General features: G+C 47.9%; 2 protein-coding genes across 2 annotated transcripts in view; both read left to right on the top strand.

The window, feature by feature from the left end:
- The window catches only part of LOC118946760 (mastermind-like protein 3), a 143,004-nt gene extending 127,455 nt beyond the window's left edge, over nucleotides 1–15,549 (top strand). Inside the window, exons 3-5 of the mRNA XM_036971867.1 lie at nucleotides 3,418–3,684; nucleotides 9,297–9,381; nucleotides 13,854–15,549. Of these exons, the coding sequence (XP_036827762.1) occupies nucleotides 3,418–3,684; nucleotides 9,297–9,381; nucleotides 13,854–14,974 (1,473 nt within the window). The 3' untranslated portion in view covers nucleotides 14,975–15,549. The remainder of the gene's footprint in view (nucleotides 1–3,417; nucleotides 3,685–9,296; nucleotides 9,382–13,853) is intronic.
- A 10,502-nt stretch (nucleotides 15,550–26,051) lies between these two features.
- On the top strand, nucleotides 26,052–88,231 carry LOC110519451 (N-alpha-acetyltransferase 15, NatA auxiliary subunit; the record flags this gene model as incomplete). The annotated part of the gene is given in 10 exon segments (XM_036971873.1): nucleotides 26,052–26,090; nucleotides 36,342–36,426; nucleotides 36,815–36,915; nucleotides 38,446–38,509; nucleotides 38,512–38,573; nucleotides 40,908–41,058; nucleotides 41,742–41,789; nucleotides 41,792–41,851; nucleotides 44,975–45,072; nucleotides 87,662–88,231. Coding segments are annotated over 10 exon segments (987 nt in total), but the record flags the coding sequence as incomplete, so codon positions are not given.
- Between the last annotated feature and the right edge of the window lie 55,948 nt (nucleotides 88,232–144,179).

Below are 144,179 nucleotides of genomic sequence, written 5' to 3'. Positions count from 1 at the left end.
GTTTAGTGTTTTCCAATTTTCCCAGAAGTGGTTAGAGTCTATGGATTCTTCAATTACATTGAGCTGATTTCTGATGTGCTGTTCCTTCTTTTTCCGTAGTGAATTTCTGTATTGTTTTAGTGATTCACCATAGTGAAGGCGTAGACTCAGGTTTTCCGGGTCTATGTTTTTGGTTGGACAGGTTTCTCAATTTCTTTCTTAGATTTGTGCATTCTTCATCAAACCATTTGTCATTATTGTTAATTTTCTTCGGTTTTCTATTTGAGATTTTTAGATTTGATAGGGAAGCTGAGAGGTCAAATATACTGTTAAGATTTTCTACTGCCAAGTTTACACCTTCACTATTACAGTGGAACGTTTTACCCAGGAAATTGTCTATAAGGGATTGAATTTGTTGTTGCCTAATTGATTTTTGGTAGGTTTCCAAACTGCATTCCTTCCATCTATAGCATTTCTTAATGTTACTCAGTTCCTTTGGCTTTGATGCCTCATGATTGATTATTGCTCTGTTTAAGTAGACTGTGATTTTGCTGTGGTCTGATAGGGGTGTCAGTGGGCTGACTGTGAACGCTCTGAGAGACTCTGGGTTGAGGTCAGTGATAAAGTAGTCTACAGTACTACTGCCAAGAGATGAGCTATAGGTGTACCTACCATAGGAGTCCCCTCGAAGCCTACCGTTGACTATGTACATACCCAGCGTGCGACAGAGCTGCAGGAGTTGTGACCCGTTTTTGTTGGTTATGTTGTCATAGTTGTGCCTAGGGGGGCACATGTGGGAGGGAATGCTGTCACCTGCAGGCAGGTGTTTGTCCCCCTGTGTGCTGAGGGTGTCAGGTTCTTGTCCGGTTCTGGCATTTAGGTCTGTCTGTCTGTCTGTCTGTCTGTCTGTCTGTCTGTCTGTCTGTCTGTCTGTCTGTCTCTCTCTGTCTCTCTCTCTCTGTGTGTCTCTGTCTGTCTGTCTGTCTGTCTGTCTGTCTGTCTGTCTGTCTGTCTGTCTGTCTGTCTGTCTGTCTGTCTTTCTAATCTAACTGACACGTAGGACAATATGTAGCCACCCTTCCCTAAAACAACAGTGAACAAAATAAAACACCATTCATTCATTCTAGTCCGTTGTCGACACAGAGCAGTGGTAAATGATGGGCGGTCTTACCCCAAACAATGTACTGAATTAACCTATAATAGATTCCTGAGCGGGCTCGTCTAATTGGTCGGTTGGGGGTATAATGCTGTTCCAGAGTGCTGTTTCATCCTTTTACAGATTAGCATGCGGCTAAGTGGAGGAAGTAGCTATTTATATGCTAATGAGGGTCTAATGTATGCACATACCCATACTGCACTGGGAGGGGATGAGAGGACTCAGGGTGTGCTAGGACTACCCATACTGCACTCGGAGGGGATGAGAGGACTCAGGGTGGGCTAGGACTACCCATACTGCACTGGGAGGGGATGAGAGGACTCAGGGTGTGCTAGGACTACCCATACTGCACTCGGAGGGGATGAGAGGACTCAGGGTGGGCTAGGACTACCCATACTGCACTGGGAGGGGATGAGAGGACTCAGGGTGGGCTAGGATTACCCATACTGCACTGGGAGGGGATGAGAGGACTCAGGGTGGTCTAGGACTACCCATACTGCACTGGGAGGGGATGAGAGGACTCAGGGTGTGCTAGGACTACCCATACTGCACTGGGAGGGGATGAGAGGACTCAGGGTGGACTCAGGGTGGGCAAGGACTACCCATACTGCACTGGGAGGGGATGAGAGTGAGGGGTTAGCTGGGAAGAATCTTTAAAACTGTGGTGTTTAGTCTGAATGAATATACGCTACAAGTATGTGGACACCTGCTCGTTGAACATCTCATTCCAAAATCATGGCATTAATATGGACATGGCATTAATATGGACTTTGTCCTCCCTTTGCTGCTATAACAGCCTCCAGTCTTCTGGGAAGGCTTTCCACTAGATGTTGGAACATTGCTGCTATAACAGCCTCCAGTCTTCTGGGAAGGCTTTCCACTAGATGTTGGAACATTGCTGCTATAACAGCCTCCACTCTTCTGGGAAGACTTTCCACTAGATGTTGGAACATTGCTGCTATAACAGCCTCCAGTCTTCTGGGAAGGCTTTCCACTAGATGTTGGAACATTGCTGCTATAACAGCCTCCAGTCTTCTGGGAAGGCTTTCCACTAGATGTTGGAACATTGCTGCTATAACAGCCTCCACTCTTCTGGGAAGGCTTTCCACTAGATGTTGGAACATTGCTGCAGGGACTTGCTTCCATTCAGCCACAAGAGTATTAGTGAGGTCGAGCACTGATGTTGGGTGATAAGGCCTGGCTCGCAGTCAGCATTCCAGTTCATCCCAAAGGTGTTCGATGGGGTTGAGGTCAGGGCTCTGTGCAGGCCAGTCAAGTTCTTCCACACTGATCTCGACAAACCATTTCTGTATGGATTTTTATGCGCTTCAGCACTCAGCGGTCCCGTTCTGTGAGCTTGTGTGGCCTACCACTTCACGGTTGAGCCATTGTTGCTCCTAGACGTTTCCACGTCACAATAACAGCACTTACAGTTGACCGGGGCAGCTCTAGCAGGGCAGAAATTTGACGAACTGACTTGTTGGAAAGGTGGCATCCTATGACGGTGCCACGTTGAAAGTCACTGAGCTCTTCAGTAAGTCCAATCTACTGCCAATGTTTGTCTATGGAGATTGCATGGCTCTGTGCTCAATTTTATACACCTGTCAGCAACTGGTGTGGCTGAAATTGCCAAATCCACTTATTTGAAGGGGTGTCCACACACTGCTGTATATATAGTGTATCCTGCTGTGTCTGTTTACACGGGGTTCCTGGGATAATCCTCTACACGGGGTTCCTGGGATAATCCTTTACACGGGGTTCCTGGGATAATCCTCTACACGGGGTTCCTGGGATAATCCTCTACACGGGGTTCCTGGGATAATCCTTTACACGGGGTTCCTGGGATAATCCTTTACACGGGGTTCCTGGGATAATCCTCTACACGGGGTTCCTGGGATAATCCTTTACACGGGGTTCCTGGGATAATCCTCTACACGGGGTTCCTGGGATAATCCTCTACACGGGGTTCCTGGGATAATCCTTTACACGGGGTTCCTGGGATAATCCTCTACACGGGGTTCCTGGGATAATCCTCTACACGGGGTTCCTGGGATAATCCTTTACACGGGGTTCCTGGGATAATCCTCTACACGGGGTTCCTGGGATAATCCTCTGCACGGGGTTCCTGGGATGATCCTCTACACGGGGTTCCTGGGATGATCCTCTACACGGGGTTCCGTGTATTGATTGCTTGACCAGCTGATTGATTGCTTGACCAGCTGATTGATTGATCATCCCACCAATAAAAACTCACAGATCTCCCTCCCTCTCTCTCTCTTTAGGAACAAGGTGTGGTGGGAATGTCACGGCAGCCCGGTGCCGTCCCTCCCCCTCACCCTGCCGGGGGTGTGGCCTCGGGCGCGGGGCCCAATCAGGGCACAGGGGCCCCTCCCGGTTACCTGGGCAACCAGCAGCAGGCGGCCATTATGAAACAGATGATGGTGATGGAGCAGGAGAAGAGAGTTCAGCTCCACATGATGGAACAACAGAAACAACAGCTACTGAGAGAACAGAGACAGCAGCAACAACAGCTATTACTGGCTGAACAGGTGAGAGAAGGGAGGAAGGACAGAACAGAGAGGAGGGAGGGAGGGGAAGGGACAGAACAGAGAGGAGGGAGGGAGGGGAAGGGACAGAACAGAGAGGAGGGAGGGAGGGGAAGGGACAGAGCAGGGAGGAGGGACAGAACAGAGAGGAGGGAGGAGGGACAGAACAGAGAGGAGGGAGGAGGGACAGAACAGAGAGCAGGGAGGAGGGACAGAACAGAGAGGAGGGAGGAGGGACAGAACAGAGAGGAGGGAGGAGGGACAGAACAGAGAGCAGGGAGGAGGGACAGAACAGAGAGGAGGGAGGAGGGACAGAACAGAGAGGAGGGAGGGAGGGGAAGGGACAGAACAGAGAGCAGGGAGGAGGGACAGAACAGAGAGGAGGGAGGAGGGACAGAACAGAGAGGAGGGACAGAACAGAGAGGAGGGAGGAGGGACAGAACAGAGAGGAGGGAGGAGGGACAGAACAGAGAGAGGAGGGAGGAGGGACAGAACAGGGAGGAGGGAGGAGGTGGATGTGGGGACATGATTACAGTCTCTCTCTCCCGTTTGTCAGTGTTGCAAATTAAACACCAAAGTGTCTCCTCTTCATCTGTCATTTACAGACACCGTCACACACACACCATCACACACACACCGTCACAGACACACACTGTCACACACACACCGTCACACACACACCGTCACACACACACCGTCACAGACACACACCGTCACACACACACCGTCACACACACACCGTCACACACACACCATCACACACACACCGTCACAGACACACACTGTCACACACACACCATCACACACACACCGTCACAGACACACACTGTCACACACACACCGTCACACACACACCGTCAGACACACACTGTCACACACACACCGTCACACACACACCGTCACACACACACCGTCACAGACACACACTGTCACAGACACACACTGTCACAGACACACCATCACACACACAGTCACAAACACACCGTCACACACACACACCATCACAGACACACCATCACACACACCGTCACACACACATCATCACACACACACCGTCACACACACACCATCACACACACAGTCACACACACACATTTATAATCAGCTCTCGTGTTTACTAACATCCCCCCTCTAAACTAACCCCCTCCCGATGCTTTAGGATTCCTTTGATGTCCTCAGAGTGTGTGTGTGTGTGTGTGTGTGTGTGTGTGTGTGTGTGTGTGTGTGTGTGTGTACACAACACCTGCTGTGATAATTTTGTCTTCTACTTTGATTTTTCCCTCTGTGGTTAACCTGGTGTTAAACTGTTCTGAACTCCCTAGGTCAAAACACACACACACACACACACACACACACACACACACAGCAAGTAGATTGTAATTGGCACAACACAACAAGCATACTGCAGTCCAGGAACATTCCTGTCTCCTGATGTTCTCTCTCTGTACCTGCTGTGTTCTAAATGAACAAACTGCGTTATATTAGATATTCTACACACTACAGACTATAGATATATATACTGATTACTAACACTATAGACTATAGATATATATACTGATTACTAACACTATAGATATATATACTGATTACTAACACTATAGACTATAGATATATATACTGATTACTAACACTATAGACTATAGATATATATACTGATTACTAACACTACAGACTATAGATATATATACTGATTACTAACACTATAGACTATAGATATATATACTGATTACTAACACTACAGACTATAGATATATATACTGATTACTAACACTACAGACTATAGATATATATACTGATTACTAACACTATAGATATATATACTGATTACTAACACTATAGATATATATACTGATTACTAACACTACAGACTATATATATATATACTGATTACTAACACTACAGACTATATATATATATACTGATTACTAACACTACAGACTATAGATATATATACTGATTACTAACACTATAGATATATATACTGATTACTAACACTATAGATATATATACTGATTACTAACACTACAGACTATAGATATATATACTGATTACTAACACTACAGACTATATATATATATATACTGATTACTAACACTACAGACTATAGATATATATACTGATTACTAACACTACAGACTATAGATATATATACTGATTACTAACACTACAGACTATAGATATATATACTGATTACTAACACTACAGACTATAGATATATATACTGATTACTAACACTACAGACTATAGATATATATACTGATTACTAACACTACAGACTATAGATATATATACTGATTACTAACACTACAGATTATATATATATATACTGATTACTAACACTATAGACTATAGATGTATATACTGATTACTAACACTACAGACTATAGATATATATACTGATTACTAACACTATAGACTATAGATATATATACTGATTACTAACACTACAGACTATAGATATATATACTGATTACTAACACTACAGACTATAGATATATATACTGATTACTAACACTACAGATTATATATATATATACTGATTACTAACACTATAGACTATAGATGTATATACTGATTACTAACACTACAGACTATAGATATATATACTGATTACTAACACTACAGACTATAGATATATATACTGATTACTAACACTACAGACTATAGATATATATACTGATTACTAACACTACAGATTATATATATATATACTGATTACTAACACTATAGACTATAGATGTATATACTGATTACTAACACTACAGACTATAGATATATATACTGATTACTAACACTACAGACTATAGATATATATACTGATTACTAACACTACAGACTATAGATATATATACTGATTACTAATACTGCAGACTATAGACTATAGATATATATACTGATTACTAACACTGTAGACTATAGATATATATACTGATTACTAACACTATAGATATATATACTGATTACTAACACTACAGACTATAGATATATATACTGATTACTAATACTGCAGACTATAGACTATAGATATATATACTGATTACTAACACTGTAGACTATAGATATATATACTGATTACTAACACTATAGATATATATACTGATTACTAACACTACAGACTATAGATATATATACTGATTACTAACACTACAGACTATAGATATATATACTGATTACTAACACTACAGACTATAGATATATATACTGATTACTAACACTATAGACTATAGATATATATACTGATTACTAACACTACAGACTATAGATATATATACTGATTATTAACACTACAGACTATAGATATATATACTGATTACTAACACTACAGACTATAGTTATATATACTGATTACTAACACTACAGACTATAGATATATATACTGATTACTAACACTATAGACTATAGATATATATACTGATTACTAACACTACAGACTATAGATATATATACTGATTACTAACACTACAGACTATAGATATATATACTGATTACTAACACTACAGACTATAGATATATATACTGATTACTAACACTACAGACTATAGATATATATACTGATTACTAACACTACAGACTATAGATATATATACTGATTACTAACACTATAGACTATAGATATATATACTGATTACTAACACTACAGATTATATATATATACTGATTACTAACACTACAGACTATAGATATATATACTGATTACTAACACTACAGACTATAGATATATATACTGATTACTAACACTACAGACTATAGATATATATACTGATTACTAACACTACAGACTATAGATATATATATACTGATTACTAACACTACAGACTATAGATATATATACTGATTACTAACACTACAGACTATAGATATATATACTGATTACTAACACTACAGACTATAGATATATATACTGATTACTAACACTATAGACTATAGTTATATATACTGATTACTAACACTATAGATATATATACTGATTACTAACACTATAGACTATAGATATATATACTGATTACTAACACTACAGACTATAGATATATATACTGATTACTAACACTATAGACTATAGTTATATATACTGATTACTAGCACTACAGACTATAGATATATATACTGATTACTAACACTACAGACTATAGATATATATACTGATTACTAACACTATAGACTATAGATATATATACTGATTACTAACACTACAGACTATATATATATATACTGATTACTAACACTACAGACTATAGATATATATATACTGATTACTAACACTACAGACTATAGATATATATATATATATACTGATTATTAACACTACAGACTATAGATATATATACTGATTACTAACACTATAGATATATATACTGATTACTAACACTATAGACTATAGATATATATACTGATTACTAACACTACAGACTATAGATATATATACTGATTACTAACACTACAGACTATAGATATATATACTGATTACTAACACTATAGACTATAGATATATATACTGATTACTAACACTATAGACTATAGATATATATACTGATTACTAACACTACAGATTATATATATATACTGATTACTAACACTATAGACTATAGATATATATACTGATTACTAACACTACAGACTATAGATATATATACTGATTACTAACACTATAGATATATATACTGATTACTAACACTATAGACTATAGATATATACACTGATTACTAACACTACAGATATGTATACTGATTACTAACACTACAGACTATAGATATATATACTGATTACTAACACTATAGACTATAGATATATATACTGATTACTAACACTACAGACTATAGATATATATACTGATTACTAACACTACAGACTATAGATATATATACTGATTACTAACACTATAGACTATAGATATATATACTGATTACTAACACTACAGACTATAGATATATATACTGATTACTAACACTATAGATATATATACTGATTACTAACACTATAGACTATAGATATATACACTGATTACTAACACTACAGATATATATACTGATTACTAACACTATAGACTATAGATATATACACTGATTACTAACACTACAGATATATATACTGATTACTAACACTATAGACTATAGATATATACACTGATTACTAACACTACAGACTATAGATATATATACTGATTACTAACACTATAGACTATAGATATATATACTGATTACTAACACTACAGACTATAGATATATATACTGATTACTAACACTACAGACTATAGATATATATACTGATTACTAACACTATAGACTATAGATATATGTACTGATTATTAACCACTAAATGAACATTGTAAATTGACTGACATTATTCACACTCCAGACTCTCTATTTATAACAGGTTGGTACAGTTGGTTTGTCAACAAACAGAGATCAACATTTGATGTGAAAAGTGTTCTTGTGAGAGTTCAGGCAGATTGTCAGTCACATTGTACTGCTGTTTCATGGTCGTCCCCGGTGACTGTAGCCAGTACTTTTTGGCTGAATTGGCCTTTATTTGACCTTTCCAGTGGGATAGCGGGAAATGATGTCATTGAACAGGAAGTGATGTGGTTGTCTGTTCTTCTTCTGTGGTCGTTTGTGTAGCTCCAGCAGCAGCAGCAGCAGCATCTCCCCAGACAGATGGTCCAGGGTCAGAGAAACCCCTACCCACAGGTCAACCAGTATCAAGGTAATATATTATATACCCCCCCTACCCACAGGTCAACCAGTATCAAGGTAATATATTATATACCCCCCCCCCCTACCCACAGGTCAACCAGTATCAAGGTAATATATTATATACCCACCCCCCCTACCCACAGGTCAACCAGTATCAAGGTAATATATTATATACCCCCCCTCCTACCCACAGGTCAACCAGTATCAAGGTAATATATTATATACCCCCCCCTACCCACAGGTCAACCAGTATCAAGGTAATATATTATATACCCCCACCCCTACCCACAGGTCAACCAGTATCAAGGTAATATATTATATACCCCCCCCCTACCCACAGGTCAACCAGTATCAAGGTAATATATTATATACCCCCCCCCCCTACCCACAGGTCAACCAGTATCAAGGTAATATATTATATACCCCCCCCTACCCACAGGTCAACCAGTATCAAGGTAATATATTATATACCCCCCCCCCCCTACCCACAGGTCTACCAGTATCAAGGTAATATATTATATACCCCCCCCCCTACCCACAGGTCAACCAGTATCAAGGTAATATATTATATACCCCCCCCCCTACCCACAGGTCAACCAGTATCAAGGTAATATATTATATACCCCCCCCCCCCCCCCCCTACCCACAGGTCAACCAGTATCAAGGTAATATATTATATACCCCCCCCCCCTACCCACAGGTCAACCAGTATCAAGGTAATATATTATATACCCCCCCCTACCCACGGGTCAACCAGTATCAAGGTAATATATTATATACCCCCCCCTACCCACAGGTCGACCAGTATCAAGGTAATATATATCATATACCCCCCCACCCACAGGTCAACCAGTATCAAGGTAATATATTATATACCCCCCCCCCCCCCCCCCCCGCCCTACCCACAGGTCAACCAGTATCAAGGTAATATATTATATACCCCCCCCCCCCCTACCCACAGGTCAACCAGTATCAAGGGAATATATTATATACCCCCCCCCCCCACCCCCCGCCCTACCCACAGGTCAACCAGTATCAAGGTAATATATTATATACCCCCCCCCCCTACCCACAGGTCAACCAGTATCAAGGGAATATATTATATACCCCCCCCCCCCACCCCACCCACAGGTCAACCAGTATCAAGGCAATATATTATATACCCCCCCCCCTACCCACAGGTCAACCAGTATCAAGGTAATATATTATATACCCCCCCCCCCCCCCCCCCCTACCCACAGGTCAACCAGTATCAAGGTAATATATTATATACCCCCCCCCCCTACCCACAGGTCAACCAGTATCAAGGTAATATATTATATACCCCCCTACCCACAGGTCAACCAGTATCAAGGTAATATATTATATACCCCCCCCTACCCACAGGTCAACCAGTATCAAGGTAATATATTATATACCCCCCCCCCCCCCCCCCTACCCACAGGTCAACCAGTATCAAGGTAATATATTATATACCCCCCCCCTACCCACAGGTCAACCAGTATCAAGGTAATATATTATATACCCCCCCCCTACCCACAGGTCAACCAGTATCAAGGTAATATATTATATACCCCCCCCCCTACCCACAGGTCAACCAGTATCAAGGTAATATATTATATACCCCCCCCCTACCCACAGGTCAACCAGTATCAAGGTAATATATTATATACCCCCCCCTACCCACAGGTCAACCAGTATCAAGGTAATATATTATATACCCCCCCCCCCCTACCCACATGTCAACCAGTATCAAGGTAATATATTATATACCCCCCCCCTACCCGCAGGTCAACCAGTATCAAGGTAATATATTATATACCCCCTCCTACCCACAGGTCAACCAGTATCAAGGTAATATATTATATACCCCCCCCCTACCCACAGGTCAACCAGTATCAAGGTAATATATTATATACCCCCCCCCCTACCCACAGGTCAACCAGTATCAAGGTAATATATTATATACCCCCCCCCTACCCACAGGTCAACCAGTATCAAGGTAATATATTATATACCCCCCCCCCTACCCACAGGTCAACCAGTATCAAGGTAATATATTATATACCCCCCCCCTACCCACAGGTCAACCAGTATCAAGGTAATATATTATATACCCCCCCCTACCCACAGGTCAACCAGTATCAAGGTAATATATTATATACCCCCTCCTACCCACAGGTCAACCAGTATCAAGGTAATATATTATATACCCCCCCCCCCCTACCCACAGGTCAACCAGTATCAAGGTAATATATTATATACCCCCCCCCCCCTACCCGCAGGTCAACCAGTATCAAGGTAATATATTATATACCCCCCCCCCCTACTCACAGGTCTACCAGTATCAAGGTAATATATTATATACCCCCCCCCCCACCACCCGCAGGTCTACCAGTATCAAGGTAATATATTATATACCCCCCCCCCCCCCCCTACCCACAGGTCAACCAGTATCAAGGTAATATATTATATGCCCCCCCACCCACAGGTCTACCAGTATCAAGGTAATATATTATATACCCCCCCCCCTACCCACAGGTCAACCAGTATCAAGGTAATATATTATATACCCCCCCACCCACAGGTCTACCAGTATCAAGGTAATATATTATATACCCCCCCACCCACAGGTCTACCAGTATCAAGGTAATATATTATATACCCCCCCCCCCCCTACCCACAGGTCAACCAGTATCAAGGTAATATATTATATGCCCCCCCACCCACAGGTCAACCAGTATCAAGGTAATATATTATATACCCCCCCCACCCCCCCTACCCACAGGTCAACCAGTATCAAGGTAATATATTATATACCCCCCCCCCCCTACCCACAGGTCAACCAGTATCAAGGTAATATATTATATACCCCCCCACCCCCCCTACCCACAGGTCAACCAGTATCAAGGTAATATATTATATACCCCCCCCCCACCCACAGGTCAACCAGTATCAAGGTAATATATTATATACCCCCCCCCCACCCACAGGTCAACCAGTATCAAGGTAATATATTATATACCACCCCCCCACCCACAGGTCTACCAGTATCAAGGTAATATATTATATACCCCCCCCCCCCCCCCCTACCCACAGATCAACCAGTATCAGGGGTGCAACACACACCTAAACCCTGACATACCCACATGTATGGAAACACATACACATGTGCATGCACAAACACGCACACACCTGCTCATAAACCTTGTCACACACACTGTTGAAGATGATATCATCTCTGACCAATCAGATTCTCCTCTGCGTATTCGCTCTCTCCCCCTGCCTCTGTCTATCCTCTGTCTACCCCCCCCCCCCACCGTCGTAGGCGTTCCATATCGTTCCGCTACTCCTCTTTGGTAATTTCCTCCTGAAAAAATATTCTGTCTCTGCCTGTTACCTTGGCAACCGGTCCCGGATCCCCCAGAGTTCCGGAGACGCTGTCCGAGAGAGAGAGAGAGAGAGAGAGAGAGAGACAGATAGATCTGCTCCTCCCTGAGAGAGAGAGAGAGAGAGAGAGAGAGAGAGTCTCTCTCTCACGTCGTCTGTGTACTTCACATGTGGAATATTGGTGACCTTATAAGAAGTAATCAAACTGTGAATAAAAGGACAAATTGATCACAGAAACCTCAGTGACCACTCTGTTGGTCTTTAACACACCTCTCTCTCTCCTCCTGTCCTCTCTCTCTCCTCCTGTCCCCTCTCTCTCCTCCCCTCCTGTCCTCTCTCGCTCCTCCCCCCTGTCCCCACTCTCCTCCCCTCCTGTCCTCTCTCTCCTCCTGTCCCCTCTCTCTCCTCCCCTCCTGTCCTCTCTCGCTCCTCCCCCCTGTCCCCACTCTCTCCTCCCCTCCTGTCCTCTCTCTCTTCCTGTCCTCTCTCTCTCTTCCTGTCCTCTCTCTCTCCTCCTGTCCTCTCTCTCCCCTCCTGTCCCCTCTCTCCTCCCCTCCTGTCCTCTCTCTCTTCCTGTCGTCTCTCTCTCCTCCCCTCCTGTCCTCTCTCGCTCCTCCCCCCTGTCCCCTCTCTCTCCTCCCCTCCTGTCCTCTCTCTCTTCCTGTCCTCTCTCTCCCCTCCTGTCCCCTCTCTCCTCCTGTCCTCTCTCTCTCCTCCTGTCCTCTCTCTCCCCTCCTGTCCTCTCTCTCTCTCTCCCCTCCTGTCCTCTCTCTCTCTCCCCTCCTGTCCTCTCTCTCCCCTCCTGTCCTCTCTCTCCTCCTGTCCTCTCTCTCCCCTCCTGTCCTCTCTCTCGTCCTGTCCTCTCTCTCTCCTCCCCTCCTGTCCCCTCTCTCTCCTCCCCTCCTGTCCCCTCTCTCTCCTCCCCTCCTGTCCCCTCTCTCTCCTCCCCTCCTATCCCCTCTCTCTCCTCCCCTCCTGTCATCTCTCTCTCCTGCCCTCCTGTCCCCTCTCTCTCCTGCCCTCCTGTCCCCTCTCTCTCCTCCCCTCTCTCTCCTCTCTCTAACCTCTCTTCTTTCCTTTCTGTCCCACCAGGATCACCCCAGGAGATGGCGGTGAGGAGCCAGGCACTCCAGAACATCCGCGCCACCCGTCTCCTCCAACAACAACAACAGAACCAGCAGATGGTCCAGATGAACCAGGGCATCCCAGGTGGCTCGGTGGGTCCCCAACCCGACATGGGCCTCCCCTACGGCGGGCAGGGAGCCGGCCAGCAGTCCCTCTACAGCCTCAACCCCTCCATGAGCCAAATGATGCAGCACCAGAACCAAAGCGTCCAGGCCGCCATGGGTCTTCCACCAGGACACAACCCAGCGGCGCAGGTCCAGAGGCAGGCGGGAGGAGGGGTTGGAGGTGGAGGAGGATACGGAGGACCACAGGGGATGATGATGAACTCCATGTCCCAGCAGCCCCTCAAGGGGCCGCCCAAAGCCCAGGCCCAGAGATTGCAGGGCATGCTGGGAATTGGAGGAGGACCGGGAGGAGGAGGACCACAGGGAGGGATGGGAGGGTGGCCACCCCAGCAGGGGCAGTCCCTCCAGGGGATGGGAGGGCCAGGAGGGGTAGGAGGACCAGGCAGGACTACAGGCGATATGGTGGGCTTTGGCTCGGCCCAGGGGGGCTACGGCTCCATGCAGCCTGGACCCGGACAGCAGCCTCCACACCCACGCCTGGCCAAGCAACACTTCCCTGGGCACCCACAGGGCCACCCCCAGGCTATGGGTCAGGGCCAGCCCATGGACCCCAGGGCTATGAACCCTGCGGCGGGCATGGCCGGGCCCATGGACCCCAGGGCTATGAACCCTGCGGCGGGCATGGCTGGACCAGGACAGCCAAGGACCAACCAGCCCAGACCCATGGTAATGCCGGGACAGGGGGTGATGGGCCAGGGCGTGCCCAACATGGGGGCCTTTGGACAGGGGCCGGCGATGGGGGTGGGCCCTGGCGGTGGAGGAGGGTATGTGGGACAAGGAGGGGTAGGGGTCGGAGGTCAGCCTCAGGGCTACCAGAGGACGTCTAGTCAGGACCTGTCATCTTATGGATACGTTGGCGGGCAGGTGGCGCCGTCGGGCGGAGGGTTCGGATTGGCCGACGGGACAGGGGCGGACTTGGACTCAAGTGACGGTTGGATGGAAGAGTTCTTCCCCAACCAATAGCAGAGCTGGAAATGTAGTGGGGAGTTTTTACTGGAGGGACTAACGACAAAACTGCGTGGGGAAAACTTTATTGAGACGAGAGAACTGGACAGACGGACGGACAGTCGGCATATTCTGCTTTGTAAAGAAACGGACAGGAAGAGTTCTGTGTCGTGTATTTATGTGTGTGTGTGTGTGTGTGTGTGTGTGTACTGTCACGGTATTTAAAAGGCCTCTAATGGTAAACGTGGTCTGGTGGTTGTGAAATATCATTCAAGAAAGGGAAGTGATTTTGGTTTTGTCCTTTTGGGCCGTGATTTGAACCCAACCCTTTAGCAGTGTGTCAACTGGGCCCATAGGTTCATACGGGAGAGACGGGAGACTGACTACAAGACAGGAGAGACAGGAGACTGACTACAAGACAGGAGAGACAGGAGAGACTGGGACTGACTACAAGACATGAGAGACAGGAGACTGACTACAAGACAGGAGAGACAGGAGACTGACTACAAGACAGGAGAGACAGGAGAGACTGGGACTGACTACAAGACATGAGAGACAGGAGACTGACTACAAGACAGGAGAGACAGGAGAGACTGGGACTGACTACAAGACATGAGAGACAGGAGACTGACTACAAGACAGGAGAGACAGGAGACTGACTACAAGACAGGAGAGACGGGAGAGACTGGGACTGACTACAAGACAGGAGAGACAGGAGACTGACTACAAGACAGGAGAGACAGGAGACTGACTACAAGACAGGAGAGACGGGAGAGATGGGAGACTGACTACAAGACAGGAGAGACAGGAGACTGACTACAAGACAGGAGAAACTGGAGACTGACTACAAGACAGGAGAGACAGGAGACTGACTACAAGACAGGAGAGACAGGAGACTGACTACAAGACAGGAGAGACATGAGACTGACTACAAGACAGGAGAGACTGACTACAAGACAGGAGAGACAGGAGACTGACTACAAGACAGGAGAGACATGAGACTGACTACAAGACAGGAGAAACTGGAGACTGACTACAAGACAGGAGAGACAGGAGACTGACTACAAGACAGGAGAGACATGAGACTGACTACAAGACAGGAGATATAGGAGACTGACTACAAGACAGGAGAGACAGGAGACTGACTACAAGACAGGAGAGACTGGAGACTGACTACAAGACAGGAGAGACAGGAGACTGACTACACGACAGGAGAGACAGGAGACTGTCTACAAGACAGGAGAGACTGGGACTGACTACAAGACAGGAGAGACAGGAGACTGACTACAAGACAGGAGATAAAGGAGACTGCCTACAAGACAGGAGAGACTGGGACTGACTACAAGACAGGAGAGACTGGAGAGACTGGGACTGACTACAAGACAGGAGAGACAGGAGACTGACTACAAGACAGGGGAGACAGGAGACTGCCTACAAGACAGGAGAGACAGGAGACTGACTACAAGACAGGAGAGACAGGAGACTGACTACAAGACAGGAGATATAGGAGACTGACTACAAGACAGGAGAGACAGGAGACTGACTACAAGACAGGAGAGACTGGGACTGACTACAAGATAGGAGAGACAGGAGACTGACTACAAGACAGGAGATATAGGAGACTGACTACAAGACAGGAGAGACAGGAGACTGACTACAAGACAGGAGATATAGGAGACTGACTACAAGACAGGAGAGACAGGAGACTGACTACAAGACAGGAGATATAGGAGACTGACTACAAGACAGGAGAGACAGGAGACTGACTACAAGACAGGAGATATAGGAGACTGACTACAAGACAGGAGAGACAGGAGACTGACTACAAGACAGGAGAGATAGGAGACTGACTACAAGACAGGAGAGACAGGAGAGAAGGGAGACTGACTACAAAACAGGAGAGACGGGAGACTGACTACAAGACAGGAGAGATAGGAGACTGACTACAAGACAGGAGAGACGGGAGACTGACTACAAGACAGGAGAGACGGGAGACTGACTACAAGACAGGAGAGACGGGAGACTGACTACAAGACAGGAGAGACGGGAGACTGACTACAAGACAGGAGAGACGGGAGACTGACTACAAGACAGAAGAGACGGGAGACTGACTACAAGACAGGAGAGACAGGAGACTGCCTACAAGACAGGGGAGACAGGAGACTGACTACAAGACAGGAGAGACAGGAGACTGACTACAAGACAGGAGAGATAGGAGACTGACTACAAGACAGGAGAGACGGGAGACTGACTACAAAACAGGAGAGACGGGAGACTGACTACAAGACAGGAGAGACAGGAGACTGACTACAAGACAGGAGAGACAGGAGACTGACTACAAGACAGGAGATATAGGAGACTGACTACAAGACAGGAGATATAGGAGACTGACTACAAGACAGGAGAGACAGGAGACTGACTACAAGACAGGGGAGACAGGAGACTGACTACAAGACAGGAGAGACAGGAGACTGACTACAAGACAGGAGAGATAGGAGACTGACTACAAGACAGGAGAGACAGGAGAGACGGGAGACTGACTACAAAACAGGAGAGACGGGAGACTGACTACAAGACAGGAGAGACAGGAGACTGACTACAAGACAGGAGAGACAGGAGACTGACTACAAGACAGGAGAGACAGGAGACTGACTACAAGACAGGAGAGACAGGAGACTGACTACAAGACAGGAGAGACAGGAGACTGACTACAAGCTCTCAAACAGGGGAGAGTCTTTTTAATATTTGTTTTTCAATATAGGGGTAGAACATCTCTATTTATTTTTCCGGTATTAGTTCTTCTTGGATACCTGGGTTATTGGATTGTGCCTGACAGGTTTCACATCTCGTTATATTCATGCTGTGTGTGATGGCGTGTGGCATGTGATCGTAGCATTTCTACACATGCAGGTCCCTTTGAGAGACAGACAGACAGACAGACAGACAGACAGACAGACAGACAGACATGCAGACAGGCAGACAGGCAGACAGACAGACAGGCAGACAGACAGGCAGGCATACAGACAGACAGACAGACAGACAGACAGACAGGCAGGCAGGCAGACGGACAGACAAGCAGACAGACAAGCAGACAGACAAGCAGACAGACAAGCAGGAGATAAAGGCAAGGAGATATAAACACAACCCACTTCTGTAACAGCCATCAGAGCTCAGTAGAGAGCTGTCACCTCTGTCTGTCTGAGAAGTGGTTGAGATCACTCTCTCTCTCCCTCCCTCCCTCCCTCCCTCCCTCCCTCTCTCTCTCTCTCTCTCTCCCCACTCTTTCCCTCCCTCCCTCTTTCTCTCTCTCTCCCTCCCTTCCCACTCTCTCTTTCTCACTCTCCCTCCCCTCTCTCCCCACTTTTTCCCTCTCTCTCCCTCTCTTCCCACTCTTTCCCTCCCCCTCTCTCCCTCCCTCCCATCTCTCCTCTCTAGAGACTTGTTTTTTGTCTGCGTTGGTTGGTTTGTTCGTCTGGCTGTGTGTACTGTGAAAACATCAAAACAAAACAGATTGCGTTCTTCTTTTGTGGCGGTATTTAGCGCAGGCGCTGTGCGGTCGCCCCGCGGTCCTGTTGCTAAGCAACCGGCCTACTCTCTCTCTCTCTCTGAGCCGAGCAGCCAAGCTTCTCTTCATTTCCTGTTCACTGGTAGCTGTTGCACACACGCCACACACACACACACACCACACACACACCGCTCCCCGACGGCTGAAAGGAGAAGTAGATCATTGTCAGCCAGTCAGTCAGTTAGTCAGTCAGGCAGTTAAGGGAGTAACAACATGACATCATCCTCTGTCCGTGTTATTACCAACTCTATAGAAATGGATCAAAAAGACGTATAGCAACAGGATTAGCTGGGCAGTGAATGTATTCAAGCACCACAAGTGACTTCATTTGAAATAGAAACTAACAGCCGTTTTTGTCGGCCATCTTGGATCCCCAAGGACAGGATTTTTTTTGGTGTTTAATGCTTTTAAAAAATTCTAAGTTCTCTTCCCAAATTGGTCTGAAATGAAATGTTATTTTGACAGTTAACTTTACCTTCAACTCAATTCATACTATCTCTGTTGTCTCCTCTGCTGCTTTGGTCCTGTAGACCTCTACACACAACGAGCTGTTGATGGATCTGAGCTCTGTGTTGTCGGTTCCACGTGTTGCGAACATCAAGTGTTTGACTGTGAAGAGAGATACATACCTCCAACCCTCACGAGATGGAGAGGTTTCAAAAATGAGGTTGTGGTGGTGGCTTGTACAATGACACTATTACCAGTGTCCCCCCCCTCTTTTTTACCCCCCAACGGTGAGTGTTGGGCGGAGAAAGAGGTAGGTTTGACCCCGGGCTTCTCTCAACGTCAATGTGACGAGAACAGGAGAATTCTGTCATGTCAACAAACCAGCCAAAAAACCTTCTACTAGTCTTAACTAACCCCACGTTTAGTTCACTGCCTCGCCATAGCAACCACACAAATGTTGTTGATTATATTCTGTCAGATATACACGTAGTTTTAGTGTATCTAAGTGAGTTGGAAGTTGACCTCTCTCCAAAGCATCGCTACGGTTGGTAAAACGCCCATGAAATTGTTTCGATAAATGTTTAGTTGATATTTTATTTTCATATTTTGGTAATGTAGGTTGTCCTCTGTGGTTCTGTAGTGTTGTGAGAAAGACAGGTCAGAGTGCCCCTTAAAGGTAGATCTAGGATCAGTTCCTCAAACCCTCCACCCTTCACTCTTGGGAGAGGACAAACACAAAACTGATCTTAGGTCAGTGTCTAAAGGGGGGGGCGTAACTTCGTCCTACTCAGAGGAGGCTGCTTGTCGAGTGTGAAGGGTTGAGCATTAAACACTTCCTGGTCAGTGTTATGGGATCCCGAAGGTCACGTAAAGGTCGCGACCCTTGACTTTTGGTCCTCTTTGTCAAAGTGAAGGATTTCCCTTCCAACAACAACAACAAAAAAGAAGCTTCCTCCAAATATCGTTGTCTGTGTCCTTATTCCCTATTCCCTTATTCCCTATGGGCCCTGGTCGAAAGTAGTGCACTCGGTAGGGAATAGGGTGGGATTTGTGGTGCGGACATTATTTCCGGGACCAAGTCAAACGTAATTTTCCGATTTATTGTCGTTAACTGTAACTTTTGTCTTCTTTTAAACTTTTGAGTTGTTCGTTTGTACCGGTGCTGATGTGACGACGACGAGGGACAATACATCCACTAAAATAACGGCTATTTGTAAATATGTTTTTTTACATCAGATAATTACCGTCTCTACTCTGTAAAGAAATGACCGTTTTGTTTTTGTTTTTTTTATTAAAAATAGAGGAGTATTTTTATTTCAGTAATTGTTTTCCACTCTTAACCCATCAGAGCCGTTGCACTTCTGACGATGTCTTGACTGCTCATTTCTATTGTAAAACTTCTTCTACTGTTGATTCTGAAAGTTATTTTTTTTCTAGTTTGAGATTTTGACTCTGTACCTAAAAGCAGTGATTTCTTTCTCTTTATCCTGTACAGAATTCTGAAAATGTTAAAACACACAAGACAATTACAAACAAAAACAAAAACACTTGTTTTTCTAAAAAAATATATATACGAATAAAGAGAGAATGTTCTCGCTGATCATATGAAATATAATGTCTTTGGTCTGGTGGTTTCTCTGTTCTCGCTGATCATATGAAATATAATGTCTTTGGTCTGGTGGTTTCTCTGTTCTCGCTGATCATATGAAATATAATGTCTTCAGTCTGGTGGTTTCTCTGTTCTCGCTGATCATATGAAATATAATGTCTTTGGTCTGGTGGTTTCTCTGTTCTCGCTGATCATATGAAATATAATGTCTTCAGTCTGGTGGTTTCTCTGTTCTCGCTGATCATATGAAATATAATGTCTTTGGTCTGGTGGTTTCTCTGTTCTCGCTGATCATATGAAATATAATGTCTTTGGTCTGGTGGTTTCTGTGTGAGAGGACAACATTTACATGTGAGTCATTTAGCAGACGCTCTTATCCAGAGAGACTGACTGTAGTGAGAGGACAACATTTACATGTGAGTCATTTAGCAGACGCTCTTATCCAGAGAGACTGACAGTAGTGAGAGGACAACATTTACATGTCAGTCATTTAGCAGACGCTCTTATCCAGAGAGACTGACAGTAGTGAGAGGACAACATTTACATGTGAGTCATTTAGCAGGCGCTCTTATCCAGAGAGACTGACAGTAGTGAGAGGACAACATTTACATGTCAGTCATTTAGCAGACGTTCTTATCCAGAGAGACTGACAGTAGTGAGAGGACAACATTTACATGTGAGTCATTTAGCAGACGTTCTTATCCAGAGAGACTGACAGTAGTGAGAGGACAACATTTACATGTGAGTCATTTAGCAGACGTTCTTATCCAGAGAGACTGACAGTAGTGAGAGGACAACATTTACATGTCAGTCATTTAGCAGACGTTCTTATCCAGAGAGACTGACAGTAGTGAGAGGACAACATTTACATGTGAGTCATTTAGCAGACGTTCTTATCCAGAGAGACTGACAGTAGTGAGAGGACAACATTTACATGTGAGTCATTTAGCAGACGCTCTTATCCAGAGAGACTGACTGTAGTGAGAGGACAACATTTACATGTGAGTCATTTAGCAGACGCTCTTATCCAGAGAGACTGACTGTAGTGAGAGGACAACATTTACATGTGAGTCATTTAGCAGATGTTCTTATCCAGAGAGACTGACAGTAGTGAGAGGACAACATTTACATGTGAGTCATTTAGCAGATGTTCTTATCCAGAGAGACTGACAGTAGTGACTGGATACATTGTAGTATTTTTTCCCCGTACTGGTCCCCCCCCCCCCCGTGGAGATCGAACCCACAACCCTGGCCGTTGCAAGTGCCACGCTCTACGGACTGAGCCACGCGAGGGACCCCTGTCCTCTGTGGTTCTGTCGTGTTGTGTGAGTCTTGTAGGAACCCTTTTGTCCATTGAGGGCACACATTACACCAACACTTTCTTCTAGAAACCAAGAAACACACAACCAACTGTTCCATGTTCAACGACTCTGTAAGGAATAAATGTGTTGAGGTTGATGATGTACACATACAAATGCTTAGGCTGCACGGTCGTGCTTTTCCCCCCCCGGAATGAAATACTGGCACTCTGAGTGAGAAGTCTTGCACATCATTTAAACTACATCTGCTAGAGACCAGCGCTCCCTTAATTCAGTCTGAAGATGATGATAATAATCATGAATCATATTCGCTGTCCTCCCGGAAGGACAGAGAGAAACCACACTGATGCTCCTCCTCTACCGATCATTCTCTTTCTCGCTCCCTTAATTCAGTCTGAAGATGATGATAATAATCATGAATCATATTCGCTGTCCTCCCGGAAGGACAGAGAGAAACCACACTGATGCTCCTCCTCTACCGATCATTCTCTTTCTCGCTGCCTTAATTCAGTCTGACGATGATAATAATCATGAATCGTATTTGCTGTCCTCCTGGAAGGACAGAGAGAAACCACACTGATGCTCCTCCTCTACCGATCATTCTCTTTCTCGCTGCCTTAATTCAGTCTGAAGATGATGATAATAATCATGAATCATATTCGCTGTCCTCCTGGAGGGACAGAGAGAAACCACACTGATGCTCCTCCTCTACCGATCATTCTCTTTCTCGCTGCATTTTTGTTTCCGCCTCTTGTTCACTTCCTGTTTCTCTCTCTGTATTTGCATGTATTTCTCTCTCTCTCTTTCCCTTCCTCTTCCTCTCTATACAGTATATTCACTTTCCCCTACTTTCTGTCTCTATACAGTATACCCCCTCTCTCTTTCTCTGTCTCTATACAGTATACCCCCTCTTTCTCTCTTTCTCTCTGTCTCTATACAGTATACCCCCTCTGTCTCTCTTTCTCTCTGTCTCTATACAGTATACCCCCTCTTTCTCTCTTTCTCTCTGTCTCTATACAGTATACCCCCTCTTTCTCTCTTTCTCTCTGTCTCTATACAGTATACCCCCTCTTTCTCTCTTTCTCTCTGTCTCTATACAGTATACCCCCTCTTTCTCTCTTTCTCTCTGTCTCTATACAGTATACCCCCTCTCTCTTTCTCTATACAGTATACCCCCTCTCTCTCTCTGTCTCTATACAGTATACCCCCTCTCTCTCTGTCTGTCTATACAGTATACCCCCTCTCTCTCTGTCTGTCTCTATACAGTATACCCCCTCTCTCTCTGTCTGTCTCTATACAGTATACCCCCTCTCTCTCTTTCTCTGTCTCTATACAGTATACCTCCTCTCTCTCGCTCTCTCTTTCTCTGTCTCTATACAGTATACCCCCTCTCTTTCTCTGTCTCTATACAGTATACGTCCTCTCTCTCTCTCTCTCTGTCTGTCTCTATACAGTATACCCCCTCTCTCTCTTTCTCTGTCTCTATACAGTATACCCCCTCTCTCTCTGTCTGTCTCTATACAGTATACCCCCTCTCTCTCTGTCTTTCTCTATACAGTATAACCCCTCTCTCTCTGTCTGTCTCTATACAGTATACCCCCTCTCTCTCTGTCTGTCTCTATGCAGTATAACCCCTCTCTCTTTCTCTGTCTCTATACAGTATACCCCCTCTCTCTCTGTCTCTATACAGTATACCCCCTCTCTCTTTCTCTGTCTCTATACAGTATACCTCCTCTCTCTCTCTCTTTCTCTGTCTCTATACAGTATACCTCTCTCTCTCTCTTTCTCTGTCTCTATACAGTATACCCCCTCTCTCTCTGTCTCTATACAGTATACCCCCTCTCTCTTTCTCTGTCTCTATACAGTATACCTCCTCTCTCTCTCTCTTTCTCTGTCTCTATACAGTATACCTCCTCTCTCTCTCTCTTTCTCTGTCTCTATACAGTATACCCCCTCTCTCTCTCTCTCTCTGTCTCTAAACAGTATACCCCCTCTCTCTCTCTCTCTCTGTCTCTAAACAGTATACCCCCTCTCTCTCTCTCTCTCTGTCTCTAAACAGTATACCCCCTCTCTCTCTCTCTCTCTGTTTCTATACAGTATACCCCCTCTCTCTCTGTCTCTATACAGTATACCCCCTCTCTCTTTCTCTATACAGTATACCTCCTCTCTCTCTCTGTCTCTATACAGTATACCCCCTCTCTCTCTCTCTTTCTCTGTCCTGACGTTGATGAATGGAAAATCATGGAGATGACAACATCATTACTCATCCTCAGGACAGACGGACACACCTCCTAGAAGAGAGAGAGGAGAGGAAGATAAGGGGGACAAGAGAGAGAGGAGAGGGGTGTAGTTTGGGGTGACTGGATGGGGTTGAATGAGGTTGGGCAACAACCCTTTTAGTACCCACCCCACCCCCATTGTGAGTATGTGCTGTGGCGTTACCTTCCAAGAGCAGAGAGAGAGAAAAGATGTGGAAAGGTGTGAAAATGTGTCATCTTCCCTCCTTTACTTCCCTCGCTCGGTCTCCGTCACACACAGTCACCCTGTTCCAGTCACACACAGTCACCCTGTTCCAGTCACACACAGTCACCCTGTTCAAGTCACACACAGTCACCCTGTTCCAGTCACACACAGTCACCCTGTTCCAGTCACACACAGTCACCCTGTTCCAGTCACACACAGTCACCCTGTTCCAGTCACACACAGTCACCCTGTTCCAGTCACACACAGTCACACTGTTCCAGTCACACACAGTCACCCTGTTCCAGTCACACACACACACTCTCTCCCTCCCCCTGGGATCGGTACATCAGTGATTTAGGGATATCAGCCTCCTCCGGTCCTATTCAGTATAGTAATCCTCAGCACAGCCAGACAGTCTTAATCAAACCCTGCTCCGCTCCAGACAATTATCCACTACTACTGTCTGGGAAGATGCGTTGCACACTTCAATCAGCGGAATAAACTAAAAAATGCACCCCAAATAGCACCCTATTCCCTATGTAGTGCACTACTTTTGTTCAGAACCCATCCAAAGTAGTGCACTACAAATGTATTGGGGGTGTAATTTGGAACACCTGCCCGTAATAAATGATGTCACGTATAGGGGGAGGGACAGAGGAGACTGCTTACACTGCATGTGGTGCAAGAGAACGTGAGATGAGAGGGGGGGAGAAAATATGGAATTGATATATTATAATATTACTATATATTATAATATTGTTATTTTATTGCTATATTATTATTTTACTATACATTATATTACATATCATGATATATTAAGAGAGGGGAGGAGAAAATAACAGTTGGAGGGAAGAAAGAGAGAGAAAAGAGAAGGAGCTCTTCAGGAGAGAGAAAAGAGAAAGAGCTCTTCAGGAGAGAGACAAGAGAAGGAGCTCTTCAGGAGAGACAAGAGAAAGTGCTCTTCAGGAGAGAGACAGGGGGGAGAGTAGAGAAAGACTACAGGAGGAGGAAGACAGAGTGTGTGTATAGAGTCCTGTCTGTATAAGTAGCAGTGTGATTAATGCAGAAGCCTCCGTGTGAGCTGTAGAGGAGGAGGAGGCCACCAGATAACACTATGGAACACGGGAGATGTGACTAGCCCTCTGCACAGCACAATAAATAACACACAAACACACAATATTGCTTTCATTTTTTTCAAGCACAGACACACACACGGACATAAGTACTCACTCACACACACACAGGCTACTCAATCAGCTGAGCATACACACAAATTTCTTCTCTCGCTCTTAGTTTTTTTGTCAGTCTTTCTCTATTTTCCACTTCCTCTTCTCTCTAAACACAAACAAACTCTCCTCGTCAAGTAGCTTGCTCAGTTCTCATGCACTCAGTACAGTCTGATGGTTTCTCCCATCAGTTCACGGGTGCAAGGGTAAGGTTTTTCTGGTTTTGTACCGTTATGGCGCCCTCGTGTGTCAAGTTATTGAAAATGTCAGGGAGGAAAACAGGATGAGGTAGGGTATACCCTTTCCTTTCTGTCTGCGATCACGTGAGAGAGGAGAGGCCGAAAACAGAGCAATCGAGCCGAGAGTGACTCGGAGAGAGAGAATCATTTAGCTGAACCGCTCTTCGTTTACATGTGCTGAGTACGACAGGACTTGAAATTGCATCCGCAACATGCCGACATGAACCCTACCGCCGCAAGAAGACACACCCTCCAAAAGACTTTTGGTGAGTTGATTATTGTTGTAATTTGTTGTTGTTGTTGTTGTTGTTGCAACTGTAACTATCAATTGTTTTTTAAAGAGCCACCCGCACCTTCATATTCATTGCCCGGTGCCCGGTTCCTCCATCCGCACCAATACAACCTGCACTCGTCCTCGCCTGTTTAGTAATAAACCGGATATCTGCCGTCTTCGATTTGAATAAAGTCAGAAGTCAAACACAGGCTGCCAGTCAGACCCTTATGGGGCTGTTTGTTATGTGGACGGTGTTGTTTCTAAAAACACATTGTAGTTAAACACAGCAGTTTATTCACTAACGCGTTAGTTTACCAACTACCAGGAAACCAAAAGGTCTGGTAAACAACTTGTCGTTACCGTCATGAAATGTTCCCCAAGACCCGTTTCTTCACCCCAAAAACAACTGTCTGGTAACGTTTGTATTGGTTTGGTTTGTTATATTACATTTTGGATGACAAAGTGGTGTGAGTTGTGTCCCGGTAAAAAAAAAAAAACGTCACATTTTCACGACGCCTATCCGGTGTATGTGACAATAAAACATATAACGTTAAATGAACTAATATCAGGGGTACGTTTAGTTTACTAGCTAGTTAGCTACAGTTACTTAGGACCAAAACTGTCATCTTCAAATGGGAGTTAGTTAGTTAGTTAGTAGCAAGTTGTCTCAGCTACTGTAACTACGTTGACTAGTTAGTTAACTGGAGATATCTAGCTAAGTAACTAGCTAAGTAGCTAAGTAAAACCACATCAGAGCTGTTTTTATCTAGATGACTCACTATATTTGTTGTCTATGTAGTCATACGTAGGCTTTCCATACAAACAGCCAGCCAGCTGACATGTTTGGTGCTGCTTTTGTGGTTTCTAGCTAACTTGGCTGTGTTTGTAAAGTTGTGCCAACTAGTTACTAGTTAGAGAATGTAGCTAGTTATCTTGCAGGCAGGGTAGCCTAGTGGTTAGAGCGTTGGACTAGTAACCGGAAGGTTGCAAGTTCGATTCCCCGAGGTACAAATCTGTCGTTCTGCCCCTGAACAGGCAGTTAACCCACTGTTCCTAGGCCGTCATTGAAAATAGGAATTTGTTCTTAACTAACTTAACTAACTTGCCTAGTATAAAAAAAATGACCTCTGAGAGTTAGCTGCTCATCTAGGCCTGTCCTGAACTCAACTCTTCCTGGGAAAACATTCAAAGCAGAAATTCTCTTTTGTATTTTTTGCCACACCAGTTTGTTGTGATGTTTCTGTTTGGTGGGACACAGGTAATCCCTGTCGCTAACTGATGTCCGGTAGGACATACTGATCAGCCCTTGGACAGTAGCATGTTATAGGAGGGAGGAGACTAGGACTGTATGGAGGGAGGAGACTAGGACTGTATGGAGGGAGGAGACTAGGACTGTAAGGAGGGAGGAGACTAGGACTGTATGGAGGGAGGAGACTAGGACTGTATGGAGGGAGGAGACTAGGACTGTATGGAGGGAGGAGACTAGGACTGTAAGGAGGGAGGAGACTAGGACTGTATGGAGGGAGGAGACTAGGACTGTATGGAGGGAGGAGACTAGGACTGTATGGAGGGAGGAGACTAGGACTGTATGGTGGGAGGAGACTAGGACTGTATGGTGGGAGGAGACTAGGACTGTATGGAGGGAGGAGACTAGGACTGTATGGAGGGAGGAGACTAGGACTGTATGGAGGGAGGAGACTAGGACTGTATGGAGGGAGGAGACTAGGACTGTATGGAGGGAGGAGACTAGGACTGTATGGAGGGAGGAGACTAGGACTGTATGGAGGGAGGAGACTAGGACTGTATGGAGGGAGGAGACTAGGACTGTATGGAGGGAGGAGACTAGGACTGTATGGAGGGAGAAGACTAGGACTGTATGCAGGGAGAAGACTAGGACTGTATGGAGGGAGGAGACTAGGACTGTATGGAGGGAGGAGACTAGGAATGTATGGAGGGAGGAGACTAGGAATGTATGGAGGGAGGAGACTAGGACTGTATGGAGGGAGGAGACTAGGACTGTATGGAGGGAGGAGACTAGGACTGTATGGAGGGATGAGGGAGAAGACTAGGACTGTATGGAGGGTTGAGGGAGAACACTAGGATTCTGTGTAGGGACTGTATGGCGGGAGAGAGGAGGATTCTGTGGAGGGACTGTATGGAGGGAGAGAGGAGGATTCTGTGGAGGGACTGTATGGAGGGAGAGAGGAGGATTCTGTGGAGGGACTGTATGGAGGGAGAGAGGAGGATTCTGTGGCGGGACTGTATGGAGGGAGAGAGGAGGTTTCTGTGGAGGGACTGTATGGAGGGTGAGAGGAGGATTCTGTGGAGGGACTGTATGGAGGGTGAGAGGAGGTTTCTGTGGAGGGACTGTATGGAGGGAGAGAGGAGGTTTCTGTGGAGGGACTGTATGGAGGGAGAGAGGAGAGTGAGAGGAGGATTCTGTGGAGGGACTGTATGGAGGGTGAGAGGAGGTTTCTGTGGAGGGACTGTATGGAGGGAGAGAGGAGGATTCTGTGGAGGGACTGTATGGAGGGACTGTATGGAGGGAGAGAGGAGGATTCTGTGGAGGGACTGTATGGAGGGAGAGAGGAGGATTCTGTGGAGGGACTGTATGGAGGGAGAGAGGAGGTTTCTGTGGAGGGACTGTATGGAGGGAGAGAGGATGGTGAGAGGAGGATTCTGTGGAGGGACTGTATGGAGGGAGAGAGGAGGATTCTGTGGAGGGACTGTATGGAGGGAGAGAGGAGGATTCTGTGGAGGGACTGTATGGAGGGAGAGAGGAGGATTCTGTGGAGGGACTGTATGGAGGGTGAGAGGAGGGTTGAGGGAGAACACTAGGATTATGTGGAGGGACTGTATGGAGGGAGAGAGGAGGATTCTGTGGAGGGACTGTATGGAGGGAGAGAGGAGGTTTCTGTCGAGGGACTGTATGGAGGGAGAGAGGAGGGTGAGAGGAGGGTTCTGTGGAGGGAGAGAGGAGGGTTCTGTGGAGGGTGAGAGGAGGATATGTGGTTGAACAGTGTTACAGTAAACCATCCCGGAGTCTAAGCTAGTAGTTTGTGGGTATATTGTGTGCAGTGTTCCCCAGCCGCAGCACAGTGTTGTCTCTGCCTGTCTCTCTCCCTGCTCTGTACCACCACAGCACAGTGTTGTCTCTGCCTGTCTCTCACCCTGCTCTGTACCACCACAGCACAGTGTTGTCTCTGCCTGTCTCTCACCCTGCTCTGTACCACCACAGCACAGTGTTGTCTCTGCCTGTCTCTCACCCTGCTCTCTACCACCACAGCACAGTGTTGTCTCTGCCTGTCTCTCACCCTGCTCTGTACCGTCACAGCACAGTGTTGTCTCTGCCTGTCTCTCACCCTGCTCTGTACCGTCACAGCACAGTGTTGTCTCTGCCTGTCTCTCTCCCTGCTCTGTACCGTCACAGCACAGTGTTGTCTCTGCCTGTCTCTCACCCTGCTCTGTACCACCACAGCACAGTGTTGTCTCTGCCTGTCTCTCTCCCTGCTCTGTACCACCACAGCACAGTGTTGTCGCTGCCTGTCTCTCACCCTGCTCTGTACCGTCACAGCACAGTGTTGTCTCTGCCTGTCTCTCACCCTGCTCTGTACCGTCACAGCACAGTGTTGTCTCTGCCTGTCTCTCACCCTGCTCTGTACCACCACAGCACAGTGTTGTCTCTGCCTGTCTCTCACCCTGCTCTGTACCGTCACAGCACAGTGTTGTCTCTGCCTGTCTCTCACCCTGCTCTGTACCGTCACAGCACAGTGTTGTCTCTGCCTGTCTCTCACCCTGCTCTGTACCGTCACAGCACAGTGTTGTCTCTGCCTGTCTCTCACCCTGCTCTGTACCACCACAGCACAGTGTTGTCTCTGCCTGTCTCTCACCCTGCTCTGTACCACCACAGCACAGTGTTGTCTCTGCCTGTCTCTCACCCTGCTCTGTACCGTCACAGCACAGTGTTGTCTCTGCCTGTCTCTCACCCTGCTCTGTGCCGTCACAGCACAGTGTTGTCTCTGCCTGTCTCTCACCCTGCTCTGTACCACCACAGCACAGTGTTGTCTCTGCCTGTCTCTCACCCTGCTCTGTGCCGTCACAGCACAGTGTTGTCTCTGCCTGTCTCTCACCCTGCTCTGTACCACCACAGCACAGTGTTGTCTCTGCCTGTCTCTCACCCTGCTCTGTACCGTCACAGCACAGTGTTGTCTCTGCCTGTCTCTCTCCCTGCTCTGTACCACCACAGCACAGTGTTGTCTCTGCCTGTCTCTCTCCCTGCTCTGTACCACCACAGCACAGTGTTGTCTCTGCCTGTCTCTCACCCTGCTCTGTACCGTCACAGCACAGTGTTGTCTCTGCCTGTCTCTCACCCTGCTCTGTACCACCACAGCACAGTGTTGTCTCTGCCTGTCTCTCTCCCTGCTCTGTACCACCACAGCACAGTGTTGTCTCTGCCTGTCTCTCACCCTGCTCTGTACCGTCACAGCACAGTGTTGTCTCTGCCTGTCTCTCACCCTGCTCTGTACCACCACAGCACAGTGTTGTCTCTGCCTGTCTCTCTCCCTGCTCTGTACCACCACAGCACAGTGTTGTCTCTGCCTGTCTCTCACCCTGCTCTGTACCGTCACAGCACAGTGTTGTCTCTGCCTGTCTCTCACCCTGCTCTGTACCGTCACAGCACAGTGTTGTCTCTGCCTGTCTCTCACCCTGCTCTGTACCGTCACAGCACAGTGTTGTCTCTGCCTGTCTCTCACCCTGCTCTGTGCCGTCACAGCACAGTGTTGTCTCTGCCTGTCTCTCACCCTGCTCTGTACCGTCACAGCACAGTGTTGTCTCTGCCTGTCTCTCACCCTGCTCTGTACCGTCACAGCACAGTGTTGTCTCTGCCTGTCTCTCACCCTGCTCTGTACCGTCACAGCACAGTGTTGTCTCTGCCTGTCTCTCACCCTGCTCTGTACCACCACAGCACCGTGTTGTCTCTGCCTGTCTCTCACCCTGCTCTGTACCACCACAGCACAGTGTTGTCTCTGCCTGTCTCTCACCCTGCTCTGTACCGTCACAGCACAGTGTTGTCTCTGCCTGTCTCTCACCCTGCTCTGTACCACCACAGCACAGTGTTGTCTCTGCCTGTCTCTCACCCTGCTCTGTACCGTCACAGCACAGTGTTGTCTCTGCCTGTCTCTCACCCTGCTCTGTACCACCACAGCACAGTGTTGTCTCTGCCTGTCTCTCACCCTGCTCTGTACCGTCACAGCACAGTGTTGTCTCTGCCTGTCTCTCACCCTGCTCTGTACCGTCACAGCACAGTGTTGTCTCTGCCTGTCTCTCACCCTGCTCTGTACCGTCACAGCACAGTGTTGTCTCTGCCTGTCTCTCACCCTGCTCTGTACCACCACAGCACAGTGTTGTCTCTGCCTGTCTCTCACCCCGCTATGTACCACCACAGCACCGTGTTGTCTCTGCCTGTCTCTCACCCTGCTCTGTACCGTCACAGCACAGTGTTGTCTCTGCCTGTCTCTCACCCCGCTATGTACCACCACAGCACCGTGTTGTCTCTGCCTGTCTCTCACCCTGCTCTGTACCGTCACAGCACAGTGTTGTCTCTGCCTGTCTCTCACCCCGCTATGTACCACCACAGCACCGTGTTGTCTCTGCCTGTCTCTCACCCTGCTCTGTACCGTCACAGCACAGTGTTGTCTCTGCCTGTCTCTCACCCCGCTATGTACCACCACAGCACCGTGTTGTCTCTGCCTGTCTCTCACCCTGCTCTGTACCGTCACAGCACCGTGTTGTCTCTGCCTGTCTCTCTCCCTGCTCTGTACCACCACAGCACAGTGTTGTCTCTGCCTGTCTCTCTCCCTGCTCTGTACCGTCACAGCACAGTGTTGTCTCTGCCTGTCTCTCACCCTGCTCTGTACCGTCACAGCACAGTGTTGTCTCTGCCTGTCTCTCACCCTGCTCTGTACCGTCACAGCACCGTGGGCAGAGTTATTTTAGGGATTCGGCAGGCTAAGTGTTGAAGACGTCAGATAGGCGTTGCCTGGGGTTACTGACCTTACGTTGAAGCTACAAGGGAAGTCTGGATCCAAATGTGTCCTGACACATCATGGTGTCTGTGTTACTATAGACAACTACTACTACTGGGCCCAGATACAGGCCCAGAGACAGGTCTAGACACATCATGGTGTCTGTGTTACTATAGACTACTACTGGGCCCAGATACAGGCCCAGAGACAGGTCCTGACACATCATGGTGTCTGTGTTACTATAGACTACTACTACTACTGGGCCCAGATACAGGCCCAGCTACGGGCCCAGATACAGGTCTAGACACATCATGGTGTCTGTGTTACTATAGACTACTACTACTACTGGGCCCAGATACATGCCCAGCTACGTGCCCAGATACAGGTCTAGACACATCATGGTGTCTGTGTTACTATAGACTACTACTGGGCCCAGATACAGGCCCAGAGACAGGTCTAGACACATCATGGTGTCTGTGTTACTATAGACTACTACTACTACTGGGCCCAGATACAGGCCGAACTCCGGGCCCAGAGACAGGTCTAGCTAGCCTGGTCCCTGATTGGTTTGTGCTTTTGCCTACTCCCTATTGTCATTGTGGAGCTAAAGAGAGCAGAACATGACTGGCACCCAGGCTAAGGCCTAGCGACTAACATGCTTTAATCCACTGACCGAGACATGATGTTTGACAGAACATGTTGGTTACTGTTAGATGCTAAGCCCTCTATAAGACCTGACAGACAGCATCATACTGGAATGTCGGATCAACATATTTTTAGGAGCTCAAATTGGATAATCAGTTCACCGACTGACTGGTTCCAACAGTCGACTACTTCATCTCAACACCAGGTCTGACGACGGAGGAGGAGGCCTGGTCTGACGACGGAGGAGGAGGCCTGGTCTGACGACGGAGGAGGAGGCCTGGTCTGACGACGGAGGAGGAGGCCTGGTCTGACGACGGAGGAGGAGGCCTGGTCTGACGACGGAGGAGGAGGCCTGGTCTGACGGCGGAGGAGGAGGCCTGGTCTGACGACGGAGGAGGAGGCCTGGTCTGACGACGGAGGAGGAGGAGGCCTGGTCTGACGACGGAGGAGGAGGAGGCCTGGTCTGACGACGGAGGAGGAGGAGGCCTGGTCTGACGGCGGAGGAGGAGGAGGCCTGGTCTGACGGCGGAGGAGGAGGAGGCCTGGTCTGACGGCGGAGGAGGAGGAGGCCTGGTCTGACGGCGGAGGAGGAGGAGGCCTGGTCTGACGGCGGAGGAGGAGGAGGCCTGGTCTGACGGCGGAGGAGGAGGAGGCCTGGTCTGACGGCGGAGGAGGAGGAGGCCTGGTCTGACGGCGGAGGAGGAGGAGGCCTGGTCTGACGGCGGAGGAGGAGGAGGCCTGGTCTGACGGCGGAGGAGGAGGAGGCCTGGTCTGACGGCGGAGGAGGAGGAGGCCTGGTCTGACGGCGGAGGAGGAGGAGGCCTGGTCTGACGGCGGAGGAGGAGGAGGCCTGGTCTGACGGCGGAGGAGGAGGAGGCCTGGTCTGACGGCGGAGGAGGAGGAGGCCAGGTCTGACGGCGGAGGAGGAGGAGGCCTGGTCTGACGGCGGAGGAGGAGGAGGCCTGGTCTGACGGCGGAGGAGGAGGAGGCCTGGTCTGACGGCGGAGGAGGAGGAGGCCTGGTCTGACGGCGGAGGAGGAGGAGGCCTGGTCTGACGGCGGAGGAGGAGGAGGCCTGGTCTGACGGCGGAGGAGGAGGAGGCCTGGTCTGACGGCGGAGGAGGAGGAGGCCTGGTCTGACGACGGAGGAGGAGGAGGCCTGGTCTGACGACGGCCAGGTCTGACGGCGGAGGAGGAGGCCTGGTCTGACGGCGGAGGAGGAGGCCTGGTCTGACGGCGGAGGAGGAGGCCTGGTCTGACGGCGGAGGAGGAGGCCTGGTCTGACGGCGGAGGAGGAGGCCTGGTCTGACGGCGGAGGAGGCCAGGTCTGACGACGGAGGAGGCCAGGTCTGACGACGGAGGAGGCCAGGTCTGACGACGGAGGAGGCCAGGTCCGACGACGACGGAGGAGGAGGCCTGGTCCGACGACGACGGAGGAGGAGGCCTGGTCTGACGACGGAGGAGGCCTGGTCTGACGACGGAGGAGGAGGAGGCCTGGTCTGACGATGGCCAGGTCTGACGGCGGAGGAGGAGGCCTGGTCTGACGACGGAGGAGGCCTGGTCTGACGACGGAGGAGGAGGAGGCCTGGTCTGACGACGGAGGAGGAAGAGGCCTGGTCTGACGACGGAGGAGGAAGAGGCCTGGTCTGACGACGGAGGAGGAGGAGGCCTGGTCTGACGACGGCCAGGTCCGACGGCGGAGGAGGAGGCCTGGTCCGACGGCGGAGGAGGAGGCCTGGTCCGACGGCGGAGGAGGAGGCCTGGTCCGACGGCGGAGGAGGAGGCCTGGTCCGACGGCGGAGGAGGAGGCCTGGTCCGACGGCGGAGGAGGAGGCCTGGTCCGACGGCGGAGGAGGAGGCCTGGTCCGACGGCGGAGGAGGAGGCCTGGTCCTCCGACGGCGGAGGAGGAGGCCTGGTCCTCCGACGACGGAGGAGGAGGCCTGGTCCGACGACGACGGAGGAGGAGGCCTGGTCCGACGACGACGGAGGAGGAGGCCGGGTCCGACGACGACGGAGGAGGAGGCCGGGTCCGACGACGACGGAGGAGGAGGCCGGGTCCGACGACGACGGAGGAGGAGGCCGGGTCCGACGACGACGGAGGAGGAGGCCGGGTCCGACGACGACGGAGGAGGAGGCCGGGTCCGACGACGACGGAGGAGGAGGCCGGGTCCGACGACGACGGAGGAGGAGGCCGGGTCCGACGACGACGGAGGAGGAGGCCGGGTCCGACGACGACGGAGGAGGAGGCCGGGTCCGACGACGACGGAGGAGGAGGCCGGGTCCGACGACGACGGAGGAGGAGGCCTGGTCTGACGGCGGAGGAGGAGGCCTGGTCTGACGGCGGAGGAGGAGGCCAGGTCTGACGGCGGAGGAGGAGGCCAGGTCTGACGGCGGAGGAGGAGGAGGAGGCCTGGTCTGACGACGGCGGAGGAGGAGGAGGAGGCCTGGTCTGACGACGGCGGAGGAGGAGGAGGAGGCCTGGTCTGACGACGACGGAGGAGGCCTGGTCTGACGACGACGGAGGAGGAGGAGGCCTGGTCTGACGACGACGGAGGAGGAGGCCTGGTCTGACGACGACGGAGGCGGCCTGTCGTTCGCTGCTCAATGTGTCTACAGTTTCTTGGTAGAATCTTGTCTCTTAGCTTGTGGTAGGTGATTAGTTTAGATTCAGTCAATCAAAGAGTCTACTTTGTACTAAAGACTGCGACTTCTCAGTGAAGCGTGTGTGCGTGTGCGTGCGTGTGCGTGTGTGTGTGTGTGTGTGTGTGGCCTCTTCTACTTTGATCTTAGCTAATGTGAGCAGAATTTGTGAAAGGCTTCAGTGTCGTCACCATTAGTGATATTAAGAGGACATCCACAGAAGTGCCATCTGTTAACCCCCCCTTTCTCTCCCCCTCCATCTCCTCCCTGCCTCCCTGGTTCTTCCACCCTCTCTCTGCTAGTAGCTCACAGTCTGCTCTCCCTCCCTCTCTCCCCTGTAGCGATTAAGCAGCACAGCGTGATGCTAAATATAGCTTCTATTTGAGAGGAAAGCGGTGGTAATTTAGCTGTGTTTTAGACTCTGACACACACACACACACACACACACACACACACACACACACACACACAGTCACAGTCACACACACACACACTACCAGTCAAAAGTTTGAGAACACCTAGTCATTCCAGGGTTTTTCTTTATTTTTACTACTCTTATCTACATTGTAGAATAATAATGAAGACATCAAAACTGTGACATAACACACATGTGATCATGTAGTAACCAAAATAAAGATGTTGAACAAATCAAAATAGATTTGAGATTTTTCAAAGTAGCCACCCTTTGCCTTGATGACACTTGGTTTTCATATCAGCGTCTCTTTGTCAACACTTTTGTCCCACTTCCCTCTTGGTATTGGTCAGACCGCTTTTCTGAGGTAAATGAATAAAGAAGGTTTTTCTACCGTGACAAGCCACGTTGTCACGGCCTCTCTGAGTCATTGTCTCTGGCGTGGGAGGTACATGCAGGCTTTCAGCCATTCAAAACACCTGGAAGATCAACTGTTCTCTCTCTCTCTCTCTCTCCCCAGCGACGTTACGAACACAAGCAGCACAGAAACGGACTCAAGTTCTGCAAGCAGATCCTGTCCAACCCCAAGTTCACAGAACATGGAGGTCAGGGAGGGATGAGATGTAGACCCCTTTTATAAAGCCCCTCGTTGTCTCCCCCACCCTGCAGAGACCCTGACGATGACCTCTCGTTGTCTCCCCCTCCCCCACCCTGCAGAGACCCTGACGATGACCTCTTGTTGTCTCCCCCTCCCCCACCCTGCAGAGACCCTGACGATGACCTCTCGTTGTCTCCCCCACCCTGCAGAGACCCTGACGATGACCTCTCGTTGTCTCCCCCTCCCCCACCCTGCAGAGACCCTGACGATGACCTCTCGTTGTCTCCCCCACCCTGCAGAGACCCTGACGATGACCTCTCGTTGTCTCCCCCTCCCCCACCCTGCAGAGACCCTGACGATGACCTCTCGTTGTCTCCCCCTCCCCCACCCTGCAGAGACCCTGGTGAGGAATGGTTTAACCCTGAACTGTCCGGGGAAGAAGGAGGAGGCTTACAACCTGGTCAGACGAGGCCTTCGCAACGACCTCCAGAGTCATGTCTGTAACCTTTTAAAAACATGCCTGTGATGTAGTCTGTGGATGTGTGACTGAAACAGGATGCCGTCAAGTGTGTCAGAAAACGTCTGTTAAAACCATTTTTACCTCATATGTTGCAAGGAACCACTTAACAAAATACAAATACATTTATTATTACTACTGTAGAGAATCAGACTGAAATGTAGTCTATCCTCTGTCTATCGGCTTCTCTTCATAGTTGAGCCTGTCTCAAAATACAACACTGCCCCTTTAAGGCTCTCCTGGAGGATGATTGGCTACCCCATAGTGGACTATAAGATACTGCAATTCCAACTAAATGCTTTGAGGTGGTTACGGTAGGCGACTTCAAAGGAAGGTAACTAGCAAAGACATGCTGATCAAAATAATCTTGTCTGGTTAAGATATTCCGTTAGTTGTCAGTTAGGTTATTCTAGGAATATTTTGAAAGTTAAAGGCCCAAATTTGAGCTCTTGAGAGGCGTTTTTACAACAGGAGTATGTAACATTGGTTTAATAAAGGCACCCGTTCATGTGTTGTCGGCCATTTTGTAGTTATGAGTGGCGGTGAAATAGTTCACTAGCCAGGCTACACAATAGGTTTTGAATTGACTGTGTCGTCCGTCTGTTGTCTATCATTCTTATTGGTTACCTGCTTCTGCTAGGATGCTTGCTCTCTCTGTCTCTCTCTCTGTTTCACCACACACACACACACTCACACTCTCTCACCCGTTTGACATTAAGTAGCAGAGCCCTGCTCTTGTCTCTCTAAAACAGGGCCATGACTGGCTCACCCACACACACACACACACACACACACACACATGAGTGAAATCTGTGCTGAAATTTCCAGCAGATAAGGCCCTGCACTGATATGTGTTATCTCAGGCTAGACCCAGCCTCCAGTCAGCACACACACACACACACACACAGGCTAGACCCAGCCTCCAGTCAGCACACACACACACACACACACAGGCTAGACCCAGCCTCCAGTCAGCACACACACCACAACACACAGACTCAACAATCAATTTCACAACACATTCACAGAATTATCATGATAAAGATCAATTGAACGTTTACAACATTAATGTGCACGAGTAAGTGTTTTATTTTAAACTACTACTAGAATATTGTTGCTATCAGTTGTCCTGTTAGCAGAAGGCCATATTAGCAGACTTAACTCATTTAAAACAACACATGTCTCCAGTATTTATTTAACTGGGGAAGTCAGTTAGTGTCAGCATATTCTAGCATTGTCAACATGACTCAGCAGAAACAAAAATCTACTTCCTCCTCTGCCAACTACTCTTGCTCTCTCTTTTTTTTTTTGTTGCTGCCTTTGTTTTCTCATTGGTGAGATCAGGTTACTTCACGGAAGGGAGGATAGAAGAATGCATTTTAAGTTAAAGGAACAGGAACTTGATGCTAAGCTAACCGCTAACTTGCTAGCCCCTCTCTCATTGTTTCCCTATGAGAGACTAGCGCACTATGCTAAGCTAATGGCTAACTTCTCCTTGTCCCCCTGTAGGAGACGAGGTACCAGCCGCTGCAGCTGTGGCCAGCCCAGAGTGCTTCATGGATCGGCTACGCCATCGCCTCCTAGAGGACTACGAGATGGCTGCCAAGATAGTAGAGGAGTTCAGGAAAACACAACGGGTACGGTATGTCCAGAGACAAGCCAACCTATGGGCTGAATCAGTCTGTCCTTGGTACACACTGGGTTCACACCGTTCACACCACTAATCCAAAATGGCTTCCTCTCCTTGTTTCTGAAAACCATTAATTTAGGATTTATTTAACCAGGTAAGTCATTGAGAAAGCATTATATTTTACAACGACGACGTGAACGTAGTAAAGGTGGAAGTAATATGCGGCATGTCTGCACCAGGCACAGTATTTGATTGATCAGTTCAGTTCAGTTCTATCCTATCAATAGAGAGGAAGGAAAGGAGACGAGGAGAGGAAACCACTGCTCTAGTGCAACAGTAGGAGCTTTGAGAACATAATGTATGACTACCACTCACAACAAAGTGTTTTCCCTCATCAGTTTACGGTCTGAGGTACAGTAAAGCTAGCTGCTGGTACGACACAGTAAAGCTAGCTGACGGTGCGACACAGTAAAGCTAGCTGACGGTGCGACACAGTAAAGCTAGCTGACGGTGCGACACGGTAGAGCTAGCTGCTGGTACGACAAAGTAAAGCTAGCTGCTGGTACGACACAGTAAAGCTAGCTGACGGTGCGACACAGTGAAGCTAGCTAAAGGTACAACACAGCAAAGCTAGCTAAAGGTACGGCACAGTAAAGCTAGCTGACGGTGCGAGTCAGTAAAGCTAGCTAACGGTGCGACATGGTAAAGCTAGCTGACGGTGCGACTCAGTAAAGCTAGCTAACGGTGCGACTCAGTAAAGCTAGCTAACGGTGCGACACGGTAAAGCTAGCTGACGGTGCGACTCAGTAAAGCTAGCTAACGGTGCGACTCAGTAAAGCTAGCTAACGGTGCGACTCAGTAAAGCTAGCTAACGGTGCGACACGCTAAAGCTAGCTGACGGTGCGACTCAGTAAAGCTAGCTAACGGTGCGACTCAGTAAAGCTAGCTGACGGTGCGACACAGTAAAGCTAGTAACGGTGAGACACAGTAAAGCTAGTAACGGTGAGACACAGTAAAGCTAGTAACGGTGAGACACAGTAAAGCTAGTAACGGTGAGACACAGTAAAGCTAGTAACGGTGCGACACAGTAAAGCTAGCTGACGGTACGACACAGTAAAGCTAGTAACGGTGAGACACAGTAAAGCTAGTAACGGTGAGACACAGTAAAGCTAGTAACGGTGAGACACAGTAAAGCTAGTAACGGTGAGACACAGTAAAGCTAGTAACGGTGCGACACGGTAAAGCTAGCTGACAGTACGACACGGTAAAGCTAGCTGACGGTGCGACACAGTAAAGCTAGCTGACGGTACGACACAGTAAAGCTAGCTGACGGTGCGACACAGTAAAGCTAGCTGACGGTGCGACACGGTAAAGCTAGCTGACGGTACGACACGGTAAAGCTAGCTGACGGTGCGACACAGTAAAGCTAGCTGACGGTACGACACAGTAAAGCTAGCTGACGGTGCGACACAGTAAAGCTAGCTAACGGTACGACACAGTAAAGCTAGCTAAAGGTACGACACAGTAAAGCTAGCTAAAGGTACGACACAGTAAAGCTAGCTAACGGTACGACACAGTAAAGCTAGCTTAAGGTACGACACAGTAAAGCTAGCTAACGGTACGACACAGTAAAGCTAGCTTAAGGTACGACACAGTAAAGCTAGCTAAAGGTACGACACAGTAAAGCTAGCTGCTGGTACGACACGGTAAAGCTAGCTAACGGTGCAACGCGGTGAAGCTAGTAACGGTGCGACGCGGTATAGTCAGTCAGCCTGTGCCTCTAAGGTGATGTATAAATCTGTGTGGCGTGTCTGTCACGACCACAGTAGAGCGTGCTCACTGGGCCTCCTGATAAGACCAACCTGCTTCCTGCCTTTGTCCCAGTATGTAGTTCTACTGAAGTGGTGCTCTATGGAAACATGTACATGATGAAGCCTGTGATGTTGAAGGATTTTATACTTGTCTCTCGCCTCTCTTTCTCCATCTCTCTCACTTTCCCTCTCTCTTTTTTCTGTTTCACCTCCCCACCAGTACAGTAAGCTGCTGCTCTATCTGAACCATAGACACTGGTTACATTACGTAACCCTGTTATAACACTACATAACTCTGTTATTACCCTGTTATAACCTCTCTCTCCTTGACGTCTCCAGACACGGTGGACTATGAGTACAGTGAGCTGCTGCTGTACCAGAACCATAGACACGACATAATACTACATAACCCTGTTTATAACCTCTCTCTCCTAGACTTCTCCAGACAAGGTGAACTGTGAGTAGAGTGAGCTGCTGCTGAACCATAACCATAGACACTACATAACCCTGTTATAACCTCTCTCTCCTAGACGTCTCCAGACAAGGTGAACTGTGAGTACAGTGAGCTGCTGTACCAGAACCAGGTGCTGAGGGAGGCTGGACTCTACAGGGAGGCTCTGGACCACCTCACCACCTACGAGAAACAGATCTGTGACAAACTGGCCGTCGAGGAGACACGAGGTGTGTGTGTGTGTGTCAGCGTGTGTGTCAGCGTGTGTGTGTGTGTGTGTCAGCGTGTGTGTGTCAGCGTGTGTGTGTCAGCGTGTGTGTGTCAGCGTGTGTGTGTGTGTGTCAGCGTGTGTGTGTCAGCGTGTGTGTGTCAGCGTGTGTGTGTCAGCGTGTGTGTGTCAGCGTGTGTGTGTCAGCGTGTGTGTGTCAGCGTGTGTGTGTCAGCGTGTGTGTGTCAGCGTGTGTGTGTCAGCGTGTGTGTGTCAGCGTGTGTGTGTCAGCGTGTGTGTGTCAGCGTGTGTGTGTCAGCGTGTGTGTGTCAGCGTGTGTGTGTCAGCGTGTGTGTGTCAGCGTGTGTGTCAGCGTGTGTGTCAGCGTGTGTGTCAGCGTGTGTGTCAGCGTGTGTGTCAGCGTGTGTGTCAGCGTGTGTGTGTGTGTGTGTGTGTCAGCGTGTGTGTGTCTGTGTGTGTGTCTGCGTGTGTGTGTCTGTGTGTGTGTCAGCGTGTGTGTGTGTGTGTGTGTGTCAGCGTGTGTGTGTGTGTGTGTGTGTGTGTGTGTGTGTTTGCAGCCATCACACACATTTGATTTCTTTATTTGGATCCACAAAGAAACCGAGACTGAATCCTCTCATCGTCTCTCCGTCTGTCACTCACACCTGGAACACAGAGATCACTAACAGTGTATTCCCCCTGTAGCAGAGTTGTTTTTTAACCTGGATCGTCTGGATGAAGCTACAGCGGTCTACAGGAGAGAAACCCTGAGAACTGGTCCTACTACCACGGTCTAGAGAAGGCCCTGAAGCCTGGTACGCTACATATACCCTACAAAACACTGTTGTAACTGGTCCTACTACCACGGTCTGGAGAAGGCCCTGAAGCCTGGTACGCTACATATACCCTACATAACACTGTTGTAACTGGTCCTACTACCACGGTCTAGAGAAGGCCCTGAAGCCTGGTACGCTACATATACCCTACATAACACTGTTGTAACTGGTCCTACTACCACGGTCTAGAGAAGGCCCTGAAGCCTGGTACGCTACATATACCCTACAAAACACTGTTGTAACTGGTCCTACTACCACGGTCTGGAGAAGGCCCTGAAGCCTGGTACGCTACATATACCCTACATAACACTGTTGTAACTGGTCCTACTACCATGGCCTGGAGAAGGCCCTGAAGCCTGGTACGCTACATATACCCTACATAACACTGTTGTAACTGGTCCTACTACCATGGCCTGGAGAAGGCCCTGAAGCCTGGTACGCTACATATACCCTACATAACACTGTTGTAACTGGTCCTACTACCACGGTCTGGAGAAGGCCCTGAAGCCTGGTACGCTACATATACCCTACATAACACTGTTGTAACTGGTCCTACTACCATGGCCTGGAGAAGGCCCTGAAGCCTGGTACGCTACATATACCCTAAAAAACACTGTTATAACTGGTCCTACTACCACGGTCTGGAGAAGGGCCTGGAGCCTGGTACGCTACATATACCCTACATAACACTGTTCTAACTGGTCGTGCTACCACGGTCTGGAGAAGGGCCTGAAGCCTGGTACGCTACATATACCCTACATAATACTGTTGTAACTGGTCCTACTACCACGGTCTGGAGAAGGCCCTGAAGCCTGGTACGCTACATATACCCTACATAACACTGTTCTAACTGGTCGTACTACCACGGTCTGGAGAAGGGCCTGAAGCCTGGTACGCTACATATACCCTACATAACACTGTTGTAACTGGTCCTACTACCACGGTCTGGAGAAGGCCCTGAAGCCCGGTACGCTACATATACCCTACATAACACTGTTGTAACTGGTCCTACTACCACGGTCTGGAGAAGGCCCTGAAGCCTGGCACGCTACATATACCCTACATAACACTGTTGTAACTGGTCCTACTACCACGGTCTGGAGAAGGCCCTGAAGCCCGGTACGCTACATATACCCTACATAACACTGTTGTAACTGGTCCTACTACCACGGTCTGGAGAAGGCCCTGAAGCCTGGTACGCTACATATACCCTACATAACACTGTTGTAACTGGTCCTACTACCATGGCCTGGAGAAGGCCCTGAAGCCTGGTACGCTACATATACCCTACAAAACACTGTTATAACTGGTCCTACTACCACGGTCTGGAGAAGGGCCTGAAGCGTGGTACGCTACATATACCCTACATAACACTGTTCTAACTGGTCGTACTACCACGGTCTGGAGAAGGGCCTGAAGCCTGGTACGCTACATATACCCTACATAACACTGTTGTAACTGGTCCTACTACCACGGTCTGGAGAAGGCCCTGAAGCCTGGTACGCTACATATACCCTACATAACACTGTTCTAACTGGTCGTACTACCACGGTCTGGAGAAGGGCCTGAAGCCTGGTACGCTACATATACCCTACATAACACTGTTGTAACTGGTCCTACTACCACGGTCTGGAGAAGGCCCTGAAGCCCGGTACGCTACATATACCCTACATAACACTGTTTTAACTGGTCCTACTACCACGGTCTGGAGAAGGCCCTGAAGCCTGGTACGCTACATATACCCTACATAACACTGTTGTAACTGGTCCTACTACCACGGTCTGGAGAAGGCCCTGAAGCCTGGTACGCTACATATACCCTACATAACACTGTTGTAACTGGTCCTACTACCACGGTCTGGAGAAGGCCCTGAAGCCTGGTACGCTACATATACCCTACATAACACTGTTGTAACTGGTCCTACTACCACGGTCTGGAGAAGGCCCTGAAGCCCGGTACGCTACATATACCCTACATAACACTGTTGTAACTGGTCCTACTACCACGGTCTGGAGAAGGCCCTGAAGCCCGGGACACTACATATACCCTACATTAGAGGTTCTCATAATTGTTGTGTTCTGGGTTCCCCCGTAATCAGAATACAGTGACATGAAAAATAGCGTACAAGGAATTCTACTATGACATCAGCAGTGCATGTTCGGATGAACCGAGTCTCGGCCCTGGGAAGGACCATTTTAAAGACATCTCTTGATACTGGAGAGAGCATTTAGCAGTTTTCATGCAAATTTCCTGCAATTCTACACATTTTGCCATTCGGGTAGAGAGAGAACTTAGCCGTTTTAAAGTTTAAATGACAGTAGATACAGTAGATCACAAAAGTGTGTACACCCCTCACATTTTTGTACATATTTGAGTACATCTTTTCGTGTGACACCACTGAAGAAATGACACTTTGCTACAATGTGAAGTAGTGAGTGTGCAGCTTGTATAACAGTGTAAATTTGCTGTCCCCAGAGTAGCAGGTAGGAGAGACACTCTGACTCTGTACCACCCAGAGTAGCAGGTAGGAGAGACAATCTGACTCTGTACCACCCAGAGTAGCAGGTAGGAGAGACAATCTGACTCTGTACCACCCAGAGTAGCAGGTAGGAGAGACAATCTGACTCTGTACCACCCAGAGTAGCAGGTAGGAGAGACACTGACTCTGTACCACACAGAGTAGCAGGTAGGAGAGACACTCTGACTCTGTACCACACAGAGTGGCAGGTGGGGGGGGGGCACTCTGTTGCCAAATGTTGCAGATAAAAACAAGATTCGTTGTTCTGCATGTTTGTTCTACGTAACATATTTCTATCTGAATGTTCCAAAACATTTTGTGTCCTGCTGAACTCGCCCCAGGCCTCACTCTTCCTCCTTCCTCTTTCTCTTCTTCTCCTGCTGAACTCGCCCCAGGCCTCACTCTTCCTCCTTCCTCTCTCTCTTCTTCCCCCTCTCTTCTTCCCCCTCTCTTCTTCCTCTCTCTTCTTCCCCCTCTTCTTCCCCCTCTCTTCTTCCTCTCTCTTCTTCCCCCTCTCTTCTTCCTCTCTCTTCTTCCCCCTCTCTTCTTCCTCTCTCTCTTCTTCCCCCTCTCTTCTCCTGCAGCGGCCAAAATGATGGTGTTTCTGGACTCTTCTAGAGAAACCAAAGCCGTGGAGCTGGCCACCTCACTAGATCCGTCACTCAGCAACAGGAGTATCACTGTACGTGGGAAGTTTTGGTCTTTGTGTGGCTTGGTTTGTGAGAATGGCAATCTGTCAAAATACATTCATTATGTTGCTGTTGTCTAGTGGGTTGGGTTGTTAATTTACGTTGTTGTCGTCTAGTGGGTTGGGTTGTTATGTTGCTGTCGTCTAGTGGGTTGGGTTGTTATGTTGCTGTCGTCTAGTGGGTTGGGCTGTTAATTTACGTTGCTGTCGTCTAGTGGGTTGGGTTGTTAATTTACGTTGCTGTCGTCTAGTGGATTGGGTTGTTAATTTACGTTGCTGTCGTCTAGTGGGTTGGGTTGTTATGTTGCTGTCGTCTAGTGGGTTGGGTTGTTATGTTGCTGTCGTCTAGTGGGTTGGGTTGTTAATTTACGTTGCTGTCGTCTAGTGGGTTGGGTTGTTATGTTGCTGTCATCTAGTGGGTTGGGTTGTTATGTTGCTGTCGTCTAGTGGGTTGGGTTGTTATGTTGCTGTCGTCTAGTGGGTTGGGTTGTTATGTTGCTGTCGTCTAGTGGGTTGGGTTGTTAATTTACGTTGCTGTCGTCTAGTGGGTTGGGTTGTTATGTTGCTGTCGTCTAGTGGGTTGGGTTGTTAATTTACGTTGCTGTCGTCTAGTGGGTTGGGTTGTTATGTTGCTGTCGTCTAGTGGGTTGGGTTGTTATGTTGCTGTCATCTAGTGGGTTGGGTTGTTAATTTACGTTGCTGTCGTCTAGTGGGTTGGGTTGTTATGTTGCTGTCGTCTAGTGGGTTGGGTTGTTATGTTGCTGTCATCTAGTGGGTTGGGTTGTTATGTTGCTGTCGTCTAGTGGGTTGGGTTGTTATGTTGCTGTCGTCTAGTGGGTTGGGTTGTTATGTTGCTGTCATCTAGTGGGTTGGGTTGTTATGTTGCTGTCGTCTAGTGGGTTTGGTTGTTACGTTGCTGTCGTCTAGTGGGTTGGGTTGTTAATTTACGTTGCTGTCGTCTAGTGGGTTGGGTTGTTATGTTGCTGTCGTCTAGTGGGTTGGGTTTTAATTTATGTTGCTGTTGTCTAGTGGGTTGGGTTGTTATGTTGCTGTTGTCTAGTGGGTTGGGTTGTTATGTTGCTGTTGTCTAGTGGGTTGGGTTGTTAATTCACGTTGCTGTTGTCTAGTGGGTTGGGTTGTTATGTTGCTGTTGTCTAGTGGGTTGGGTTGTTATGTTGCTGTTGTCTAGTGGGTTGGGTTGTTATGTTGCTGTCGTCTAGTGGGTTGGGTTGTTATGTTGCTGTTGTCTAGTGGGTTGGGTTGTTATGTTGCTGTTGTCTAGTGGGTTGGGTTGTTATGTTGCTGTTGTCTAGTGGGTTGGGTTGTTATGTTGCTGTTGTCTAGTGGGTTGGGTTGTTATGTTGCTGTTGTCTAGTGGGTTGGGTTGTTATGTTGCTGTCGTCTAGTGGGTTGGGTTGTTATGTTGCTGTTGTCTAGTGGGTTGGGTTGTTATGTTGCTGTTGTCTAGTGGGTTGGGTTGTTAATTCACATTGCTGTTGTCTAGTGGGTTGGGTTGTTATGTTGCTGTCGTCTAGTGGGTTGGGTTGTTATGTTGCTGTTGTCTAGTGGGTTGGGTTGTTATGTTGCTGTTGTCTAGTGGGTTGGGTTGTTAATTCACATTGCTGTTGTCTAGTGGGTTGGGTTGTTATGTTGCTGTCGTCTAGTGGGTTGGGTTGTTATGTTGCTGTTGTCTAGTGGGTTGGGTTGTTAATTCACATTGCTGTTGTCTAGTGGGTTGGGTTGTTATGTTGCTGTCGTCTAGTGGGTTGGGTTGTTACGTTGCTGTTGTCTAGTGGGTTGGGTTGTTATGTTGCTGTTGTCTAGTGGGTTGGGTTGTTATGTTGCTGTCGTCTAGTGGGTTGGGTTGTTATGTTGCTGTTGTCTAGTGGGTTGGGTTGTTATGTTGCTGTTGTCTAGTGGGTTGGGTTGTTATGTTGCTGTTGTCTAGTGGGTTGGGTTGTTATGTTGCTGTCGTCTAGTGGGTTGGGTTGTTAATTTACGTTGCTGTTGTCTAGTGGGTTGGGTTGTTATGTTGCTGTCGTCTAGTGGGTTGGGTTGTTATGTTGCTGTTGTCTAGTGGGTTGGGTTGTTATGTTGCTGTTGTCTAGTGGGTTGGGTTGTTATGTTGCTGTTGTCTAGTGGGTTGGGTTGTTATGTTGCTGTTGTCTAGTGGGTTGGGTTGTTATGTTGCTGTTGTCTAGTGGGTTGGGTTGTTATGTTGCTGTTGTCTAGTGGGTTGGGTTGTTATGTTGCTGTTGTCTAGTGGGTTGGGTTGTTATGTTGCTGTTGTCTAGTGGGTTGGGTTGTTATGTTGCTGTCGTCTAGTGGGTTGGGTTGTTATGTGGCTGTTGTCTAGTGGGTTGGGTTGTTATGTTGCTGTTGTCTAGTGGGTTGGGTTGTTATGTTGCTGTCGTCTAGTGGGTTGGGTTGTTATGTTGCTGTTGTCTAGTGGGTTGGGTTGTTATGTTGCTGTCGTCTAGTGGGTTGGGTTGTTATGTTGCTGTCGTCTAGTGGGTTGGGTTGTTATGTTGCTGTTGTCTAGTGGGTTGGGTTGTTATGTTGCTGTCGTCTAGTGGGTTGGGTTGTTATGTTGCTGTCGTCTAGTGGGTTGGGTTGTTATGTTGCTGTTGTCTAGTGGGTTGGGTTGTTATGTTGCTGTTGTCTAGTGGGTTGGGCTGTTATGTTGCTGTCGTCTAGTGGGTTGGGTTGTTATGTTGCTGTTGTCTAGTGGGTTGGGTTGTTAATTCACGTTGCTGGCCAACAACCAGACGTTTTCATATCCTATTTAACAAGGCAGAGTTTTTCTGTCGTGAATCCTTTTTTGATGACATCATTTGTTATTCCGTTTTCTGACTTTTTCAATGTTAAAACAGCAGAACAGAAATGCAGAAACGATAACTAAAACATTGATTACATAATTGACCTATAATGCCTTTCTCACTCCCCGTCCTCCAATCAGATCTGCACAGAGGTACTAGAGGCGCTTCGGAATGGAGGATTGGGCGAGTCAAAGGAGTGGGCGGAGTCTTACCGTGCGGAGTGTCACAGGCTCTTCCCGTACACGCTAGCCTTCATGCCCACGGGGTACGAGGAGAACACCAAGATCGCCAATGGCGACGTCTCCACAGAGACCGAGGAGCTGGCCAATGACATGCGAGCTGCGTTACGGTTGGAGAAACCTTACGTGCCAAGCACCGAGCCTTGGGGGACACCAAGTCAACTGGACGCCATTTTGTAGCACCTGTTGAAACGTTGAAGTGGAAAAGACAGAGGGTTTGTTTCTCCTTTGCGTCGGCTTTGGCGCAGTTGGTTTCATCTCTGTCTCCGACGTGGCGAACTAGGACTGTGTGTGGAGGAGGAGGAGGAGGAGGAAGAGGGGAAGTGAATGAAAAGGGATTTTTTTTTTTTTTTATCTTGCTGACGGACTACTACTCTAACTGAAAATACAACAAACACTGTCATCAACTGTTATTAAAAACACACAACCAACAGACAGATGAGACTATTTATGTAATACACTTGGTATTTTTTTACAGGGGAGACTTTTTGCCACTCTAAATACAATATTTATTTACTTAACTTATTGAGTGGTTGGTTGGTTGGTTGGTTGGTTGGTTGATTGGTTGGTTGGTTGGTTGGTTGGTTGGTTGGTTGGTTGGTTGGTTGGTTGTATGATTTGATTATTTCATATGCACACAGCATACACACAATCTATTGTATATCAGACCTGTACGATGTACTTCCTCTGTAACCCACAGATCATAAGAGAATAACAATATCTATATACTACTAACATCATAATCAATATCATAACATTTATAATCAATAACATCATTATCTATATACTACTAACAACATCCCAACACTAATCTACATCATAATCAATATAACATTTATAATCAATGACATCATTATCTATATACTACTAACATCATCATAACAATAATCTACATCATAATCAATATCATAACATTTATAATCAATGACATCATAATCTATATACTACTAACAACATCCTAACAATCTACATCGTAATGAATGTAACATTTATGATCTATAACATCATGAGAGAAACTAAACTAGAAAATAAACCAAACCAACTATAATGAATTGGGAAAAATACACTGTAGGGAACATTCAGTACACCTTCCTGAATATGAGGTGCACTCTCCCCCCCCCCTGGTGGTGGTGGCTGCATCATGTTATGGGTATGCCTGTAATTGTTAAGGACTGGGGAGTTTTTCAGGATAAAAATATTCACGGGATGGAGAAAAGCACAGGCAAAATCCTAGAGGGAATCATGGTTCAGTCTGCTTTCCACCAACACTGGGTTACGAATTCATCTTTCAGCAGGACAATAACCTACAACACAAGGACAAATCTACACAAGGTGCTTACCAAGAAAACAGTGAATGTTCCTGAGTGGCCGAGTTACAGTTTTGACTTAAATCTGCCCGAAAATCTATGGCAACACCTGAAAATGGTTGTCTAGTAATGATCAATAACTAATTAGACAGTTTGAAGAATTTTGGTTACATTTTGTTAATAAATGTTGCACAATTCAGGTGTGGAAAGCTCTTCTAGATTTACACAGAAGGCACAGCTGTAATTGCTGACAAATGTGATCCAAACACGTTATGACTCAGGGGGTTGAGTATTTTGTGTAGATCATTGACAAAAAAATTACAATATTTTTTTTTAATCCCATTTTATAAGTAAAGGAGTGTGAATATTTTCTGAAGGCACAACATCATAACAATAATCTGCATCATAAATCAATAAACATCATGAGAGATTTATACATCTAAAAGTAAACAAACTACAACAGTAAACCAAATTGACTTGTGAAAAATATGTCCCCTTTTATTAAAGATGTTTCAAACTACAAAGAATGAACAGATGATTATAATACATGGACTAATAATGGAGACTCTTCAACATAAAGAATCTAATAGTAGGCTATACTAAATAATACATGGACTAATAATGGAGACTCTTCAGCATAAAGAATCTAACAGTAGGCTATACTAAATAATATAATAATACATGGACTAATAATGGAGACTCTTCAGCATAAAGAATCTAACAGCAGGCTATACTAAATAATACATGAACTAATAATGGAGACACTTCAACATAAAGAATCTAACAGTAGGCTATACTTGTCATGTATTGTCATGTTGTGTCTTGTTTATGTCCTTTCCTTTCACCCTGTCTCCCTCTGCTGGTCGTACTAGGTTACCGTTTCTGTCCCTCTTTCCCCCAGCTGTTCCTTGTCTTCTCTGACTACCTCATTCACCCCTTTTCCCACCTGTTCCCTTTTTCCCTCTGATTAGGTCCCTATATCTCTCTCTGTTTCTGCTCCTGTCTTTGTCGGATTCTTGTTTGTGTGTCTCATGCCTGAACCAGACTATCATCGTGTTTGCTGCAACCTTGTCCTGTCCTGTCGGAATCTACCTGTCCATCTGAGCCCACGTGTGTTCATCATTAAAGAAACTCTGTTTGTTAATTCGCTTTTGGGTCCTCATTCACGCACCTGACAGAAGAATCCGACCAAGAATGGACCCAGCGACTTCGGATCCTCTCCACTCAGCCGTCGAGATCCAGGGAGCGATGCTAGGCAGACACGAGCAGGAATTGTCTGCTGCTCGACATGCCGTTGAGACCCTGGCCACCCAAGTCTCCAACCTCACAGAACAGGTTCTCCATCTCCGCCTCGATCCACCGGCCACTTCCAGGGCTTTCGAATCTCCGGAGCCCAGAATCAATAACCCGCCGTGTTACTCTGGGGAGCCCACTGAATGCCGCTCGTTCCTCACCCAGTGTGATATTGTGTTTTCTCTCCAGCCCAACACTTACGCCAGGAGCACTGCTCGTGTCGCCTACGTCATATCTCTCCTTACTGGACGGGCTCGTGAGTGGGGCACGGCAATCTGGGAGGCAAGGGCTGAGTGTACTAACCAGTATCAGGACTTTAAGGAGGAGATGATACGGGTTTTTGATCGATCTGTTTTTGGGGAGGAGGCTTCCAGGGCCCTGTCTTCCCTATGTCAAGGTAATCGATCCATAACAGACTACTCTATTGAGTTTCGCACTCTTGCTGCCTCCAGTGGCTGGAACGAGCCGGCTTTGCTCGCTCGTTTTCTGGAGGGTCTCCGCGCAGAGGTAAAGGATGAGATTCTCTCCCGGGAGGTTCCTTCCAGCGTGGATTCCTTGATTGAACTCGCTATTCGCATTGAGCGACGGGTTGATCTTCGTCACCGAGCTCGTGGAAAGGAGCTCGCGTTCTCCGTTGCCCCCCTCTCCGCATCACTACCATCTTCCTCTGCCGGTTCGGGAGCTGAGCCTATGCAGCTGGGAGGTATCCGCATCTCGACTAAGGAGAGGGAACGGAGAATCACCAACCGCCTCTGTCTCTATTGCGGTTCTGCTGGTCATTTTGTCACTTCATGTCCAGTAAAAGCCAGAGCTCATCAGTAAGCGGAGGGCTACTGGTGAGCGCTACTACTCCTGTCTCTCCTTCAAGATCCTGCACTACCTTGTCGGTCCATCTACGCTGGACCGGTTCGTCAGCTTCCTGCAGTGCCTTAATAGACTCTGGGGCGGAGGGCTGTTTTATGGACGAGACCTGGGCTCGGGAACATGACATTCCTCTCAGACAGTTAAGGGAGCCCACGGCCTTGTTCGCCCTGGATGGTAGTCCTCTCCCCAGGATTCAGCGTGAGACGCTACCTTTAACCCTCACTGTTTCTGGTAATCATAGCGAAACCATTTCTTTTTTAATTTTTCGTTCACCTTTTACACCTGTTGTTTTGGGCCATCCCTGGCTAGTTTGTCATAATCCTTCCATTAATTGGTCTAGTAATTCTATCCTCTCCTGGAACGTCTCTTGTCATGTGAAATGTTTAATGTCTGCTATCCCTCCTGTTTCCTCTGTCTCTTCTTCACAGGAGGAGCCTGGTGATTTGACAGGGGTGCCGGAGGAATATCACGATCTGCGCACGGTGTTCAGTCGGTCCAGGGCCACCTCTCTTCCTCCACACCGGTCGTATGATTGTAGTATTGATCTCCTTCCGGGAACCACTCCCCCCCGGGGTAGACTATACTCTCTGTCGGCTCCCGAACGTAAGGCTCTCGAAGATTATTTGTCTGTAGCTCTTGACGCCGGTACCATAGTCCCCTCCTCCTCTCCCGCCGGAGCGGGGTTTTTTTTTGTCAAGAAGAAGGACGGGTCTCTGCGCCCCTGCATAGATTATCGAGGGCTGAATGACATAACAGTGAAGAATCGTTATCCGCTTCCTCTTATGTCTTCAGCCTTCGAGATCCTGCAGGGAGCCAGGTTTTTCACTAAGTTGGACCTTCGTAACGCTTACCATCTCGTGCGCATCAGGGAGGGGGACGAGTGGAAGACGGCGTTTAACACTCCGTTAGGGCACTTTGAATACCGGGTTCTTCCTTTCGGCCTCGCTAACGCTCCAGCTGTCTTTCAGGCATTAGTCAATGATGTCCTGAGAGACATGCTGAACATCTTTGTTTTCGTTTACCTTGACGATATCCTGATTTTTTCACCGTCACTCCAGATTCATGTTCAGCACGTTCGACGTGTCCTCCAGCGCCTTTTAGAGAATTGTCTTTTTGTGAAGGCTGAGAAGTGCACTTTTCATGCCTCCTCCGTCACATTTCTCGGTTCTGTTATTTCCGCTGAAGGCATTAAGATGGATCCCGCTAAGGTCCAAGCTGTCATTGATTGGCCCGTCCCTAAGTCACGCGTCGAGCTGCAGCGCTTTCTCGGCTTCGCGAACTTCTATCGTCGTTTCATCCGTAATTTCGGTCAGGTGGCAGCTCCTCTCACAGCCCTTACTTCTGTCAAGACGTGCTTTAAGTGGTCCGTTTCCGCCCAGGGAGCTTTTGATCTCCTCAAGAATCGTTTTACATCCGCTCCTATCCTTGTTACACCTGACGTCTCTAGACAGTTCGTTGTCGAGGTTGACGCGTCAGAGGTGGGCGTGGGAGCCATTCTTTCTCAGCGCTCCCTCTCTGACGACAAGGTCCACCCATGCGCGTATTTTTCTCATCGCCTGTCGCCGTCGGAACGTAACTATGATGTGGGAAACCGCGAACTGCTCGCCATCCGGTTAGCCCTAGGCAAATGGCGACAGTGGTTGGAGGGGGCGACCGTTCCTTTTGTCGTTTGGACTGACCATAGGAACCTTGAGTACATCCGTTCTGCCAAACGACTTAATGCGCGTCAGGCGCGTTGGGCGCTGTTTTTCGCTCGTTTCGAGTTCGTGATTTCTTATCGTCCGGGCTCTAAGAACACCAAGCCTGATGCTTTATCTCGTCTCTTCAGTTCTTCAGTAGCCTCCACTGACCCCGAGGGGATTCTCCCTGAGGGGCGTGTTGTCGGGTTGACTGTCTGGGGAATTGAGAGGCAGGTAAAGCAAGCGCTCACTCACACTCCGTCGCCGCGCGCTTGTCCTAGGAACCTTCTTTTCGTTCCCGTTCCTACTCGTCTGGCCGTTCTTCAGTGGGCTCACTCTGCCAAGTTAGCCGGCCACCCTGGCGTTCGGGGTACGCTTGCTTCCATTCGCCAGCGTTTTTGGTGGCCCACCCGGGAGCATGACACGCGTCGTTTCGTGGCTGCTTGTTCGGTCTGCGCGCAGACTAAGTCCGGTAACTCCCCTCCTGCCGGCCGTCTCAGGCCGCTTCCCATTCCCTCTCGACCGTGGTCTCACATCGCCTTAGATTTTGTCACCGGACTGCCTTCGTCAGCGGGGAAGACTGTTATTCTTACGGTTGTCGATAGGTTCTCTAAGGCGGCTCATTTCATTCCCCTTGCTAAGCTTCCTTCTGCTAAAGAGACGGCACAAATCATCATCGAGAATGTTTTCAGAATTCATGGCCTTCCGTCAGACGTCGTTTCGGACAGAGGTCCGCAATTCACGTCTCAATTTTGGAGGGAGTTTTGCCGTTTGATTGGGGCTTCCGTCAGTCTCTCTTCCGGCTTTCACCCCCAGTCTAACGGTCAAGCAGAACGGGCCAATCAGACTATTGGTCGCATCTTACGCAGTCTTTCTTTTCGCAACCCTGCGTCTTGGTCAGAACAGCTCCCCTGGGCAGAATACGCCCACAACTCGCTTCCTTCGTCTGCGACCGGGCTATCTCCTTTTCAGAGTAGCCTCGGGTACCAGCCTCCGCTGTTCTCATCTCAGTTCGCCGAGTCCAGCGTCCCCTCCGCTCAGGCTTTTGTCCAACGTTGCGAGCGCACCTGGAAGAGGGTCAGGTCTGCACTTTGCCGTTATAGGACGCAGACTGTGAGGGCTGCTAATAAGCGTAGAACTAAGAGTCCTAGATATTGTCGCGGTCAGAGAGTTTGGCTCTCCACTCAGAACCTTCCCCTTAAGACGGCTTCTCGCAAGTTGACCCCGCGGTTCATTGGTCCGTTCCGTATTTCTCGGGTCATTAATCCTGTCGCAGTTCGACTTCTTCTTCCGCGATACCTTCGTCGCGTCCACCCGGTCTTCCATGTCTCCTGTATCAAGCCCGTTCTTCGCGCCCCCGCTCGTCTTCCCCCCCCCCCCCCCCCATCCTTGTCGAGGGCGCACCCATCTACAGGGTCCGTAGGATTTTGGACATGCGTCCTCGGGGTCGTGGTCACCAGTACCTCGTAGATTGGGAGGGGTACGGTCCTGAGGAGAGGAGTTGGGTTCCCTCTCGGGACGTGCTGGACCGTGCGCTGATCGAGGATTTCCTCCGTTGCCGCCAGGTTTCCTCCTCGAGTGCGCCAGGAGGCGCTCGGTGAGTGGGGGGGTACTGTCATGTATTGTCATGTTGTGTCTTGTTTCTGTCCTTTCCTTTCACCCTGTCTCCCTCTGCTGGTCGTACTAGGTTACCGTTTCTGTCCCTCTTTCCCCCAGCTGTTCCTTGTCTTCTCTGACTACCTCATTCACCCCTTTTCCCACCTGTTCCCTTTTTCCCTCTGATTAGGTCCATATATCTCTCTCTGTTTCTGCTCCTGTCTTTGTCGGATTCTTGTTTGTGTGTCTCATGCCTGAACCAGACTATCATCGTGTTTGCTGCAACCTTGTCCTGTCCTGTCGGAATCTACCTGTCCATCTGAGCCCACGTGTGTTCATCATTAAAGAAACTCTGTTTGTTAATTCGCTTTTGGGTCCTCATTCACGCACCTGACAATACTAAATAATAGAATAATACATGGACTAATAATGGAGACACTTCAACATAAAGAATCTAACAGTAGGCTATACTAAATAATACATGGACTAATAATGGAGACTCTTCAGCATAAAGAATCTAACAGTAGGCTATACTAAATAATATAATAATACATGGACTAATAATGGAGACTCTTCAACATAAAGAATCTAACAGTAGGCTATACTAAATAATATAATAATACATGGACTAATAATGGAGACTCTTCAACATAAAGAATCTAACAGTAGGCTATACTAAATAATATCATATATATAATGTATAGAATGCAGTGGAGGCTGGTGGGAGGAGCTATAGGAGGACTGGCTCATTGTATTGGCTGGAAGGGAATGAATGTATAGAATGCGGTGGAGGCTGGTGGGAGGAGCTATAAGAGGACTGGCTCATTGTATTGGCTGGAAGGGAATGAATGTATAGAATGCGGTGGAGGCTGGTGGGAGGAGCTATAGGAGGACTGGCTCATTGTATTGGCTGGAAGGGAATGAATGTATAGAATGCGGTGGAGGCTGGTGGGAGGAGCTATAGGAGGACTGGCTCATTGTATTGGCTGGAAGGGAATGAATGTATAGAATGCGGTGGAGGCTGGTGGGAGGAGCTATAGGAGGACTGGCTCATTGTATTGGCTGGAACGTAATGAATGTATAGAATACGGTGGAGGCTGGTGAGAGGAGCTATAGGAGGACTGGCTCATTGTATTGGCTGGAAGGGAATGAATGGAACGGTATCAAATGGATCAAGTGTTTGACTCCGTTCCAGCTACTCCGTTTCAGCCATTACAATGATCCAGGTTTCTGAGGCTCCTCCCACCAGCATCCACTGATGGAATGCAAAACAGACCTAATTGAGCTTGTTTCTGAAATGAACCGAAACCCCATGTTACCCAGAACCCCATGTTACCCAGAACCCCATGTTACCAACACCCCATGTTACCCAGAACCCCATGTTACCCAGAACCCATGTTACCAACACCCCATGTTACCCAGAACCCCATGTTACTCAAAACACCATGTTACCCAGAACACCATGTTACCCAGAACCCCATGTTACCCAGAACACCATGTTACCCAGAACACCATGTTACCCAGAACACCATGTTACCCAGAACACCATGTTACCAGAACACCATGTTACCCAGAACCCCATGTTACCCAGAACCCCATGTTACCCAGAACCCCATGTTACCCAAACACCATGTTACCCAGAACCCCATGTTACCCAAACACCATGTTACCCAGAACACCATGTTACCCAGAACCCCATGTTACCCAGAACACCATGTTACCCAGAACCCCATGTTACCCAGAACACCATGTTACCCAGAACCCCATGTTACCCAGAACACCATGTTACCCAGAACACCATGTTACCCAGAACCCCATGTTACCCAGAACCCCATGTTACCCAGAACCCCATGTTACCCAGAACCCCATGTTACCCAGAACCCCATGTTACCAAAAACCCATGTTACCCAGAACCCCATGTTACCAAAAACCCATGTTACCAACACCCCATGTTACCCCGAACCCCATGTTACCCAGAACCCCATGTTACCAAAAACCCATGTTACCAACACCCCATGTTACCAACACCCCATGTTACCCAGAACCCCATGTTACCCAGAACCCCATGTTACCAACACCCCATGTTACCCAGAACCCCATGTTACCCAGAACCCCATGTTACCAACACCCCATGTTACCCAGAACCCCATGTTACCCAGAACCCCATGTTACCAAAAACCCATGTTACCCAGAACCCCATGTTACCCAAAACCCCATGTTACCCAGAACCCCATGTTACCCAGAACCCCATGTTACCAAAACCCCATGTTACCAAAACCCCATGTTACCCAAAACCCCATGTTACCCAGAACTCCATGTTACCCAGAACCCCATGTTACCAAAACCCCATGTTACCCAGAACCCCATGTTACCCAGAACCCCATGTTACCCAAAACCCCATGTTACCAAAACCCCATGTTACCCAAAACCCCATGTTACCCAAAACCCCATGTTACCCAGAACCCCATGTTACCCATAACCCCATGTTACCCAAAACCCCATGTTACCCAAAACCCCATGTTACCCAGAACCCCATGTTACCCAGAACCCCATGTTACCCAAAACCCCATGTTACCCAGAACCCCATGTTACCCAAAACCCCATGTTACCCAAACCCATGTTACCCAGAACCCCATGTTACCCAAAACCCCATGTTACCCAGAACCCCATGTTTCTCTGGTGGTAAAAACCAAACTAAATGAATAATGGTGGTTGCAGTCACTCCTTTTAGATTTCTTCCAAGGTTCTAGAAAGAGAAACTAATTCTGAACTTGTTATTAAAATTAGAACCACCTCAAGTTTGTCACCACATTTTAAACACCAGTCCACTGCTGACCATCGATTTAAAACACAAAACTGACTTAAGATCAGCGTGTATATCTGCCCACTGCACTGAAGATAGGAAACACTGTCACCACTGATAAATCCACCATAATTGAACATTTCAATAAGCATTTTTCTACTGCTGGCCATGCTTTCCACCTGGCTACTCCTACCCCTGTCAACAGCACTGCACCCCCAACAGCAACTCGCCCAAGCCTTCCCCATTTCTCCTTCTCCCAAATCCATTCAGCTGATGTTCTGAAAGAGCTGCAAAATCTGGACCCCTACAAATCAGCCGGGCTAGACAATCTGGACCCTTTCTTTCTAAAATTATCTGCCGAAATTGTTGCCACCCCTATTACTAGCCTGTTCAACCTCTCTTTCGTGTCGTCTGAGATTCCCAAAGATTGGAAAGCAGCTGCCGTCATCCCCCTCTTCAAAGGGGGGGACACTCTTGACCCAAACTGCTACAGACCTATATCTATCCTACCATGCCTTTCTAAGGTCTTCGAAAGCCAAGTCAACAAACAGATTACCGACCATTTTGAATCTCACCATACCTTCTCTGCTATGCAATCTGGTTTCAGAGCTGGTCATGGGTGCACCTCAGCCACGCTCAAGGTCCTAAACGATATCTTAACCGCCATCGATAAGAAACATTACTGTGCAGCCGTATTCATTGATCTGGCCAAGGCTTTCGACTCTGTCAATCACCACATCCTCATCGGCAGACTCAACAGCCTTGGTTTCTCAAATGATTGCCTCGCCTGGTTCACCAACTACTTCTCTGATAGAGTTCAGTGTGTCAAATCGGAGGGTCTGTTGTCCGGACCTCTGGCAGTCTCTATGGGGGTGCCACAGGGTTCAATTCTTGGACCGACTCTCTTCTCTGTATACATCAATGAGGTCGCTCTTGCTGCTGGTGAGTCTCTGATCCACCTCTACGCAGACGACACCATTCTGTATACTTCCGGCCCTTCTTTGGACACTGTGTTAACAACCCTCCAGGCAAGCTTCAATGCCATACAACTCTCCTTCCGTGGCCTCCAATTGCTCTTAAATACAAGTAAAACTAAATGCATGCTCTTCAACCGATCGCTACCTGCACCTACCCGCCTGTCCAACATCACTACTCTGGACGGCTCTGACTTAGAATACGTGGACAACTACAAATACTTAGGTGTCTGGTTAGACTGTAAACTCTCCTTCCAGACCCATATCAAACATCTCCAATCCAAAGTTAAATCTAGAATTGGCTTCCTATTTCGCAACAAAGCATCCTTCACTCATGCTGCCAAACATACCCTTGTAAAACTGACCATCCTACCAATCCTCGACTTTGGCGATGTAATTTACAAAATAGCCTCCAATACCCTACTCAACAAATTGGATGCAGTCTATCACAGTGCAATCCGTTTTGTCACCAAAGCCCCATATACTACCCACCATTGCGACCTGTACGCTCTCGTTGGCTGGCCCTCGCTTCATACTCGTCGCCAAACCCACTGGCTCCATGTCATCTACAAGACCCTGCTAGGTAAAGTCCCCCCTTATCTCAGCTCGCTGGTCACCATAGCATCTCCCACCTGTAGCACACGCTCCAGCAGGTATATCTCTCTAGTCACCCCCAAAACCAATTCTTTCTTTGGCCGCCTCTCTTTCCAGTTCTCTGCTGCCAATGACTGGAACGAACTACAAAAATCTCTGAAACTGGAAACACTTATCTCCCTCACTAGCTTTAAGCACCAACTGTCAGAGCAGCTCACAGATTACTGCACCTGTACATAGCCCACCTATAATTTAGCCCTATCAACTACCTCTTTCCCAACTGTATTTAATTTATTTATTTATTTTGCTCCTTTGCACCCCATTATTTTTATTTCTACTTTGCACATTCTTCCATTGCAAAACTACCATTCCAGTGTTTTACTTGCTATATTGTATTTACCTTGCCACCAAGGCCTTTTTTGCCTTTACCTCCCTTCTCACCTCATTTGCTCACATCGTATATAGACTTGTTTATACTTTATTATTGACTGTATGTTTGTTTTACTCCATGTGTAACTCTGTGTTGTTGTATCTGTCGAACTGCTTTGCTTTATCTTGGCCAGGTCGCAATTGTAAATGAGAACTTGTTCTCAACTTGCCTACCTGGTTAAATAAAGGTAAAATAAAATTTAAAAAAATAAAAAAGTAGGGTCAGCTTCATTCTACTCCTACTCCGTCCTCTGGGCTGCTCTCTCCTCTCCCGGTCCAGCTTCAGCTCTGGAGCTCAGAGAGACCATCTCCATGGCATTGACATAAAGATCCATGCTGCTCACCCTGTTCACTCTCTTCTGCCTCCTGGTGGGCTAGGGAGACACAGCACCAACAGTCAGACATTTACTCTCTGGTATCTGCAATTCTCTCCCCCTCACCCTCTCCCTCTAGTTTAAATGACTTGTAACTTCTGAGTAAATGTCTTTACCTTGTAGTACAGGTAGGAGGTGGTGATGGCTGTCAGTAGGATCAGCAGCACTACAACGTGTCTGATGATGAAGGCTGGCAGAGGAGAGGCTGCAAACAGAAACACCTTTGATGAGGGGACTGATCATCATCACATAGATCTGTGGGAAATCTGTCAATGACAAAGTTATAAGTCTGGTTCGTGTTCAGTTACCTGTGATGGTGAGGGAGAGGAGCTCACTCTCAGAGGTGAAGTTATGAGAGAAAACATAATTGTCATAAACACAGCTGTAGTTCCCTTGGTGGGAGTCATCTGCAGCAGGGAAGAGGAAGGCAGCAGAGTGATTGACAGCTGGCTGGGTCTGGGTTCTGTTGGAGCCGGTGAATGTGAGGAGGAAGGAGCCTCCTGGGTACTGTGGCTGAGTGGAGCAGGTGATGGTGAAGTTGTAGCCCCTGAACATCTCGGGCCCCTGGTGGCCCCTGAAGACCCCTCCCATTGGGTCAGTCAGGAAGATATCAGGCTGGACCAGGAGATCTGTAACAATAAAAGAGAACAAGAAAAACCTCTTCAACTAGTTTCCTATCGATATGACAATAACATCAGCACGTGACAGTGCCAGCCACCCTCCCTCACAGGGCAACATGAGTAGTGGGCCTACAGTCACTGAGACAACATATGTTGATATCAGGCTGAAGCAGGACATCTGGAACAAGAGGAGAGAAAAATAAAACGTAGCTCCTCAACTACTTTCCTCATTTAGATGTGACAATAACATGACATGTGACAGTGGTAGTGAGTAGAGACGTTCACTGAGATAACACTCAAATACAAAAGCATTCTGGGATATTTAAGTTGTATTTGAGTCCTACTTGACTGAGTGATCTATTTAGTAAAGCAGACTGACAAGTTAAACAGTCATCATGAGAGGTGCAGAGGAAGTTGTATGAATGAAGGAAATCAGTTGAATATAATTATAATATGTTGATATTTCCTGAGCAGATCACTGTGAGTCCAGGAAGGAGATATAATACATGGACAAAAGTATGTGGAACTCAGCAGTGAGTTTTACAACAGAGGATTATTTTTAGGCTCTACGTGGTTCAACACCCGGCGGTCCGTTCTGCTTGTGTTGTCTACCACTTCACGGCTGAGCCGTTGTTGCTCCTAGACTTGCCACGTTAAGTCACTGAGATCTTCAGTAAGTCCAATCTACTGGCAATGTTTGTCTATGGAGATTGCATGGCTGTGTGCTCAATTTCAAACACCTGTCAGCAACTGCTGTGGCTGAAATAGCCGGATCCACAAATGTCCACATACTTTTGGCCATATAGTGTGTTTTGTTATTACCTGAGCAGATCACTGTGAGTCCTGGAAGGAGTTCATACGTTCTTCTACACTCCCTCAGTGAAGACTCAGACCAAGAACAGTAAACTCTAATCCCTCTAGTGGTGTTTCCAGGTGGTACTGAAACAGTGGAGCCACAACCCAGCTGTCTACACACTACTGCAGCTACATCCCTCTGGTTCCTGTCGTCAGTTCCCACAGTCCTCCACTCTCCCTGGTCGTACCACTCCACTCCACCAGCACAGCGACTGCCTCCTCCCACCAGCCTCACATCATCAGGCTCTGAGAAAAGAAAAGAGAGAGACAGTAATCTTACTATTTTCTCACTAAAACACACCTATATTGTCTCTCATATTCTTCACTCCAGGTGAGAAACAATGTTGATTGAGTGACAAACTGTTTCTTACCTGAGCAGGTGAGTCCAACAGCATTACCAGGTAGGCAGGTGTTGTGTTTTCTGTCTGAGTTGTCACAGTCCAGGAGAAGGGACTCATTGCCTTTACACTGGAACTCTTTATCCCAGGTCTGACCCTCACCTTCTCCATAGAGCCCCCCCTGTAGAGCTGCAGGAGCCCCACAGCCAAGCTCCCCACAGACTATCTCTCCATCCTGCCGGTCAAAGTCAGCTTCACACACTGAGGCCCAGGACTGATTGGACTTCACCTCCACTCTCCCAGAGCAGAGACCAGCTCCATCCACAAGCCGCACATACTCTGGAGAAAAAGAGTTGGTTGAACATTCAATCAGTTTTGTTGGATAAAAGATTGTAGTTTGCTATGTTTGATACTGTAAGAGGTAGAAATGGGTTCTTAGTCACTCAGGATAGGGTTGGGAATAATGCAGGCAGGAGACAGGAATAAGTTCACTTCACTTTATAGAAAATAAACAGCTGGACATCCATCAGGCAGCTTCACTTCAGTACCATCTGAACTACAATGATCTGCCCATGAACATCTCCCATAAACCAATATGACAAACACAAATATAATGTTTAAATACATCTGACATCTCTCTCTCTATTTAAATGAAATAAAAACACATAAAACATGATACATGGTAATATTGTATAATGTATAAATAAATCTCTCAATATGACCCGTCTCTTACCTGAACAGGTCACATGATGATAATATTTACCATCACAGACACCACGTCCTCTACTGTTGTCACACTGTCTAATAGAAGACTCATTTCCCCTGCATCTACTATATAGTGTGACTCCTCTTCTTCCATCTTCAACCAGACGTCCTCTAGATTCAGCTACAGGATTCCCACAATCCAGCTCTCTACACACAACATTAGCCTCTATCATTATTCTCCACCACCAACTAAAACATAGACGTGTCCACTCTCCTTCATAGAAGACTTCCACTGTCCCAGAACAGGAAGTGGTCCCATTCACCAGTCTGACTGAGAGTTCAGCTGTAAACAGCAGAGAGGAAAACACAGTGGTGAGGACAGATGATGACAGTGATTCTGTTATTCTAACAGCAGTAATGCTTTGTGGTTGACAAGTATTAGTAGTTCTATAAAACACTACTTGTTATTGGGGTTTAGAATGGTTTGTATGGACACATGAATTTCTCCATGTGGGATAATAAAGTTGACTAATATTGAACTGCTATAATCACTGTAGATTTATACTCTACCTACCTGGTGGACTGACGCTTTGAGCCTGGAGATCTGAGGAGAAAGAGAGAGACAGAGGAGAAAGAGAGAGACAGAGGAGAAAGAGAGACCGAGGTTAAATGAACATCAACATGAACTTTCATGATGTGATGGGGAAGACAGTCTTATCATGAGGTTTCACATGTGTTTGGTTACATAGTGACCAATGTTCTTCTGAGGGATAAAACAGCAAACATTAAGAGTGTTTACTTATCAGACCCACATATATATTAAATATACTATAATATACTATTCATATACTTTTAGTACTCACACATGAATCATATCCTGTTTGCAGGTCATGTGTTGTTTTGAGCCAGCAGTAAAAACACACTGACAGGACAGTTCCTCTTATGGCCACTAGGTGGTAATCTGGTGTCAGACGCAGGACTGTAGACTAGAAAGAAGCATTGTCCCAATTATCTCTCCTTTCTCCTAAAGTGTGCACATGTTCCCTTCACTGAAATGACTGGTAACTAAATATAGTGGAAAAACCCACTTGATAACAGTAGAGTCCTCTGAGTGGAACGGTGGGAGACAAACAGTACCTCCTCTCTTTTCTCTTCCTCTCCCCTTCTCATCTTCTCCTCGTCTCTTCTCCTCTTCTCCCATCTTCTCCCCCTCTTGCCTTCTCCCCCTCTCCTCTTCTCACCCTCTCCACTCCCCTCCTCTCCTCTCCTCCCCCCTTCTTCTCATCTCCCCCTCTCTCTTATCCTCTTCTCCTCCCTCTCCTCTCCTCCCCCTTTATTCCCCCTCTTCTCCCCCTCTTCCCTTCTCCTCTCCTCCCTACTCTTCTCCTCCTCTATTCCCCCTCATCTTCTCCCGCTCTCCTCCCCTCTCCTCTCCTCCCCTCTCCTCTCCTCTCCTCTTCCCTCTCTTCTCCTCCCTCTCCTCTCCTCCCCCTTTATTCCCCCTCTTCTCCCCCTCTTCCCTTCTCCTCTCCTCCCTACTCTTCTCCTCCTCTATTCCCCCTCATCTTCTCCCGCTCTCCTCTCCTCTCCCCTTCTCCTCTCCCCTCATCTCCTCTCCTCTTCTCTCTTTTCTCTCCTCTTCTCCGCCGCTACTCTCCTCCCCCTCTCCTCCCCCTCTCACACTTCTCCCACCTCTCCTCTTCTCATTCCTCTACTCTTCTCACTCCTGTCCTCTTCTCCCCGTCTCCTCTCCTCTTCTACCCCTCACCTCTTCTTCTCTGCTCTTCTCCTATTCTGCCCATCTCCTCTTTTCCCCCTCTCATCTCCTATTCTCCTCCTCTCATCTCCTCACCTCTTCTCCACCCCCCTCTTCTCGTTTCCTCCTCTCCCCCTCTCCTCTCCTCCTCTCCCCCTCTCCTCTTCTCTCCCTCTTCTCCTCCTCTCCCCCTCTCCTCTTCTCCCCCTCTTCTTCTCTTCTCCCCTCTTTACTCTTATTCTCACACACATCCATAAACTACATAGACCACACACACACACACACACACTTCTGCATTGATCATTTACTTCTTCTGCTCTGTTCTTTGTGTGTGTGTGTGTGTGTGTGTGTTTGTGTGCTTGCTATTGAGCCCACTGTGTGCCCACTGCCCACAAATTGAGGTGGAAACTGAGCAGCACTTCCTAACCTCCTGCCAAATGTACAACGATATAGGAGACACATATTTCCCTCAGATTACAAAGACCCCAAAATAATTTGAAAACAAATATAATATTGACAAGCTCCCGTATCTGTTAGGTGAAATACCACAGTGTGTCATCATGTCAGCAGAATGTGTGAAATGTTGTGATGAGAACAGGGTAACCAGTGGAGAACAAACACCATAGTAAATAAAACCTAGGACTAGATTTATCACTTTAGTTCATTTTTCTTGACATTTGTACTTCTACTTTTTGTCCACACAGCTCACACTCTCCTATAGACACCAGCTGACTGAGAAGACCTTAGTGGAGCCAGCTGACAGTGAGGGCTCTAGTGGAGCCAGCTTGGCTGAGAGGGCCCTAGTGGAGCCAGGTGGCTGAGAGGGCCCAAGTGGAGCCAGCTTGGCTGAGAGGGCCCAAGTGGAGCCAGGTGGCTGAGAGGGCCCTAGTGGAGCCAGGTGGCTGAGAGGGCCCTAGTGGAGCCAGGTGGCTGAGAGGGCCCTAGTGGAGCCAGGTGGCTGAGAGGGCCCTAGTGGAAACAGGTGGCTGAGAGGGCCCTAGTGGAACCAGGTGGCTGAGAGGGCCCTAGTGGAGCAGGCTGGCTGAATGGGCCCTAGTGGAGCCAGCTAGCTGAGAGGGCCCTAGTGTAGCCAGCTGGCTGAGAGTGCCCTAGTGGAGCGGGCTGGTTGAGAGGGCCCTAGTGGAGCATGCTGGCTGAGAGGGCCCTAGTGGAGCCAGGTGGCTGAGAGGGCCCTAGTTGAGCAGACTGGCTGAGAGGGCCCTAGTGGAGCAGGCTGGCTGAGAGGGCCCTAGTGGAGCAGGCTGGCTGAGAGGGCCCTAGTGGAGCCAGGTGACTGAGAGGGCCCTAGAGGAGCCAACTGTCTGAGAGGGCCCTAGAGGAGCCAGCTAGCTGAGAGGGCCCTAGTGGAGCAGGCTGGCTGAGAGGGCCCTAGTGGAGCAGGCTGGCTGAGAGGGCCCTAGTGGAGCAGGCAGGCTGAGAGGGCCCTAGTGGAAAAGGCTTGCTGAGAGGGCCCTAGTGGAGCGGGCTGGTTGAGAGGGCCCTAGTGGAGCATGCTGGCTGAGAGGGCCCTAGTGGAGCCAGGTGGCTGAGAGGGCCCTAGTTGAGCAGACTGGCTGAGAGGGCCCTAGTGGAGCAGGCTGGCTGAGAGGGCCATAGTGGAGCAGGCTGGCTGAGAGGGCCCTAGTGGAAAAGGCTTGCTGAGAGGGCCCTAGTGGAGCAGGCTGGCTGAGAGGGCCCTAGTGGAGCAGGCTGGCTGAGAGGGCCCTAGTGGAGCAGGCTGGCTGAGAAGGCCCTAGTGGAGCAGGCTGGCTGAGAGGGCCCTAGTGGAGCAGGCTGGCTGTGAGGGCCCTGGTTGAGCAGGCTGGCTGAGACGGCCCTAGTGGAGCAGAATGGCTGAGAGGGCCCTAATGGAGCCAGCTGGCTGAGGGGGCCCTAGTGGAGCCGGCTGGTTGAGAGGGCCCTAGTGGAGCCAGGTGGCTGAGAGGGCCCTAGTGGAGCAGGCTGGCTGAGAGGGCCCTAGTAGTGCAGGCTGGCTGAGAGGGCCCTAGTGGAGCAGACTGGCTGAGAGGGCCCTAGTGGAGCAGGCTGGCTGAGTGGGCCCTAGTGGAGCAGGCTGGCTGAGAGGGCCCTAGTGGAGCCAGGTGACTGAGAGGGCCCTAGAGGAGCCAACTGTCTGAGAGGGCCCTAGTGGAGCCAGCTAGCTGAGAGGGCCCTAGTGGAGCAGGCTGGCTGAGAGGGCCCTAGTGGAGCAGGCTGGCTGAGAGGGCCCTAGTGGAGCAGGCAGGCTGAGAGGGCCCTAGTGGAACAGGCTTGCTGAGAGGGCCCTAGTGGAGCAGGCTGGCTGAGAGGGCCCTAGTGGAGCAGGCTGGCTGAGAGGGCCCTAGTGGAGCCAGCTAGCTGAGAGGGCCCTAGTGTAGCCAGCTGGCTGAGAGGGCCCTAGTGGAGCAGGCTGAATGAGAGGGCCCTAGTGGAGCAGGCTGGCTGAGAGGGCCCTAGTGGAGCAGGCTGGCTGAATGGGCCCTAGTGGAGCCAGCTAGCTGAGAGGGCCCTAGTGTAGCCAGCTGGCTGAGAGTGCCCTAGTGGAGCGGGCTGGTTGAGAGGGCCCTAGTGGAGCCAGGTGGCTGAGAGGGCCCTAGTTGAGCAGACTGGCTGAGAGGGCCCTAGTGGAGCAGGCTGGCTGAGAGGGCCCTAGTGGAGCAGGCTGGCTGAGAGGGCCCAATTGGAGCCAGGTGACTGAGAGGGCCCTAGAGGAGCCAACTGTCTGAGAGGGCCCTAGAGGAGCCAGCTAGCTGAGAGGGCCCTAGTGGAGCAGGCTGGCTGAGAGGGCCCTAGTGGAGCAGGCTGGCTGAGAGGGCCCTAGTGGAGCAGGCAGGCTGAGAGGGCCCTAGTGGAACAGGCTTGCTGAGAGGGCCCTAGTGGAGCAGGCTGGCTGAGAGGGCCCTAGTGGAGCAGACTGGCTGAGAAGGCCCTAGTGGAGCAGGCTGGCTGAGAGGGCCCTAGTGGAGCAGGCTGGCTGTGAGGGCCCTGGTTGAGCAGGCTGGCTGAGACGGCCCTAGTGGAGCAGAATGGCTGAGAGGGCCCTAATGGAGCCAGCTGGCTGAGGGGGCCCTAGTGGAGCCGGCTGGTTGAGAGGGCCCTAGTGGAGCCAGGTGGCTGAGAGGGCCCTAGTGGAGCAGACTTGCTGAGAGGGCCCTAGTAGTGCAGGCTGGCTGAGAGGGCCCTAGTGGAGCAGACTGGCTGAGAGGGCCCTAGTGGAGCAGGCAGGCTGAGAGGGCCCTAGTGGAGCAAGCTGGCTGAGAGGGCCCTATTGGAGCAGGCTGGCTGAGAGGGCCCTAGTGGAGCAGGCTGGCTGAGAGGGCCCTAGTGGAGCAGACTGGCTGAGAGGGCCCTAGTGGAGCAGGCTGGCTGAGAGGGCCCTAGTGGAGCAGGCTGACTGAGAGGGCCCTAGTGGAGCAGGCTGGCTGTGAGGGCCCTAGTGGAGCAGGCTGGCTGAGAGGGCCCTAGTGGAGCAGGCTGGCTGAGAGGGCCCTAGTGGAGCCAGGTGGCTGAGAGGGCCCTAGTGGAGCAGACTGGCTGAGAGGGCCCTAGTGGAGCCAGGTGGCTGAGAGGGCCCTAGTGGAGCCAGGTGGCTGAGAGGGCCCTAGTGGAGCAGACTGGCTGAGAGGGCCCTAGTGGAGCAGGCTGGCTGAGAGGGCCCTAGTGGAGCAGGCTGACTGAGAGGGCCCTAGTGGAGCAGGCTGGCTGTGAGGGCCCTAGTGGAGCAGGCTGGCTGAGAGGGCCCTAGTGGAGCAGGCTGACTGAGAGGGCCCTAGTGGAGCAGGCTGACTGAGAGGGCCCTACTGGAGCAGGCTGGCTGTGAGGGCCCTAGTGGAGCAGGCTGGCTGAGAGGGCCCTAGTGGAGCAGGCTGGCTGAGAGGGCCCTAGTGGAGCACTTCCTTTACTATTTCTCTTCCCTTCTCTCTCTTTCTCTCTCCTCCACATTTCTCTCTCTCTCCCTCCCCTTCTCTCTCTTTCTCTCTCCTCCACATTTCTCTCTCTCCCTCCCCTTCTCTCTCTTTCTCTCTCCTCCACATTTCTCTCTCTCCCCTCCCCTTCTCTCCGTTACCCTCGTCCCTCCCCTCCCCTCCTTTCTCACCGTCCCTCCTCTGTCCCCTCCCATCCTCTGCTCTCCCCACCCCTCCTCTCTCCTCCCTATCGCTCTGCTCATTTCTTTTGCGCACACGCGCTCCTTCTCTCTCTCTCTCTCTCTTGTTCTCTCTCTCTTGTTCTCTCTCTCTTCATGACGTATAGTGTTGGACCTGTTGATCTTGACTCAGCTCATAGACCTCTATCATCTACACCCCTCCCTTCTCCTACTCTAACATAACACCAATATAATATATAATACATAATATATACTCTCGTTCATTTACATAGAGACAGATACAATCAATCATTGACACACTGAATATACAACAGTCAGATGCATGACACCATCACAACTTAACTGACATTAGTGCCTGTCCCCAGATGGACAGTTAGACTACAGTAAAGTACATTTACAGGTGATCACATCATTGTCCTGCTTTGAGACACATTTTTACTGTCTGCTTCCAGTTGCATTTTATTTTACTAACCCTGCAAATTATAATATATCTTACAATATCAAATCATATCTCAGTAACTGTCACAAGTGTATATCACTGTAACAGCATCCTACCTGTGCTCCACAACAGGGTCATCAGTACCACTGCAGGTATCATGTCTGCTTCTAACTGGGGCTCCACAGTCTGCTGTCATAAAGAGTGGACTGAAGAGTGAAAAATACTGCTAGGCTATATGACTTCTCTCTCATTACTTTCTTACTTCTATGATGTGAGATTAACTTCTTAGCAACTTATCTTGGATCAGTGGTTGAACACACTACAGCAAACTGACATGTTAAAAAAACTCCACAGGAAACTGCTGACAGAGCAGCAACGTTTCACATAGTGTCCTATAATATCATCTCTAACTTTCTACTGCTTGAGTTCACCTCTTATAGAATATTGGCTTAATGTTCCAGCACCTAAATATAAACAGTACCAGCACCCAAAATGAGTACTGATGAGGTCTCATGTTAGAGCAGGAGAAGGGGGGATGTGGTGTAGAAGCTAGAGGTCTGTTACCCAAGTCAACTCAACAGGCCTGATGCTATATGTCAGGGTCAGGCTGGGCCAAGAGAGGAACAGGTTACTGGTTATGATGACATCACTGGTGAGAAGTCAGTGGTAAAAAGATGAAGAGGAGAGGAGAGGAGAGAAGAGAAGAGGAGAGGAGAGGAGAGGAGAGGAGAGGAGAGGAGAGAGGAGTGGAGAGGAAAGAGGAGAGGAGTGGAGTGGAGAGAAAAGGAGAGGAGAGGAAAGAGGAGAGGAGAGGAGAGGAGAGGAGTGGAGAGAAAAGGAGAGGAGAGAAAAGGAGAGGAGAGAGGAGAGGAGAGGAGAGGAGTGGAGAGGAAAGAGGAGTGGAGAGGAAAGAGGAGAGGAGAGGAGAGGAGAGGAGAGGAGTGGAGAGAAAAGGAGAGGAGAGGAGAGGAGTGGAGTGGAGAGAAAAGGAGAGGAGAGGAGTGGAGTGGAGAGAAAAGGAGAGGAGAGGAAAGAGGAGAGGAGAGGAGAGGAGTGGAGTGGAGTGGAGAGAAAAGGAGAGGAAAGAGGAGTGGAGTGGAGTGGAGTGGAGTGGAGAGAAAAGGAGAGGAGAGGAGTGGAGTGGAGAGAGAAAAGAGGAGAAGAGAGGAGAGGAGAGGAAAGAGGAGGAGAGGAGATGGTGGAGAAGGGGAGAGGAAAGAGGAGTGGGGAGAGAAAAGGAGAGGAGAGAGAAAAGAGGAGAAGAGAGGAGAGGAGAGGAGATGGTGGAGAAGGGGAGAGGAAAGAGGAGGGGCTTGAAAAGAGGAGAGGGGTAGAAAAGAGGAGAGAGATAAGAGGAGAATGGGAGAAGGGGAGAGGAGGTACTGTTTGTCTCCCACCGTTCCACTCAGAGGACTCTACCTTTTGTTATCAAGTGGTTGTTTCCACTATATTTAGTGTACCAGTCATTTCAGTGAAGGGAAGGGAACAAGTGCACACTTTAGGAGAAAGGAGGATAATTGGGACAATGATTCCATCTGGTCTCCAGTCCTGCGTCTGAGACACCAGATTACCACCTAGTGTCCATAAGAGGAACTGTCCTGTCAGTGTGTTTTTACTGCTGGCTCAAAACAACACATGACCTGCAAACAGGATATGATTCATGTGTGAGTACTAAAAGCATATGATTATAGTATATTTATTATATATGTGGGTCTGATAAGTAAACAGTCTTAATGTTTGCTGTTTTATCACTCAGAAGAACAATGTGTCAGGACATACGCCAGAGATGAGAAGCAGGTACGTGGAATCAACATTTAATCAGGAACAGACAAAGACAAGAACAGCGTCAGCACACGGGTACAAAACCACAAACCACAATTAATGCTGAAGCAGAGAACAGATCAGGAACCAGACAGATGTAGGGAAGGTAATGACAGAGGTGACTGAGTCCAGGTCCAATAATCGTTGATGCGCGTGACGGGGGGAGCAGGTGTGTGTAATGATGGTGCAGGATGGAGAGTAATGCTGGTGAGCCTGGGGCCTTCGGGCTCCAGGGGGTGGGAGGGGGGGTAGCAGGTGTGTGTAATGATGGTGCAGGATGGAGAGTAATGCTGGTGAGCCTGGGGCCTTCGGGCTCCAGGGAGGGGAGGGGGGGATCAGGTGTGACACATTGGGCAAGATGTAACCAAACACATGTGAAACCTCATGATATGAGTGATAAGAAGTGTTTAAAAAGGTGAGTTCTGAACCCTGTAGACTACTGCACTACTTCTGAAGAAGACCAGAGTCATTTCAGAATGAAGACTGCTATAGTTCTGATGGTGTTGCTGTTCTGTCTGTCTGGGGCCTGGACTCAGGGAGAGAGTGGAGGGGTGACTAGTAGTTCTCTCTGTCTGTCTGTCTGTCTGTCTGTCTGTCTGTCTGTCTGTCTGCCTGGGGCCTGGACTCAGGGAGAGAGTGGAGGGGTGACTAGTAGTTCTGTCTGTCTGTCTGTCTGTCTGTCTGTCTGTCTGTCTGTCTGTCTGTCTGGGGCCTGGACTCAGGGAGAGAGTGGAGGGGTGACTAGTAGTTCTGTCTGTCTGTCTGTCTGTCTGTCTGTCTGTCTGTCTGTCTGTCAGTCAGTCTGTCTGGGGCCTGGACTCAGGGAGAGAGTGGAGGGGTGACTAGTAGTTATCTCTGTCTGTCTGCCTGTCTTGTCTGTCTGCCTGTCTTGTCTGTCTGTCTGTCTGTCTGTCTGTCTGTCTGTCTGTCTGTCATAACATACTATGTTGTTAGAAACATATATAGGAGACATCATTTTCTCTCAGCATACAAGGACCACAAAATAATTTGAAAAATAATATGTAATATTGACAAGCCCCTGTATCTGTTAGGTAAAATACCACAGTGTGTAATCATGTCAGCAGAATGTGTGACCTGTTGTGATGAGAACAGGGTAACCAGTGGAGAACAAATCCCACAGTAAATAAAACCTAGGACTAGATGTATCACTTTAGTTAATACCCCTTGACAATTTTACTTCTACTTTTTGCACACACAACTCACACTCTCCTACACACACCAACTGGCTGAGAGGGCCCTAGTGGAGCCAGGTGGCTGAGAGGTCCCTAGTGGAGCCAGGTGGCTGAGACGTCCCTAGTGGAGCCGGCTGGCTGAGAGGGCCCTAGTGGAGCCAGGTGGCTGAGAGGGCCCTAGTGGAGCCAGGTGACTGAGAGGGCCCTAGTGGAGCCAGGTGGCTGAAAGGGCCCTAGTGGAGCCAGGTGGCTGAGAGGGCCCTAGTGGAGCCAGGTGGCTGAGAGGGCCCTAGTGGAGCCAGGTGGCTGAGAGGGCCCTAGTGGAGCCAGGTGGCTGAGAGGGCCCTAGTGGAGCCAGGTGGCTGAGAGGGCCTTAGTGGAACCAGCTGACTGAGAGGGCCCTAGTGGAGCAGGCTGGCTGAGAGGGCCCTAGAGGAGCCGGCTGGCTGAGAGGGCCCTAGAGGATCCTGCTGGCTGAGAGGGCACTAGTGGAGCCAACTGAATGAGAGGGCACTAGTGGAGCCGGGTGGCTGAGAGGGCCCTAGTGGAGCCAGCTGGCTGAGAGGGCCCTAGTGGAGCAGGCTGGCTGAGAGGGCCCTAGTGGAGCCGGCTGGCTGAGAGGGCCCTAGTGGAGCTAGCTTGGCTGAGAGGGCCCAAGTGGAGCTAGCTTAGCTGAGAGGGCACTAGTGGAGCCAGGTGGCTGAGAGGGCCCTAGTGGAGCCAGGTGGCTGAGAGGGCCTTAGTGGAACCAGCTGACTGAGAGGGCCCTAGTGGAGCAGGCTGGCTGAGAGGGCCCTAGAGGAGCCGGCTAGCTGAGAGCGCACTAGTGGAGCCAACTGGCTGAGAGGGCCCTAGTGGAGCCAGGTGGCTGAGACGTCCCTAGTGGAGCCAGGTGGCTGAGAGGGCCCTAGTGGAGCCGGCTGGCTGAGAGGGCCCTAGTGGAGCCAGGTGACTGAGAGGGCCCTAGTGGAGCCAGGTGGCTGAAAGGGCCCTAGTGGAGCCAGGTGGCTGAGAGGGCCCTAGTGGAGCCAGGTGGCTGAGAGGGCCCGAGTGGAGCCAGGTGGCTGAGAGGGCCCTAGTGGAGCCAGGTGGCTGAGAGGGCCTTAGTGGAACCAGCTGACTGAGAGGGCCCTAGTGGAGCAGGCTGGCTGAGAGGGCCCTAGAGGAGCCGGCTGGCTGAGAGGGCCCTAGAGGAGCCTGCTGGCTGAGAGGGCACTAGTGGAGCCAACTGAATGAGAGGGCACTAGTGGAGCCGGGTGGCTAAGAGGGCCCTAGTGGAGCCAGCTGGCTGAGAGGGCCCTAGTGGAGCAGGCTGGCTGAGAGGGCCCTAGTGGAGCCGGCTGGCTGAGAGGGCCCTAGTGGAGCTAGCTTGGCTGAGAGGGCCCAAGTGGAGCTAGCTTAGCTGAGAGGGCACTAGTGGAGCCAGGTGGCTGAGAGGGCCCTAGTGGAGCCAGGTGGCTGAGAGGGCCTTAGTGGAACCAGCTGACTGAGAGGGCCCTAGTGGAGCAGGCTGGCTGAGAGGGCCCTAGAGGAGCCGGCTAGCTGAGAGCGCACTAGTGGAGCCAGCTGGCTGAGAGGGCACTAGTGGAGCCAGGAGGCTGAGAGAGCCCTAGTGGAGCCCGGTGGCTGAGAGGGCCCTAGTGGAGCCAGCTGGCTGAGAGGGCCCTAGTGGAGCTAGCTTGCCTGACAGGGCCCTATTGGAGCAGGCTGGCTGAGAGGGCCCTAGTGAAGCCAGCTAGCTGAGAGGGCCCTAGTGGAGCCGGCTGGCTGAGAGGGCCCTAGTGGAGCCAGCTAGCTGTGAGGGCCCTAGAGGAACAGGCTGGCTTAGAGGGCCCTAGTGGAGCCAGCTGTCTGAGAGGGCCTCGTGGAGCCAGCTAGCTGAGAGGGCCCAAGTGGAGCCAGGTGGCTGAGAGGGCCCTAGTGGAGCCAGGTGGCTGAGAGGGCCCTAGTGGAGCCAGGTGGCTGAGAAGGCCCAAGTGGAGCCAGCTTGGCTGAGAGGGCCTTAGTGGAACCAGGTGGCTGAGAGGGCCCTAGTGGAGCCGGCTGGCTGAGAGGGCCCTAGTGGAGCCAGGTGACTGAGAGGGCCCTAGTGGAGCCAGGTGGCTGAGAGGGCCCTAGTGGAGCCAGGTGGCTGAGAGGGCCCTAGTGCAGCCAGGTGGCTGAGAGGGCCCTAGTGGAGCCAGGTGGCTGAGAGGGCCTTAGTGGAACCAGCTGACTGAGAGGGCCCTAGTGGAGCAGGCTGGCTGAGAGGGCCCTAGAGGAGCCGGCTGGCTGAGAGGGCCCTAGAGGAGCCGGCTGGCTGAGAGGGCACTAGTGGAGCCAACTGAATGAGAGGGCACTAGTGGAGCCGGGTGGCTGAGAGGGCCCTAGTGGAGCCAGCTGGCTGAGAGGGCCCTAGTGGAGCAGGCTGGCTGAGAGGGCCCTAGTGGAGCCGGCTGGCTGAGAGGGCCCTAGTGGAGCTAGCTTGGCTGAGAGGGCCCAAGTGGAGCAGGCTGGCTGAGAGGGCCCTAGTGGAGCCAGGTGGCTGAGAGGGCCCTAGTGGAGCTAGCTTAGCTGAGAGGTCCCTAGTGGAGCTAGCTTGGCTGAGAGGGCCCTAGTGGAGCAGGCTGGCTGAGAGGGCCCTAGTGGAGCCGGCTGGCTGAGAGGGCCTTAGTGGAACCAGCTGACTGAGAGGGCCCTAGTGGAGCCAGGTGACTGAGAGGGCCCTAGTGGAGCCAGGTGGCTGATAGGGTCCTAGTGGAGCCAGCTGGCTGAGAGGGCCCTAGTGGAGCCAGCTGGCTGAGAGGGCCCTAGTGGAGCTAGCTTGGCTGAGAGGGCCCTAGTGGAGCAGGCTGGCTGAGAGGGCCCTAGTGGAGCCGGCGGGCTGAGAGGGCCCTAGTGGAGCCAGCTGACTGAGAGGGCCCTAGTGGAGCTCTTCCTACTATTTCTCTCCCCTCCTCCATCTCTTCCCTCCCCTTTTCTCTCTTTCTCTCTCCTCCACATTTCTCTCTCTCCCCTCCCCTTCTCTCTCCCCTCCCCTTCTCCCTCCCCTTCTCTGTCTTTCTCTCTCCTCTACATTTCTCTCTCTCCCCTCCCCTTCTCTCTCCTCTCCCATTCTATCTCCCCCCATCTTCTCTTCCCTACCCTTCTCTCTCTTTCTCTCTCCTCCACATTTCTCTCTCTTCCCTCCCCTTCTCTCTCTTTCTCTCTATGCCACATTTCTCTCTCCCCTCCCCTTCTCTCTACCCTCCGCTTCTCTCTCCTTCTCTTTCCTCCACAAATCTCTCTCTCCCCTCTCCTTTTCTCTCCGTTACCCTCCTCCCTCCCCTACCCTCCTTTCTCCCTGTCCCTCCTCTGTACCCTCCCATCCTCTGCTTTCCCCACCCCTCCTCTCTCCTCCCTCTCGCTCTGCTCATTTCTCTTGCACACACTCTCTCTCTCTCTCTCTCTCTCTCTCTCTCTCTCATTCTCTCTCTCTTCGTGACATATAGTGTTGAACCTGTTGATCTTGACTCAGCTCATAGACCTCTATCATCTACACCCCTCCCTTCTCCTACTCTAACATAACACCAATATAATATATAATACATAATATATACTCTCATTAATTTACATAGAGACATATACAATCAATCATTGACACACTGAATATACAACAGTCAGATAGATGCATGACACCATCACAACTTAACTGACATTAGTGCCTGTCCCCAGATGGACAGTTAGACTACAGTAAAGTACATTTACAGGTGATCACATCATTGTCCTGCTTTGAGACACATTTTTACTGTCTGCTTCCAGTTGCATGTTATTTTACTAACCCTGCAAATTATAATATATCTTACAATATCAAAACATATCTCAGTAACTGTCACAAGTGTATAGCAGTATAAGAGCATCCTACCTCTGCTCCACAACAGGGTCATCAGTACCACTGCAGGTATCATATCTGTCTCTAACTGGGGCTCCACAGTCTGCTGTCATAAAGAGTGGACTGAAGAGTGAAAAATACTGCTAGGTTATATGACTTCTATATCATTACTTTCTTACTTCTATGATGTGACAAACTTAAGCAGATAAGATCAGTTAAACACACCTACAACAGGAAACACTGACATTAGAAAAACTCCACAGGAAACTGCTGACAGCGCAGGAAAGTTACACATAGTGTGTCCTATAATATCACTTCTAACTTTCTACTGCCTGAGTTCACCTCTTATAAGGGTTTACTGGACAACTTGAATAAGGTCTGGATGTCGTATATTGAAAACAGTACAACAAAAGGAGTCTGTATTGAAAAGATGCCCACTTCCTGTTTTCAATAGCTGCTGGGTTGTTCAGTCCTGCCCTGGGGGTCTGCTGTCCTGTGTGTTGTCACTCTGGCCTTGACCTAACACACCTGAAACCAATAATGAATGTTTCACTAAGACCCTAAAGCTGAGTGGGATGTGTTGGGTTGGGGCTCTGCAGGGCAGTGGACACATAGGGACAGAACAGGGAGACCCAGCTATATTGTGTGGATGTTAAAGAGCTCTACAGTTCTACTAGGTCATATGAGATGAATTATATGGAGGATGTAATGTAGTGTATATTGTGTGGATGTTAAACAGCTCTACAGTTCTACTAGGTCATATGAGATGAATTACATGGAGGATGTAATGTAGTGTATATTGTGTGGATGTTAAACAGCTCTACAGTTCTACTAGGTCATATGAGATGAATTATATGGAGGATGTAATGTAGTGTATATTGTGTGGATGTTAAACAGCTCTACAGTTCTACTAGGTCATATGAGATGAATTACATGGAGGATGTAATGTAGTGTATATTGTGTGGATGTTAAACAGCTCTACAGTTCTACTAGGTCATATGAGATGAATTATATGGAGGATGTAATGTAGTGTATATTGTGTGGATGTTAAACAGCTCTACAGGACTACTAGGTCATATGAGATGAATTGTGCTGTTTCTGTGTTAATGTATGTTTAGGTGTTTCCAATCCTTTCCCTTGGGATAAATATGTAATCAAAAAGTAGGAATGAAATTGTGTTGGAGAGAGAGTTAAGTTATGTACTAGACTGGTGAGGGTCAGGGAGAGAGTTGAGTTATGTACTAGACCGTTGGGTTTCTGCGAGAGATTTGAGTTGTGTACTAGACTGGTGGGGGCCAGGGAGAGATTTGATAAATATACTAGAATAGTGGGGGTCAGGTAAAGAGTTCAGTTATGTACTAGACTGGTGAGGGTCGAGGAGAGATTTGAGTTGTGTACTAGACTGGTGGGGGTCGAGGAGAGATTTGAGTTGTGTACTAGACTGGTGGGGGTCAGGGAGAGAGTTGAGTTATGTACTAGACTGGTGGTGGTCAGGGAGAGAGTTGAGTTATGTACTAGACTGGTGGGGGTCAGGGAGAGAGTTGAGTTATGTACTAGACTGGTGGGGGTCGGGAGAACGTTGAGTTATGTACTAGACTGGTGAGGGTCAGGGAGAGAGTTGAGTTATGTACTAGACTGGTGGGGGTCAGGGAGAGGGTTGAGTTATGTACTAGATCGTTGTGGTTCAGCGAGAGATTTGAGTTGTGTACTAGACTGGTGGGGGTCAAGGAGAGATTTGAGTTGTGTACTAGACTGGTGGGGGTCAAGGAGAGATTTGAGTTGTGTACTAGACTGGTGGTGGTCAGGGAGAGAGTTGAGTTATGTACTAGACTGGTGGGGGTCAGGGAGAGAGTTGAGTTATGTACTAGACTGGTGGTGGTCAGGGAGAGAGTTGAGTTATGTACTAGACTGGTGGGGGTCAAGGAGAGATTTGAGTTGTGTACTTGACTGGTGGGGGTTGATGAGAGATTTGAGTTGTGTACTAGACTGGTGGGGGTCAGGGAGAGAGTTGAGTTATGTACTAGACTGGTGGGGGTCAAGGAGAGATTTGAGTTGTGTACTTGACTGGTGGGGGTTGATGAGAGAATTGAGTTATGTACTAGACTGGTGGGGGTCAGGGAGAGATTTGATAAATATACTAGAATAGTGGGGGTCATGTAAAGAGTTCAGTTGTGTACTAGACTGGTGGGGGTCGAGGAGAGAGTTGAGTTATGTACTAGACTAGTGGGGGTCAGGGAGAGAGTTGAGTTGTGTACTAGACTGGTGGTGGTCAGGGAGAGAGTTGAGTTATTGACAAGACTGGTGGTGGTGAGAGACAGGGAATTGAGGTATGTACTAGACTGGTGGGGGTCGGGGAGAGAGTTGGGTTACGGGGCACGGAACCCCGTGTCACGAGGAGTGATGGGGCGGAATCAAAGAGCAGATGAGGAAGCAGGGATAATGAACCAAATGTTTACTGTAAACAAAGAGATACGGAGTGCTGAACCGGGGAAACTTGGATGAGTAGCAGGAAAACCCGGTTGGAGTTGGCTGAGTTGAACAGGGTAAGCAGGTCTGGAGGGGAATCCAATGTAGTGGTAGGGAGGGAAATCCAACGCAAGGTGGTGTGGTGGTGAGCTGTGGAACAGTAGACAGGAGACAGAGACAGAGCGGTAACTGTAATGAGAGGATTAAACGGTATACGGCAGGGAAACAGGCTCTTGAGTCGTAACTAAAGGCTAGGCTAATGACTGACTGAGCAGAGATTACGATCTGGCAGAGTGGTGGCAGGATTGGGTATTTGTAGAGGTCTTGATTATGGAACGGGTTGCAGCTGGTAGGGATCTGCTCTGACTCCAACACACCTGTCTCCAACCACACAATCACACAAACAGAAAGGGAGGGGGAGAGAGAGTGTACTGGGGAATGGCTGCAGGTAAATGTCAAGTAATTATTTAATCAGTTTTCATAAATTCCAATTATATTTATCGGTCTGATACCCAGAGTTTGTAAAGTTCTGGTCTTAAATAAAACAGACAGAATTCCCAGCTCACAATTGATCAGGTCCCAATTTATTTGCGAGAGCTCTCAAGTTTTCACAATTACAGTCCTTCTTATATCATCCTAAACTACGCACAGACATAGACACAAACATGGATTTTCACATGAGTCTAACCACAGTTTATAACCCCTAAACTGACCATTCCAGGCTCCCCCAGACACCGTAACCCTGGAGGAGCCCTCCCTGTCCTCTCTTATCTCCACGTACATTCCTTTCTTCCTAGGTCCATGCCATGTAACCCTGGAGGAGCCCTCCACGTCCTCTCTTATCTCCACGTACATCCCTTTCTTCCTAGGTCCATGCCATGTAACCCTGGAGGAGCCCTCCACGTCCTCTCTTATCTCCACGTACATTCCTTTCTTCCTAGGTCCATGCCATGTAACCCTGGAGGAGCCCTCCACGTCCTCTCTTATCTCCACGTACATTCCTTTCTTCCTAGGTCCATGCCATGTAACCCTGGAGGAGCCCTCCACGTCCTCTCTTATCTCCACGTACATCCCTTTCTTCCTAGGTCCATGCCATGTAACCCTGGAGGAGCCCTCCACGTCCTCTCTTATCTCCACGTACATTCCTTTCTTCCTAGGTCCATGCCATGTAACCCTTTTCTAATGGACAAACATTATTTAATACTACAAGAAAGACAGGGTAGAATTATTGCCAGTTATAGTGCAGTATACCTCATTTAGTCATTATTGATAAAAATCCCATAACAATCCACACTTTTGACTAAATATTATACTCACTAGCACACATCTATTTTTATTAGATAACCCTCCACACTGATTAAATAGTAAGGATTACACATCTATTTTTATTAGATAACCCTCCACACTTTGATTAAATAGTAAGGATTACACATCTATTTTTATTAGGTAACCCTCCACACTTTGATTAAATAGTAAGGATTACACATCTATTTTTATTAGGTAACCCTCCACACTTTGATTAAATAGTAAGGATTACACATCTATTTTTATTAGATAACCCTCCACACTTTGATTAAATAGTAAGGATTACACATCTATTTTTATTAGATAACCCTCCACACTTTGATTAAATAGTAAGGATTACACATCTATTTTTATTAGATAACCCTCCACACTTTGATTAAATAGTAAGGATTACACATCTATTTTTATTAGATAACCCTCCACACTTTGATTAAATAGTAAGGATTACACATCTATTTTTATTAGATAACCCTCCACACTTTGATTAAATAGTAAGGATTACACATCTATTTTTATTAGATAACCCTCCACACTTTGATTAAATAGTAAGGATTACACATCTATTTTTATTAGATAACCCTCCACACTTTGATTAAATAGTAAGGATTACACATCTATTTTTATTAGATAACCCTCCACACTTTGAATAAATAGTAAGGATTACACAGCTATTTTTATTCAAAATCAACCTAACAAATATCAACATAGGTACTAACATTGACTGCTCTGGACCGACATCAGAATCATAACTCTTCTTATCAGGATTTTCGTTATAATCTTCATTAAAGAAACAGTCTTAACATCAAAACAAGGAAACCTAAACATAAAACATGGTGCCATCAAACATAGGCTCCTCCCAATTAAAAGACACAGAGCCTTCTCCTATGCTGGGAAGTCTGTATTCTTCATCCCATTGGTCAGAGCTTTGAATTGTTCCGTATCTCACCATCTGTCGAGTCATCAATCTCTCCAGAGTCCTGGAAATGAGAACTTTCACACACGGAATCAAACCACATCTGCACAAACGAACACAGTCACACAGGTGAAAGTCGCCCACAACACCGTAATCATCACATTTTTCCATTTGCCAAACATACTGTCAAACCAACTCGTCAGAGAAGTTACCACCCCAGAGTTTTCTGCCAATTCGTGAGCTAGGGTGGTTAAACCAGCCAAGGCCTTGGTCACTGATCCATCCGGGGCTGTGTTATTTGGGATGAACGTACAGCACATCGACCCGAATAGCACACAACCCCCCCCCCCCCCCCCCCCCCCCTCACTGCCAATAACATATCTAACGCGATTCTATTCTGCCAAGCTGATTGCTTTAGTCTGCTCTGCCAATCTTTTTATTGCATCTCTGATATAATTGATGAAGCGCTGTTGATTATAATACATATAATTAATCCAGTCCACATTCTTATTGAGAGTGGACCACCAGAAAATACTTGACTCTAATCCTGACAGGATCTGATTTCTAGCTTTGAACTCGTCTGGCACCCCCCGTGGAACCCCAATGTTGTCAATATAAACTCTATCATCAAAAGACCTAGACGGAGTACTTCTTTTCTCCCGTTTGGCCAACTTCATGTCATGGTGTTGAATGAGTGTGAAAGGCATTCCCAAATGAACTAGTACACATATCCCTGTCCAATTAACAGGTCAACTCGGCCATAACGACATTCCCCCACACAACCACCAGATGTCAGCCCTGGGCCTCCTTATCTTACTGAAATCCCCAGATCTCAACCAGCTTGCCAGATCGCTCAGGTTCTCATCAGTAGTAACATTCTCTGTCCTATTGCAGGTACTGACTTCCCCTACATATTTCCCATAAGTACAATACTGGGCCAAACAGTAATAGTCTCATCTTGCCACTGTGAAAGGAGTAAGCCTAGATTTCAGAGGAACATGTGGATATAAATAGTGCAAATCTGTACAACTGTTATTATCTGTCTTTCCTGCTTCCATGAATAGCTTTACCATACATGCCATTCCCTTAGGTGAATTCATTCAATTTAATGGAAAAGGGATGGTTGTCAACTGAGGTTTTGCTGTGGCACAGGCATAGCATTCTTCTTTAGCTACTGATCTGGCCGTATATTGAATCCACTCTAACCAGAGGTTGGAATCTCTAAACCCAGTCTCCAACTCTATCACTTCTTTAAAGTATTTTGTCTCAACTATTTGCACTGGTCCTTGGCCCTGGATGATTAGACTAGGAATACCAGTTGTGTTAGGGAGACTGATTAAACTCCGGCTGCCCATAGTATCCTTCCCAGCTTTTACCTCTGTGACCTGGAATGGTACCATAGTATCTGTTAAAGACTGATCAAAACCAACATACCATAATCCAAGATCCTGGATCTTTACAGTTTTAATGGTAATTCGTACCTTTATACAATACCACCCCTGCTCCGGAAAACAGCGCAAAACTCCCACCTTTACTAAACTCCATCTGTTCCCATATTGAGTGTGTGGGTTTGCATAGCCACCCTTCTCAGTGTGAGCTATGACTTGATTCCATTAATTACACGGTGATTTACACAAATACCTTCCCCAGTGACCCAATGTTCTAGACTGCCAAGGAGTGAAGGACCCCAATTGGTCTACATAGAACACAACTGAGATATCCTTCCCCAACTTACTATTCAGTTTCAGTGACCTTTTAAAATGCTTTGGTAAAATCGAATTTCCCTCGTCTACCATATGAGTCCAGTTACCCTTTTTGGCCTCCTCGGGGGGTTCATGCTGTATCAGGAATATGGCTCCCACAATCAGACAGCTCAGGATGGCCAGCCCACCTGTGAACCCTCTCCTAGAGAACACATCATCAGCAAGAGGCCAAGACATACTTCCACTTCTATGAACGCTCACAGCAGGGAAAGGTTGGGTATAAGGGAATCTTCAGTAGGAGTGTAACCCCCGTATCCTGTTGATTACGGTTCTGCTCCTACCCCTATGACTGTTCGCCAGTGTCAGTGTGTCCTACCCTCTTACAATGTGTGATGTGCACCCAGGTTGCTCTTTCAGCTATCCTCACCGCGAAGGCAGTCACCAGGAGTACTTGGTATGGCCCCTCCCACCGTGGCTGCTTCCAGTTTTTTCTCTTTAGTGATTGGATCCAGACCCAGTCTCCCGGTTGAATCTGGTGTGCCACCTCCTTCTGTAGTTCTCCTGTTGGGCATAAAACCTTTGACATACTGGTTTGGTTAATGAACAACCTTTTCGTGTGATCAACCATTCTGCTTTCTACTTCTATATCTGCTTGTTCCAATTGTCCTAATTGGGGCATCCTATAGGGTCTGCCAAAAACCTTCTCAAATGGAGACAATCCCTCCCTATCAGGGGTTATCCTAATAGTCATCAACACTATGGGAATTTGCGGCAGCCACCACAGTCTGCAAACATAGTGGCATGGCTTGAGCAGCCTCGTCTAAACGGGAGGAATAATGAGCAATAGGTTTATTTTCCCCCGTGTTCCTGAGTCAGCACTGACGTCATGTACCCCTCTCTACAGTCTACTGTCTGTGTGAAGGGACGATCACATCTGGGATCCCTAGAACAGTGCTAGACATCATGTACCCCTCTCTACAGTCTACTGTCTGTGTGAAGGGACGATCACATCTGGGATCCCTAGAACAGTGCTAGACATCATGTACCCCTCTCTACAGTCTACTGTCTGTGTGAAGGGACGATCACATCTGGGATCCCTAGAACAGTGCTAGACATCATGTACCCCTCTCTACAGTCTACTGTCTGTGTGAAGGGACGATCACATCTGGGATCCCTAGAACAGTGCTAGACATCATGTACCCCTCTCTACAGTCTACTGTCTGTGTGAAGGGACGATCACATCTGGGATCCCTAGAACAGTGCTAGACATCATGTACCCCTCTCTACAGTCTACTGTCTGTGTGAAGGGACGATCACATCTGGGATCCCTAGAACAGTGCTAGACATCATGTACCCCTCTCTACAGTCTACTGTCTGTGTGAAGAGACAATCATATCTGGGATCCCTAGAACAGTGCTAGACATCATGTACCCCTCTCTACAGTCTACTGTCTGTGTGAAGGGACGATCACATCTGGGATCCCTAGAACAGTGCTAGACATCATGTACCCCTCTCTACAGTCTACTGTCTGTGTGAAGAGACAATCATATCTGGGATCCCTAGAACAGTGCTAGACGTCATTAACTTTTTTATGTTTAGAAACGGTTTCTCAGCGTCTTCCGTCCACTCAGTCTTATCCTTTGCTGCCATAGCTTTACCATAGATTAGCTCACTGAGCCTCCCTGTATGTAATGCAAAGTGGGGTATCCACGCACAACAATAGTTGATCATTCGCAGAAAACTCATCATCTGCTTCTTGTTGAGTGGTTTTGGTGCTTCCATAATGGCTGTCTTCCTGGTGGAATTAAGTGTCCTCCCTTCTCGTGTTTGCGTCCTAAATAAATGACCTGTTCCTGCCAGAGCTGTAACTTCCCCTTACTCACTTTGTGGCTCTCTTCTGCCAAGAATACTAACAGGGCCAGTGTGTCCGCTTTACAGCCCCCCTGAGAGGGATTGGCCACCAATATGTCATCCACATATATCAAAATCTGGCTTTCATTCGGGGGGTCAAACTGGCCTATGTTTCGGGTTAGGACTTGGCTAAAGTTTGTTGGGCTTTCCGTAAATCCCATTGGTACTCTCGAATACACCCATTTTTCTCCCCAAAATGTAAATCCGAACCACCCCTGACTGTCTGTGTGTACTGGAATGCTCAAAAAAAGCATTTGCTAAATCTATCACTGTGAAGTACGCTTTTCTGGGTTTCAACTGATTCAATAACGTATGGGGGTCTGGCACACATGGAGCTCGTGGGATAATGTTATTATTCACCCCTTGTAAATCTGCTACGGTCCTTCAATCTGTACCAGGTGCTGCCTTTTTCACAGGGAAAACTGGTGAATTACAAAACGCTTTGTCCACTGGGACTGTCACTCCTCCTCCTCTCAACTGCTCAAAGGTGGTTATAAAGGTGGGCATAAAGGTGGCATAAAGGCGGGCATAAAGGTGGGCATAAAGGTGGTTATAAAGGTGGGCATAAAGGTGGCATAAAGGTGGGCATAAAGGTGGGCATAAAGGTGGGCATAAAGGTGGGCATAAAGGTGGTTATAAAGGTGGGCATAAAGGTGGCATAAAGGTGGGCATAAAGGTGGTTATAAAGGTGGGCATAAAGGTGGGTATAAAGGTGGGCATAAAGGTGGGCATAAAGGTGGTTATAAAGGTGGGCATAAAGGTGGGCATAAAGGTGGGCATAAAGGTGGTTATAAAGGTGGTTATAAAGGTGGGCATAAAGGTGGCATAAAGGCGGGCATAAAGGTGGTTATAAAGGTGGTTATAAAGGTGGGCATAAAGGTGGCATAAAGGCGGGCATAAAGGTGGTTATAAAGGTGGGCATAAAGGTGGGCATAAAGGTGGCATAAAGGCGGGCATAAAGGTGGTTATAAAGGTGGGCATAAAGGTGGGTATAAAGGTGGGCATAAAGGTGGGCATAAAGGTGGGCATAAAGGTGGGCATAAAGGTGGGCATAAAGGTGGGTATAAAGGTGGGTATAAAGGTGGGCATAATGCCTTTTTTACCCCAGGAATACTATTGGCTCTTGGAGAGCAGTTGAGAGCTCTGCTAGTCCCCAACCTACCAAGGTTATTTTTATGGCTAATGTCAGGGCGCATTCCGCTGAGGAAAGCTATTTTCAGCTGCTGATGGTATGCTGTGTTACACCCCTGTGCTACATGGGGCTCTATTAACCCACTGTTGGTGTTAAACACATCCTTCAGTCTCTCTAAGTACTGACTAATGGTCTCACTATCCCCCTGCCTGCCTTCAGAAACCTTAGAGAAGTCTGCGTGTCGATGATAATAATCCCTCAAATTCCGTACCACACAGAGTAGCAGGTAGAGGGGGGGACACTCTGACTCTGTACCACACAGAGTAGCAGGTAGGAGAGACACTCTGACTCTGTACCACACAGAGTAGCAGGTAGAGGGGGGGACACTCTGACTCTGTACCACACAGAGTAGCATGTAGAGGGAGAGACACTCTGACTCTGAACCACACACAGAGTAGCAGGTAGAGGGGGGGACACTCTGACTCTGTACCACACAGAGTAGCAGGTAGGAGAGACACTCTGACTCTGTACCACACAGAGTAGCAGGTAGAGGGGGGGACACTCTGACTCTGTACCACACAGAGTAGCATGTAGAGGGAGAGACACTCTGACTCTGTACCACACAGAGTAGCAGGTAGAGGGGGGGACACTCTGTACCACACAGAGTAGCAGGTAGGAGAGACACTCTGACTCTGTACCACACAGAGTAGCAGGTAGAGGGGGGGACACTCTGACTCTGTACCACACAGAGTAGCAGGTAGAGGGAGAGACACTCTGACTCTGTACCACACAGAGTAGCAGGTAGAGGGGGGGACACTCTGACTCTGTACCACACAGAGTAGCAGGTAGAGGGGGGGACACTCTGACTCTGTACCACACAGAGTAGCATGTAGAGGGAGAGACACTCTGACTCTGTACCACACAGAGTAGCAGGTAGGAGAGACACTGACCCTGTACCACACAGAGTAGCAGGTAGAGGGGGGCACACTCTGACTCTGTACCACACAGAGTAGCAGGTAGAGGGGGGGACAACAGCAACGTGAATTAACAACCCAACCCACTAGACAACAGCCACATAACAACCCAACCCACTAGACAACAGCAACATAACAACCCAACCCACTAGACAACAGCAACATAACAACCCAACCCACTAGACAACAGCCACATAACAACCCAACCCACTAGACGACAGCAACGTAAATTAACAACCCAACCCACTAGACGACAGCAACGTAAATTAACAACCCAACCCACTAGACAACAGCAACATAACAACCCAACACACTAGACGACAGCAACGTAAATTAACAACCCAACCCACTAGACGACAGCAACATAACAACCCAACCCACTAGACAACAGCAACATAACAACCCAACCCACTAGACGACAGCAATATAAATTAACAACCCAACCCACTAGACGACAGCAACATAAATTAACAACCCAACCCACTAGACAACAGCAACATAACAACCCAACCCACTAGATGACAGCAACATAACAACCCAACCCACTAGACAACAGCAACATAACAACCCAACCCACTAGACAACAGCAACATAACAACCCAACCCACTAGACAACAGCAACATAACAACCCAACCCACTAGACAACAGCAACATAACAACCCAACCCACTAGACAACAGCAACATAACAACCCAACCCACTAGACAACAGCAACATAACAACCCAACCCACTAGACAACAGCAACATAACAAACCAACCCACTAGACAACAGCAACATAACAACCCAACCCACTAGACGACAGCAACGTAAATTAACAACCCAACCCACTAGACAACAGCAACATAACAACCCAACACACTAGATGACAGCAACGTAAATTAACAACCCAACCCACTAGACGACAGCAATATAAATTAACAACCCAACCCACTAGACGACAGCAACATAACAACCCAACCCACTAGACAACAGCAACATAACAACCCAACCCACTAGACGACAGCAATATAAATTAACAACCCAACCCACTAGACGACAGCAACATAAATTAACAACCCAACCCACTAGACGACAGCAACATAACTGTGTGGTGCAGAGTCAGTTGGGTTGTTAATTCACGTTGCTGTTGTCTAGTGGGTTGGGTTGTTATGTTGCTGTCGTCTAGTGGGTTGGGTTGTTATGTTGCTGTTGTCTAGTGGGTTGGGTTGTTATGTTGCTGTTGTCTAGTGGGTTGGGTTGTTATGTTGCTGTTGTCTAGTGGGTTGGGTTGTTATGTTGCTGTTGTCTAGTGGGTTGGGTTGTTAATTCACGTTGCTGGCCAACAACCAGACGTTTTCATATCCTATTTAACAAGGCAGAGTTTTTCTGTCGTGAATCCTTCTTTTGATGACATCATTTGTTATTCCGTTTTCTGACTTTTTCAATGTTAAAACAGCAGAACAGAAATGCAGAAACGATAACTAAAACATTGATTATTACATAATTTACCTATAATGCCTTTCTCACTCCCCGTCCTCCAATCAGATCTGCACAGAGGTACTAGAGGCGCTTCGGATTGGAGGATTGGGCGAGTCAAAGGAGCAGGCGGAGTCTTACCGTGCGGAGCGTCACAGGCTCTTCCCGTACACGCTAGCCTTCATGCCCACGGGGTACGAGGAGAACACCGAGATCGCCAATGGCGACGTCGCCACAGAGACCGGGGAGCTGGCCAATGACATGTGGGCTGCGTTACGGTTGGAGAAACCTTACGTGCCAAGCACCGAGCCTTGGGGGACACCAAGTCAACTGGACGCCATTTTGTAGCACCTGTTGAAACGTTGAAGTGGAAAAGACAGAGGGTTTGTTTCTCCTTTGCTTGGGCTTTGGCGCAGTTCGTTTCATCTCTGTCTCCGACGTGGCGAACTAGGACTGTGTGTGGAGGAGGAGGAGGAGGAAGAGGGGAAGTGAATGAAAAGGGATTTTATTTTTTTTATCTTGCTGACGGACTACTACTCTAACTGAAAATACAACATCAACAAACACTGTCATCAACTGTTATCAAAGAGTGTATTAAAAACACACAACCAACAGACAGATGAGATGAGACTATTTATGTAATGGACAACAACACTTGGTATTTATTTACTTAACTTATTGAGTGGTTGGTTGGTTGTATGATTTGATTATTTCATATGCACACAGCATACACACACACAATCTATTGTATATCAGACCTTTACGATGTACTTCCTCTGTAACCCACAGATCATAAGAGAATAACATTATCTATATACTACTAACATCATAATCATATCATAACATTTAGAATCAATAACATCAATATCTATATACTACTAACATCAACAACAATAATCTACATCGTAATCAATATTTTAATATTTCGAATCAATTACATTTATATACTACTAACAACATCATAACAATAATCTATATCATAATCAATATCATAACATTTATAATCAATAACATCATTATCTATATACTACTAACAACATAACACTAATCTACATCATAATCAATATCATAACGTTTATAATCAATAACATCATTATCTCTATACTACTAACAACATAACACTAATCTACATCATAATCAATATCATAACATTTATAATCAATAACATCATTATCTCTATACTACTAACAACATCCTAACAATAATCTACATCGTAATCAATGTACCATTTATAATCTATAACATCATGAGAGAAACTAAACTAGAAAATAAACCAAACCAACTATAATGAATTGGGAAAAATACACTGTAGGGAACATTCAGTACACCTTCCTGAATATGAGGTGCACTCTCCCCCCCCCTGGTGGTGGTGGCTGCATCATGTTATGGGTATGCCTGTAATTGTTAAGGACTGGGGAGTTTTTCAGGATAAAAATATTCACGGGATGGAGCAAAGCACAGGCAAAATCCTAGAGGGAAACATGGTTCAGTCTGCTTTCCACCAACACTGGGTTACGAATTCATCTTTCAGCAGGACAATAACCTACAACACAAGGACAAATCTACACAAGGTGCTTACCAAGAAAACAGTGAATGTTCCTGAGTGGCCGAGTTACAGTTTTGACTTAAATCTGCCCGAAAATCTATGGCAACACCTGAAAATGGTTGTCTAGTAATGATCAATAACTAATTAGACAGATTGAAGAATTTTGGTTAAATTTTGTTAATAAATGTTGCACAATTCAGGTGTGGAAAGCTCTTCTAGAATTACCCAGAAGGCACAGCTGTAATTGCTGACAAATGTGATCCAAACACGTTATGACTCAGGGGGTTGAGTATTTTGTGTAGATCATTGACAAAAAAATTACAATATTTTTTTTAAATCCCATTTTATAAGTAAAGGAGTGTGAATATTTTCTGAAGGCACAACATCATAACAATAATCTGCATCATAAATCAATATCAACATCATGAGAGATTTATACATCTAAAAGAAAACAAACTACAACAATAAACCACATTGACTTGTGAAAAATATGTCCCCTTTTATTAAAGTGTTTCAAACTACAAAGAATGAACAGATGATTATAATACATGGGCTAATAATGGAGACTCTTCAACATAAAGAATCTAACAGTAGGCTATACTAAATAATACATGAACTAATAATGGAGACACTTCAACATAAAGAATCTAACAGTAGGCTATACTAAATAATATAATAATACATGGACTAATAATGGAGACACTTCAGCATAACGAATCTAACAGTAGGCTATACTAAATAATATAATAATACATGGACTAATAATGGAGACTCTTCAGCATAAAGAATCTAACAGTAGGCTATACTAAATAATATAATAATACATGGACTAATAATGGAGACTCTTCAACATAAAGAATCTAACAGTAGGCTATACTAAATAATACATGGACTAATAATGGAGACACTTCAACATAAAGAATCTAACAGTAGGCTATACTAAATAATATAATAATACATGGACTAATAATGGAGACTCTTCAACATAAAGAATCTAACAGTAGGCTATACTAAATAATATAATAATACATGGACTAATAATGGAGACACTTCAACATAAAGAATCTAACAGCAGGCTATACTAAATAATATAATAATACATGGACTAATAATGGAGACACTTCAACATAAAGAATCTAACAGTAGGCTATACTAAATAATACATGGACTAATAATGGAGACACTTCAACATAAAGAATCTAACAGTAGGCTATACTAAATAATATAATAATACATGGACTAATAATGGAGACTCTTCAACATAAAGAATCTAACAGTAGGCTATACTAAATAATATAATAATACATGGACTAATAATGGAGACTCTTCAACATAAAGAATCTAACAGTAGGCTATACTAAATAATACATGAACTAATAATGGAGACACTTCAACATAAAGAATCTAACAGTAGGCTATACTAAATAATATAATAATACATGGACTAATAATGGAGACACTTCAACATAAAGAATCTAACAGTAGGCTATACTAAATAATATAATAATACATGGACTAATAATGGAGACACTTCAACATAAAGAATCTAACAGTAGGCTATACTAAATAATACATGGACTAATAATGGAGACTCTTCAACATAAAGAATCTAACAGTAGGCTATACTAAATAATATAATAATACATGGACTAATAATGGAGACACTTCAACATAAAGAATCTAACAGTAGGCTATACTAGATAATATAATAATACATGGACTAATAATGGAGACACTTCAACATAAAGAATCTAACAGTAGGCTATACTAAATAATATAATAATACATGGACTAATAATGGAGACACTTCAGCATAAAGAATCTAACAGTAGGCTATACTAAATAATATAATATATATAATGTATAGAATGCGGTGGAGGCTGGTGGGAGGAGCTATAGGAGGACTGGCTCATTGTATTGGCTGGAAGGGAATGAATGTATAGAATGCGGTGGAGGCTGGTGGGAGGAGCTATAGGAGGACTGGCTCATTGTATTGGCTGGAAGGGAATGAATGTATAGAATGCGGTGGAGGCTGGTGGGAGGAGCTATAGGAGGACTGGCTCATTGTATTGGCTGGAAGGGAATGAATGTATAGAATGCGGTGGAGGCTGGTGGGAGGAGCTATAGGAGGACTGGCTCATTGTATTGGCTGGAAGGGAATGAATGTATAGAATGCGGTGGAGGCTGGTGGGAGGAGCTATAGGAGGACTGGCTCATTGTATTGGCTGGAAGGGAATGAATGGAACAGTATCAAACAGATCAAGTGTTTGACTCCGTTCCACCTACTCCGTTTCAGCCATTACAATGATCCAGGTTTCTGAGGCTCCTCCCACCTTCCTCCACGGGTGGAATGCAAAACAGACCTAATTGAGCTAGTTTCTGAAATGAACCGAAACCCCATGTTACCCAGAACCCCATGTTACCCAGAACCCCATGTTACCCAGAACCCCATGTTACCCAGAACCCCATGTTACCCAGAACCCCATGTTACCCAAAACCCCATGTTACCCAAACCCCATGTTACCCAAACCCCATGTTACCCAGAACCCCATGTTACCCAAACCCCATGTTACCCAAAACCCCATGTTACCCAAACCCCATGTTACCCCAAACCCCATGTTACCCAGAACCCCATGTTACCCCAAACCCCATGTTTCTCTGGTGGTAAAAACCAAACTAAATGAATAATGGTGGTTGCAGTCACTCCTTTTAGATTTCTTCCAAGGTTCTAGAAAGAGAAACTAATTCTGAACTTGTTATTAAAATTAGAACCACTTCAGGTTTGTCACCACATTTTAAACATCAGTCCACTGTTGACCATCGATTTAAAACACAAAACTGACCTAAGATCAGCATGTATGGTCAGATTAATTCTACTCCTACTCCGTCCCCTGGGCTGCTCTCTCCTCTCCCGGTCCAGCTTCAGCTCTGGAGCTCAGAGAGACCATCTCCATGGCATTGACATAAAGATCCATGTTGCTCACCCTGTTCACTCTCTTCTGCCTCCTGGTAGGCTAGGGAGACACAGCACCAACAGTCAGACATTTACTCTCTAGTATCTCCATTCTCTCCTTCCCTCTCCCCCTCACCCTCTAGTTTAAATGACTTGTAACGTCTGAGTAAAGGTCTTTACCTTGTAGTACAGGTAGGAGGTGGTGATGGCTGTCAGTAGGATCAGCAGCACTACAACGTGTCTGATGATGAAGGCTGGCAGAGGAGAGGCTGCAAACAGAAACACCTTTGATGAGGGGACTGATCATCATCACATAGATCTGTGGGAAATCTGTCATTGACAAAGTTATAAGTCTGGTTCATGTTCAGTTACCTGTGATGGTGAGGGAGAGGAGCTCACTCTCAGAGGAGAAGTTATGAGAGAAAACATAATTGTCATAAACACAGCTGTAGTTCCCTCGGTGGGAGTCATCTGCAGCAGGGAAGAGGAAGGCAGCAGAGTGATTGACAGCTGGCTGGATCTGGGTTCTGTTGGAGCTGGTGAACGTGAGGAGGAAGGAGCCTCCTGGGTACTGTGGCTGAGTGGAGCAGGTGATGGTGAAGCTGTAGCCCCTGAACATCTCGGGCCCCTGGTGGCCCCTGAAGACCCCTCCCATTGGGTCAGTCAGGAAGATATCAGGCTGGACCAGGAGATCTGTAACAATAAAAGAGAACAAGAAAAACCTCTTCAACTAGTTTCCTATAGATATGACAATAACATCAGCATGTAACAGTGCCAGCCACCCTCCCTCACAGGGCAACATGAGTAGTGGGCCTACAGTCACTGAGACAACATATGTTGATATCAGGCTGAAGCAGGACATCTGGAACTAGAGGAGAGAAAAATAAAACGTAGCTCCTCAACTACTTTCCTCATTTAGATATGACAATAACATGACATATGACAGTGGTAGTGAGTAGAGACGTTCACTGAGATAACACTCACATACAAAAGCATTCTGGGATATTTAAGTTGTATTTGATTCCTACTTGACAGAGTGATCTATTTAGTAAAGCAGACTGACAAGTTAAACAGTCATCATGAGAGGTGCAGAGGAAATTGTATGAATGAAGGAAATCAGTTGAATATAATTATAATATGTTGATATATTTCCTGAGCAGATCACTGTGAGTCCAGGAAGGAGATATAATACATGGACAAAAGTATGTGGAACTCAGCAGTGAGTTTTACAACAGAGGATTATTTGTAGGCTCTACGTGGTTCAACACCCGGCGGTCCGTTCTGTGAGCTTGTGTTGTCTACCACTTCACGGCTGAGCCGTTGTTGCTCCTAGACTTGCCACGTTAAGTCACTGAGATCTTCAGTAAGTCCAATCTACTGGCAATGTTTGTCTATGGAGATTTCATGGCTGTGTGCTTAATTTTATACACCTGTCAGCAAAAGGTGTGGCTGAAATAGCCGAATCCACTAAAGTCCACATACTTTTGGCCATATAGTGTATCTTGTTATTACCTGAGCAGATCACTGTGAGTCCAGGACAGAGATAATCCATTCTCCAACAATCCCTCAGTGAAGACTCAGACCCAGGACAGTAAACTCTAATCCCTCTAGTGGTGTTTCCAGGTAGTTCTGAAACATTGGAGCCACAACCCAGCTGTCTACACACTACTGCAGCTACATGCTTCTGGTCCCTGTCCTCAGCTCCCACAGTCCTCCACTCTCCCTGGTCGTACCACTCCACTCCACCAGCACAGCGACTGCCTCCTCCCACCAGCCTCACATCATCAGGCTCTGAGAAAATAAAAGAGAGAGACAGTAATCTTACTATTTCTCACTAAAACACACCTATATTTTCTCTCATATTCTTCACTCCAGATGAGAAACAATGTTGACTGAGTGACAAACTGTTTCTTACCTGAGCAGGTGAGTCCAACAGCATTACCAGGTAGGCAGGTGTTGTTCTCTCTGTCTGAGGTGTCACAGTCCAGGAGAAGGGACTCATTGCCTTTACACTGGAACTCTTTATCCCAGGTCTGACCCTCACCTTCTCCATAGAGCCCCCCCTGTAGAGCTGCAGGAGCCCCACAGCCAAACTCGCTACAGACTACCTCTGCATCCTGCCGGTCAAAGTCAGCTTCACACACTGAGGCCCAGGACTGATTGGACTTCACCTCCACTCTCCCAGAGCAGAGACCAGCTCCATCCACAAGCCGCACAGACTCTGGAGAAAAAGAGTTGGTTGAACATTCAATCAGTTTTGTTGATGACACTGTCAAGGACTAAACACAAATATGTTGGATAAAAGATTGTAGTTTGCTATGTTTGATACTGTAAGAGGTAGAAATGGGTTCTTAGTCACTCAGGATCGGGTTGGGAATAATGCAGGCAGGAGACAGGAATAAGTTCACTTCACTTTATAGAAAATAAACAGCTGGACATCCATCAGGCAGCTTCACTTCAGTACCATCTGAACTACAATGATCTGCCCATGAACATCTCCCATAAACCAATATGACAAACACAAATATAATGTTTAAATACATCTGACATCTCTCCCTCTATTTAAATGAAATAAAAACACATAAAACATGATACATGGTAATATTGTATAATGTATAAATAAATCTCTCAATATGACCAGTCTCTTACCTGAACAGGTCACATGATGATAATATCCACCATCACAGACACCAGGTTCTCCTCTACTTTTGTCACACTGTTTAATAGAAGACTCATTTCCCCTGCAAATACTATATAGTCTGACTCCTATTCTTCCATCTTCAATCAGAGGTCCTCTAGATGCAGCTACAGGATTCCCACAGCCCTGCTGTCTACACACAACCGTAGCCTGTCTCATCATGCTCCAAAACCACCTAAAACATAGACCTGACCACTCTCCTTCATGGAAGGCTTCCACTGTCCCAGAACAGGAAGTGGTCCCATTCACCAGTCTGACTGAGAGTTCAGCTGTAAACAGCAGAGAGGAAAACACAGTGGTGAGGACAGATGATGACAGTGATTGTGTTATTCTAACAGCAGTAATGCTTTGTGGTTGACAAGTATTAGTAGTTCCATAAAACACTACTTGTTATTGGGTTTTAGAATGGTTTGTATGGACACATGAATTTCTCCATGTGGGATAATAAAGTTGACTAATATTGAACTGCTATAATCACTGTAGATTTATACTCTACCTACCTGGTGGACTGACACTTTGAGCCTGGAGATCTGAGGAGAAAGAGAGACAGAGGAGAAAGAGAGAGACAGAGGAGAAAGAGAGAGAAAGAGACAGAGAGATAGAGAAAAACAAAGGAGAAAGAGAAAGAAAGAGACAGAGAGAGAAAGGGAGGAGTCAGAGGAAGAGAGAGACAGAGGTTAAATGAACATCAACATGACCTTTCATGATGTGATGGGAAGACAGTCTTATCATGATGTTTCACATGTGTTTGGTTACATAGTGACCAATGTTCTTCTGAGTGATAAAACAGCAAACATTAAGAGTGTCTACTTATCAGACCCACATATATAATAAATATACTATAATATACTACATTCAGGTGCTTTTAGTACTCACACATGAATTATATCCTGTTTGCAGGTCATGTGTTGTTTTGAGCCAGCAGTAAAAACACACTGACAGGACAGTTCCTCTTATGGCCACTAGGTGGAAATATGGTGTTACAGACGCAGGACTGGAGACGAGAAAGAAGCATTGTCCCAATTATCTCTCCTTTCTCCTAAAGTGTGCACTTGTTCCCTTCACTGAAATGACTGGTAAACTAAATATAGTGGAAACGCCCACTTGATAACAGTAGAGTCCTCTGAGTGGAGCGGTGGGAGACAAACAGTACCTCCTCTCTTCTCTTCCTCTCCCCTTCTCTCATCCTCCTCTCCTCCCCCTCTCCTTTCCCAGCTACTCCCCTCTCTCTCTCCTCTCCACTCCTCTCCCCTCTCCTATCCTCCCCTCCTCCTCTCCTCTCCTCTTCTCCCCCTTTCTTCTCCCATTCTCATCTCCTCTTCCCCCCACTCCCCTTCTCCGCTTCTCCTCTGCTCTTCCCTCCCACTCCCCTTCTCCCATTCTCCTCTCCTCTTCCCCCCGACTCCTCTTCTCTTCCATCTTCTCCCCAATTATACTCGTCTCTTAATATCCACTCTACTCTTCTCCACTGTCTCATCTTCTCCCCCTCTCTTCTCTCCCCCCTCTCTCATCCTCTTCTCCTCTTCTCGTCTCCCCCTCTTTTTCCCTTTCTGACCCTCCCCTCTCCTCTCCTCCCCTCTCCTCTTCCCTCTCCTCTCCTCCCCTCTCCTCTCCTCCCCCTTTATTCCCCCTCTTCTCCCCCTCTTCCCTTCTCCTCTCCTCCCTACTCTTATCCCTCTTTCTTCTCCTCTTCTCGTCTCCCCCTCTTTTTCCCTTTCTGACCCTCCCCTCTCCTCTCCTCCCCTCTCCTCTTCCCTCTCCTCTCCTCCCCTCTCCTCTCCTCCCCCTTTATTCCCCCTCTTCTCCCCCTCTTCCCTTCTCCTCTCCTCCCTACTCTTATCCCTCTTTCTTCTCCTCTCCTCCCCCTCTCCTTTCCCAGCTACTCCCCTCTCTCTCTCCTCTCCACTCCTCTCCCCTCTCCTATCCTCCCCTCCTCCTCTCCTCTCCTCTTCTCCCCCTTTCTTCTCCCATTCTCATCTCCTCTTTCCCCCACTCCCCTTCTCCGCTTCTCCTCTGCTCTTCCCTCCCACTCCCCTTCTCCCATTCTCCTCTCCTCTTCCCCCCGACTCCTCTTCTCTTCCATCTTCTCCCCAATTATACTTGTCTCTTAATATCCACTCTACTCTTCTCCACTGTCTCATCTTCTCCCCCTCTCTTCTCTCCCCCCCTCTCTCATCCTCTTCTCCTCTTCTCGTCTCCCCCTCTTTTTCCCTTTCTGCCCCTCCCCTCTCCTCTCCTCCCCTCTCCTCTCCTCCCCCTTTATTCCCCCTCTTCTCCCCCTCTTCCCTTCTCCTCTCCTTCCTACTCTTATCCCTCTTTCTTCTCCTCTTCTCCCCCTCCCCTCTTCTCCCCCTCTCTTCTCCTCCCCCTCTCCTCTTCTCCTCCTCTATTCCCCCTCATCTTCTCCCGCTCTCCTCTCCCCTCTCCCCTCTCCCCTTCTCCTCTCCCCTCCTCTCCACTATCCTCTCCTCTCCCCTCTCCTCTTTACCCCTCATCTCCTCTCCTCTTCTCCCTTGTCTCTCCTCTTCCCTCTCCTCTCCTCTTCTTCCCTTTTCTCTCCTCTTCCACTCTCTTCTCCCCTCTCGTTTCCTCTACTCCCCCCTCTCTTCCCCCTCTCTTCTCCTCTTCTCACTTCTCCTCATCTCCCCCGTCCTCTTCTCCGCCACTACTCTCCTACCCCCTCTCGCACTTCTCCCACTTCTCCTCTTCTCACTCCTCTCCTCTTCTCACTCCTCCTCTCTCCTCCCCCTCTCCTCACCTCTTCTCCCCCCCTCTTCTTCTCTTCTCCCCCTCTTTACTCTTATTCTGTCCCACCTCATATTCTCCTCTCTCCTCTCCTCCTCTCCTCTTCTCCTCCTCTCCCCCTCTCTTCTCATCCTCTCCCCCTCTCCTCTTCTCCACCTATCTTCTCCTCCCCCTCTCCTCTTCTCCTCCCCCTCTCCTCTTCTCCTCTCCCCCTCTCCTCTCCTCCTCTCCTCCTCTCCCCCTCTCCTCTTCTCCTCCTCTCCCCCTCTCCTCTTCTCCTCCTCTCCCCCTCTCCTCTTCTCCTCCTCTCCACCTCTCCCCCTCTCCTCTTCTCCACCTATCTTCTCCTCCCCCTCTCCTCCTCTCCTCTTCTCCCCCTCTTCTCCTCTTCTCCCCCCTCTTTACTCTTATTCTGCCCCACCTCATATTCTTCTCCAATTCTGCCCCTCTCCTCTTCTCTCCCTCTCTTCCCCCCATTTCTCCTCTTCTACCCCCTCTCCTCCTCTCCTCTCCCCCTCTTCTCACACTACATTGACACTCTCACACCAAACCCACACACATTCATAAACTACATAGGCTACACACACACACACACACACACACACACACATACACACACACACACTTCTGCATTGATCATTTACTTATTCTGCTCTGTTCATGTGTGTGTGTGTGTGTGTCTGTGTGTAGAAAACACATGTTGACTCACCCTACTTGAAGAGAAACACCATCCTCCTCTTTCATGTATCCTACACGTCTATGACTCTGTCATACAGGACTCCATTTTAGTTATTTTTCTCCTAAGGTACCTGGATAAAATGCTGCTGGAATAACTTCCTGACATGGGCAACGATGTGCCAGGCCAGCTAGTTAACATTAACCTACTACATCTAGCTACAGTACATGTTGAACTTCCATCCTCTCAGGCCAGCTAGTTAACATTAGCCTACTACATCTAGCTGCATGTTGAACTTCCATCCTGTCAGGCCAGCTAGTTAATATTAGCCTACTACATCTAGCTACACTACATGTTGAACCTCCATCCTCTCAGGCCAGCTAGTTAACATTAGCCTACTACATCTAGCTACACTACATGTTGAACCTCCATCCTCTCAGGCCAGCTAGTTAACATTAACCTACCACATCTAGCTACAGTACATGTTGAACTTCCATCCTGTCAGGCCAGCTAGTTAACATTAACCTACTACATCTAGCTACAGTACATGTTGAACCTCCATCCTCTCAGGCCAGCTAGTTAACATTAACCTACTACATCTAGCTACAGTACATGTTGAACTTCCATCCTCTCAGGCCAGCTAGTTAACATTAGTCTACTACATCTAGCTACATGTTGAACTTCCATCCTCTCAGGCCAGCTAGTTAACATTAACCTACTACATCTAGCTACATGTTGAACCTCCATCCTCTCAGGCCAGCTAGTTAACATTAACCTACTACATCTAGCTACATGTTGATCCTCCATCCTCTCAGGCCAGCTAGTTAACATTAGTCTACTACATCTAGCTACATGTTGAACTTCCATCCTCTCAGGCCAGCTAGTTAACATTAGTCTACTACATCTAGCTACATGTTGATCCTCCATCCTCTCAGGCCAGCTAGTTAACATTAGCCTACTACATCTAGCTACATGTTGAACTTCCATCCTCTCAGGCCAGCTAGTTAACATTAACCTACTACATCTAGCTACATGTTGAAGCTAGCTAGCCAGCTAGCCAGCTAGTTAACATTAGCCACAATGAGATGCATTCATGTTTCTGTAAATGATGTTTGACTTGTGATGTGATAGGTCTGAAGCCAAATCCAAACTGGCTTCCCTTTACACTTTTATTTGGTGCAGCAGGACCATTCACAGCTGAGCTCACTCAGTTTAGCTCAATGCTGATTGGCTAATAATTAATAAAACATAACCTCCTGCCAAACGTACAACGATATAGGAGACATATTCTGTCAGACTACAAAGACCCCAAAATAACTTGAAAACGTTTTGTACACACAGATCACAGCTGGCTGAGAGGGCCCTAGTGGAGCCAGGTGGCTGAGAGGGCCCTAGTGGAGCCAGGTGGCTGAGAAGGCCCTAGTGGAGCCAGGTGGCTGAGAGGGCCCTAGTGGAGCCAGGTGGCTGAGAGGGCCCTAGTGGAGCCAGCTGGCTGAGAGGGCCCTAGTGGAGCTGGCTGGCTGAGAGGGCCCTAGTGGAGCAGGCTGGCTGAGAGGGACCTAGTGGAGCCAGGTGGCTGAGAGGGCCCTAGTGGAGCAGGCTGGCTGTGAGGGCCTTAGTGGAGCAGGCTGGCTGAGAGGGCCCTAGTGGAGCAGGCTGGCTGAGAGGGCCCTAGTGGAGCCAGCTGGCTGTGAGGGCCCTAGTGGAGCCAGGTGGCTGAGAGGGCACTAGTGGAGCCAGGTGGCTGAGAGGGCCCTAGTGGAGCAGGCTGGCTGAGAGGGCCCTAGTGGAGCAGGCTGGCTGAGAGGGCCCTAGTGGATCAGGCTGGCTGAGAGGGCCCTAGTGGAGCTGGCTGGCTGAGAGGGCCCTAGTGGAGCAGGCTGGCTGAGAGGGCCCTAGTGGAGCCCTTCCTTTACTATTTCTCTCCCCTCCCCCATCTCTTCCCTTCTCTCTCTTTCTCTCTCCTCCATATTTCTCTCTCTCCCTCCCATTCTCTCTCTTTCTCTCTCCTCCACATTTCTCTCTCTCCCCTCCCCTTCTCTCTACCCTCCGCTTCTCTCTCCTTCTCTCTCCTCCACATTTCTCTCTCTCCCCTCCCCTTCTCTCCGTTACCCTCCTACCTCCCCTCCCCTCCTTTCTCACCGTCCCTCCTCTGTCCCCTCCCCTCCTCTCTCCTCCCTCTCGCTCTGCTCATTTATTTTGCGCACACGCTCTCTCTCTCTCTCTCTCTCTTGTTCTCTCTCTCTTCGTGACGTATAGTGTTGGACCTGTTGATTTTGACTCAGCTCATAGACCTCTATCATCTCCACCCCTCCCTTCTCCTACTCTAACATAACACCAATATAATATATAATATATTCTCTCATTTACATTGAGACAGATACAATCAATCATTGACACACTGAATATACAACAGTCAGATGCATGACACCATCACAACTTAACTGACATTAGTGCCTGTCCCCAGATGGACAGTTAGACTACAGTAAAGTACATTTACAGGTGATCACATCATTGTCCTGCTTTGAGACACATTTTTACCCTGCAAATTATAATATATCTTACAATATCAAAACATATCTCAGTAACTGTCACAAGTGTATATCAGTGTAACAGCATCCTACCTGTGCTCCACAACAGGGTCATCAGTATCACTGCAGGTATCATATCTGTCTTTAACTGGGGTTCCACAGTCTGCTATCATAAAGAGTGGACTGAAGAGTGGAAAATACTGCTAGGCTATATGACTTCTATCTCATTACATCCTAACGTCAATGATGTGAGATTAACTTCCTAGCAACTTATCTTGGATCAGTGGTTGAACACACGACAGCAAACTGATATGTTAAAAAAACTCCACAGGAAACTGCTGACAGAGCAGCAACATTTCACATAGTGTCCTATAATATCACCTCTAACTTTCTACTGCTTGAGTTCACCTCTTATAGAATATTGGCTTAATGTTCCAGCACCTAAATATAAACACTTATCTTGGCCAGGTCGCAATTGTAAATGAGAACTTGTTCTCAACTTGCCAACCTGGTTAAATAAAGGTGAAATTAAAAAAAAATGTCCTTGCTTCAGGGCCTGAATTACAGGCAGTTAGATTTGAGTTTGTCATTTTAGGCGAAAATTGAAAAAAAGGGGACAATCCTTAAGAGTTTCAGAGATTAAGAGTCTCTACTTAAGAGTCTCTCTCGCCATAGGCAGAGAGAATACAGGCTATGTGCCCAGTGCCCACAAAATAAGGTGGAAATTGAGCTGCACCTCCTAACCTCCTGTTTAATGTAGTACGATATAGGAGACATATTCTGTCAGATTACAAAGACCCCAAAATAATTTGAAAAAGAATATGTAATATTGACAAACTCCTGTTTCTGTTAGGTGAAATACCACAGTGTGTAATCATGTCAGCAGAATGTTGTGATGAGAACAGGGGAACCAGTGGAGAACAAACACCACAGTAAATAAAACCTAGGACTAGATTTATCACTTTAGTTAATAACCCTTGACATTTGTACTTCTACTTTTTGCACACACAACTCACACTCTCCTACACACACCAACTGGCTGAGAGGGCCCTAGTGGAGCCAGGTGGCTGAGAGGTCCCTAGTGGAGCCAGCTGTCTGAGAGGGCCCTAATGGAGCCAGCTGGCTGAGAGGGCCCTAGAGGAGCCAGGTGGCTGAGAGGGCCATAGTGGAGCCAGGTGGCTGAGAGGGCCCTAGTGGAGCAGGCTGGCTGAGAGTGTGCCCTAGTGTAACCAGATGGCTGAGAGGGCCCTAGTGTAACCAGATGGCTGAGAGGGCCCTAGTGTAACCAGATAGCTGAGAGGGCCGTAGTGTTGCAGGCTGGCTGTGAGGGCCCTAGAGGAGCCAGCTGACTGAGTGGGCCCTAGTGTTTCCAGATGGCTGAGAGGGCCCTAGTGGTGCAGGCTTGCTGTGAGGGCCCTAGAGGAGCCAGCTTAGCTGAGAGGGCCCTAGAGGAGCCAGCTTGGCTGAGAAGGCCCTAGAGGAGCAGGCTGGCTAAGAGTGCCCTAGTGGAGCCAGATGGCTGAGAGGGCCCTAGTGTAACCAGATGGCTGAGAGGGCCCTAGTATAGCCAGATGGCTGAGAGGGCCCTAGTGGTGCAGGCTGGCTGAGAGGGCCCTAGAGGAGCCAGCTTGGATGAGAGGGCCCTAGTGGAGCAGAATGGCTGAGAGGGCCCTAGTGGAGCAGGCTGGCTGAGAGGGCCCTAGTGGAGCAGACTGGCTGAGAGGGCCCTAGTGGAGCAGGCTGGCTGAGAGGGCCCTAGTGGAGCAGGCTGGCTGAGAGGGCCCTATTGGAGCAGGCTGGCTGTGAGGGCCCTAGTGGAGCAGGCTGGCTGAGAGGGCCCTAGTGGAGCAGGCTGGCTGTGAGGGCCCTAGTGGAGCAGGCTGGCTGTGAGGGCCCTAGTGGAGCAGGCTGGCTGTGAGAACCCTAGTGGAGCAGGCTGGCTGAGAGGGCCCTAGTGGAGCAGGCTTGCTGAGAGGGCCCTAGTGGAGCAGACTGGCTGAGAGGGCCCTAGTGGAGCAGGCTGGCTGAGAGGGCCCTAGTGGAGCAGGCTGGCTGAGAGGGCCCTAGTGGATCAGGCTGGCTGAGAGGGCCCTAGTGGAGCTGGCTGGCTGAGAGGGCCCTAGTGGAGCAGGCTGGCTGAGAGGGCCCTAGTGGAGCCCTTCCTTTACTATTTCTCTCCCCTCCCCCATCTCTTCCCTTCTCTCTCTTTCTCTCTCCTCCACATTTCTCTCTCTCCCTCCCATTCTCTCTCCTTCTCATTTCTCTCTCTCCCCTCCCCTTCTCTCTACCCTCCGCTTCTCTCTCCTTCTCTCTCCTCCACATTTCTCTCTCTCCCCTCCCCTTCTCTCCGTTACCCTCCTACCTCCCCTCCCCTCCTTTCTCACCGTCCCTCCTCTGTCCCCTCCCCTCCTCTCTCCTCCCTCTCGCTCTGCTCATTTATTTTGCGCACACGCTCTCTCTCTCTCTCTCTCTCTTGTTCTCTCTCTCTTCGTGACGTATAGTGTTGGACCTGTTGATTTTGACTCAGGTCATAGACCTCTATCATCTCCACCCCTCCCTTCTCCTACTCTAACATAACACCAATATAATATATAATATATTCTCTCATTTACATTGAGACAGATACAATCAATCATTGACACACTGAATATACAACAGTCAGATGCATGACACCATCACAACTTAACTGACATTAGTGCCTGTCCCCAGATGGACAGTTAGACTACAGTAAAGTACATTTACAGGTGATCACATCATTGTCCTGCTTTGAGACACATTTTTACTGTCTGCTTCCAGTTGCATGTTATTTTACTAACCCTGCAAATTATAATATATCTTACAATATCAAAACATATCTCAGTAACTGTCACAAGTGTGTAACAGCATCCTACCTGTGCTCCACAACAGGGTCATCAGTATCACTGCAGGTATCATATCTGTCTCTAACTGGGGTTCCACAGTCTGCTATCATAAAGAGTGGACTGAAGAGTGGAAAATACTGCTAGGCTATATGACTTCTATCTCATTACATCCTAACGTCAATGATGTGAGATTAACTTCCTAGCAACTTATCTTGGATCAGTGGTTGAACACACTACAGCAAACTGATATGTTAAAAAAACTCCACAGGAAACTGCTGACAGAGCAGCAACGTTTCACATAGTGTCCTATAATATCACCTCTAACTTTCTACTGCTTGAGTTCACCTCTTATAGAATATTGGCTTAATGTTCCAGCACCTAAATATAAACACTTATCTTGGCCAGGTCGCAATTGTAAATGAGAACTTGTTCTCAACTTGCCAACCTGGTTAAATAAAGGTGAAATTAAAAAAAAATGTCCTTGCTTCAGGGCCTGAATTACAGGCAGTTAGATTTGAGTTTGTCATTTTAGGCGAAAATTGAAAAAAAGGGGCCAATCCTTAAGAGTTTCAGAGATTAAGAGTCTCTACTTAAGAGTCTCTCTCGCCATAGGCAGAGAGAATACAGGCTATGTGCCCAGTGCCCACAAAATAAGGTGGAAATTGAGCTGCACCTCCTAACCTCCTGTTTAATGTAGTACGATATAGGAGACATATTCTGTCAGATTACAAAGACCCCAAAATAATTTGAAAAAGAATATGTAATATTGACAAACTCCTGTTTCTGTGAGGTGAAATACCACAGTGTGTAATCATGTCAGCAGAATGTGTGACCTGTTGTGATGAGAACAGGGGAACCAGTGGAGAACAAACACCACAGTAAATAAAACCTAGGACTAGATTTATCACTTTAGTTAATAACCCTTGACATTTGTACTTCTACTTTTTGCACACACAACTCACACTCTCCTACACACACCAACTGGCTGAGAGGGCCCTAGTGGAGCCAGGTGGCTGAGAGGTCCCTAGTGGAGCCAGCTGTCTGAGAGGGCCCTAATGGAGCCAGCTGGCTGAGAGGGCCCTAGAGGAGCCAGGTGGCTGAGAGGGCCATAGTGGAGCCAGGTGGCTGAGAGGGCCCTAGTGGAGCAGGCTGGCTGAGAGGGCCCTAGTGTAACCAGATGGCTGAGAGGGCCCTAGTGTAACCAGATGGCTGAGAGGGCCCTAGTGTAACCAGATAGCTGAGAGGGCCGTAGTGTTGCAGGCTGGCTGTGAGGGCCCTAGAGGAGCCAGCTGACTGAGTGGGCCCTAGTGTTTCCAGATGGCTGAGATGGCCCTAGTGGTGCAGGCTTGCTGTGAGGGCCCTAGAGGAGCCAGCTTAGCTGAGAGGGCCCTAGAGGAGCCAGCTTGGCTGAGAAGGCCCTAGAGGAGCAGGCTGGCTAAGAGTGCCCTAGTGGAGCCAGATGGCTGAGAGGGCCCTAGTGTAACCAGATGGCTGAGAGGGCCCTAGTATAATCAGATGGCTGAGAGGGCCCTAGTGGTGCAGGCTGGCTGAGAGGGCCCTAGAGGAGCCAGCTTGGCTGAGAGGGCCCTTGTGGAGCAGAATGGCTGAGAGGGCCCTAGTGGAGCAGGCTGGCTGAGAGGGCCCTAGTGGCGCAGACTGGCTGAGAGGGCCCTAGTGGAGCAGGCTGGCTGAGAGGGCCCTAGTGGAGCAGGCTGGCTGAGAGGGCCCTATTGGAGCAGGCTGGCTGTGAGGGCCCTAGTGGAGCAGGCTGGCTGAGAGGGCCCTAGTGGAGCAGGCTGGCTGTGAGGGCCCTAGTGGAGCAGGCTGGCTGTGAGGGCCCTAGTGGAGCAGGCTGGCTGTGAGGGCCCTAGTGGAGCAGGCTGGCTGAGAGGGCCCTAGTGGAGCAGGCTTGCTGAGAGGGCCCTAGTGGAGCAGACTGGCTGAGAGGGCCCTAGTGGAGCAGGCTGGCTGAGAGGGCCCTAGTGGAGCAGGCTGGCTGAGAGGGCCCTAGTGGATCAGGCTGGCTGAGAGGGCCCTAGTGGAGCTGGCTGGCTGAGAGGGCCCTAGTGGAGCAGGCTGGCTGTGAGGGCCCTAGTGGAGCCAGGTGGCTGAGAGGGCCCTAGTGGAGCCAGGTGGCTGAGAGGGCCCTAGTGGAGCAGGCTGGCTGAGAGGGCCCTAGTGGAGCCCTTCCTTTACTATTTCTCTCCCCTCCCCCATCTCTTCCCTTCCCTCTCTTTCTCTCTCCTCCACATTTCTCTCTCTCCCTCCCATTCTCTCTCCTCCACATTTCTCTCTCTCCCCTCCCCTTCTCTCTACCCTCCGCTTCTCTCTCCTTCTCTCTCCTCCACATTTCTCTCTCTCCCCTCCCCTTCTCTCCGTTACCCTCCTACCTCCCCTCCCCTCCTTTCTCACCGTCCCTCCTCTGTCCCCTCCCCTCCTCTCTCCTCCCTCTCGCTCTGCTCATTTATTTTGCGCACACGCTCTCTCTCTCTCTCTCTCTCTTGTTCTCTCTCTCTTCGTGACGTATAGTGTTGGACCTGTTGATTTTGACTCAGCTCATAGACCTCTATCATCTCCACCCCTCCCTTCTCCTACTCTAACATAACACCAATATAATATATAATATATTCTCTCATTTACATTGAGACAGATACAATCAATTATTGACACACTGAATATACAACAGTCAGATGCATGACACCATCACAACTTAACTGACATTAGTGCCTGTCCCCAGATGGACAGTTAGACTACAGTAAAGTACATTTACAGGTGATCACATCATTGTCCTGCTTTGAGACACATTTTTACTGTCTGCTTCCAGTTGCATGTTATTTTACTAACCCTGCAAATTATAATATATCTTACAATATCAAAACATATCTCAGTAACTGTCACAAGTGTGTAACAGCATCCTACCTGTGCTCCACAACAGGGTCATCAGTATCACTGCAGGTATCATATCTGTCTCTAACTGGGGTTCCACAGTCTGCTATCATAAAGAGTGGACTGAAGAGTGGAAAATACTGCTAGGCTATATGACTTCTATCTCATTACATCCTAACGTCAATGATGTGAGATTAACTTCCTAGCAACTTATCTTGGATCAGTGGTTGAACACACTACAGCAAACTGATATGTTAAAAAAACTCCACAGGAAACTGCTGACAGAGCAGCAACATTTCACATAGTGTCCTATAATATCACCTCTAACTTTCTACTGCTTGAGTTCACCTCTTATAGAATATTGGCTTAATGTTCCAGCACCTAAATATAAACACTTATCTTGGCCAGGTCGCAATTGTAAATGAGAACTTGTTCTCAACTTGCCAACCTGGTTAAATAAAGGTGAAATTAAAAAAAAATGTCCTTGCTTCAGGGCCTGAATTACAGGCAGTTAGATTTGAGTTTGTCATTTTAGGCGAAAATTGAAAAAAAGGGGACAATCCTTAAGAGTTTCAGAGATTAAGAGTCTCTACTTAAGAGTCTCTCTCGCCATAGGCAGAGAGAATACAGGCTATGTGCCCAGTGCCCACAAAATAAGGTGGAAATTGAGCTGCACCTCCTAACCTCCTGTTTAATGTAGTACGATATAGGAGACATATTCTGTCAGATTACAAAGACCCCAAAATAATTTGAAAAAGAATATGTAATATTGACAAACTCCTGTTTCTGTTAGGTGAAATACCACAGTGTGTAATCATGTCAGCAGAATGTGTGACCTGTTGTGATGAGAACAGGGGAACCAGTGGAGAACAAACACCACAGTAAATAAAACCTAGGACTAGATTTATCACTTTAGTTAATAACCCTTGACATTTGTACTTCTACTTTTTGCACACACAACTCACACTCTCCTACACACACCAACTGGCTGAGAGGGCCCTAGTGGAGCCAGGTGGCTGAGAGGTCCCTAGTGGAGCCAGCTGTCTGAGAGGGCCCTAATGGAGCCAGCTGGCTGAGAGGGCCCTAGAGGAGCCAGGTGGCTGAGAGGGCCATAGTGGAGCCAGGTGGCTGAGAGGGCCCTAGTGGAGCAGGCTGGCTGAGAGTGTGCCCTAGTGTAACCAGATGGCTGAGAGGGCCCTAGTGTAACCAGATGGCTGAGAGGGCCCTAGTGTAACCAGATAGCTGAGAGGGCCGTAGTGTTGCAGGCTGGCTGTGAGGGCCCTAGAGGAGCCAGCTGACTGAGTGGGCCCTAGTGTTTCCAGATGGCTGAGAGGGCCCAAGTGGTGCAGGCTTGCTGTGAGGGCCCTAGAGGAGCCAGCTTAGCTGAGAGGGCCCTAGAGGAGCCAGCTTGGCTGAGAAGGCCCTAGAGGAGCAGGCTGGCTAAGAGTGCCCTAGTGGAGCCAGATGGCTGAGAGGGCCCTAGTGTAACCAGATGGCTGAGAGGGCCCTAGTATAACCAGATGGCTGAGAGGGCCCTAGTGGTGCAGGCTGGCTGAGAGGGCCCTAGAGGAGCCAGCTTGGCTGAGAGGGCCCTAGTGGAGCAGAATGGCTGAGAGGGCCCTAGTGGAGCAGGCTGGCTGAGAGGGCCCTAGTGGAGCAGACTGGCTGAGAGGGCCCTAGTGGAGCAGGCTGGCTGAGAGGGCCCTAGTGGAGCAGGCTGGCTGAGAGGGCCCTATTGGAGCAGGCTGGCTGTGAGGGCCCTAGTGGAGCAGGCTGGCTGAGAGGGCCCTAGTGGAGCAGGCTGGCTGTGAGGGCCCTAGTGGAGCAGGCTGGCTGTGAGGGCCCTAGTGGAGCAGGCTGGCTGTGAGGGCCCTAGTGGAGCAGGCTGGCTGAGAGGGCCCTAGTGGAGCAGGCTTGCTGAGAGGGCCCTAGTGGAGCAGACTGGCTGAGAGGGCCCTAGTGGAGCAGGCTGGCTGAGAGGGCCCTAGTGGAGCAGGCTGGCTGAGAGGGCCCTAGTGGATCAGGCTGGCTGAGAGGGCCCTAGTGGAGCTGGCTGGCTGAGAGGGCCCTAGTGGAGCAGGCTGGCTGTGAGGGCCCTAGTGGAGCCAGGTGGCTGAGAGGGCCCTAGTGGAGCCAGGTGGCTGAGAGGGCCCTAGTGGAGCAGGCTGGCTGAGAGGGCCCTAGTGGAGCAGGCTGGCTGAGAGGGCCCTAGTGGAGCAGACTGGCTGAGAGGGCCCTAGTGGAGCAGGCTGGCTGAGAGGGCCCTAGTGGAGCAGGCTGGCTGAGAGGGCCCTATTGGAGCAGGCTGGCTGTGAGGGCCCTAGTGGAGCAGGCTGGCTGAGAGGGCCCTAGTGGAGCAGGCTGGCTGAGAGGGCCCTAGTGGATCAGGCTGGCTGAGAGGGCCCTAGTGGAGCTGGCTGGCTGAGAGGGCCCTAGTGGAGCAGGCTGGCTGTGAGGGCCCTAGTGGAGCCAGGTGGCTGAGAGGGCCCTAGTGGAGCCAGGTGGCTGAGAGGGCCCTAGTGGAGCAGGCTGGCTGAGAGGGCCCTAGTGGAGCCCTTCCTTTACTATTTCTCTCCCCTCCCCCATCTCTTCCCTTCTCTCTCTTTCTCTCTCCTCCACATTTCTCTCTCTCCCTCCCATTCTCTCTCCTCCACATTTCTCTCTCTCCCCTCCCCTTCTCTCTACCCTCCGCTTCTCTCTCCTTCTCTCTCCTCCACATTTCTCTCTCTCCCCTCCCCTTCTCTCCGTTACCCTCCTACCTCCCCTCCCCTCCTTTCTCACCGTCCCTCCTCTGTCCCCTCCCCTCCTCTCTCCTCCCTCTCGCTCTGCTCATTTATTTTGCGCACACGCTCTCTCTCTCTCTCTCTCTCTCTCTTGTTCTCTCTCTCTTCGTGATGTATAGTGTTGGACCTGTTGATTTTGACTCAGCTCATAGACCTCTATCATCTCCACCCCTCCCTTCTCCTACTCTAACATAACACCAATATAATATATAATATATTCTCTCATTTACATTGAGACAGATACAATCAATCATTGACACACTGAATATACAACAGTCAGATGCATGACACCTTCACAACTTAACTGACATTAGTGCCTGTCCCCAGATGGACAGTTAGACTACAGTAAAGTACATTTACAGGTGATCACATCATTGTCCTGCTTTGAGACACATTTTTACTGTCTGCTTCCAGTTGCATGTTATTTTACTAACCCTGCAAATTATAATATATCTTACAATATCAAAACATATCTCAGTAACTGTCACAAGTGTATATCAGTATAAGAGCATCCTACCTGTGCTCCACAACAGGGTCATCAGTATCACTGCAGGTATCATATCTGTCTCTAACTGGGGTTCCACAGTCTGCTATCATAAAGAGTGGACTGAAGAGTGGAAAATACTGCTAGGCTATATGACTTCTATCTCATTACATCCTAACGTCAATGATGTGAGATTAACTTCCTAGCAACTTATCTTGGATCAGTGGTTGAACACACTACAGCAAACTGATATGTTAAAAAAAAAACTCCACAGGAAACTGCTGACAGAGCAGCAACATTTCACATAGTGTCCTATAATATCACCTCTAACTTTCTACTGCTTGAGTTCACCTCTTATAGAATATTGGCTTAATGTTCCAGCACCTAAATATAAACACTTATCTTGGCCAGGTCGCAATTGTAAATGAGAACTTGTTCTCAACTTGCCAACCTGGTTAAATAAAGGTGAAATAAAAAAAAAATGTCCTTGCTTCAGGGCCTGAATTACAGGCAGTTAGATTTGAGTTTGTCATTTTAGGCAAAAATTGAAAAAAAGGGGCCAATCCTTAAGAGTTTCAGAGATTAAGAGTCTCTACTTAAGAGTCTCTCTCGCCATAGGCAGAGAGAATACAGGCTATGTGCCCAGTGCCCACAAAATAAGGTGGAAATTGAGCTGCACCTCCTAACCTCCTGTTTAATGTAGTACGATATAGGAGACATATTCTGTCAGATTACAAAGACCCCAAAATAATTTGAAAAAGAATATGTAATATTGACAAACTCCTGTTTCTGTTAGGTGAAATACCACAGTGTGTAATCATGTCAGCAGAATGTGTGACCTGTTGTGATGAGAACAGGGTAACCAGTGGAGAACAAACACCACAGTAAATAAAACCTAGGACTAGATTTATCACTTTAGTTAATAACCCTTGACATTTGTACTTCTACTTTTTGCACACACAACTCACACTCTCCTACACACACCAACTGGCTGAGAGGGCCCTAGTGGAGCCAGGTGGCTGAGAGGTCCCTAGTGGAGCCAGCTGTCTGAGAGGTCCCTAGTGGAGCCAGCTGTCTGAGAGGGCCCTAATGGAGCCAGCTGGCTGAGAGGGCCCTAGAGGAGCCAGGTGGCTGAGAGGGCCATAGTGAAGCCAGGTGGCTGAGAGGGCCCTAGTGGAGCAGGCTGGCTGAGAGTGTGCCCTAGTGTAACCAGATGGCTGAGAGGGCCCTAGTGTAACCAGATGGCTGAGAGGGCCCTAGTGTAACCAGATAGCTGAGAGGGCCGTAGTGTTGCAGGCTGGCTGTGAGGGCCCTAGAGGAGCCAGCTGACTGAGTGGGCCCTAGTGTTTCCAGATGGCTGAGAGGGCCCTAGTGGTGCAGGCTTGCTGTGAGGGCCCTAGAGGAGCCAGCTTAGCTGAGAGGGCCCTAGAGGAGCCAGCTTGGCTGAGAAGGCCCTAGAGGAGCAGGCTGGCTAAGAGTGCCCTAGTGGAGCCAGATGGCTGAGAGGGCCCTAGTGTAACCAGATGGCTGAGAGGGCCCTAGTATAACCAGATGGCTGAGAGGGCCCTAGTGGTGCAGGCTGGCTGAGAGGGCCCTAGAGGAGCCAGCTTGGCTGAGAGGGCCCTAGTGGAGCAGAATGGCTGAGAGGGCCCTAGTGGAGCAGACTGGCTGAGAGGGCCCTAGTGGAGCCAGGTGGCTGAGAGGTCCCTAGTGGAGCCAGCTGTCTGAGAGGGCCCTACTGGAGCAGGCTGTCTGAGAGGGCCCTAGTGGAGCAGACTGGCTGAGAGGGCCCTAGTGGAGCAGGCTGGCTGAGAGGGCCCTAGTGGAGCAGGCTGGCTGAGAGGGCCCTATTGGAGCAGGCTGGCTGTGAGGGCCCTACTGGAGCAGGCTGGCTGAGAGGGCCCTAGTGGAGCAGGCTGGCTGTGAGGGCCCTAGTGGAGCAGGCTGGCTGTGAGGGCCCTGGTGGAGCAGGCTGGCTGTGAGGGCCCTAGTGGAGCAGGCTGGCTGAGAGGGCCCTAGTGGAGCAGGCTTGCTGAGAGGGCCCTAGTGGAGCAGACTGGCTGAGAGGGCCCTAGTGGAGCCCTTCCTTTACTATTTCTCTCCCCTCCCCCATCTCTTCCCTTCTCTCTCTCCTCCACATTTCTCTCTCTCCCTCCCCTTCTCTCTCTTTCTCTCTCCTCCACATTTCTCTCTCTCCCCTCCCCTTCTCTCTACCCTCCGCTTCTCTCTCCTTCTCTCTCCTCCACATTTCTCTCTCTCCCCTCCCCTTCTCTCCGTTACCCTCCTACCTCCCCTCCCCTCCTTTCTCACCGTCCCTCCTCTGTCCCCTCCCCTCCTCTCTCCTCCCTCTCGCTCTGCTCATTTATTTTGCGCACACGCTCTCTCTCTCTCTCTCTCTCTCTCTCTTGTTCTCTCTCTCTTCGTGACGTATAGTGTTGGACCTGTTGATTTTGACTCAGCTCATAGACCTCTATCATCTCCACCCCTCCCTTCTCCTACTCTAACATAACACCAATATAATATATAATATATTCTCTCATTTACATTGAGACAGATACAATCAATCATTGACACACTGAATATACAACAGTCAGATGCATGACACCATCACAACTTAACTGACATTAGTGCCTGTCCCCAGATGGACAGTTAGACTACAGTAAAGTACATTTACAGGTGATCACATCATTGTCCCTCTTTGAGACAAATTTTTACTGTCTGCTTCCAGTTGCATGTTATTTTACTAACCCTGCAAATTATAATATATCTTACAATATTAAATCATATCTCAGTAACTGTCACAAGTGTATAACAGCATCCTACCTGTGCTCCACAACAGGGTCATCAGTACCACTGCATGTATCATATCTGTCTCTAACTGGGGCTCCACAGTCTGCTGTCATAAAGAGTGGACTGAAGAGTGGAAAATACTGCTAGGATATATGACTTCTCTCTCATTACGTCCTAACTTCAATGATGTGAGATTAACTTCCTAGCAACTTATCTTGGATCAGTGGTTGAACACACTACAGCAAACTGATATGTTAAAAAAACTCCACAGGAAACTGCTGACAGAGCAGCAACATTTCACATAGTGTCCTATAATATCACCTCTAACTTTCTACTGATTGAGTTCACCTCTTATAGAATATTGGCTTAATGTTCCAGCACCTAAATATAAACAGTACCAGCACCCAAAATGAGTACTGATGAGGTCTCATGTTAGAGCAGGAGAAGGGGGGATGTGGTGTAGAAGCTAGAGGTCTGTTACCCAAGTCAACTCAACAGGCCTGATGCTATATGTCAGGGTCAGGCTGGGCCAAGAGAGGAACAGGTTACTGGTTATGATGACATCACTGGTGAGAAGTCAGTGGTAAAAAGATGAAGAGGAGAGGAGAGGAGAGGAGAGAAGAGGAGAGGAGAGGAGAGGAGAGGAGAGGAGAGGAGAGGAGAGAAAAGGAAAGAGGAGTGGAGAGGAAAGAGGAGAGGAGTGGAGTGGAGAGAAAAGGAGAGGAGAGGAAAGAGGAGAGGAGAGGAGAGGAGAAGAGTGGAGAGAAAAGGAGAGGAAAGAGGAGAGGAGAGGAGAGGAGAGGAGTGTGGAGGAAAGAGGAGTGGAGAGGAAAGAGGAGAGGAGAGGAGAGGAGAGGAGTGGAGAGAAAAGGAGAGGAGAGGAGAGGAGTGGAGTGGAGAGAAAAGGAGAGGAGAGGAGTGGAGTGGAGAGAAAAGGAGAGGAGAGGAAAGAGGAGAGGAGAGGAGAGGAGTGGAGTGGAGAGAAAAGGAGAGGAAAGAGGAGTGGAGTGGAGTGGAGTGGAGTGGAGTGGAGAGAAAAGGAGAGGAGAGGAGAGGAGAGGAGTGGAGAGAGAAAAGAGGAGAAGAGAGGAGAGGAGAGGAAAGAGTAGGAGAGGAGATGGTGGAGAAGGGGAGAGGAAAGAGGAGTGGGGAGAGAAAAGGAGAGGAGAGAGAAAAGAGGAGAAGAGAGGAGAGGAGAGAGAAAAGAGGAGAAGAGATGAGAGGAGAGGAGAGGAGATGGTGGAGAAGGGGAGAGGAAAGAGGAGAGGGGGTTGAAAAGAGGAGAGGGGTAGAAAAGAGGAGAGAGATAAGAGGAGAATGGGAGAAGGGGAGAGGAGGTACTGTTTGTCTCCCACCGTTCCACTCAGAGGACTCTACCTTTTGTTATCAAGTGGTTGTTTCCACTATATTTAGTTTACCAGTCATTTCAGTGAAGGGAAGGGAACAAGTGCACACTTTAGGAGAAAGGAGGATAATTGGGACAATGATTCCATCTGGTCTCCAGTCCTGCGTCTGAGACACCAGATTACCACCTAGTGGCCATAAGAGGAACTGTCCTGTCAGTGTGTTTTTACTGCTGGCTCAAAACAACACATGACCTGCAAACAGGATATGATTCATGTGTGAGTACTAAAAGCACCTGAATGTAGTATATTATAGTATATTTATTATATATGTGGGTCTGATAAGTAAACACTCTTAATGTTTGCTGTTTTATCACTCAGAAGAACAATGTGTCAGGACATACGCCAGAGATGAGAAGCAGGTACGTGGAATCAACATTTAATCAGGAACAGACAAAGACAAGAACAGCGTCAGCACACGGTTACAAAACCACAAACCACAATTAATGCTGAAGCAGGGAACAGATCAGGAACCAGATAGATGTAGGGAAGGTAATGAACAGAGAACAGATCGGTCGGTCGGTCTGGGGGATGGACTCAGGGAGATAGTGGAGGGGTGACTAGTAGTTCTGTCTGTCTGTCTGTCTGTCTGTCTGGGGCCTGGACTCAGGGAGATAGTGGAGGGGTGACTAGTAGTTCTGTCTGTCTGTCTGTCTGTCTGTCTGTCTGTCTGGGGCCTGGACTCAGGGAGAGAGTGGAGGGGTGACTAGTAGTTATGTCTGTCTGTTTGTCTGTCTGTCTGGGGCCTGGACTTAGGGAGAGAGTGGAGGGGTGACTAGTAGTTATGTCTGTCTGTCTGTCTGTCTAGGGCCTGGACTCAGGGAGAGAGTGGAGGGGTGACTAGTAGTTCTGTCTGTCTGTTTGTCTGTCTGTCTGGGGCCTGGACTCAGGGAGAGAGTGGAGGGGTGACTAGTAGTTATGTCTGTCTGTCTGTCTGTCTGTCTGGGGCCTGGACTCAGGGAGAGAGTGGAGGGGTGACTAGTAGTTTGTTCGTTCGTCTGTCTGTCTGTCTGATGGACTCAGGGAGATAGTGGAGGGGTGACTAGTAGTTTGTTCGTTCGTCTGTCTGTCTGTCTGATGGACTCAGGGAGATAGTGGAGGGGCGACTAGTAGTTATGTCTGTCTGTCTGTCTGACTGGGGCCTGGACTCAAGGAGATAGTGGAGGGGTGACTAGTAGTTATGTCTGTCTATCTGTCTGTCTGGGGCCTGGACTCAGGGAGAGAGTGGAGGGGTGACTAGTAGTTCTGTCTGTCTGTCTGTCTGTCTGTCTGTCTGGGGCCTGGACTCAGGGAGAGAGTGGAGGGGTGACTAGTAGTTTTTTCGTTCGTCTGTCTGTCTGATGGACTCAGGGAGATAGTGGAGGGGCGACTATTAGTTATGTCTGTCTGTCTGTCTGGGGCCTGGACTCAAGGAGATAGTGGAGGGGTGACTAGTAGTTATGTCTGTCTATCTGTCTGTCTGGGGCCTGGACTTAGGGAGAGAGTGGAGGGGTGACTAGTAGTTATGTCTGTCTGTCTGTCTGTCTAGGGCCTGGACTCAGGGAGAGAGTGGAGGGGTGACTAGTAGTTCTGTCTGTCTGTTTGTCTGTCTGTCTGGGGCCTGGACTCAGGGAGAGAGTGGAGGGGTGACTAGTAGTTATGTCTGTCTGTCTGTCTGTCTGTCTGGGGCCTGGAATCAGGGAGAGAGTGGAGGGGTGACTAGTAGTTTGTTCGTTCGTCTGTCTGTCTGTCTGATGGACTCAGGGAGATAGTGGAGGGGCGACTAGTAGTTATGTCTGTCTGTCTGTCTGACTGGGGCCTGGACTCAAGGAGATAGTGGAGGGGTGACTAGTAGTTATGTCTGTCTATCTGTCTGTCTGGGGCCTGGACTCAGGGAGAGAGTGGAGGGGTGACTAGTAGTTCTGTCTGTCTGTCTGTCTGTCTGTCTGTCTGGGGCCTGGACTCAGGGAGAGAGTGGAGGGGTGACTAGTAGTTTTTTCGTTCGTCTGTCTGTCTGATGGACTCAGGGAGATAGTGGAGGGGCGACTAGTAGTTATGTCTGTCTGTCTGTCTGGGGCCTGGACTCAAGGAGATAGTGGAGGGGTGACTAGTAGTTATGTCTGTCTATCTGTCTGTCTGGGGCCTGGACTCAGGGAGAGAGTGGAGGGGTGACTAGTAGTTCTGTCTGTCTGTCTGTCTGTCTGTCTGATGGACTCAGGGAGATAGTGGAGGGGCGACTAGTAGTTATGTCTGTCTGTCTGTCTGTCTGGGGCCTGGACTCAGGGAGATAGTGGAGGGGTGACTAGTAGTTATGTCTGTCTGTCTGTCTGTCTGTCTGTCTGTCTGTCTGTCTGTCTGTCTGTCTGGGGCCTGGACTCAGGGAAAGAGTGGAGGGGTGACTCTTCAACTGATCGCTACCTGCCCGTCCGTCCAACATCACTACTCTGGACGACTCTGACTTAGAATACGTGGACAGCTACAAATACCTGGGTGTCTGGTTAGACTGTAAACTCTCCTTCCAGACTCACATCAAACATCTCCAATCCAAAATTAAATGTATAATCGGCTTCCTATTTCGCAACAAAGCCTCCTTCACTCATGCTGCCAAACATACCCTCGTAAAGCTGACTATCCTACCAATCCTCGACTTCAGCGATGTCATTTACAAAATAGCCTCCAATACCCTACTCAACAGACTGGATGCAGTCTATCACAGTGCCATCCGTTTTGTCACCAAAGCCCCATATACTACCCACCATTGCGACCTGTACGCTCTCGTTGGCTGGCCCTCGCTTCATACTCTACGCCAAACCCACTGGCTCCATGTCATCTACAAGACCCTGCTAGGTAAAGTCCCCCCTTATCTCAGCTCGCCGGTCACCATTGCATCTCCCACCTGTAGCACACGCTCCAGCAGGTATATCTCTCTAGTCACCCCCAAAACCAATTCTTTCTTTGGTCGTCTTTCCTTCCAGTTCTCTGCTGCCAATGACTGGAACGAACTACAAAAATCTCTGAAACTGGAAACACTTATCTCCCTCACTAGCTTTAAGCACCAGCTGTCAGAGCAGCTCACAGATTACTGCACCTGTACATAGCCCATCTATAAATAGCCCAAACAACTACCTCATCCCCTACTATATTTATTTATTTTGCTCCTTTGCACCCCATTATTTTTATTTCTACTTTGCACATTCTTCCACTGCAAATCTACCATTCCAGTGTTTTACTTGCTATATTGTATTTACTTCTCCACCAAGGCCTTTTTTGCCTTTACCTCCCTTCTCACCTCATTTGCTCACATTGTATATAGACTTGTTCTACTGTATTATTGACTGTATGTTTGTTTTATTCCATGTGTAACTCTGTGTTGTCTGTTCACACTGCTACGCTTTATCTTGGCCAGGTCGCAGCTGTAAATGAGAACTTGTTCTCAACTAGCCTACCTGGTTAAATAAAGGTGAATTTAAAAAAAAATGTCCTTGCTTCAGGGCCTGAGTTACAGGCAGTTAGATTTGAGTTTGTCATTTTAGGCGAAAATTGAAAAAAAGGGGCCAATCCTTAAGAGTTTCAGAGATTAAGAGTCTCTACTTAAGAGTCTACTTAAGAGTCTCTCTCGCCATAGGCAGAGAGAATACAGGCTATGTGCCCACTGCCCACAAAATGAGGTGGACATTGAGCTGCACCTCCTAACCTCCTGTTTAATGTAGTACGATATAGGATACATAATTTTCTCTCAACATACAAGGACCCCAAAATAATTTGAAAAAGAACATGTAATATTGACAAGCTCCTGTTTCTGTTAGGTGAAATACCACAGTGTGTAATCATGTCAGCAGAATGTGTGACCTGTTGTGATGAGAACAGGGTAACCAGTGGAGAACAAACACCACAGTAAATAAGACCTAGGACTAGATTTATCACTTTAGTTAATACCCCTTGACAATTATACTTCTACTTTTTGCACACACAACTCACACTCTCCTACACACACCAACTGGCTGAGAGGGCACTAGTGGAGCCGGCTGGCAGAGAGGGCCCTAGTGGAGCCGGCTGGCAGAGAGGGCCCAAGTGGAGCCGGCTGGCTGAGAGGGCACTAGTGGAGCCGGCTGGCTGAGAGGGCCCTAGTGGAGCCGGCTGGCTGAGAGGGCCCTAGTGGAGCCCTTCCCCACCCCTCCTCTGTCCCCCTCCACTACTCTCTACTCTGCTCTCCCCTCCCCTTCTCTGTCCCCTCCCCTCCACTACTCTCTACTCTGCTCTCCCCTCGCCTCCTCTGTCCCCCTGCCCTCCACTACTATCTACCCTGCTCTCCCCTCCCCTCCTCTGTCCCCCTCCCCTCCACTACTCTCTACTCTGCTCTCCCCACCCCTCCTCTGTCCTCCCTGTCCCTCTGCTCATCTCTCTCTCGTTCTCTCTCTCTTCTTGACATAAAGTGTTAAACCTGTTGATTCTTGACTCAGCTCATAGACCTCTAGCATCAACACCCCCCCCCTTCTCCTACTCTAACATAACACCAATATAATACATAATATATACTCTCATTCATTTACATAGAGACAGATACAATCAATCATTGACACACTGAATATACAACAGTCAGATGCAGGACACCATCACAACTTAACTGACATTTTGACTGAAGAGTGGAAAATACTGCTAGGCTATATGACTTCTCACTCATTACGTCCTAACGTCGATGATGTGAGATTAACTTCTTATCAACTTATCTTGGATCAGTGGTTGAACACACTACAGCAAACTGATATGTTAAAAAAACTCCACAGGAAACTGCTGACAGAGCAGCAACGTTTCACATAGTGTCCTATAATATCACCTCTAACTTTCTACTGCTTGAGTTCACCTCTTATAGAATATTGGCTTAATGTTCCAGCACCTAAATAGAAACAGTACCAGCACCCAAAATGAGTACTGATGAGGTCTCATGTTAGAGCAGGAGAAGGGGGGATGTGGTGTAGAAGCTAGAGGTCTGTTACCCAAGTCAACTCAACAGGCCTGTCAGGGTCAGGCTGGGCCAAGAGAGGAACAGGTTACTGGTTATGATGACATCACTGGTGAGATGTCAGTGATGAAAAGATGAAGAGGAGAGGAGAGGAGAGGAGAGGAGAGGAGAGGAGAGGAGAGGGGAGAAGGGAGAGGAAAGAGGACAGGAGAAGAGATGGTGGAGAGGAAAGAGGAGAGGAGAGGAGAGGAGAGGAGAGGAGAGGAGAGGAGAGGAGAGGAGAGGAGAGGAGAGGAGAGGAGAGAAGAGAAGAGGAGAGGAGAGGAGAGAAGATGGTGGAGAAGGGGAGAGGAGAGGAGAAGAGATTGTGGAGAAGGGGAGAGGGGAGAGGAAAGAGGAGAGGGGTTGAAAAGTTGAAAGGAGGAGAGGGGTAGAAAAGAGGAGAGAGATAAGAGGAGAATGGGAGAAGGGGAGAGGAGGTACTGTTTGTCTCCCACTGTTCCACTCAGAGGACTCTACTCTTATCAAGTGGGCATTTCCACTATATTTAGTGTACCAGTCATTTCAGTGAAGGGAACAAGTGCACACTTTAGGAGAAAGGAGAGATAATTGGGACAATGCTTCTTTCTAGTCTCCAGTCCTGCGTCTGTGACACCAGATTACCACGTAGTGGCCATAAGAGGAACTGTCCTGTCAGTTTGTCTGTTTTTACTGCTGGCTCAAAACAACACATGACCTGCAAACAGGATATGATTCATGTGTGAGTACTAAAAGCATATGAATATAGTATATTATAGTATATTTATTATATATGTGGGTCTGATAAGTAGACAGTCTTAATGTTTGCTGTTTTATCACTCAGAAGAACATTGGTCACTTTGTAACCAAACACATGTGCAACCTCATGATATGAGTGATAAGAAGTGTTTAAAAAGGTGAGTTCTGAACCCTGTAGACTACTGCACTACTTCTGAAGAAGACCAGAGTCATTTCAGAATGAAGACTGCTATAGTTCTGACGGTGTTGCTGTTCTGTCTGTCTGGGGCCTGGACTCAGGGAGAGAGTGGAGGGGTGACTAGTAGTTCTGTCTGTCTGTCTGTCTGTCTGTCTGGGGCCTGGACTCAGGGAGAGAGTGGAGGGGTGACTAGTAGTTCTGTCTGTCTGTCTGTCTGTCTGTCTGTCTGTCTGTCTGTCTGTCTGTCTGTCTGTCTGTCTGTCTGTCTGTGGCATGGACTCAGGGAGAGAGTGGAGGGTGACTAGTAGTTCTGTCTGTCTGTCTGTCTGTCTGGGGGAGAGGTCACTAAGGGTCAAGGTGCTGAGCTGGACCTCTGGGCTGAGATGATGTCTGGTGTCACTGATGGAATCACTAATGATCAATAACCCTTTGATCACAGGGAAATAAAACACTGGAGGGGAAATCACACAAGACTGACAGTGAGTTTATTAAAACATTCAGTGACTCCATGACAGTTTAGAGAACAACAGGTGTTTATCTGGAAAGAGTAAATAACATCACAGCAGCATCATCTGAACTCACATCAACTGTACACTGAGTGGACAAAACATTAGGAACACCTTCCTGATATTCAGTTGGACCCCCACCCTTTGACCCCAGAATATGTTGACTCCAAAGCTTCCTACACTTCACTTGTCCAGTTGGCTGGATGTGGTGGACCATTCTTGATAAACATGGGGTTTTCTAGAACCCTAAATGAGATGAAGAATCTAAGAGACACTAAATAAGATAAAGAATCTAAGAGACACTAAATAAGATAAAGAATCTAAGAGACACTAAATAAGATAAAGAATCTAAGAGACACTAAGTAAGATAAAGAATCTAAGAGACACTAAATAAGATAAAGAATCTAAGAGACACTAAATAAGATAAAGAATCTAAGAGACACAAAATAAGATAAAGAATCTAAGAGACACTAAATAAGATAAAGAATCTAAGAGACACTAAATAAGATAAAGAATCTAAGAGACACTAAGTAAGATAAAGAATCTAAGAGACACTAAATAAGATAAAGTATCTAAGAGACACTAAATAAGGTAAAGAATCTAAGAGACACTAAATAAGATAAAGAATCTAAGAGACACTAAATAAGATAAAGAATCTAAGAGACACTAAATAAGGTAAAGAATCTAAGAGACACTAAATAAGATAAAGAATCTAAGAGACACTAAATAAGACAAAGAATCTAAGAGAAAATAAAAAATCAATACATTCTGGACACAAAACAGACGTAATTGAAATTAAAATAATCAAAACCCCATGTTACTCGGAACCCATGTTACCCCAAACCCCATGTTACCCAGAACCCCATGTTACCCAGAACCCCATGTTACCCAAAACCCCATGTTACCCAGAACCCCATGTTACCCAGAACCCCATGTTACCCCAAACCCCATGTTACCCCAAACCCCATGTTACCCAAACCCCATGTTACCCAAAACCCCATGTTACCCAAAACCCCATGTTACCCAAACCCCATGTTACCCAAACCCCATGTTACCCAGAACCCCATGTTACCCAAACCCCATGTTACCCAAAACCCCATGTTACCCAAAACCCCATGTTACCCAAAACCCATGTTACCCAATCCCCATGTTACCCAAAACCCCATGTTACCCAAAACCCCATGTTACCCAAAACCCCATGTTACCCAAAACCCATGTTACCCAAAACCCATGTTACCCAAAACCCCATGTTATCCAAAACCCCATGTTACCCAGAACCCATGTTACCCAGAACCCATGTTACCCAAACCCCATGTTACCCAGAACCCATGTTACCCAAACCCCATGTTACCCAGAACCCATGTTACCCAAACCCCATGTTACCCAAAACCCCATGTTACCCAAAACCCCATGTTACCCAAAACCCATGTTACCCAAAACCCCATGTTATCCAAAACCCCATGTTACCAAAACACCATGTTACCCAAAACCCATGTTACCCAAAACCCCATGTTATCCAAAACCCCATGTTACCAAAACACCATGTTACCCAAAACCCATGTTACCCAAAACCCCATGTTATCCAAAACCCCATGTTACCAAAACCCATGTTACCCAAAACCCATGTTACCCAAAACCCCATGTTACCCAAACCCCATGTTACCAAAACCCATGTTACCCAAACCCCATGTTACCCAGAAACCCATGTTGCCCAAAATCCCATGTTGCCCAAAACCCCATGTTACCCAAAACCCCATGTTACCCAAAACCCCATGTTACCCAAACCCCATGTTACCAGAACACCATGTTACCAGAACACCATGTTACCCAAACCCCATGTTACCAAAACCCATGTTACCCAAAACCCCATGTTACCCAAACCCCATGTTACCCAGAACCCAATGTTACCCAAAACCCCATGTTACCCAGAACCCCATGTTACCCAGAACCCCATGTTACCCAGAACCCCATGTTACCCAAAACCCCATGTTACCCAGAACCCCATGTTACCCAGAACCCATGTTACCCAACCCCATGTTACCCAAAACCCCATGTTACCCAAAACCCCATGTTACCCAAAACCCCATGTTACCCAAAACCCCATGTTACCCAGAACCCCATGTTACCCAGAACCCATGTTACCCAACCCCATGTTACCCAAAACCCCATGTTACCCAGAACCCATGTTACCCAACCCCATGTTACCCAAAACCCCATGTTACCCAAAACCCCATGTTACCCAAAACCCCATGTTACCCAGAACCCCATGTTACCCAGAACCCCACGTTACCAAACCCCATGTTACCAAACCCCATGTTACCCCAAACCCCATGTTACCCAAAACCCCATGTTACCCAGAACCCCATGTTTCTCTGGTGGTAAAAACCAAACTAAATGAATAATGGTGGTTGCAGTCACTCCTTTTAGATTTCTTCCAAGGTTCTAGAAAGAGAAACTAATTCTGAACTTGTTATTAAAATTAGAACCACTTCAGGTTTGTCACCACATTTTAAACACCAGTCCACTGCTGACCATCGATTTAAAACACAAAACTGACCTAAGATCAGCATGTAGGGTCAGATTCATTCTACTCCTACTCCGTCCCCTGGGCTGCTCTCTCCTCTCCCGGTCCAGCTTCAGCTCTGGAGCTCAGAGAGACCATCTCCATGGCATTGACATCAAGATCCATGCTGCTCACCCTGTTCACTCTCTTCTGCCTCCTGGTGGGCTAGGGAGACACAGCACCAACAGTCAGACATTTACTCTCTAGTATCTCCATTCTCTCCCTCCCTCTCCCCCTCACCCTCTCCCTCTAGTTTAAATGACTTGTAACGTCTGAGTAAATGTCTTTACCTTGTAGTACAGGTAGGAGGTGGTGATGGCTGTCAGTAGGATCAGCAGCACTACAACGTGTCTGATGATGAAGGCTGGCAGAGGAGAGGCTGCAAACAGAAACACCTTTGATGAGGGGACTGATCATCATCACATAGATCTGTGGGAAATCTGTCAATGACAAAGTCATAAGTCTGGTTCATGTTCAGTTACCTGTGATGGTGAGGGAGAGGAGCTCACTCTCAGAGGAGAAGTTATGAGAGAAAACATAATTGTCATAAACACAGCTGTAGGTCCCTTGGTGGGAGTCATCTGCAGCAGGGAAGAGGAAGGCAGCAGAGTGATTGACAGCTGGCTGGGTCTGGGTTCTGTTGGAACCGGTGAATGTGAGGAGGAAGGAGCCTCCTGGGTACTGTGGCTGAGTGGAGCAGGTGATGGTGAAGTTGTAGCCCCTGAACATCTCGGGCCCCTGGTGGCCCCTGAAGACCCCTCCCATTGGGTCAGTCAGGAAGATATCAGGCTGGACCAGGAGATCTGTAACAATAAAAGAGAACAAGAAAAACCTCTTCAACTAGTTTCCTATAGATATGACAATAACATCAGCATGTAACAGTGCCAGCCACCCTCCCTCACAGGGCAACATGAGTAGTGGGCCTACAGTCACTGAGACAACATATGTTGATATCAGGCTGAAGCAGGACATCTGGAACAAGAGGAGAGAAAAATAAAACGTAGCTCCTCAACTACTTTCCTCATTTAGATGTGACAATAACATGACATGTGACAGTGGTAGTGAGTAGAGACGTTCACTGAGATAACACTCAAATACAAAGCATTCTGGGATATTTAAGTTGTATTTGATTCCTACTTGACTGAGTGATCTATTTAGTAAAGCAGACTGACAAGTTAAACAGTCATCATGAGAGGTGCAGAGGAAGTTGTATGAATGAAGGAAATCAGTTGAATATAATGATAATATCTTGATATTTCCTGAGCAGATCACTGTGAGTCCAGGAAGGAGATATAATACATGGACAAAAGTATGTGGAACTCAGCAGTGAGTTTTACAACAGAGGATTATTTTTAGGCTCTACGTGGTTCAACACCCGGCGGTCCGTTCTGCTTGTGTTGTCTACCACTTCACGGCTGAGCCGTTGTTGCTCCTAGACTTGCCACGTTAAGTCACTGAGATCTTCAGTAAGTCCAATCTACTGGCAATGTTTGTCTATGGAGATTGCATGGCTGTGTGCTCAATTTCAAACACCTGTCAGCAACTGCTGTGGCTGAAATAGCCGGATCCACAAATGTCCACATACTTTTGGCCATATAGTGTGTTTTGTTATTACCTGAGCAGATCACTGTGAGTCCTGGAAGGAGTTCATACGTTCTTCTACACTCCCTCAGTGAAGACTCAGACCCAGGACAGAAAACTCTAATCCCTCCAGTGTTGTTTCCAGGTGGTACTGAAACAGTGGAGCCACAACCCAGCTGTCTACACACTACTGCAGCTACATCCCTCTGGTTCCTGTCGTCAGTTCCCACAGTCCTCCACTCTCCCTGGTCGTACCACTCCACTCCACCAGCACAGCGACTGCCTCCTCCCACCAGCCTCACATCATCAGGCTCTGAGAAAAGAAAAGAGAGACAGTAATCTTACTATTTCTCACTAAAACACACCTATATTGTCTCTCATATTCTTCACTCCAGGTGAGAAACAATGTTGATTGAGTGACAAACTGTTTCTTACCTGAGCAGGTGAGTCCAACAGCATTACCAGGTAGGCAGGTGTTGTGTTTTCTGTCTGAGGTGTCACAGTCCAGGAGAAGGGACTCATTGCCTTTACACTGGAACTCTTTATCCCAGGTCTGACCCTCACCTTCTCCATAGAGCCCCCCCTGTAGAGCTGCAGGAGCCCCACAGCCAAGCTCCCCACAGACTATCTCTGCATCCTGCCGGTCAAAGTCAGCTTCACACACTGAGGCCCAGGACTGATTGGACTTCACCTCCACTCTCCTAGAGCAGAGACCAGCTCCATCTACAAGCTGCACAGACTCTGGAGAAAAAGAGTTGGTTGAACATTCAATCAGTTTTGTTGATGACACTGTCAAGGACTAAACACAAATATGTTGGATAAAAGATTGTAGTTTGCTATGTTTGATACTGTAAGAGGTAGAAATGGGTTCTTAGTCACTCAGGATAGGGTTGGGAATAATGCAGGCAGGAGACAGGAATAAGTTCACTTCACTTTATAGAAAATAAACAGCTGGACATCCATCAGGCAGCTTCACTTCAGTACCATCTGAACTACAATGATCTGCCCATGAACATCTCCCATAAACCAATATGACAAACACAAATATAATGTTTAAATACATCTGACATCTCTCCCTCTATTTAAATGAAATAAAAACACATAAAACATGATACATGGTAATATTGTATAATGTATAAATAAATCTCTCAATATGACCCGTCTCTTACCTGAACAGGTCACATGACGATAATATCCACCATCACAGACACCAGGTCCTCCTATGATGTCACACTGTCTAATAGAAGACTCATTTCCCCTGCATCTACTATATAGTCTGACTCCTATTCTTCCATCTTCAAACAGAGATCCTCTAGATTCAGCTACAGGATTCCCACAGTCCAGCTCTCTACACACAACATTAACCTCTCTCATCATGCTCCACCACCACCAAGAACATAGACTCAACCACTCTCCTTCATGGAAGGCTTCCACTGTCCCAGAACAGGAAGTGGTCCCATTCACCAGTCTGACTGAGAGTTCAGCTGTAAACAGCAGAGAGGAAAACACAGTGGTGAGGACAGATGATGACTGATTCTGTTATTCTAACAGCAGTAATGCTTTGTGGTTGACAAGTATTAGTAGTTCCATAAAACACTACTTGTTATTGGGGTTTAGAATGGTTTGTATGGACACATGAATTTCTCCAAGTGGGATAATAAAGTTGACTAATATTGAACTGCTATAATCACTGTAGATTTATACTCTACCTACCTGGTGGACTGACGCTTTGAGCCTGGAGATTTGAGGAGAAAGAGACAGAGAGATAGAGAGAAACAAAGGAGAAAGGGAGGAGTCAGAGGAAGAGAGAGACAGAGGTTAAATGAACATCAACATGACCTTTCATGATGTGATGGGGAAGACAGGCTTATCATGAGGTTTCACATGTGTTTGGTTACATAGTGACCAATGTTCTTCTGAGGGATAAAACAACAAACATTAAGAGTGTTTACTTATCAGACCCACATATATAATAAATATACTATAATATACTATATTCTTATGCTTTCAGTACTCACACATGAATCATATCCTGTTTGCAGGTCATGTGTTGTTTTGAGCCAGCGGTAAAAACACACTGACAGGACAGTTCATCTTATGGCCACTAGGTGGTAATCTGGTGTCACAGACGCAGGACTGGAGACTAGAAAGAAGCATTGTCCCAATTATCTCTCCTTTCCCCTAAAGTGTGCACTTGTTCCCTTCACTGAAATGTCTGGTAAACTAAATATAGTGGAAACGCCCACTTGATAACAGTAGAGTCCTCTGAGTGGAACGGTGGGAGACAAACAGTACCTCCTCTCTCTTCTCTTTTCTTCCTCTCCCCTTCTCTCATCCTCCTCTCCTCCCCCTTCTCATCTTCTCCTCGTCTCTTCTCCTCTTCTCCCATCTTCTCCTCCTCTTGCCTTCTCCCCCTCTCCTCTCCCCCCTCTCCTTTCCCAGCTACTCCCCTATCTCTCTCTCCTCTCTACTCCTCTCCCCTCTCCTATCCTCCCCTCCTCCTCTCCTTTCTTCTCCTCTTCTCTCCCCTCTTCTCCCCAATTATACTCGTCTCTTCTATCCCTCTACTCTTCTCCACTGTCTCATCTTCTCCCCCTCTCTTCTCTCCCCCCCTCTCTTATCCTCTTCTCGTCTCCCCCTCTTTTTTCCTTTTCTGCCCCTCCCCTCCCCTCTCCTCCACTATCCTCTTCCCTCCTCTCCTCTCCTCTCCTCTTCCCTCTCCTCTCCTCTTCCCTCTCGTCCCCTCTCCTCTCCTTTCCTCTCCTCTCCTCCCCCTTTATTCCCCCTCTTCTCCCCCTCTTCCCTTCTCCTCTCCTACCTACTCTTATCCCTCTTTCTTCTCCTCTTCTCCCCCTCCCCTCTTCTCCCCCTCTCTTCGCCTCCTCTATTCCCCCTCATCTTCTCCCGCTCTCCTCTCCCCTCTCCCCTTCTCCTCTCCCCTCCTCTCCACTATCCTCCCCTCTCCTCTTTACCCCTCATCTCCTCTCCTCTTCTCCCTTGTCTCTCCTCTTCCCTCTCCTCTTCTTCCCTTTTCTCTCCTCTTCCACACTCTCCTCTCCTCTCCCTTTATTCCCCCTCTTCTCCCCCTCTTCCCTTCTCCTCTCCTCCCTACTCTTATCCCTCTTTCTTCTCCTCTCCTCCCCCTCTCCTCCCCCTCTCCTCCCCCGTCTCGCACTTCTCCCACCTCTCCTCTTCTCAATCGTCTCCTCTTCTCACTCGTCTCCTCTTCTCACTCCTCTCCTCTTCTCACTCCTCTCCTCTTCTCCCCGTCTCCTCTCCACTTCTACCCCTCTCCTCACCTCGTCTCCACCCCCTTCTTCTCTTCTCCTCCTCTCCCCCTCTCCTCTTCTCCACCTCTCCTCTTCTCCACCTATCTTCTTCTCCCCCCTCTTCTTCTCTTCTCCCCCTCTTTACTCTTATTCTGTCCCACCTCATATTCTCCCCCTCTCCTCTCCTCCTCTCCCCCTCTCCTCTTCTCCTCCTCTCCACCTCTCCTCTTCTCCACCTATCTTCTCCTCCCCCTCTCCACCTCTTCTTCTCTTCTCCCCCCTCTTTACTCTTATTCTGCCCCACCTCATATTCTTCTCCAATTCTGCCCCTCTCCTCTTCTCTCCCTCTCTTCCCCCCATTTCTCCTCTTCTACCTCCTCTCCTCTCCCCCTCTCCTCTCCTCCTCTCCTCCTCTCCTCTCCCCCTCTTCTCACACTACATTGACACTCTCACACCAAACCCACACACATTCATAAACTACATAGGCTACACACACACACACACACACACACACACACACACACTTCTGCATTGATCATTTACTTCTTCCGCTCTGTTCGTGTGTGTGTGTGTGTGTGTGTGTGTGTGTGTGTGTGTGTAGAAAACACATGTTGACTCACCCTACTTGTAGAGAAACACCAAAGCCATCCTCCTCTTTCATGTATCCTACACGTCTATGACTCTGTCTTACAGGACTCCATTTTAGTTATTTTCACCAAAGGTACCTGGCTAAAATGCTTGCTAGCTAGCATAACTTCCTGACATGGGCAACGATGCGCCAAGCCAGCTAGTTAATTAGTCTACTACACCTAGCTACAGTACATATTGAACTTCCATCCTCTCAGGCCAGCTAGTTAACATTAGTCTACTACATCTAGCTACAGTACATGTTGAACTTCCATCCTCTCAGGCCAGCTAGTTAACATTAACCTACTACATCTAGCTACATGTTGAACTTCCATCCTCTCAGGCCAGCTAGTTAACATTAGCCTACTACATCTAGCTACAGTACATGTTGAACTTCCATCCTCTCAGGCCAGCTAGTTAACATTAACCTACTACATCTAGCTACAGTACATGTTGAACTTCCATCCTCTCAGGCCAGCTAGTTAACATTAGCCTACTACATCTAGCTACATGTTGAACTTCCATCCTCTCAGGCCAGCTAGTTAACATTAACCTACTACATCTAGCTACAGTACATGTTGAACTTCCATCCTCTCAGGCCAGCTAGTTAACATTAACCTACTACATCTAGCTACAGTACATGTTGAACTTCCATCCTCTCAGGCCAGCTAGTTAACATTAACCTACTACATCTAGCTACAGTACATGTTGAACTTCCATCCTCTCAGGCCAGCTAGTTAACATTAGCCTACTACATCTAGCTGCATGTTGAACTTCCATCCTCTCAGGCCAGCTAGTTAACATTAGTCTACTACATCTAGCTACAGTACATGTTGAACCTCCATCCTCTCAGGCCAGCTAGTTAACATTAACCTACTACATCTAGCTACAGTACATGTTGAACTTCTCTCCTCTCAGGCCAGCTAGTTAACATTAGCCTACTACATCTAGCTACAGTACATGTTGAACTTCCATCCTCTCAGGCCAGCTAGTTAACATTAACCTACTACATCTAGCTACATGTTGAACCTCCATCCTCTCAGGCCAGCTAGTTAACATTAATCTACTACATCTAGCTACAGTACATGTTGAACTTCCATCCTCTCAGGCCAGCTAGTTAACATTAACCTACTACATCTAGCTACAGTACATGTTGAACTTCCATCCTCTCAGGCCAGCTAGTTAACATTAACCTACTACATCTAGCTACAGTACATGTTGAACTTCCATCCTCTCAGGCCAGCTAGTTAACATTAGCCTACTACATCTAGCTACATGTTGAACTTCCATCCTGTCAGGCCAGCTAGTTAACATTAACCTACTACATCTAGCTACATGTTGAACCTCCATCCTCTCAGGTAAGCTAGTTAATATTAGCCTACTACATCTAGCTACATGTTGAACTTCCATCCTGTCAGGCCAGCTAGTTAACATTAGCCTACTACATCTAGCTACATGTTGAACTTCCATCCTATCAGGCCAGCTAGTTAACATTAACCTACTACATCTAGCTACATGTTGATCTTCCATCCTAACATTAACCACAATGAGATGCATTCATGTTTCTGTAAATGATGTTTGACTTGTGATGTGATTGGTCTGAAGCCAAATCCAAACTGGCTTCCCTTTACACTTTTATTTGGTGCACCAGGACCATTCACAGCTGAGTTCACTCAGTTTAGCTCAATGCTGATTGGCTAATAATTAATCAAACATATCCTCCTGCCAAACGTACAACGATATAGGAGACATATTCTGTCAGACTACAAGGACCCCAAAATAATTTTAAAACAAATATAATATTGACAAGCCCCCTGTATCTGTTAGGTGAAATACCACAGTGTGTAATCATGTCAGCAGAATGTGTGACCTGTTGTGATGAGAACAGCGTAACCAGTGGAGAACAAACACCACAGTAAATAAAACCTAGGACTAGATTTATCACTTTAGTTCATTTCCCTCAACATTTGTACTTCTACTTTTTGCACACACAGCCGCCAGGTGGCTAAGAGGGCCCTAGTGGAGCCAGCTGGCTGAGAGGGCCCTAGTGGAGCCAGGTGGCTGAGAGGGCCCTAGTGGAGCCAGCTTGGCTGAGAGGGCCCTAGTGGAGCAGGCTGGCTGAGAGGGCCCTAGTGGAGCCAGGTGGCTGAGAGGGCCCTAGTGGAGCCAGGTGGCTGAGAGGGCCCTAGTGGAGCCAGGTGGCTGAGAGGGCCCTAGTGGAGCCAGCTGGCTGAGAGGGCCCTAGTGGAGCCAGCTTGGCTGAGAGGGCCCTAGTGGAGCAGGCTGGCTGAGAGGGCCCTAGTGGAGCCAGGTGGCTGAGAGGGCCCTATTGGAGCCAGGTGGCTGAGAGGGCCCTAGTGGAGAAAGGTGGCTGAGAGGGCCCTAGTGTATCCAGCTTGGCTGAGAGGGCCCTAGTGGAGCAGGCTGGCTGAGAGGGCCCTAGTGGAGCCAGGTGGCTGAGAGGGCCCTAGTGGAGCCAGCTAGCTGAGAGGGCCATAGTGGAGCCAGCTAGCTGAGATGGCCCTAGTGGAGCCAGCTAGCTCAGAGGGCCATAGTGGAGCCAGGTGGCTGAGAGGGCCCTAGTGGAGCCAGCTGGCTGAGAGGGCCCTAGTGGAGCCAGCTTGGCTGAGAGGGCCCTAGTGGAGCAGGCTGGCTGAGAGGGCCCTAGTGGAGCCAGGTGGCTGAGAGGGCCCTATTGGAGCCAGGTGGCTGAGAGGGCCCTAGTGGAGAAAGGTGGCTGAGAGGGCCCTAGTGTATCCAGCTTGGCTGAGAGGGCCCTAGTGGAGCAGGCTGGCTGAGAGGGCCCTAGTGGAGCCAGGTGGCTGAGAGGGCCCTAGTGGAGCCAGCTAGCTGAGAGGGCCATAGTGGAGCCAGCTAGCTGAGATGGCCCTAGTGGAGCCAGCTAGCTCAGAGGGCCCTAGTGGAGCCAGGTGGCTGAGAGGGCCCTAGTGGAGCCAGCTGGCTGAGAGGGCCCTAGTAGAGCTCTTCCACAAATCTCTCTCTCCCCTCTCCATTTCTCTCCGTTACCCTCCTCCCTCCCCTCCCCTACCCTCCTTTCTCCCCGTCCCTCCTCTGTCCCCTCCCATCCACTGCTCTCCCCACCCCTCCTCTCTCCTCCCTCTCGCTCTGCTCATCTCTGTCTTGCGCACACGCTCTCTCTCTCTCTCTCTCTCTCTCTTGTTCTCTCTCTTGTTCTCTCTCTCTCTCTCTCTCTCTCTTGTTCTCTCTCTCTTCGTGACATATAGTGTTCGACCTGTTGATCTTGACTCAGCTCATAGACCTCTATCATCTACACCCCTCCCTTCTCCTACTCTAACATAACACCAATATAATATATAATACATAATATATACTCTCATTCATTTACATAGAGACAGATACAATCAATCATTGACACACTGAATATCCAACAGTCAGATGCATGACACCATCACAACTTAACTGACAGTAGTGCCTGTCCCCAGATGGACAGTTAGACTACAGTAAAGTACATTTACAGGTGATCACATCATTGTCCTGCTTTGAGACACATTTTTACTGTCTGCTTCCAGTTGAATGTTATTTTACTAACCCTGCAAATTATAATATATCTTACAATATCAAATCATATCTCAGTAACTGTCACAAGTGTATATCAGTGTAACAGCATCCTACCTGTGCTCCACAACAGGGGCATCAGTACCACTGCAGGTATCATGTCTGCCTCTAACTGGGGCTCCACAGTCTGCTGTCATAAAGAGTGGACTGAAGAGTGGAAAATACTGCTAGGCTATATGACTTCTCTCTCATTACGTCCTAACGTCAATGATGTGAGATTAACTTCTTAGCAACTTATCTTAGATCAGTGGTTGAACACACTACAGCAAACTGATATGTTAAAACAACTCCACAGGAAACTGCTGACAGAGCAGCAACGTTTCACATAGTGTGTCCTATAATATCACCTCTAACTTTCTACTGCTTGAGTTCAACTCTTATAGAATATTGGCATAATGTTCCAGCACCTAAATATAAACAGTACCAGCACCCAAAATGAGCACTGATGAGGTCTCATGTTAGAGCAGGAGAAGGGGGGATTTGGTGTAGAAGCTAGAGGTCTGTTACCAAGTCAACTCAACAGGCCTGATGCTATATGTCAGGGTCAGGCTGGGCCAAGAGAGGAACAGGTTACTGGTTATGATGGCATTAATGGTGAGAAGTCAGTGATGAAAAGATGAAGAGGAGAGGAGAGGAGAGGAGAGGAGGTTGAAAAGTTGAACAGAGGATAGGGGTAGAAAAGAGGGGAGAGATAAGAGGAGGATGGGAGAAGGGGAGATGAGGTACTGTTTGTCTCCCACCGTTCCACTCGGAGGACTCTACTGTTATCAAGTGGGCGTTTCCACTATATTTAGTTTACCAGTCATTTCAGTGAAGGGAACAAGTGCACACTTTAGGAGAAAGGAGAGATAGTTGGGACAATGATTCCATCTGGTCTCCAGTCCTGCGTCTGTGACACCAGATTACCACCTAGTGGCCATAAGAGGAACTATCCTGTCAGTGTGTTTTTACTGCTGGCTCAAAACAACACATGACCTGCAAACAGGATATGATTCATGTGTGAGTACTAAAAGCATATGAATATAGTATATTATAGTATATTTAATATATATGTGGGTCTGATAAGTAAACACTCTTAATGTTTGCTGTTTTATCACTCAGAAGAACAATGTGTCAGGACATACGCCAGAGATGAGAAGCAGGTACGTGGAATCAACATTTAATCAGGAACAGACAAAGACAAGAACAGCGTCAGCACACGGGTACAAAACCACAAACCACAATTAATGCTGAAGCAGGGAACAGATCGGGGAACCAGGCAGATGTAGTGAAGGTAATGACAGAGGTGACAGAGCGGTCGGTCGGTCTGGGGGATGGACTCAGGGAGAGAGTGGAGGGATGACTAGTAGTTCTGTCTGTCTGTCTGTCTGTCTGGGGCCTGGACTCAGGGAGAGAGTGGAGGGATGACTAGTAGTTCTGTCTGTCTGTCTGTCTGTCTGTCTGTCTGTCTGTCTGTCTGTCTGTCTGTCTGTCTGTGGGTCTGTCGCCTGGACTCAGGGAGAGAGTGGAGGGATGACTAGTAGTTCTGTCTGTCTGTCTGTCTGTCTGTCTGTCTGATGGACTCAGGGAGAGAGTGGAGGGGTGACTAGTAGTTCTGTCTGTCTGTCTGTCTGTCTGGGGCCTGGACTCAGGGAAAGAGTGGAGGGGTGACTCTTCAACTGCCTGTCCGTCCAGCATCACTACTCTGGACGACTCTGACTTAGAATACGTGGACAGCTACAAATACCTAGGTTTCTGGTCAGACTGTAAACTCTCCTTCCAGACTCATATCAAACATCTCCAATCCAAAATTAAATCTAGAATCGGCTTCCTATTTCTCAACAAAGCATCCTTCACTCATGCAGCCAACCATACCCTCGTAAAGCTGACTATCCTATCGTCCACTTCGGCGATGTCATTTACAAAATAGCCTCCAACACTCTACTCAACAAATTGGATGCAGTCTATCACAGTGCCATCCGTTTTGTCACCAAAGCCCCATATACTACCCACCACTGTGACCTGTATGCTCTCGTTGGCTGGCCCTCGCTTCATACTCGTCGCCAAACCCACTGGCTCCATGTCATCTACAAGACCCTGCTAGGTAAAGTCCCCCTGTCACGCCCTGGCCTTAGTATTTTGTGTTTTCATCTTTCATTAAAGATGTATAAAGATAACCACGTTACATTTTGGTCCTCCTCTCTTTCAACAGAAGAATCCCGTAACAGAATCACCCACCACAACAGGACCAAGCGGCGTGGTGACAGGCAGCGGCAGCAGGAGCAGTGAAATCAAGATTTCTGGAGTTGGGAGGAAATCTTGGACGGAAAAGGACCCTGGGATCAGCCTGGAGAATATCGCCGCCCCAAAGAAGAGCTGGAGGCGGAGAGGCGCTGGTAAGAGGAGGCAGCACGACGACGTGGATGGAAGCCCGAGAGTCAGCCCCAAAAATGTCTTGTGGGGGGGGGGGGGGGCACCGGGAGTATGGCGAAGCCTGGTAGGAGACCTGTGCCAACTTCCTGTGCTTACCGGGGGGCTAGAGAGACCGGGCAGGCACCGTGTTATGCTGTGTAGCGCACGGTGTCCCCAGTGCGGGTGCATAGCCCGGTGCGGTATATTCCAGCTCCGCGTGTCGGCCGGGCTAGATTGAGGGTCGAGCCTAATGCCATGAAGCCGGCTCTACGCATCTGGTCTCCAGTGCGTCTCCTTGGGCCGGCTTACATGGCACCAGCCTTGCGCATGGTGTCCCCGGTTCGCCTGCATAGCCCAGTGCGGGCTATTCCACCTCACCGCACTGGCAGGGCGACCGGGAGCATTCAACCAGGTAAGGTAAGGTTATATCCTTCCTGTTTGGCCCTGTCCGGGGGTGTAGATCATTGACAAAAAAATTACAATATTTTTTTTTAATCCCATTTTATAAGTAAAGGAGTGTGAATATTTTCTGAAGGCACAACATCATAACAATAATCTGCATCGTAAATCAATATCAACATCAGGAGAGATTTATACATCTAAAAGAAAACAAACTACAACAATAAACCACATTGACTTGTGAAAAATATGTCCCCTTTTATTAAAGATGTTTCAAACTACAAAGAATGAACAGATGATTATAATACATGGACTAATAATGGAGACACTTCAGCATAAAGAATCTAACAGTAGGCTATACTAAATAATACATGGACTAATAATGGAGACTCTTCAGCATAAAGAATCTAACAGTAGGCTATACTAAATAATATAATAATACATGGACTAATAATGGAGACACTTCAGCATAAAGAATCTAACAGTAGGCTATACTAAATAATACATGGACTAATAATGGAGACTCTTCAGCATAAAGAATCTAACAGTAGGCTATACTAAATAATATAATAATACATGGACTAATAATGGAGAATCTTCAACATAAAGAATCTAACAGTAGGCTATACTAAATAATATAATAATACATGGACTAATAATGGAGACACTTCAACATAAAGAATCTAACAGTAGGCTATACTAAATAATATAATAATACATGGACTAATAATGGAGACACTTCAGCATAAAGAATCTAACAGTAGGCTATACTAAATAATATAATATATATAATGTATAGAATGCAGTGGAGGCTGGTGGGAGGAGCTATAGGAGGACTGGCTCATTGTATTGGCTGGAAGGGAATGAATGTATAGAATGCTGTGGAGGCTGGTGGGAGGAGCTATAGGAGGACTGGCTCATTGTATTGGCTGGAAGGGAATGAATGTATAGAATGCGGTGGAGGCTGGTGGGAGGAGCTATAGGAGGACTGGCTCATTGTATTGGCTGGAAGGGAATGAATGTATAGAATGCTGTGGAGGCTGGTGGGAGGAGCTATAGGAGGACTGGCTCATTGTATTGGCTGGAAGGGAATGAATGTATAGAATGCTGTGGAGGCTGGTGGAAGGAGCTATAGGATGACTGGCTCATTGTATTGGCTGGAAGGGAATGATTGTATAGAATGCTGTGGAGGCTGGTGGGAGGAGCTATAGGAGGACTGGCTCATTGTATTGGCTGGAAGGGAATGAATGTATAGAATGCGGTGGAGGCTGGTGGGAGGAGCTATAGGAGGACTGGCTCATTGTATTGGCTGGAAGGGAATGAATGGAACAGTATCAAACAGATCAAGTGTTTGACTCCGTTCCACCTACTCCGTTTCAGCCATTACAATGAGCCAGGTTTCTGAGGCTCCTCCCACCAGCCTCCACTGGTGGAATGCAAAACAGACCTAATTGAGCTAGTTTCTGAAATGAACCGAAACCCCATGTTACCCAGAACCCCATGTTACCCAGAACCCCATGTTACCCAGAACCCCATGTTACCCAGAACCCCATGTTACCCAAAACCCCATGTTACCCAACACCCCATGTTACCCAGAACCCCATGTTACCCAGAACCCCATGTTACCCAAAACCCCATGTTACCCAAAACCCCATGTTACCCAAAACCCCATGTTACCCAGAACCCCATGTTACCAAAACCCCATGTTACCCAGAACCCCATGTTACCCAGAACCCCATGTTACCCAGAACCCCATGTTTCTCTGGTGGTAAAAACCAAACTAAATGAATAATGGTGGTTGCAGTCACTCCTTTTAGATTTCTTCCAAGGTTCTAGAAAGATAAACTAATTCTGAACTTGTTATTAAAATTAGAACCACTTCAGGTTTGTCACCACATTTTAAACACCAGTCCACTGCTGACCATCGATTTAAAACACAAAACTGACCTAAGATCAGCCTGTAGGGTCAGGTTCATTCTCCTCCTACTCCGTCCCCTGGGCTGCTCTCTCTTCTCCCGGTCCAGCTTCAGCTCTGGAGCTCAGAGAGACCATCTCCATGGCATTGACATAAAGATCCATGCTGCTCACCCTGTTCACTCTCTTCTGCCTCCTGGTGGGCTAGGGAGGCACAGCACCAACAGTCAGACATTTACTCTCTGGTATCTCCATTCTCTCTCCCTCCCTCTCCCCCTCTAGTTTAAATGACTTGTAACGTCTGAGTAAATGTCTTTACCTTGTAGTACAGGTAGGAGGAGGTGGTGATGGCTGTCAGTAGGATCAGCAGCACTACAACGTGTCTGATGATGAAGGCTGGCAAGGGAGAGGCTGCAAACAGAAACACCTTTGATGAGGGGACTGATCATCATCACATAGATCTGTGGGAAATCTGTCAATGACAAAGTTATAAGTCTGGTTCATGTTCAGTTACCTGTGATGGTGAGGGAGAGGAGCTCACTCTCAGAGGAGAAGTTATGAGAGAAAACATAATTGTCATAAACACAGCTGTAGTTCCCTTGGTGGGAGTCATCTGCAGCAGGGAAGAGGAAGGCAGCAGAGTGATTGACAGCTGGCTGGGTCTGGGTTCTGTTGGAGCCGGTGAACGTGAGGAGGAAGGAGCCTCCTGGGTACTGTGGCTGAGTGGAGCAGGTGATGGTGAAGTTGTAGCCCCTGAACATCTCGGGCCCCTGGTGGCCCCTGGAGACCCCTCCCATTGAGTCAGTCAGGAAGATATCAGGCTGGACCAGGAGATCTGTAACAATAAAAGAGAACAAGAAAAATCTCTTCAACTAGTTTCCTATAGATATGACAATAACATCAGCATGTAACAGTGCCAGCCACCCTCCCTCACAGGGCAACATGAGTAGTGGGCCTACAGTCACTGAGACAAAATATGTTGATATCAGGCTGAAGCAGGACATCTGGAACAAGAGGAGAGAAAAAGAAAACGTAGCTCCTCAACTACTTTCCTCATTTAGATATGACAATAATATAATAATAATAATATGAATGAAGGAAATCAGTTGAATATCACTGAGTCACTGAGATCTTCAGTAAGTCCAATCTACTGGCAATGTTTGTCTATGGAGATTGCATGGCTGTGTGCTTAATTTTAAACACCTGTCAGCAACAGGTGTAGCTGAATTAGCCGGATCCACAAATGTCCACATACTTTTGGCCATATAGTGTGTTTTGTTATTACCTGAGCAGATCACTGTGAGTCCAGGACGGAGACCATACATTCTTCTACACTCCCTCAGTGAAGACTCAGACTCAGGACAGTAAACTCTAATCCCTCTAGTGGTGTTTCCAGGTAGTTCTGAAACATTGGAGCCACAACCCAGCTGTCTACACACTACTGCAGCTACATCCCTCTGGTCCCTGTCCTCAGCTCCCACAGTCCTCCACTCTCCCTGGTGGTACCACTCCACTCCACCAGCACAGCGACTGCCTCCTCCCACCAGCCTCACATCATCAGGCTCTGAGAAAAGAAAAGAGAGAGACAGTAATCTTACTATTTTCTCACTAAAACACACCTATTATGTCTCTCATATTCTTCACTCCAGGTGAAAAACAATGTTGATTGAGTGACAAACTGTTTCTTACCTGAGCAGGTGAGTCCAACAACATTACCAGGTAGGCAGGTGTTGTTCTCTCTGTCTGAGGTGTCACAGTCCAGGAGAAGGGACTCATTGCCTTTACACTGGAACTCTTTATCCCAAGTCTGACCCTCACCTTCTCCATAGAGCCCCCCCTGTAGAGCTGCAGGAGCCCCACAGCCAAACTCCCTACAGACTACCTCTGCATCCTGCCGGTCAAAGTCAGCTTCACACACTGAGGCCCAGGACTGATTGGACTTCACCTCCACTCTCCCAGAGCAGAAACCAGCTCCATCCACAAGCCGCACAGACTCTGGAGAAAAAGAGTTGGTTGAACATTCAATCAGTTTTGTTGATGACACTGTCAAGGACGAAACACAAATATGTTGGATAAAAGACAGTAGTTTGCTATGTTTGATACTGTAAGAGGTAGAAATGGGTTCTTAGTCACTCAGGATCAGGTTGGGAATAATGCAGGCAGGAGACAGGAATAAGTTCACTTCACTTTATAGAAAATAAACAGCTGGACATCCATCAGGCAGCTTCACTTCAGTACCATCTGAACTACAATGATCTGCCCATGAACATCTCCCATAAACCAATATGACAAACACAAATATAATGTTTAAATACATCTGACATCTCTCCCTCTATTTAAATGAAATAAAAACACATAAAACATGATACATGGTAATATTGTATAATGTATAAATAAATCTCTCAATATGACCAGTCTCTTACCTGAACAGGTCACATGATGATAATATCCACCATAACAGAAACCACGTCCTCCTTCTATGATGTCACACTGTCTAATAGAAGACTCAGTTCCCCTGCAAATACTATATAGTCTGACTCCTATACTTCCATCTTCAATCAGAGGTCCTCTAGATTCAGCAACAACATTCCCACAGTTCAGCTCTCTACACACAACCTTAGCCATTATGCTCCACCAACTAATACAAAGACCTGACCACTCTCCTCTGTAGAAGACTTCCACTGTCCCAGAACAGGAAGTGGTCCCATCCACCAGTCTGACTGAGTATTCAGCTGTAAACAGCAGAGAGGAAAACACAGTGGTGAGGACAGATGATGACAGTGGTTCTGTTATTCTAACAGCAGTAATGCTTTGTGGTTGACAAGTATTAGTAGTTCCATAAAACACTACTTGTTATTGGGGTTTAGAATGGTTTGTATGGACACATGAATTTCTCCATGTGGGATAATAAAGTTGACTAATATTGAACTGCTATAATCACTGTAGATTTATACTCTACCTACCTGGTGGACTGACGCTTTGAGCCTGGAGATCTGAGGAGAAAGAGAGAGACAGAGGAGAAAGAGAGAGAAAGAGACAGAGAGATAGAGAGAAACAAAGAAGAAAGGGAGGAGTCAGAGGAAGAGAGAGACAGAGGTTAAATGAACATCAACATGACCTTTCATGGTGTGATGGGAAGACAGTCTTATCATGAGGTTTCACATGTGTTTGGTTCCATAGTGACCAATGTTCTTCTGAGTGATAAAACAGCAAACATTAAGAGTGTTTACTTATCAGACCCACATATATAATAAATATACTATAATATACTACATTCAGGTGCTTTTAGTACTCACACATGAATCATATCCTGTTTGCAGGTCATGTGTTGTTTTGAGCCAGCAGTAAAAACACACTGACAGGACAGTTCCTCTTATGGCCACTAGGTGGTAATCTGGTGTCACAGACGCAGGACTGGAGACTAGAAAGAAGCATTGTCCCAATTATCTCTCCTTTCTCCTAAAGTGTGCACTTGTTCCCTTCACTGAAATGACTGGTAAACTAAATATAGTGGAAACGCCCACTTGATAAGAGTAGAGTCCTCTGAGTGGAACGTTGGGAGACAAACAGTACCTCCTCTCTCTTCTCTGGCGTATGTCCTGACACATTGTTCTTCTGAGTGATAAAACAGCAAACATTAAGACTGTTTACTTATCAGAACCACATATATAATAAATATACTATAATATACTATATTCATATGCTTTTAGTACTCACACATGAATCATATCCTGTTTGCAGGTCATGTGTTGTTTTGAGCCAGTAAAAACACACTGACAGGACAGTTCCTCTTATGGCCACTAGGTGGTAATCTGGTGTCACAGACGCAGGACTGTAGACTGTAGACCAGATGGAATCATTGTCCCAATTATCTCTCCTTTCTTCTAAAGTGTACACTTGTCCCCTTCACTGAAATGACTGGTAAACTAAATATAGTGGAAACGCCCACTTGATAACAGTAGAGTCCTCTGAGTGGAACGGTGGGAGACAAACAGTACCTCCTCTCTCTTCTCTTCATCTCCCCTTCTCTCATCCTCCTCTTCTCCCCCCTCTCCTCCCCCTTCTCATCTCCCTCTCTCCTCTCCTCCCCCCTTCTCCTCTCCTCTCCCTCTCCTCCCCCTTCTCCTCTCCTCTCCTCCCCCTTTATTCCCCCTCTTCTCCTCCTCTTCCCTTCTCCTCTCCTCCCTACTCTTCTCCCCCTTTCTTCTCCTCTTCTCTCCCTCCCCTCTTCTCCCCGTTTCTTCTCCTCTTCGCCCCCTCCCCTCTTCTCCCCCTCTCTTCTCCTCTTCTCCTCTCGTCTCCTCCTCTCCCCCTCTTTTTTCCTCTTCTGCACTCACCTCTCCTCCCCTCTACTCTCCTCTCCTCCCCCTTCATTCCCCCTCCTCTCCTCACGCTCTCCTCTCCCCTCTCCCCTTCTCCTCTCCTCTCCCCTTCTCCTCTCCCCTCTCCCCTTCTCCTCTCCCCTCCTCTCCACTATCCTCTCCCCTTCTCCTCTCCTCTCCCCTCTCCTCTTTACCCCTCCCCTCCTCTCCGCTATCCTCTTTACCCCTCATCTCCTCTCCTCTTCTCCCTTTTCTCTCCTCTTCCCTCTCCTCTCCTCTTCTTCCCTTTTCTCCCCTCTCCTCTCCTCTACTCCCCCCTCTCCTCCCCCTCTCTTCTCCTCTTCTCACTTCTCCTCATCTCCCCCTGTCCTCTTCTCCGCCAATACTCTCCTCCCCCTTTCCTCCCCCCTCTCGCACTTCTCCCACCTCTCCTCTTCTCATTCCTCTCCTTTTCTCACTCCTCTCCTCTTCTCACTCCTCTCCTCTTCTCACTCCTCTCCTCTTCTCCCAGTCTCCTCTCCTCTTCTCCCCGTCACCTCTCCACTCCTTCCCTCTCCTCTTCTACCCTCACCTCTTCTCTTCTTCTCTTCTCCTATTCTGCCCCTCTCCTCTTCTCCCCCTCTCGTCTCCTCTTCTCTCCCTCTCCTCACCTCTTCTCTTCTCCCCCTCTCCTCACCTCTTCTCTTCTCCCCCTCTCCTCACCTCTTCTCCACCCCCTTTTCTCTTCTCCCCCTCTCCTCACCTCTTCTCCACCCCCCTCTTCTCTTCTCCCCCTCTCCTCACCTCTTCTCCACCCCTCTTCTCTTCTCCCCCTCTCCTCACCTCTTCTCCACCCCCCTCTTCTCTTCTCCTCCTCTCCCCCTCGCCTCTTCTCCACCTCTCCTCTTCTCCACCAATCTTCTCCCCCCTCTTCTTCTCTTCTCCCCCCCTTTACTCTTATTCTGTCCCACCTCATATTCTCCCCCTCTCCTCTCCTCCTCTACCACTCTCCTCTTCTCCTCCTCTCCCCCTCTCCTCTTCTCTCCCTCTCTTCCCCCCATTTCTCATCTTCTACCCCCTCTCCTCTCCTCCTTTCCTCTCCCCCTCATCTCACACTACATTGACACTCTCACACCAAACCCACACACATTCATAAACTACATAGACTACACACACACACACACACACACACACACACTTCTGTATTGGTCATTTACTTCTCCTCATTTACTTCTTCTGCTCTGTTGACTCCCCCTACTTGTAGAGAAACACCAAAGCCATCCTCCTCTTTCATGTATCCTACAGGACTCCATTTTAGTTATTTTCTCCTAAGGAACCTGGCTAAAATGCTTGCTAGCTAGCATAACTTCCTGACATGCGCAACGATGCGCCAAGCCAGCTAGTTAATTAGCCTATTACATCTAGCTACAGTACATGTTGAACTTCCATCATCTCAGGCCAGCTAGTTAACATTAACCTACTACATCTAGCTGCATGTTGAACTTCCATCCTCTCAGGCCAGCTAGTTAATATTAGCCTACTACATCTAGCTACATGTTGAACTTCCATCCTCTCAGGCCAGCTAGTTAATATTAGCCTACTACATCTAGCTACATGTTGAACCTCCATCCTCTCAGGCCAGCTAGTTAATATTAGCCTACTACATCTAGCTACATGTTGAACTTCCATCCTCTCAGGCCAGCTAGTTAATATTAGCCTACTACATCTAGCTACATGTTGAACTTCCATCCTCTCAGGCCAGCTAGTTAATATTAGCCTACTACATCTAGCTACATGTTGAACTTCCATCCTCTCAGGCCAGCTAGTTAATATTAGCCTACTACATCTAGCTACATGTTGAACTTCCATCCTCTCAGGCCAGCTAGTTAATATTAGCCTACTACATCTAGCTACATGTTGAACATCCATCCTCTCAGGCCAGCTAGTTAATATTAGCCTACTACATCTAGCTACATGTTGAACTTCCATCCTCTCAGGCCAGCTAGTTAACATTAACCTACTACATCTAACTACATGTTGAACTTCCATCCTCTCAGGCCAGCTAGTTAACATTAACCTACTACATCTAGCTGCATGTTGAACTTCCATCCTCTCAGGCCAGCTAGTTAACATTAACCTACTACATCTAGCTACATGTTGAACCTCCATCCTCTCAGGTCAGCTAGTTAACATTAGCCTACTACATCTAGCTACATGTTGAACTTCCATCCTCTCAGGCTAGCTAGTTGATTAGTCTACTACATCTAGCTACATGTTGAACTTCCATCCTCTCAGGCCAGCTAGTTAACATTAGCCTACTACATCTAGCTACATGTTGAACTTCCATCCTGTCAGGCCAGCTAGTTAACATTAACCTACTACATCTAGCTACATGTTGAACCTCCATCCTCTCAGGTCAGCTAGTTAATATTAGCCTACTACATCTAGCTACATGTTGAACTTCCATCCTCTCAGGCCAGCTAGTTAACATTAACCTACTACATCTAGCTACATGTTGAACTTCCATCCTCTCAGGCCAGCTAGTTAACATTAGCCTACTACATCTAGCTACATGTTGAACTTCCATCCTCTCAGGCCAGCTAGTTAATATTAGCCTACTACATCTAGCTACATGTTGAACTTCCATCCTCTCAGGCCAGCTAGTTAACATTAGTCACAATGAGATGCATTCATGTTTTTTTTCTGTAAATGATGATGTTTGACTTGTGATGTGATTGGTCTGAAGCCAAATCCAAACTGGCTTCCCTTTACACTTTTATTTGGTGCACCAGGACCATTCACAGCTGAGTTCACTCAGTTTAGCTCAATGCTGATTGGCTAATAATGAATAAAACATAACCTCCTGCCAAACGTACAACGATATAGGAGACATATTCTGTCAGACTACAAGGACCCCAAAATACATTTAAAACTTTTTGTACACACAGATCACACTCTCCTAAACACCAGCTGGTTGAGAGGACCTTAGTGGAGCCAGGTGGCTGAGAGGGCCCTAGTGGAGCTCTTCCTTTTCTATTTCTCTCCCCTCCCCCATCTCTCCCCTTCTCTCTCTTTCTCTCTCCTCCACATTTCTATCTCTCCCCTCCCCTCCCCCATCTCTCCCCTCCCCTTCTCTCTCTCTCTCCTCCACATTTCTCTCTCCCCTCCCCTTCTCTCTCTTTCTCTCTC

Source organism: Oncorhynchus mykiss, unplaced genomic scaffold (assembly GCF_013265735.2).
Source record: "Oncorhynchus mykiss isolate Arlee unplaced genomic scaffold, USDA_OmykA_1.1 un_scaffold_85, whole genome shotgun sequence".
Lineage (NCBI taxonomy): Eukaryota > Metazoa > Chordata > Actinopteri > Salmoniformes > Salmonidae > Oncorhynchus > Oncorhynchus mykiss.
Note: the sequence above shows the minus strand (reverse complement) of the source record. Positions and strands in the feature narration are given on the sequence as shown.